This window comes from Canis lupus, chromosome 14 (genome assembly GCF_003254725.2).
Source record: "Canis lupus dingo isolate Sandy chromosome 14, ASM325472v2, whole genome shotgun sequence".
NCBI classification, from domain to species: Eukaryota; Metazoa; Chordata; class Mammalia; order Carnivora; family Canidae; genus Canis; species Canis lupus.
In genome coordinates, this window is record NC_064256.1 from 22,591,749 (window position 1) to 22,735,927 (window position 144,179).

The window sequence follows — 144,179 nt, forward strand, 5'->3', positions numbered from 1 at the left end:
CAATGTGCTGCTAAGAACATCTTATACTTGTCTTTTGGGGGCATATATACATCTGTTTCTGTGGAGTATATGTGAGAGAATAGAATTGCTAAATCATAGGATAGGCATGTGATCAGCCTTTGTAGATAGTTAATTCCAGCTCTCAGCCAAACAGCCTCCTCTGACCAAGTGTGGAGATCCAGTGGTGATGTACGCTTCTCAGATGGCAGGGTCCAGAATGTATGAGGCTCTGCAAATTACTAGAGCAGACTGAGGTCCTGAAGAATGGGAGACACGGAGGCAGCCAGAGATGCCAGGCACAGCCCTTTCATGCCCTGTTTGGCTGTTTGAATGCAGACTAGTCATTTCATCCTTTTTTGCAAGTGCCTATGAAAAGGGGTATGGACACTGATGCTGTTAGGCAGATTTTAATTTAGATTAGAGGCTGGACAGTAGGGCAGGGGATATAAGAAGGATAATGTATTACCACTACATTCGTGTGCCTGTAAAGAAATGTGACTCTGGATAATGGGGATGTTGGCCAATAGCATCAGTTTTTCAGAGAGAAAGAGCCTTCATTCCCAGGCATTTGGTGGTTGACTGTTCTTTTTTATTTCCCCCTGTCATAAGCCTTCCTTTTTATTCCTAGGCGAAACAAATCCCTCCTTCCTTTGCACTTCTGCTGCACTTGGCACTTCTATATATACCAACGAAACTGCACTGTGCTTTAATGGGTTGAGATCCATGACTTGCTCTAGACTACTGGTTCTCTGAGTATGGTCCATGGAGCACTTTTAGACATGCACATTCATGTAACCCAGCCCAAATCCACCGTATCAGAAACTCTGGGCATGGGGTCTAGGATCTGGAGTAACAAACGAGCCCTCCAGGTGATCCAAATGCAGGCTGGAGTGACTCTCACGCTGTAGCAGACTTCCCTTCAAGAAAAGTACCTGTGACATACACCCTGAGGGACCTGGAAATCAACTGAATGTAGGAAGGTAGAGAAGCCGTAAAAGACAAAGACATTTCCAGTTTGGGAGATTGGATTTATTATACCATGGAACCAAACAAGGAATACAAAGAAAGGAGATATTAGTCTGTTCTTATTCACACAAGGTAAGGAGCAGGTGAGAGTAAGTTTGGTTTCATGCCTATTTTCAGGTGTGTGAACTACATGCATGTGTTGTTCACAAGGCAGCTCAAAGCATAGATCTGGAAATGTGAGGTGTGACCTAGGGCTCTAGACAGCAGTTAAGTCCTGGTTATAAAAAACGGCTGCAGAGGGCAGCCTGGGTGGCTCAGCAGTTTAGCGCCGCCTTCAGCCCAGGTTGTGATCCTAGAGACTAAGGATCAGGTCCCACGTTGGGCTCCTTGCATGGAGCCTGCTTCTCCCTCTGCCTGTGTCTCTGCCTCTTTCTCTCTGTGTGTCTCTCATGAATAAATAAAATCCTTAAAAAAACAAACAAACAAACAAAAAGCTGCAGAGCCACATGAACCTTGCTTTCAGTCTAAGCCCTGCCACCTTTAATTCTTGGAGCTTGGGCAAGTCTTACTTACGCCTTCCTGAAACATCACTCCTTCATCTGACAATTATAAGACTCATACCTGCCCCCCTCCAAGTTCAGGAAAGACTCAAATGAAATAATGTGTTTGACTCAATTAGTGAAGTCCCTGGTTTATAGAAATGGCTGATGCTACTATTTTATATATATTTGCGAGACGCAGAAGGGAGATGGGAAATGCAGACAATGGAGTGGATCTGATGACTCAAGTTGCGCAAGAATGAAGAAACAGGACCAAACCTGGGGGCACCAGCACTGAGAGGGTCCCAGGGGAACAGGCAGAGACTGATGAGAAGGCACAGGTTGAGAGGCAGGAAGAGGCTCAGGAGAGAGTGGGTGGAGGGAATGGATGGACAACTGCACATGTGCCAGGGTTGGAATGAAGACTTAGCCATTTTATTTGGCACTGAGAAAGTGCTGCCTGGAAAACAGCAAAGTCCATGGACAGGCCGCAGAGAGGGACAGCACCCCCCAGCAGCATCAAGCAATCCTTAAATGCTCTAATTTTCATCATTAAAATAGATCTATAATTAGGAGACAAAGGGAATGTAATCCACCTTAAAATAGAAGAGCCTAATCAACAGCATTAATACACATAATGGAGTAAGTTTGCTCAAATCAAAAAGGATGTAGGCATCACCCTTGGTTCTTTCCTTCACATGTCACATCTGAGTCATCAATTACTTCTGTTGGTCCTATCACCAAAATAATTCTGGAATCCCTCCACGTCTCCGCTTTCCCTCTGACCCGTACTGCCCAACATGGTAGCCACTCGCCACCTGTGGCTATTAGGCATTTGAAATGCTAGTGAGAGTTATAAAATATGTACCTAAACATATTTATATTCGTGGAGCCCTATGTGGTGGGTATGATTGAAGAGCTGAATTTTAGATTTGATTTAATTTATATAACTTAAATAGCACATGTGGCTAGTAGTTACCATGGTGTACAGTGCAGAGTAGAACATTTCTGTCATCACAGAAAGTTATAGTGGATGCCACTGCTCTGGCCTGATCTCCCATTATGTTTCCCCTTGCTTACTGGACATCAGCATCACTGGCTAACCCTCTGTTCCTTCCATTCCTCACCCACATCAAGCTCAAGTGTTTTTGCAGATTGTTCTGTCTAGACTTTGTGGCCCATTATCTTCACATGACAGCCTTGTCTCAATGTTACCTCCTTAGAAACATTGAGGCCTTCCCTTTCCACACAAATGAAAGTCTCCCTATTGTGTTAGCTTCAAAGCATTCCTGACTAGGCAAAAAGTGTTTTCTATATGGATTATTTGTTTATTGCCATACCCTCCTTTAGGCATGGTATTTTCCCAAGAGCAGGGACCTTGACTCTCCAAACCTGGAGGCTGAAATTCTTTTACTTCAAGAGAGCAGAAAAGTGAGCATAGGTGCTTTCCTTGGAAGAAGAAAAATGCATCAAATATGCCTCATGATCCCTGAGTTCTTAAAAAAATAAGAGGCAAGATTATCTATTGAATATAAGCCTCCTAGGGATGAACAAATTTGAGAATCTGGGAAATCTAGTAAGGAACTGCTGAAAGGGACTTAACTAGCTACAACTAAGAGGAACAGTGGGCGTGATCACTGAAGATGCAGAGGAAGGGTGGAAGTTATAAGCAGTTTGCAGTATTATCTATAGCATGATTTTCCTCCGAAAGATGAACAGCCTGCATGCACTCATCCCATTAAATCCTTATAACAACCTCTGAAATATGTGCTAAAGTATCCCCACTTTATAGGTCACTAAACTAAAAGACAGAGAAGTTAAGTAACCTATCAAAGACCATGAAGCTAATAAGTAGAGGACCTATAATTTGAGCCCTGGCATTCAGAGCCCAGAACCAGAACTCAGCCACATTGCCATAAGTCCTCTCTCCTTATTAGAGTTCACAAAGAGTAGGTATTTCATTAAAAATGTCATAAATGTCCATTGCAGGACTCTGAGAATTTCCATTTTTTCCAAAATGGCAAACCAGCTGAAGAAACAGGATGAGATAGAGAACTTAATAACATTTGCATAAAATTACATAAACAAAAACTTTTGCACACAAATAATACACATTATGCAAGAATGCATACACAAAAACATTCAATACTTTAGAAGGGTCACATATAGGGGAATTCAGGATAAACGGGAAATTGATCAATAACTAATGAATAAGAGAAGGGCCTTGCATGGATGTACAATGGCAATGCACCGTGAACGGAGAAATATAATTCGGCACTCTGCTCCTGAGATCAAGCAACCCTAGGACTGCCCAGCCCATTTCTCCATAGATGAGACCAGGATCAGATGCTTTCCTCCTCCCCACAGAGGCCTTGCACCATTCTAACCTCACAGGGCTTGGGGTAAAGTAGAAAAGATTTCTATGCATATGGAACTGCTTATAAATATGTATTTTTTTTACTCTTCCTAGCTTTTGTCACTCAAAAATATGAATACTTAGCAATTTTAGGTGAGGCAAAAAGTGGGCCTTCAAATCAAAAGTCTATGAATATTAATGTTATATACTTTGGTGGTTCTCACCCTTAGAAATGACTCTCAAATATAATTCCATATATTAGGAATCCACAGCTCTGGAGCATAGCCCAGGGATCTGGAGTGTGTGTGTGTGTGTGTGTGAATTTTTTTCTTAAGATTTTATTTATTTATTCATGTGAGACACAAAGAGAGAGAGAGGCAGAGACACAGGCAGAGGAAGAAGCAGGCTCCATGCAGGGAGCCCGATGTGGGACTCAATCTGGGACTGATGCTGTGGAATCACACCCCGAGCCAAAGGCAGATGCTCAACCACTGAGCCACCCAGGCATCCCATGTGTGAATCTTTTTAAAGCAAGCCCCAGATGACTGTCATGACCAGCCACTCTTGGAAAGAATCATACTGCCAACTCAGTGAGTGCCAGTTTTCTAGTCAGACATAGAAGAGAGGGACATTCCAGGCATGGACAAGGACAGTATAGCATGGGAAGTCCGGGTGGGTTCTGGAAAAAGGCATCTACTAGAGCTGGGGTTTGTGGAGATTAGCGTTGGAAGCTGATGCAATGGGGTCTGACTCTAGGGTCTCTAGGAAGCAAAGCTGATAGCCCCGCACTTTACTCTGGAGACAGCAGGGGCTTGCACAGGTTTTTCAGCAAGAGGTGACCTGATCTGGCATGATGCCACCTGGTAGCCATGTGGAGTGGACTGTGGGGTGACGGGATTGATGCATATACTACATAGAAAGGGAAGAAGGAAGTCAAAAGCATGGACTTTCTGCCCAGTAGATGGGAGAGGTTAAGGATGGTTCTGATGTTTCTATCTGTAAAGACTGAGTGGCAAGTGGCACAAATAATATGAGGTCCCCTGCTTAATTTACAAACTGTACACAGATAAAATCTGGAGGAGCCAGGCAGCTGAGTCACCCTAGAAATAAATCCTCTTCCCTTTTTTGAGTCATTAAACAAGAATGTTTATGTATAAACTATTGTGTTCATTTAATCCTGACTCTACCCCTAGGGTGGAAGCCTAGGAGGAATAACTATTGCAGCTTATTTATCCTAAATGCCATGCACAGCAGCTCCGTTTTCTCAGTATCTTATGTTTGATAATCTAATTTACCCTTGGCTCCCTAGGCCTGTCTGGCTTCCCTGTAATTGCTTAGCAAACCTGCCACCTCTTTAAACCGTAGATCAGCCTGGTAAATATCACTGACCTACCAGACTAAAGCAAAGTGTTTGTCATGCTGGTTTTAAGCATCTGTGTGCCTTTATGTTTTAGTTCCTTTTCCCTTCTACCCAGATCATTTTCTTCTTGTCTGCCTCCTTAGACTCTTTTTTTTTTTTTAAAGATTTTATTTATTTATTCATGTGAGAGACACACACACACACAGAGGCAGAGACACAGGCAGAGGGAGAAGCAGGCCCCATGCAGGGAGCCCAATGTGGGACTCGATCCCGGGTCTCCAGGATCACGTCCTGGGCTGAAGGCGGCACTAAACCACTGAGCCACCAGAGCTGCCCAGACTCTTTCTTTTACTCTCTGCTTCAGTCTAGCTGCTTATAAAAGCAACAGTTACAATTTCTTGTATAAAGTACTGTTCTAATAAGCATGTTACAGTTCAGCTCAGACTCCTCCACAATGATGGCTGAGAAAATCCCACTGAGGGGCTGTGTAATAATCCAGCAAAGACACGATGAAGATCTGGACAAGAAAGGATCAGGGAAATGGGAAAATGGGAAGAGGTCAAAGAAATCACAGGGAGACTGCAAATAAATCTGTTGATGGGAGAGACAGAAGATATTTAAAAGATGAGGGATCCTGATTCATGAAAGATGTGATGAAACAAAAGATTAAAAAATAACCACTGGAGCAGGGGGCACCTGGGTGGCTCCATCGGTTAAGCATCTGCCTTCAGCTCAGGTCATGATGCTGGGGTCTTGGGATCCAGCCCCACATTGTGGGGATCTCTGCTCAGCGAGGAGTCTGCTTCTCCCCCACCCTCTGTTCCTCCTCATCCTGCCCATTCTCTCTCTCAAATAAATTAATTAATTAAATTAAATATTTTTTAAAAACTAAACAAAAAATATGCTCCAGGTGATCACAATGATGTGTTTAGAGGCCCCTTCCTTGCTTTCCTATAGCTCACCTTATACATCTCCCAAATGATGAGAACAGAGTATTAATTTACATCACATGCAAAAAATACAAAGTCTAGAATATAGCAATGGAAGAAGGAAAATGAAATCAACGAGGAGGGTTAATGTCATTAGGGTTGATGCCAGACTTATAGAACTTTGTCCAAATGTAGCATTATTTTCTGCCATATTTTATTTAAAAGATGTTAATTGATGCATCCATTTCCCCTATCTAGGTTATGGATACTCACAGGCATATACTGCTTTCTATTTAACCTTTGTATCCCTAGCAACTGACAGTGTACCCAGCACAGAAAAGACTCTCAAAACATATTTGATAAATGAACATGGTTGGTTTTCTTGACAAAATGATAATAAAGGAATTCCTCAGCTAGAAAAAAAATTCATTCCAGGAATTATCACTGTACAGATTTAAAGAAAGCAGGGTCTGTACACTATGTTTCTGTCTCTTTAACCAGAGCAGGCCCACCCAAATATCCTACTATGTTTGGTCTGTAAGATCCAGTTATAGAGAAAAATTATTCCAGGAAATTTCTCTGGTGCACTTCCCATTCATATACATATCTACTACTTCTGCTGTTATCCTCTGACTTTTCAAATTCTGGGTTCAGCACCTCTGACTTTGATAGATGGATGCTTTGGGCTCCTTCAGGTTTGATGACACCATATATCCTCTCTGGTTCACAAAACCTCTGCTTCCTACCTGGCTCTTGTCCCTGCTTGCTCCTAGTGATTATGATTTTATTAAGCTCCAGAAATACCTTCAGGATAATCAAATCAACCCTCAGACTGCTAAGTAAAAATGGCAGTGAATATACCATGGAATAAATTAATAGAGACACATGTCATCACTGGGGTAAATGACACTCTTCAGTGATTCTATCTTGGCTGTTCTTGGAAATGACTTGGGGAAATCTAAAACTATTGACTCCGGGTCCCACTCCCATGGATTCTGATGTGATTGGTCTGTGGTGAGGTCTGGGCATCAGGGTTTTTTAAAAAAAACTCCAGGGGATTCCTATGTAAAGTTTTCAAATCATTACTTTCGGTTGAAAACCAAAGTAGTAGCATTTTCCCCCATATTGCAGAGAATAAACATTACTAAATGACAATAAAACAGTTTCTTAGCTTTGTATTCTATTCTCATGTCTGAGTATACTATACCATCTATATAAGTATGCAAGTAAAATGAGATAAATTGGGTAGATAAGTTTCAGACTTCTTAAAACAAACAAAAGAATTCCAAAATGTTAATACCATAGGATGGACTCTTCTTATCTAAAGTGAGAACTAGGGGTGAATGTTTTCCCCACTCCCTATCTTAACTGAACACTGAAAGCTGTCAATGCTCTCAGGATGTGGGCCAGCATCCCCCGACCCCACAAAATTAAGAACTGGCATTCTCTAGCTGGACCCTCTCCCACCTGCAGGTCATGTGCCCAGGCATTGGCTGTTTTTAGAGACATGAGTCTCCAGAAACATGGGTCTTAGCTCTTAATTGAGGGGGGACAGATGCCAGCCTTTGGGTCTGACTCATGCTGAAGATAAGGAAAGGGAGCCTGGGAGCATGAAGGTCTCCTTCATTAGCTGTTCTTCTTGAAAGAGCTGAGGGGCGTGCTCCTCTTCCAGATGCAGTAGCCGAGGAACAGTGTCAGTGCCAACTCAGCCTCTGTTCCCCAGGCTTCAGAGATAAGGGTATAGTCTCACCCCAGGTACTGGCATCTTCAGTTTTCACTCCTGTGTGCCATTTGTCCCTCTCTCTAGACATAAGGGCCAGCTCATACTTCATACCAACAATAGAGCCTCAATTTCTTGGGGAAAAGCAGAAGTGGGGGCAGGGGGTATTAGTTTGAACAGAGTTGTTAACAATGCCATGAAAATTATCCTATGTGTAGTTTAAATAAGCCATACACAGTATATTTGTCTTCTTTTTTTTTTTTATGTTCATGATTATAGCTTTCATGGGACACACCTCAGAATCCCCCACCTGGGTAGTCTAGGTCTGAGGCCTATCTCAGGACAGAGCTGAGAGGAGAGTGGTCACTAACCGTTCACAACTTGCACCATCCCTAACAGAGACCCCAAATGGGTCCTGCCACAGCCCAGTTCTCCCGGCCCCCACACGGTGTGGCACTGTCTTTTTAGGAAGACTCCCGGCTCTTCTCCAAGGACACACTTGGACAGATGTTGTGATTGGATCTCTACTTGCATGGTGGAAGAAGAGGAGATAGGGCATCCATTATTGGCAGGACCTACAACTTGAACAGAATGAGAGAGGCAAAAAGAAGCAGGCAGGCAGGGAAGACCCAAATATTCTCCACTGATGAGACTGTCATAGAAGAGCAAGAGAAAGCTCCCAGCAGGGCTTGCATGGAGTACAGAGGGTTAGCATAAACAGCCAGACTGCTCCTCCGCATCTTGAACAACAGGCCCAAACCGCCTTGTCTGTGCTGTCAGAGATGAACAGTCTCCTTGGCAACGGAGGCACTTGCCCTGCAGGGCTACCAGGCGGGCGTCTGCAGGCTCCGAAGGAGCGCTACTGCTCCTGCCCTTCCAGACTGGCGTCCTCCCACTCCCCTTCATCACTGTCACCCACTGCCTTCGGGGCACTCTCCGTCACTGAGCAAAGTCCTCCCCCCGCCCCCCCCCGCCCCCCACTCCAAAGCCTGAGAGATTTCAACCCCTATGAAGAGAGTCAGGGAGCAGTTTCACTTCACAATTCCTGAATCTCCTTCGCTGCACTGCACTTCAGTCCCCAGTGCAAGGAGCCCATTCTGGAGCTTACCATCCTAGAAATGCCCGGAGGCAGAAATTCTGAACTCCAGCTGTCCATGTGCAGATCATCTCCTGGCCTCTCTCTGCTTTCTCTACATTCACTCACATTCATGTACTTGTTCCCCCAAACACTAATTCCTTCCTTGCAGGTGAGCCAGACCCTCTGGGCCTCTCCTCTCCACCACTGGGCCCCTTTGTTCTAAATTACCAGCTGGCCAGAAAAAGCAGCAACCCCCATCACCTGCTACCCACTTCCTTTTCTGATGCTTAATACTGGTCCTGCTGCAGTATTTGCCCAGTGGCACACAGTGACTACAGCGCCGTTTTGTGGTTTCCCCTTCAACGGAGCCCTGAGCACTGTTTATAGGCCTTTCTATTTGTTTTTGATGAGTTTCTTCATCTCATCTTCTCAATGGCTCTCAGGTGATTGTTGCACTTTCTATCCACAAAACTGGCAGCAGCAGCAGCAGGATCAATTCCCTGCCTTGTTTCATTCGTGCACACTTCACACTGGATCTCCAAGTCTGCCCAGGTCTTGATGGGCAAGGTCCCCCCATCTCTCCAAACCACCCGGGGAGGGCCTGGCCCCATCTCCCACCTGTGCTCTCTGGAAATTATTTCACTCGTCTTTTTCTTGTCTTCCTCTACCACTTTTTCTTATCTCCCTCTCCACAGGCCCTTCCTCCTGTGTCTACAGACCTGCTCATGTTCCTCTCAACCTAATGTTCCACCCCTTGACCCAGCAGACTCCCTCTCAGCTTGGTAAAGTAGGGCCCAGAGGGAGAAATCCTATATTCCTGAATAAAATTTGATTGGAATATAACCAGGCTCCTTTGTTTACATATTGTCAACAGCTGCTTTTGCCTTACAACAAGTAGTGCAAAGTAATCAAGTAGTGAAGTAGCTATGACAGAGATCATATGGCCCATGAAGCAAATAATATTGGCTCCTTGGCCCTTTACGGAAAAAATTGCCCACTCCTCCATATCACCACCTGTTTCCCTCCTCTCCACTCCTCGATCCACAGCATTGTGATCTTATTTCTGTGCCCCACCATCTTCTTAATCTTCCCTTACTCAGTCACTCAGATGACTCCTAATTTCCTAATTCAAAGGCAGGGGAGATTTTCTTATTCTTTTTTTTTTTTTTTAAGATTTTATTTATTTATTTGAGAGAAAGGGAGGGGGAGCAAAGAGAGAAGGTAAAGCAGACTCTGTGCTGAGCATGGAGCAGGATGTGGGGCCCAATCACAGCACTAAGATCATGACCCCAGTAGAACCAAGAGTCTGAGACCTAACCAACTAAGCCACCCACATGCTCCAGATTTTCTCATTCTTTATTCATTCCTCTGCCACACTGGACATTTGTCTACCACACCTTTCTTGAAATTCTACAGAAAGATCCCAAATTCAAATGCCCAGAGCCAGGCAGACCATGTCAATGAATGCAGGCCATATTGAGATACGAGTATGAGGGGACCTGGAGAGCCTGTCCCCATAGCAATAGCTCCAATACAATCGGCTTTTCCAATGTTTTAAGGGAGGCTAGAAATGCAGATTTTATGTGACATCTCTCTAAAATATGGGCAACTATTTAAAAAAATATATCATGAACCCTGATGAGGCAAACAAAACAAACTTTTTGGTCAACTTGGTCTAACAGCTATGAATTAATCTCCTTGGATCCCAAGTCCATGACTGAATTTCCCTGGTTCTCTTGGAGAATCTCTGATTTTTGCTGTTTGAAGTTCTCTGTGAGACAAACTGCTTATGCCTTCCCAGGTATTTATCCCCAGCCTATGGGTTTTTTTATTTGCCACACAGTCTCTCTAGGTGAAATCCCAAATTTATATCTCAGTCTCTAACCTATGCCCCTGTTTCTGACTCTCATTTCCGGTACCTGCTGGATTGGTCCACCTAGAAATTCCACAGACACTTCAAAACACATCAGCCCTCCACAGCCTTATCCCCTACCCTTTGCCAAACCAACACCTGTTTATCATTTAAGACTGAGTTCCTGAGGCAAGGGTGGCTCAGTAGTTGAGCGTCTGCCTTTGGCTCAGGTCATGATTCTGGGGTCCTGCGAATGAGTCCCAAATCAGGCTCCCTGGAGGTGATACAGGAGAGCTTGGTTCATGTCCCACAGAGTGGAAGAATCTCGTGGACAAAGGAGAGTAAAGATAGAAGCCTATTAAGTGAGGATACAGAGAAAGCTCTCAGAAGTGAGAGGGGTCCTGACAGGATTACCACTGGGGGCCTGTAGGGTTGGTCTTTTATTGAAAGCCAACCAGGGAACCTAAATCCTTTTAACATGTCTATTGATATCACTATTGAGTAAGGACTAGCGATAACATCTTTAATGGCTTACTTCCTTTTTAGGGTCCTGTAATTCTTTGTTGGTCACAAGTAGCTGTTACAGCAAGACCCCACCCCTGGCACCTGGGACTAGACGGTCTGGTTTGGTTATCTCTGGTTTCCTTTCATCTCCACATTTTTGGGATTTTTGTGAGCCTGATTCAGAGCCTGATTCAGATCTTTTCCTACGTAGCTCTGTTTGTCCCTAACTCAGAGGGAAGCTGTTTCTCCCTCTGCATATGTCTCTGTCTCTGTCTGTCTCTCATGAATGAATAAATAAAATCTTAAAAAAAAAAAAAAGAGCTCCCTCCTCCCCATGAAGCTGCCCTTCTTTCTATCTTTCCATGGGAGGATTGGGGTCCCTCTATGTCTTTATAATATTTTGGTAACTATACTTTCTACAAAATATTATAATTATTTGTCCTTGTGTCTCTCTTACCCTCCTAGAGTGTACAGTGGGCAGAGACTGTATCTCATTAATCTCTACATTCCCAGCTTCTAACAGAGTGCAGGCATATAATAATTTTCTAATAAATGTTTGGCAAAATAATATTTGCACAAATAAGAGAAAGATACACTAAAAATTAAACTGCCAAATTTCCTATGTCTACAGTACTTTTACTAGTGTTATGTTTATTTTATGGTATCTTTGGTACAAAACTAGCATTACTGTTAACCCTTTAGTATTTATCAGGAAAAAAATGTAATTTTCTCTTATGATTATTAAAAATGTTTGTTTTCATATTATTGTAAAACTTTATTATGTGTAGCCATAAAAATAGTAAAACTTAGTAAATGTAAATAAATCAAGAAATGAAGTAGGACTTGCCAAATAAATTAATCATTAATCAAAACATTGTGAGAACACATATCTTTTAATAAGTGTGAGATTTCCTCGGAGGATTTACTTCCGTACAGAAATGAAAAAGTAGATTTTGATCTTCAAATCTTGTTATGTGTAGTGATAGTTAACAATGAAACAAGTTTCTCTTAAGCAAATGAGGGCATTGATTCTGGGGGGACTTATAATGCCCTATCATGTATTTGGTTTTGTGGCATACTTTTAAGAATCCTATGAGTTTTATCTCTGAGGAGGGGGGAGGTTGTGGGGACAAAGCAGGGTGAAAATGTTGAAGTAACAGGTTTATTTTTGTCCATGGTTAATTGCCTGGGACTCCCCACCATCACTACTTGCAGATTAAACATTAAGGTAAAGTTCTCTTTTTCTACCAATAGGTGGCAGTATTGCTTTGGGACAAACAACATTGACACCTTACAGTGTGTCATTTTTGAAAAACAAGACTTCTAGATCTGTTTTATCTTTATTTTATTCTTAGACTCTAGGCCTCAGAGTGTCCAATACAAATAACAATGGAACAAACAAGGCACAAACACGATATTTGAAGAAAATTAAAGAAGACTTACCAATATTACCCCTTCATTCATAGCCTTGCTTTTGAAAGAAATGCACACTAATTCCTCTTCCCCCTCCTCCAACCCAAGGAAGACTTCTTTCCCAAACCTGGAATGATGATTAAGGTAGAAAAAAGAGGTTCCATGTTGCAAGTGGTAAATTTTCTTCTCTGAGAACCTCCAGATTGGGTTATATTCAATTCACTAATCTACTCCCCAGCCTGGAAAGAATCTACTCTGAACATGTATTTACATAAATCTGTTTCTTACATTGTTAGGTTAGAACTAGAGTTAAACTGCCCAATTTGTTGATTGTCTCTAATTATTTTAAATTTATTAATGTGTATGTGCCCACATAGCCATCACACTGATTAAGATGAAAACATTTTCAACATCTCAGAAAGCTCCCTATGCCCTGTCAATGTTTAGAATTGGGAAAACATTTTATTTCTCAAATAGTGTGTTTAAAACAAAATCAGACAAAAAACTCAAGAGGCAGAAAAGTTGGGGAGAGGAGTTGCCCTACTTTATACATTGGTCAGGGTCTCTGTGGCCTTGAGTGGGAACTCTGTGGATAGATGCTTTTGGGGGGATCTGCTCAATGCAAAGCTAGGATGGAACATACCAAGTTACAGTAAGGATGTGGAGCAACTGGAACTCTAGTGTATCAGTGGTTGATAAGTAGACAAAATTACTTGTGATAAGAGAGCAGGGCTAGCTAAGGACAAAGCACCCTCAGACTCAAAACTCCACATACATACATACATACACAACAAAAATGCAAACGTACTTTCACCAAAAGATGTATACTAGAATATTCCAAGATCGAATGGCCAGTCAACAGTAGGATGCATAACCAGATTGTGGTATATTTATGCAATGTAATATCATATAGCTACAATGAGTAAATAATCCACAAATACATAGAACAATATGGATGAATCCTGCAAACATATCAGGGAAAAGAATACAGATACAAAAAAAAAAGTGCACACATTATTATTCTAATTCTATGAAGTTCAAAATTAATGTATCCGCTGAAGTGTGGATTGTAGATCCCCTTGGGTAGGACTAGTGATGCGAGAAAGATTTCTGAGGTGCTGGTAACGTTCTGATTCTTGGTTACACAAGTATGTTCAGTTTGTGAAACTGCTTCAATCTGTACACTTACATTTAGGTAAGTATGTGGTAAGTATTAAAGGAAGTAGATATACTTCAATTAAACTTCAATTAAAGTCTTAAAAATTAAACTCTAGCCAATTATAAATACAAGTCAGGTCTATGTGAATTGACAGTGCAACTAGATGAAGGAAATCACATTTCCATTAAGCCCTCAAAGATGGGCAAGGCTTCCTACATAGAGACAGAGAATGGGCCTTTTATAAAAAAACAATGTAAAAAAAAGTGATGGTATAAGCAAAAACATAGGAGGTAGAAAGAGTAAGGAACATTTCGAAAATGACAGAATTAACCAAAAAATAAAGCCAATATAAAAAGGAAAGCGGGAGAAATATCTCAAAGCTAGTCTGAGTCTAAAGAATTTAGTCTTTATTTATTGAGCAAGACAAAGCTAGTGAAGTCCCTGATTTTTGTTTTTGTCTTTTAAGTGAGAAGCAAAATGACCAATTCTCTACTTTGGGAAGAACAATGTGCAGGATGCAGTGGAGGAAAGAGAGGACAGATTGGGTGAAGGTCACATACAAGTGTAATGTGGCCCCTGCCCACTCACCTCTTCAACCCAGTCCTTCACCTAGCCCCACTCAGCTACAAGCCAGTTCCTCCACCAAACCAAGCTCTCCTGGCTTTGGCATGAGGCTCCATTTCCTGGGAAGATCCTTTCTCTGCTCCTTCCATGAGGCTTACCCTGGAAAAGAGCATCCTCCCAGCAGCGTGCCAAGAAGCTCTGCCATAAAATAAATCAAAATCTACAAGTACAAAACTTGTCTTCAGGGACTCCTGGGTGCCTCAGGGGTTGAGTGTCTGCCTTTGGCTCAGGGCGTGGTTCCGGAGTCCCAGGATTGAGTCCCACATTGGGCTTCCTGCTTGGAGCCTGCTTCTCCCTCTGCCTATGTCTCTGCCTCTCTCTCTGTATCTCTCATGAATAAAAAAATAAAAATCTTTAAAAAAGAAAAAAAAACTGGTCTTCTGAACCAAAGAGGCTGTATATAAACCAAATAAGAAATGTAAGATACAACAGTTTCTATGACCAAATCACCTCCAAAATCTGAAGGAAAAAAAACTATTGGTTTTCAATATATTAATTTACAAAGAACAAAGTTTCACTCCCTTGTTTCTCAGCACTCCTGAGTCTTATTTACTTTCAGTAATTTAACAGGGTTCTTGAGAAGCACAGAAACTCGTATTAATATCTACAATGATAAACCACCAGGGATCACCCCAGAGTATAACTGCAGCCCAATTTTGCTAAGTGTACCACATGCTGTGACTCCCCCTTGCCACACTAAAAACCAGAAAAATGCACCCTGCTTATGGGCAAGAAACTAGAAATTGGGTATTGAGTCACTGGATTTACCTATATAGGCTGAAATTTTGAAATGTTTGAAGAAAATGTATAAGGGCAAAAGAGAATCATCTGGACATTTTCCAGGGTTCAAAAGGAAATATAAGAAAACCTAAGTAGGGATCCCTGGGTGGCTCAGCGGTTTAGCACCTGCTTTGGCCCAGGGCGTGATCCTGGAGTCCCTGGATCGAGTCCCACGTCAGGTTCCCAGCATGGAGCCTGCTTCTCCCTCCTCCTGTGTCTCTGCCTCTCTCTCTCTATGTCTATCATAAATAAATAAATAAATAAATAAATAAATAAATAAATAAATAAATAAATAAATAAATCTTTAAAAAAAAAAAGGAAAACTTAAGTAACTCATATCCTGTACATCTTCTAAGCAAAATACACCATTAAGCATTAAGTGTAGTCCTTTACAAATGCAAATATTGGCAATAATACACATGCCAGGCAGTGGAAAATGTGAGGCGCAAATATTTGTAGGGAGGTTTCAGTGCCAAGATCTAATAATCGTGGTGAAAAGGAAGAATGGAAGCCAGCTATTGCCTCTTAGAAGGCAGGGGGGCAGCAGTGAGCAGGTCAAGTGAAATGAAGGGGCAGGAAGGGTGTTGAGTTTGATAAGCTCTTTATCTTTTTTGGATATTAACCCTTTATCAGATATGTCACTTGCAAATATCCTCTCTCATTTAATGGGCTGCCATTTAGTTTTATTGATTGTTTCCTTCACTATGCAAAAGTTTATCTAGATGGAAGTCCCAATAGTTCATTTTTCCTCTTGCTACAACCAAAACACAAATAATCCAGTTAAGAAATGGGCAGAAGACATGAATAGACACTTTTCCAAAGAAGACACCCAGATGACTAACAGACACATGAAATGATGTTCAACATCACTCATCTTCATGGAAATACAAATCAAAACCATGAGATACCACTTCACACCTATCAGAATGGCTAAAATTAATAACACAAGAAACAATAGATGTTGACAAGGATACAGAGAATGGAAAGCTCTCTTGCATTGTTGGTGAGAATGCAAACTGGTGCAGCCACTCTGGAAAACAACATGGAGGTTCCTCAAAAAACTGAAAATAAAACTACCCTACAATCTAGCAATTGCACTACTGATTATTTACCCAAAGTTTACAAAAATACAGTTTCAAAAGGGGGTATATGCACCACGATGTATATAGCAGCATTATCAACAATAGCCAAACTATGGAAAAAGCCCAAAATGTTCATTGACTGATGAATGGATAAAGAAGAAATAGTACATATAAGTGATGGAATATTACTCAGCCATCAAAAAGAAAATAATCTTACCATTCGCAACGATGTGGATTGAGCTAGCATGTATTATGGTAAATGAAATAAGTCAGAGAAAGATAAATACTGTATGATTTCATTCATGTGGAATTTAAGAAACAAAACAGATGAACATATGGGAGGGGAGAAAAGAGAGAGAAAAGCTATAAGAGGCTCTTAAAGATAGAGAACAAACTGAGGGTTAATGGAGGGAAGTGGGTGGGGGGATGGGCTAGACAGATGATGGATATTAAAGAGGGTACTTGTCATGTTGAGCACTGGGTGTTGCATGTAAGTGATGAATCACTAAATTCTATTCTTGAAACCAAGATTGCACTGTATGTTAACTGGAATTTAAATAGAAATTTGAAGAAAAAAGGGGGGGGGTAGAAAGGGAATTGCTCATCTTAGAACAAAAGTTTTAGCTGAAGATTAGGATATTAAAAGCTTAAAAATACTGATCCTCAGCACCTATCCTTAGATTAAATTTGTCTAGGGAGGGTCCCAGGTATGGAGATTTTCCAGGTGATCCTAAGGAATAGCAAAGTTTAAGAACCACTGCAAAAGCAGAAAGGCAGGAGAGTCACACCTATGACATAAGTTCAGGTTATAATACTTCCCTGATGTGAACTCATTCTGTTTGTTACTCATTCACCCCACCGCCTTCTACCACACCCCGCCTCATCTCACCTCACCCGACTGACACTTACCTTACAACCACCAGCTGGGTTTTGACCTCTCTAAAGTCAGATCCCTGGAAGTTTCCATCCTTTCCTTCCTAACTTCCAACCCTTAGCCAGCACAACTTTCTCAATCAATCAATCAATCAATCAATCACCAAGTTCTGTCTTCTTCTGCACCTTAATTCTCAAATCTGCCCTTTCTTCCCCATCTCCATAGTTTCTACCTTATTCTGGTCATTTGTTTGCTCAACAAATAATTATGAGTGCCCGCTACTCTTTAGGTGTAGTTATGTACACTGTTTTGGTGAATAAAACATAGTCCCTGCTCTGAAATGCTTACAGTCTAATGGAGGAAAAAGCCCATAAACAAGTAAGTGAATAAATTAAGATGATAAATGTGAGTACTGAGGAGGAAACAAGCAGGGTGTGGTGAAGGAGAATAGGGAAGGTAGAGGGAATCTGATTGGACAGGGAAGACAGGAAGGACTTCTAGGAGAGTCGCCTAATTTCATTATAAACTCTCAACATCCCAAATAATCCCTGTAATCATTCCTTTCCAATCCACCCTCAAAGCAACTACCAGACTGATTTTTGTAAAAGTCCAGACACTTTAATAAGACTCATGGCCTATTCAAGACCTAGCTCTCACCCCTCAGCCCAAGCTCATGCATCCTTGGGGCTCTAAGTGCTTCAGGCCATCAGCAGCTGCTAAAGCCATCTTTCAAATGTGCATACATATTGCCCTGCCTACAATGTCCTTTTCATGTCTTCCATCTGCTTTATTCATATTTATCTTTCAGAACAAATCTTATGTTGCCTCCTATGAGAAGTCTCGTTGGATCTTCCCTAGTTTGAGGGGAGCTGTCACTTCTCTGTGGTTCCAGGGCACTCCATGTTCATACAAAGGACAGCTCTTGCCAGTCTGTGATGTGACAACAATTTTCCTGGTCTGCTCCTCCTCTGACTGGGAACATCTTCAGAGCATTACAGACTCTGTCTGTACCTTGTTCCTCTCAGTTTCTCATGCCCGGCACAGTGCTGGGCACACTAACGTACAGCAAATTTGAATATATGCCTGAAATCTCCTTGGAATGCTTTTAGCTTTTTAGCTGGTCCTGGTAGGTCCTAGCGGAAAATAGGGTGACCAGCTGTCCCAGGTTACTCATAAATACTAAAGCCAGGAGGTAAAGCCAACTTCTGCCAACAAAGCCCATATTTCTTTCCTGTAACCATGTCACGATTTTCCCTACACTGTTTTTGAAGTCATTGACACTATCTAAATTGCATAGCTAATTAACACATGGTCACATTATAAACCCTTTGAAAATACAGATAAATGAAAAGAAAAAAGCCACTCAAATGTCATCTCTCACCACAATCACTATTAACCTCAGGGGAGGTTTTCCAGACATTCTCCCACAACGCCATCATACACAAACATGTATATTTTTGTGACCAGGCTTATATGTGCACAGACACTGTTCTCTCCTATATAGTTTTGAGGTTAGGACTACGGTTTTGTTTTGTTTTGTTTTGTTTTGTTTTTATACTAAAAAGAGACTATTCCTTTCTCAGAATTCAAGAACTGTGCTTCAAAAACAGTTGTGCTGTTTGGTCATTTTGTTTTGGTTTTGTTTGTTTGGTTTTTTTTACACTTCAGTAGTTGCTTAGAACAGGACATGTTGCTTTTGGACAAAGAGCTCTATTCCTTTATTATATCCTCAGTTTTTCAGGCTCTCTGTGATGTACCAGTCCAAGCCACTGCAGTCTTGTTCTTTTTTTTTTTTTTTTTTTGCAGTCTTGTTCTGAGCAATTCCTCCATCCTTCTTTCTGCTCCAGTACAGGCTGGGTGCACAGCAGCCTGATGCTTGGCAATCATCCTGGGGCTTCACTTCCCTGCTTCCTGGGCCCCAACCCCCACACCCCAACCCCTGCCTCTCTTAGATTACTCTCTCTTATCGGTGAAATCCATCCTCAAGTAACTTTTTTAGAAAGGTATCTTGGAGAAAAAAAAAAATTCTAATCCTTAAATATTTGAAATGTTCCCTTCCCTCCTCAACTTAATAGTTTAGCTGAGCATAGCAATCTAAATCTAAAGTTATTTTCCCAGAATCTTGAAAGCCTCCATATTTTTCTTAGCATCTTATTAAGCCAGTAAGAAGTTTGATGTAATTAATGGTAATTGTCCTTTATAAATTTTGTTTTCTTTCTCTCTTTAAGATTTTAAGATGTGAGAATTGTGTTTATGTATTTGTATTTTATGTGTATTTTATCTATTAGGTAAAAGGAAATGTATATTTTACTGAGTCAGAATGATGCTTCCCACCTCCTCAAAGATGTACATGCCCTAATCCTCAGAACCTGTAAATCTGTTCTTTTCCATAGCAAAAGGGACTTGGCAGACATGATTAAGGTTACCGGTTACCGATCTAGAGCTGGGGGGATAATTCTGGATTATCTGGGTGGGCCCAACCTAATCATGTGAGTCCTTAAAAGCAGGATGCCTTTTCTGACCAGGTCAGAGCTGGGACAGGAGGAGGAAGAGATGTGAAGTGTGAGAGAGACTTGAGCTGTCACTGCTGGCTTTGAAGATGGAGGAAGGGGATCAGGAGCCAAAGTTTGCAGGTGGATTCTAGGAGCTGGATCCGCCCTCAGCTGACAGAGAGAAAATGAGGAACTCAGATTCAACATATGGAAAGAACTGAATTTGCCAACAGGGGAAATAAGTTAAAAAAAGGTTCTTCCCTAGAGCCTACAGAAAGGGACACAGCCCTGATGAGGCCTCGATTTTAATCTGGTGAGACCCATACTAGATCATGACCTTTGGAGCTAAAGTTACTAAGTGTGTGTGTGTGTGTGTGTGTGTGTGTGTGTTTTAAATATGTATTGTTCAATGCCACTGAAGTTTGTGGTAATTTGTTATAGCAGCAACAGAAAACCAATACATTTATATTTTGATAAATGTCGTCAAAACTTCAAGGCTGGATTTATTTATATGTACACCAGTAGCTGTTGAACAAACTTTCTCAAAACCTTCACTAACACGTGATATTTTTAGTATCTTAATTTTTCCAAGCTTACTGTGAAAAATATTTCGTTTTTGTTTTCATTTGTAGTCCTCTAATTTTTTAAACAAGGTCAAGCATCTTTTATATATTTGTTAAACATTTTTTGTTTGAAATTATACTGTCTTTTTTTATCCTTAGATTGCTAATATTTCAAATTGTTATGACTATGTGTATAAAAATGTATCCTGTTAGGTGTTTGTTAGGTACTTTTAGTTTAATAATTTGTATCTCCTTTCTGCTCTAGAAGTTACACTGCATATTAAACCATGTGCAGAATCTGCTAGCTGCCTAACTCAAAGAATCCTGGTCCTTCTGATCATATTACTGTTGAGTATAAAGGACTACATGTCCTAGCTTTAAAGGACTACATGTCCTAGCTTTTCTTGCAACTAGGTTTCACAAAAGTGATGTAAGCAGAATTATGGGAAAGCTGCTTAAAGATAGTTGCCATAGCTTGGAAGGCCTTTTCTTTCTTTTACCCTGCCTGTCTGCCTGCTTGCCTTCCTTCCTTTCTACTTTCTCCTTCCCACTTTACTTCTTTTTTGGACTGGACTCAGAAAAAATGGTTGCAGTTCCAGCAGCCATTTTGGACTACAAGGTAGCCTTGAGAATAGAAACCGGGACGCCTGGGCGGCTCAGCGGTTGAGCGCCTGCCTCCCAGCTGAGGGCGTGATCCTGGAGGCCCTAAATGGAGTCCCACATCGGGCTCCCTGCATGGAGCCTGCTTCTCCTTCTGGCTGTATCTCTGCCTCTCTCTCTCTCTCTCTCTCTCTCTTTCTCTGTGTGTCTGTGTGTGTCTCAAATATATATATATATATATATATATATATTTTTTTTTTTTTTTAAGAGAGAATAGAAATCGTGTTCTAGATGACAGAATGGGAAGGAACAGCCTGGTATTCCTGGTGACTCACTGAAGACACCAAACCACCTCAGAAATACCTACTTGTTTTATGTGAGTGTGATTCTTCTCTCTTGTCAGTCTCTGATTCTTCTATGGCTTTCTATTATATAATACAGCTAAATCTTATCCTAATACAGAACCCCAGCACTGATCTGCTATGCCTTTCTTCTTTATCTTTCCCATCTCTCTCTTCTGTTCTATTTTCTAGGTGAGTTTCTTGACTTCACCTTTAAAACTTCCTATTTTTTTTAATTTCTGAAATTATATTTTTAAAAATTTATTTGGGAGAGAGAGAGAGAGCACAAGCAGAAGGGGGAGAGGGAGAGAGAATTTCAAGCCAACTTTGCGATGAATTTGGAGCCCCAGGTGGGCCTTGATCTCATGACCCTGAGGTCACAGCCTAAGCCAAAACTAAGAGTCAGAAGCTCAACTGACTGCACCACCCAGGCGCTCCTGCAATTACAATTTTATTTTCCAAGAGTTTTTTTTTTCTTTTTCATAGCACATATTTCTTGTTTTGTATATGCCATAGGTTTTACATCTCAAAGGCTACCAACTGGAAAGTCTTTCCCATTTTGAAATATACCTCTGACTTCTGAATTCTTCCTTTCTTTCTTTCTTCCTCCATTCTTTTCTTTCTTTCTCTCCTTCCTTCCTCCCTTCCTCCCCTCTCTCCCTTCCTCCCTCTCTTCATTCTTTCCTTTTTTCCCTTCATTATTCTGTTGCTTTATCTTGGGTTTTCCTTTTCATATTGGAGACTTTCATCTGATATCTATTAATTTTTGGTTGCTATTCACATTAAGAATGAAGCGATAATGGGACAAATTAACATCATATGCTCCTGATGAGATGCACTGAGAAAAACATCTACTTGTGTGGGATTCTGCCAAAAGTATATAACCTGAATTTAATCATGAGGAAACACCAGACAAACCCAAGCTGATTTTCTACAAAATAATTAAAGAGTAGTCATAAACATCAGTATCATGAAACACAAATTGGTGTTTGGTGATTGGTCCTACTGAAAAAGACTAAAAAAAAAAAAAAAAAAGAAAGAAGAAGAGACATGGCAGCTGAATGCACCATGATCTGCTGAAAAGAACATGTTAAAAAATAATTGGCAAAACCTGAATAAAATCTACAATTAGATAATAGTATTATATCAATGTTAATTTTCTGATTTTGATCATTTTTCTGTCGTGTGTAAGAGAGTGTTTTAAAGAAATATACACTGAAGTATTTAAGTATCACATCTATAACTGACTTTAAAATGGCTCAGCAAAAAATGAAATGTACATATACCCATATCTATATATAGGTCTATCTGTTTGTTAAGAAAGAGAAAAAGGGATAAAGTAAATATGTTAAAATGTTAATACGACAGGAACTTAGGCATAGTGTATATAGAAATTCTTTGCACTTCTAGCTTTTCTATAAATCTAAAATTATGCCAAAATAAGAATAAAATTGTGCCAAAAAAATTAAAAGCTTTTTTAAAAAGAGAGAATATAACAATAGATTCTCTGGGAGTTGTATGTTCAAGGACTGGTTGATGCTAGGTTTCAATAGAGTTCATGCAGGCATGAAGCCACCTGTGACTCTGGGAATCCTTAAATGCCAGAACAAAGAAGCATTTACCTTGGGAGTGTTTTCTGTAGTCATCTGTTCTAGTTTTTCCTAGGCAATTTCTTAAGATTAATTAAACCTTCCAATTTTTGTCCTGGGCTAAATGGCTGTTTGCAAATCCTTTCAGCCCAATGTCTCAATCCCATCCCCTATTATATCTGCTATGTTAAAATCTAAGGCCTTTCTGGGGCTCTACCAGAGAGTCAGTCCCATGGTACGTTCTAGGCTATGGCTTCCTCTACTCTGCTTCATCAAACAACACTCATTAATCTGTTCTGCATCTTCCATAAATTTGTTGAAATCTTTAATTTGATGAAATTTTAGTCTACCAATACATTGTAGTCTACCCTCTTATTCCTTTCATTGTGTTACTTCTGTTTTCATTTTTATATATCTTTATTCCTAAGCATGTGCTTCATCGGCCATCCTAAACCAGAATCTTTAGACAATTTAATGTTAGTTTTAATCTATAACTTATTATTCAAGGAATACATCCTTTTTCTACTTTTTTTTTTTTTTTTGGCATATCTGACAATCTGTCAGCTTTTCAAAATTCCATGTTATCATAAGCTTTCTCAGCTAACTATAGGTCATATTGAATTCTTAGACCTTCACAGTTTTTGCTCATACTATTTATTTGATCACTTAATAAAGTTATGTATTTATTTCATGTGTGTGGTCTTTTACAGCTTCATTTTATAGATTTGGGCTTGTCAAGGACAACCTCAATTTATTCCTTTCTTTATACTTTATCTGATGTAAGGATATGCCCAGAAGAATTGAGTAGCCCAGAACCTCACCTCTCCTTCTCCCCACCATGGATGATTAAATCAGGTATCTACCCCAAATAGGCAACCAATCCATTGATTGATCAGAAACCTTTGCTTGGTGTGGCTGGACTAGAAAAGATACCTAGGCTAATCAGATGCCCTCCATTATGAGTTCAAATTATAAAATACAGAGATTGTTGCTGGTCAGGGGTGGGTATTGAAACAGCAAAGTCATGTCAATGTGGTGGTGGTTAAGGCAGCCATTTGCAAATAAATGAAACTGATCTTAAGAGGGATGAAAATGCAAGTAAGTGAGAAAGAATTTATCTTGGTTTTGAACAGCTCTGTAGTTTGTGTGAGGGTCAATTGCACAGAATTCTGTGAAATATCTGTAGCATTGAAACAAAACTTCCTTCCCAATAATGAAACTAATTTGAGTATCTATTTCTTGCAACCAAAAAATAAAAAGCCTTAACGTTATTATCTTCATTTCCTAGTTCTCTTTTTTTTCTAAAACAGAAAGAACTATTTGTTAACAAAGCTATTCATAAAAAATAACATCTATATTAATTGGTACGCAAATTAAGTTGTCATAGAATTAGGAGGGGTTTTTTTTTAATCCTCTGATGGAATGTGGGGTCTTTTCCCCTAATCCTTGACTCTTTTCAGTCAATTTAATCTAATTCTACCACTGAAGTAAAAATTTCTTTGGGGCAAATTCAGTTTTGTTGTTTCAAGAGTCAAGGATTAGGCATGAATTTTCCATTGTGAACGCTCCTATAAGATTTCCTGCCAACAACACATTAAGGAAACCTAATGCATCCTATACTTCCTCTGCTTCCTTTGTTTGTCCTTCATCTTTCTCCAGAAGCAGCAAGAAAAGATTCAATGACTTCAATAAGTTTCCATATTTGCTACTGTGAAATTATGTCTTATTCCAGTACTATCCTCTCTATGCATCTTGACCTTTGAAGCTAGAGTTTCTTCCTGTTTTTATATCAAATGGATCAGATTTATCATGGGTTTCAGAGAATAAATGCATAGAGTTATAAGAATATCTAGCCAGAATAAAATTACTTAAACACATTTAAATCCTACTTTCAAAAGAGTTATAAAAAAGTTCTACAATAGTCTTCTATTTTTTTTAAAGATTTTATTTATTTATTCATGAGAGACAGACAGACAGAGAGAGAGAGAGAGAGAGAGATAGGCAGAGAAGAAGCAGGCTCCCTGCAGGGAGCCTGATGGGAGACTTGATTCCAGGACTGGGATCACACCCTGAGCCAAAGGTGTCCCTACAATAGTCTTCTAAAGTGAGTTCCTGAATTCAGGGACCATATTCTTTAATTTGTTCTACATTCCCTCTAAAAAATAAAAATAAAAAAGATTCAGAACTATGTAATTTTCAGCTATCCAATTAATGTAGTTGAATTGAATAATTTCAATTACCAGAAGAAAATTTTATTAAACTTTAGTGCCAAGTTTTAAAATGAAAATACATTTAAAACAAAGTTAGGAAATGACATTAAATTTTTAAATTGCAAAAGTCAGCAGTTAAGAGTTATGTTCCAAAATAAGCACTGCCCATCTTCTGTGAATAAGCAGTTTATTTTGGCAAATGCAGAAGTTTGTCTTGGGTGGATTCATAATGATCCATGCCATTGCTGTTTTCTTCCAGACTAGTTAGAGATTTACTTCTTATTTAGCTATCTGATTGTTAGAGCTAAAACAAATATGTGTCATATCATCTTCAAATAACAATTTTCCCAATTTAAAATAGTTTGTTCATAAAAGGAAATTCTGAAAAAGTATAACAAAATTGGTAAAATAAATTATTCAGAGTTCTACCATCCAAACAGATCTGCTCTTAGTATATTCTTCTAGTTACTTTCTACTCATAGACCAAAGAAATACATGTTAATCACTTTTTGCATAGGATAGCAAGCTCATCTATACGACATGCTGAGGAATTTATGATCTAAATTGTAATGTACCATTTGTCCATGAATTCTCCCAGATTTACTTTTGTGCTCTAGGCCAAAGTTGCCCTGCTGGAAGAAATGCTTTGCCCCCATTGATTTGTACGCCATGTTCGGGTACATGAGTGTTGAAGGAGAAGAAAGCTTTCAAAAACATTGCTTCCCACTTCATGGTACATATGAATCATCTGTTGATCTTGTTAAAATGTAGAGTCAGTCAGCATTTTTAACAAACTCCCAGGTGATGCAAGAGCTGCTAGTCTATGAACACAGTTTTAGTAGCAAAATCCTATTATAACCTGGAATGTAAGAGAATTTGATGGAAGACATTTTTGCCTTCACACATCCATCTGCCATTAAGCCATTGCCACATCTCTGACCCATTTCTGGGAAGACATGGGACTATTTCTCATACTTGGAAAGTTTCCCACAGGCTGAGGGTGGAGTAAGGACTTATTTATTGCAATGCGAGTAAAAATATTGAGCAACTATATTGAGTCTCTCCTCTGCAAAGACTTGTAGAATTCACAAAGTCTCTGTTTATCTCTTCTCCCTTGGTAGCAATATCTCTGATATCTGGGCACAGGGTCTCCTAGAATAAAGGCTACCTTTCCTAGCCTCCCTTGCAACCAAATGCGGTCACGTTACTAACTTCCAGCCAATGGGATCTAAGTAAAAGTATATGTCCAGCCATGTTTTGAGGATGGCAATTAAATTAAATTATTTTATTTGTCCTAGTTAGAATAAGCTGCAACCCAAGTGCAGTTAGCTAAAAGTTTAACTAGAGGTATATATATCCCAGAGGTTGTCACTGATGTTCTAGTCAAAAAACCCATATCCTACAGGTGATGAAGTGTTTCTGTCATCAATATCCGGATCAACACCAGACTCACTGCTAATGTTCTCAGTGAATTTCAGAAATAGGATTTTAAGGCTGAAATTAGTAGTCTACTAACTAGTATAATGATGCTAAAAAGGAACACTCACAGGTTAATTTAAAGATATGTAAGATATAAGGTTGACTAAAATCATTTACAGACACTTTCTACCCTTGCATGGATAGAGTAAAAGAATCCAACGAGGCCTGCTGCCCATACCTTTAGGAACGGTGCCTGAGGTTTGATCTCTAATGATCGTGGGTCAACTTTGGTTTTAGGCTACCTGATGTCGACCACAGAGATAATGGATTTCTGCTTCTGGAATGCCTGCCTTGATTGAATTTTCCACTCCAGGTAAGACTAGGGATTGGAGGAGATTGGAATTGAGACTTCATTGAATTGAAAGACTAGATACTATGAGCTATTCTTATGGTTCCATATAAATAAATGTTTTGTTAATAAATATTTGATTTTGTGGCAGAATTTGTCCTGACACTTGCTTATCATCTGATAGCCAGGTTGGGGAAGCACTTTGAATCTACTGTTACCTACCCAAAAAGACCCTAAGAACTGTGTGGGACCCTGTTGGTTTGTGTCAGCTCACAGTAAAGAGAAAGAGGGATAGAAAGAACTGGATTTTCTGAAATCCATGAAGCAAACACAGAGCTCTGGACCTCTCTCCTCCAGAGGTGTTTTTTATGTCAGAGAGAAATAAGTGTCCAAGTTGTATAAATGTAAGTTATCATCTTACATTTTCTGTTACTCACAGCAGAACCTATCCTGATAGTCCTGTATGCTCCGCTCACCATCCCAGGAAAAATCATTCCATCGACAGCTTTTATGATTTCACTTCCCCTCCTCATTCTTATTCTCTTCTGTATTTAGGATTCTCTCTACCACCACCCTCCTCCCTCTACTTTCAGATACTTTGGACTCCTCTTCAATCCTTTCTAATCAGAAATATCTTCTCTCCCAAGGAAGTCTCATTGATGACATTGCTGCCCCCACCAAGGGTTGATCACTCACCCTTACTATTTTAAGGAAGAAAAGTTTCTAACCTAACCATTTTCCGATGACATATATCAGAAGTCAGATACTTTATCCTTAGACTTTACATCTTAGCATATATGATTTTAAAAATAAAAATGATCAATTGTTCGGATCAAAAATAATCCAAGCCTGTATAACATGCTATGGCACTTCTTGCCATTTTTCATTTATTTTCTTTATTTCATCCTTTTCATTCATTTCACAGATTTTTTAAAGTGGTTTTTCAAGATTAAAAATGCCTCAAGACTATATAAAATTCATGATTACATAACATGGCCTTAACAGAATGCCTTTCAGGCTTATTACCATTCTTTATCCTTCTCTTCATGCTTCCCTTCCAGTTTTTTCAGTAACAGAGAATGGAACTAAATAAAGGGCTTCACATTCCTCAAACCTCTCTTTTTGCCCAGCAGAATACCATGATTTGGATTTGGGGTGATTTCCTAGTTATGTAAAGTGCAGTCCATGATGAAAGCAGTAGAGTGAAATGACCTAGCATATGTTCTAGAGTCAGTAGTGGTTCAAATCCTGGCATAGCTATGTGTCCTTAGGCAGGTAACTTAATTACCCTGTGCCTTAGTTTCCTCATCTAAAAAATAGAAATAATAATAAGGCCTCCCTCCCATGGTTGTTGTAAGGATTAAACAAGATAATCAACAAAAGAGCTTAGTGTAGTGTTTGAATGCAGTAAATTTGTAATAGCATCCATTTACTCAACAGGTAATTACTTGCTATGTGCTACAAGCAAAGTACTGCCTAACACTGTAGTGCACTGGAAGCTGAGACAGAGTGTGTTCCTTCCCTTAAGAAACTTATAGTCCTGTGGGAGAAATAAAACAGCAAAGTAGATTACCACAGTAGAAATGGATATATGTCAAAATATTCTAATAAATTATTTACTGTACTATATTAAAGATAGTTGCAAATTCTTTACCCTAAGGCTAAACTGGTGATAAAAAGTATATTCTTTGCAATTATATAGCAAGACTTTATAAATTTATGGCTAATCATAAATCCTGATACAGAGTCAAATTTCTTCCCTTTGAATCTAGGTTGGCCTTTGCAATTTGCTTAACTAACAATATAACAGAAGTAATATTCCAGGACTTTCACCCAGGTCTGCTTTAGAGTACTCTCGCTCTGAGGGAAACAAGCCATCACACAAGAAGTCTAAATATGTGATATCAACATGCTGTAAGAAAGCCCAAGATAGCTATCTGGCAAACCTGCATAGACAGAGCATGAGCTCTGGCTGTTCCAGCCATCCCAGCCCAGGAATCTAACATAAGTGAATCAGCTGTCCTGGCAGCATCTTAGCAGCCCCAGAAAATGCAATGTGGAGAAAAACCAAGAACCCAAATAATAGCCAAGACGGAGCCCTTAGATCTATGGTCCTAGGTCAAGCCATCTCAGCCAACTAACTAGATAGGACTTAAGGTAAGCCATGTAAACTGTCCTTGCTACAGGTTCCTTATATCAAATAGGTTAATGATAGATAGCTGTCTTCTTTATGTCTCTATATGTGCTAGAATAAAGAAAATAGTACATGCAGAAAAAAGTCAGTTGAACAGTCCTGAGACTGCTAGTCTTAGGAAGGGTTACTTGCAAAATTGGCCCTTGGCAGGCATCTAGGACCTTGACTGGTAAACAGTTCCCTACACCGATATCAAACTTTCCTTAAATGATCAGGATGGCTATGGCTAGACTGCTTCTACAAACAGTATGGCTTATGCTGAGCATCTGCTTTCCTTATAGGAGTCTGGGACTGGGATATGTGGTGAGTGAAGAGTGCTTCCTTGACAGCCCTTGATAAAAACCTTGAGCACCAAGTCACTTATGAGCTGCCCCAGGAGACGACACTTTCCCATGTGTTGTCACAACTCACTGCTGAAGGAATAAGCTGCCCCACTGTAAGAGGGCTCTTCCAACTTTGAACCTGAGGTTGCCCCCAACTTCATCCTATGCACCTTTTCTGTTTTTTATTTTTTACTTTTTTCATGGTAATAAATCTTAACTATGAGTGCAAATAGATGCTGGGTTCTGTGAGACCCTTTCTTGGATCAGAGACCCAGTCACTTGATCTGGCAGGTGACCTTGGGGACCCCTGACACCCAGCATTTTAAAAAGTTGTGAAAGTAATATTGGAGAGTTCTTCAACTTTCTTTTCTTAAAAGGAGGTATCCCTCCTAACTTTCTCATGTTCTTCCTCTCATCCCACCTTCCCAGAATATGCAGATTGAACTTCCTTCCCACCTAAATCCAAAGTGACATGTGAACATAAACACACCATTGGAGATAATACTTGGTTCTTCAGACCTAGAGAAGCTGTGTAACCACAATCTCACACATATATATATAGAAGAGTGACTGCCTGCATTTTATTCTTTATCCTCTTGTGTTTGCCTTGTGTACATATAGAACAGGAGTTTATAGCTCATCAGGCTAATGGTAGCAGTAAAGTTCTTTTCAAAATATTTACCCTAAGGCTAAACTGGTGATAAAAAGTATATTCTTTGCAATTATATAGCAAGACTTTATAAATTTATGGCTAATCATAAAAGAACTGGCCCCAAATATCAGCAAGAATCTAGATAATCTATAATAATCTATAAAATCTATGCAGTATCCTGCTAATGAAACATATCTATCTCACATTGTATAATAAGCATGACTTATTTTCAGATGGTCTTCTGGATAAACTTTATAGATTTTACTTTGACAGGGATGAATATCATTTCTTTAATCTCAGAGAATGATAAGAGCTTAGGCATTATGACAAGCAAAGTCCTTGGATTTGGCTCTAGAAATCAGCTGAGCACAGTATATTTTAAGAATTCACACAATAAGTCAGCAAACTGAATATTATATGCTAAGCACTTTAATTCATACTGTAGACATAGGACTGAAATTTAGGAGACCAACTCCTAACCCAATCTATGTTCTAAAGATATGATATTGATAAATAATTTATCCTTACTAGATCTCTATCACATCAACTGTAAAATGGGAGCATTCACATGAACCATTTTTTCAATTTCAAACATTCTAGGATTCAATAATAATATGAAATGTGGGAAGATAAGTGCCAAATAAGAGAGTACAAGTTTGGGATCCCTGGGTGGCGCAGTGGTTTGGTGCCTGACTTTGGCCCAGGGCGCGATCCTGGAGACCCGGGATCGAATCCCACCTCGGGCTCCCGGTGCATGGAGCCTGCTTCTCCCTCTGTCTATGTCTCTGCCTCTCTCTCTCTCTGTGACTATCATAAATAAATAAAAATTTAAAAAAAAGAGAGAGTACAAGTTTATTTTGTGGAAGGGAGAGGTTCCGGGAGGTTAGAATAAGAAAATTTAATTGGCCAGGAAACAGAGAGAGGGGCACTCCTCTATATCTTGGTAAAGGTATAGAGATAGAAAATTTTCATTATAAAATAACAATGATAATATTGGCCAGCCATTGTTGGGTATTTACTGAGGTAATATATATCATCTTATTTAACATCCATAACAATCCTAGGTACTGTTATTATTCCTGTTTTACAGAGGAGAAAACTGAGGTACAGAAAGATTCAGGATTTTCACGAGGTCACACAGCGAGTGGCAGAACCTAGATATGAAGCAATCTCACCCTTTTAGAGAATAGTTCTAATTGCTATTATGGCAATAGAACTCAGCAATAAAACTCTCCTCCAAAGCATTGTAGGTTAGATAGAATTGACTAGAAAACTGGAATAAGCAGAAAATAACAGGCCATTACCAAGAAGAATCGTGATAGTTACTTTTCACGGAGTCCCATTTGTGTGCTTTTCATTTATTAGCTCTAACCCTTGCAGATGTTTTTTGTTTTTATTTTTGTTTTAAATTGCTATTTTACAATTAGGAAATTTGGGCCCAGCAAGTTCAACTCGTAATAGGTCAAGAGCTGTGAGGTGGGAGAGTTGGGATCCAACGCTGAGTTTTCTGACTTCAAAGACTGTAACGTATTCTACTATGCCATGCTGGATTCTTGGCAAGAAAAATAAAACTAAAAAAAAAACTAAAAAAAAAAAAAAAAAAAAAAAAAAAAAAAAAAAAAAAAAAAAAAAAAGAAAAATAAAACTATTTCCAGATATTAAAAACAGCTGTATCCTACTGTATGCTTTTATTTACATGAAATTCTAGAACAGGGAAAAGTAGTCTATAGACACAGAAAGCAGATCAGTGGTTACTTGGAGCAAGGGGAATGAGGAGATTTACTGCAAAGAAATATAAAAAAAAGTTTTTTTGAATGATGGAAAAATTTTATATCCTGGTTATGGTACTGATTACATTTATACCATATTTGTCCAAACTCACTGAACTGTATGCTTAAAATAGGTGCATTTTATTGTATTCAAATTATACCTCAATGAAGTTGATTTTTTTTTAATCCAAATGAATCCAGTATTTGGTCCTTTAGACAGAAGCTTGGGCCAATGGCATGATGTACCTTTTCATATGTATGGATCAAATTGCTCTTAGCAACCATTCTGAACTACTCTGTGGTTCCTTCTTATATCGCCAAGGCTGAAAAGCTCAAAATCACATTTCTCTGACTCTTTTATAGCTAGTGTTCAAATTGTGAGTTAAATACACTCAAGAGGCTTAAGAGGAAGGAGTGAAACCAGGGCCATTAGCCTGCTCTGTTATTTGTTGCTACTGGCAAGTAAGGTCATGCAGACATTGAGTTTTTGGCAACCGCATCCCAAACATCCAGTGTCTAGCTTCATGAGGATTAGAAATTAGTGGCTGCAAGGATGACAGTGTTTTCATGATCCTCAGATTGCAACTATACGGGATCTGCAAAATTCAAAAGCTTCCCTAAAGACTCTTGACTTCAAACACTTACAACTGTGGCAGGGGCAAGAGCTCCCCTGAGAAATCAGATTAATAGTTATCTCCTGGGAGTTATTTCTGGTGTTTCAGTTTAGAAACTGCTACTCCAGCTCTCTAATGATTTTGCAAGCATGTAACTACCTGTATTAAATCTCCTTCTACTTATAATTGCTGGAATGGTTTCTGTCTTCGCAGAACTCTATACTGACATTCCTAGGAAAGATGGTGTGGGTTTCTTCAGTCACAGGGACAACTAAAATAATTAGAGGCAGCAACAGAGTAATAGCAACTTTTTTGAGTACTGACTTCCTCCCAGATGAACTCACTAAGGTCCATGCAGAGGACAGCTTTATTCTTTTCTCCATCCTACTCAAACTCTGTGGGTAGATTCGTCCACTCCTCCTTACTTTTTCAGTCACTCTCAGATCATAAAAACCCTCCAGTTCATTGCAGTCCTCCAAATCAACTCACTGCAGTCCTTAAAATGTCCAGTCCAGGGCCATTAGCATACATAACCCGATGCTCTCATCTAATTTAAAGCTTATTTGTGCCCTCAGCTTCAGCTTCCTTTGGGTTGGAAAGTCTGTCATTTTGAGGAAGAGAACACGATTGGGTTCCCCTCCACTTCTCCATAAAACGTTTGTTTTCCTTCTCCTCCCTGTGTCCCTCCTCTATTAGGCTGCTTCAGGATTTTCTGGGGTTGTAATGTGGTTGGGAAGAAGTAAGACTAGTTTCTAAAAAAGCCTCTAAACTGGTCTGAATATAATGTGGCATGTGAGCCCACTGGGTATGGCAGATTTCCAGTGCTGATACTTTCTCTGCTGGCGTGCTGACATAGCTTCCTCAAAGAAATCCCACTGCAGCCTTCCAGCCTCCAACCCACATCTTTCCAGACTGCACAGTAATGAATCCTCCTCAGTGTCTGTATATGACGGTATGCTCCAACTTCTTTTTGCTGAGGTTCAGCTTGGCAAAAAGCCTTCTTGCACAGTCTTTCCAAAATGACTCTCAGTTATCTCCAACCTGCCAGCCCACTGGCACATGAGAAAATGCCCCACTTCATTGCTCTGCTATCAGTGAGGGAGCATTTGGGCCCCTGTAGCCACCAGGTGGGCAACACCACCCATAGTCTTCCACATTTAATTTCCTAAGGCACGAGTCAAACAGCAGTTCCTACTTCCCCCAAGCTCTGAAGGGTCCCTATCACCTGACTTGGGGTGAGAAGGAAGCACACATCTCCCTTCCCACACAAAGAGCAGGAAAACAACTCTAAAAATACATCTCTTTTTGGTTTTATCAGCCTTGGCTCCTTTATCATAGAAGATGAGTGATTGCATCTGCCAGCTCAAGTACCTTCACACTCTGTGAACATGTCTTACAGAGGTGGTTCAGCAGCTCACTTTAGAATGTGGAGATACTTTGTAATTGTTTGCTGTTTTTGGTCTTGAAGCCATGAAATTTTGGCTGTTAGGGCCAAAATTGAGATGGAATCTTGTTTAATTATCACAACCCTAAAAGGTAATGATTAATGCTCCAATTTAGAGACAAACTGAGGTTCAAAGGGCAGAAAATGAGATTTCAACACAAATGAATATGACTTTAAGGCCTTTCTGTTAAATATTATATGTTTGACAATTATGAACACTAAGGATTGTTATGGGTCAGATTATGTCCCCCAAAACTCATATTTTGAAGTCTTAAGCTCTGGTGCCTTGGGAGGTGACCTTATTTGGATATAGAGTTGTTGCCAACGTAATTCATTAAAATGAAATCATACTGCAGTAGGGTAAGCCTCTACTCTAATTTGACTGGTATCTGTATAAAGGGAAAATCTGAACACAGACATGCACACAGGGAGAGAGCAATATAAAGATGAGTTAAGCTGCCACAAGCCAAGGGACTGCCAGGAGCTAGGAGAGAATCCTATAACAATCCTTCTCTGATGCCTTTAGAGGAACCATGGCCCTGCTAATACCTTAGCATGGACTGTGAGCCTCCAGGCTATAAAACAATAAATTTCTGTTTTTCAAAATTTAGTTTGTGGTACTTTGTTATGGCAGTCAGAGAAAACTAATAAAATAACTATGTAAACAGTCACGGAAGTATTGAAATTCTAGCTGAAATAAGCATCATGTGAAAGAACCAAGCTGCTAAGAGAAGAAAAGGTAAAAAGGTATTGGAGGAGCCAGAATAGGTGGTATTTGTTCATGTTGGATGACAGAAAATTGGGTTGATCATTAGTAGTCTTTGAATAGGTTATTAAGTAGAAAGCTTCAGAGCAAATTTTACTTCCCTAGGAACAGAGAAGGATTACAATATTCACCTTGAAAAACTTGAAGAAAACAAAGCTCAAGCCAGGATTTTGCATAATTATTTCTGGGAAAGCTTGAAGAAATTTGAAAGAGGGCCAGCAGGAAGTTATATCTGTATCTGAATGTACAGAACCAGGAATAAATGAAAGGGCAACACAGTATAAGCTTATATTTAATATTTCATGTTCCTGATGTCTTTGAGGAGTACTAAGATACTAGAATATCTTAATAAAATTTGCTTATACCTTGAAACATATAAACAACTATAAAGATTTTTAAATTGTAGTTTGTGCAGAATTAGAAGACACATTTGCATGTCCTAAACAACACACACACACACAACTGGTTTAGAGATTTTAGGTTTTCTTTTTTTTTTAATTTTTAAATTTAAATTCAGTTTGCCAACATATAGTATAACACCCAGTGCCCATCCCATCTAGTGCCCTCTTCATTGCCCGCCCCCCAGTTACCCCATCCCTCCACCCACCCACCCCCCTTCTGCAACCCTTTGTTTGTTTCCCAGAGCTAGGAGTCTCTCATGGTTTGTCTCCCTCATTTTTTCCATTCAGTTCCCCTCCTTGCCCTTAGAATCCCTTTCACTATTTCTTATATTCCATGTATGAGTGAAACAATATGATGATTGTCTTCTCCAATTGACTTATTTCACTCAGCATAATACCTTCTAGTTTCATCCATGTCAAAGCAAATGGTGGGTATTTGTTTCTACTGATGGCTGAGTAATATTCCATGTGATATATATCACATCTTCTTTATCCATTCATCTGTCAAAGGACATCATGGCTCCTACCATAGTTTGGCTATTGTGGACACTGCTGCTATGAACATTGGGGCACAGGTGTCCTGGCATTTCACTACATCAGTATCTTTGGGGTAAATACCCACTAGTGCAATTGCTGGGTTGTAGGGTATCTCTATTTTTAACTTTTTTTTTTTTTTAAGATTTTATTTATTTATTCAGGAGAGACACAGACAGAGGCAGAGACATAGGCAGAGACAGAAGCAGGCTCCATGCAGAGAGCCTGATGGGGACTCAATCCCAAGACTCCAGGATCATGGCCTGGGCCAAAGGCAGATGATCAACTGCTGAGCCACCCTGGCATCCCTATTTTTAACTTCTTGAGGAACCTCCACACAGTTTTCCAGAGTGGCTGTATCAGTTTGCATTCCCACCAACAGTGCAAGAGGGTTCCCCTTTGTCCACATCCTCTTCAACATTTGTTGTTTCCTGTCCTGTTAATTTTCGCCATTCTCACTGGTGTGAGGTGGTTTCTCATCATGGTTTTGATATGTATTTCCCTGATGGCAAGTGATGCGGAGCATTTTCTCATGTGCTTGACGTGTATGTCTTCTTTGGAGAAATTTCTGTTCATATCTTCTGCTCATTTCATGATTGGATTTTTTGTTTCTTAGGTGTTGAGTTTAAGAAGTCCTTTAAAAAAAAAAATTTTATTTACTTTATTCATGAGAAATACAGAGAGGCAGAGACATATGCAGAGGGAGAAGAAAGCTCCCCATGGTGACCCCAATGTGAGGACTCCATCCTAGGACCCTGGGATCATGCCCTGAGCTGAAGGCAGATGCTCAACCACTGAGTCACCCAGCATCCCTATCACATCTTCTTTATCCATTCATCAGTTAATGGACACTTGGGCTGCTTCCATGTCTTGGCTATTATAAATAATGCTGCTATAAATGTAGGGGTGCATGTATCCCTTTGAATTGGTGTTTTTGTGTTCTTTGGGTAAATACCCAGTAGTGTGATAGCTAGATAACAGGATAGTTCTATTTTTAACTTTTATTTAATTTTATTTAATTGTGCATTTTAAAATTTAAATTCAATTTGCCGACATATAGTATAACACCCAGTGCTCATCTCATCTAGTGCCCTCCTCATTGCCTGTCTCCCAGTTACGTCATCCCTCCACACACCTCCCCTTCTGCAACCCTTTGTTTGTTTCCCAGAGTTAGGAGTTTCTCATGGTTTGTCTCCCTCTCTAAATTTTCCCATTCTTCAGTTCCCCTCCTTTCCCTTATAATCCCTTTCACTATTTCTTATATTCCACGTATGAGTGAAACCGATGTGGATAGTACTGGCGAGTATTATGCTGAGTGAAATAAGTCAATTGGAGAAGGACAATCATCATATGGTTTCACTCATACGTGGAATATAAGATTTTAGGTTTTAGATTTTATTTCCAAAAACGTTGGCCTAAATAGCATAGCTAGACAATTAAATATTAATAAAAATATCTCAAGATTTCAATGGCTTGTTACAACAAACTTCTTTTTTTCACTACCACGGCATTCCAGTATGGATCAGGTGGCCCTCCTGAAGCTTGTAGCTCTGCCATCTGTAATGCTTGGCCTACATGACGGGAAGGGAGGGATAGAAAAGACAAACTGGTCTTAACTGTCTTGGTCCAGAAGAGACACACACCACTTCTGCCCACAGATCATTGGTCAGAACTAGTCACATGGCCCAACCTAACTGCAAGTGAGGCTGGGCAAAGTAGGAAAACACTTGGAATATTTAGGGAACACCAATTATCTCTGCCATAAAACTATACAGGGAATAAGTGTATAAAACATGCTAACCCCAAAACTAAGATGTTTGTTAGACAATAAATCCAATGAGAATCTGATCTCATTAATCTTAATGAGGGACACTCTGATGCCTTGCTATCTATATGCAAATTACTACACTCTGGTAATTTGCTCAAATTTAGTGCTGCTCAAGAGCCCCCCATTACTTCTGATAGTTCCCTAAGGAGTGCCTCATGTGTGACCCCTTCCCCACAAACTAAATTGCTCCACATATAAAACAAAAGCAAGCAGGGATGTTCAGGGCAGTCTGTGAAAGGGAGACAGCAGTGAGAGTCCCAGGATTTGGAAGAGATGTGAAAAGATGGAGGAGGAGGTCTAAGCAGAGGGAGGGAGGCCCAGTCAGATGGCAGCTGACAGGAGGCCTGCAGCAAAGCACATCCCCTTTGTCAGGACAATGATACCCAATATTCGAATTTAAATTATTTTCAATTATTTCCTGAGCTGTAGTCCTGTCTCTCAGACTAATAATATTAAAAGGCTGCTATCCCAGAGAAGGAGCCTGACCTTCAGGATTAAAGAGGTCACCCTGCACGACAGCGACAATAGCTATAGAGATGTTGGTCCCACATTTTCTAGGGCAAACCCACTATCTGGACCCATATTTTACAATAATTCATCTCTCAGACCCTGTATTCCAAGTTTTGTTTTCAAAAAATAATGTCACTGTGGAAATCATCCCTATAGGAAACTGGAAAAGAAAGGATTTTTCTGGGCAAGGGTAAGGCCCCACAGAGAGCAGAGGACAGCCCAGATTTGAAAGTGGGTCCAGGCAGCCTATTTTCATAACTTTTGCCAGCAGTGTTCAACAAGGAGACACAAGAACAAAAACAAAAAACAAAAAACAAAAACCCAAAACAAAAAAACCTTTCTATATATGCACTGTATTATGTTTGCATAAGTAAATCCTAGAGGGATACCAAAAAAGCTAATAAAATAGCTACTTGGAGTGGGAAAAGGGGGGAAATAGGACAGACAATTGCAGGGGTAGGAGTGGGATTTTCACTATGCACCCTTCTATATAATTTGATTTTGAAACCATGTGAATATATTATCTATTCAAGACTGTAAACACAACCAGGGGGAAAAAGTCTTCCAACCACCACAGCCTTGCGTTCAAGCTGCTTTGGGCGAACAAAAGAATTGAAGCAAAATGAAGAGTAAAGCAGCATAGAAGTAGCCACAGGAAGAATGATACTGTCAGCACAAGCAGGAAATGGGAGTGAGAGGTAACTAAGGAAGTGAAGAGCTCCTGATTCAGCTTCTCATTCCTAAAAGCTCCAGAGATGTTTGGGGGAAAGTTGCAAGGAAGAGGAAGGTGATGGTGGGCTCTCGCACAATGTGGAACGCAAGGCAGTTGCTCTGTCAACTTGAGTATAAGATGAAAGGGTGGCCCAACAAGGGGAGGATTTGAGGACATCCAGGTGGCAGACACTTGGATTATACTAGCATGGCATTCAAGGCTCTTGATGATTTGACCTGATCCTTTCTGGGAGTCACTTCTTGACTGGAGCACTTCCCTCATTAAGGATCAGTCCAGGCTAAGTGTTAGCGTTTTATTCATGCAGTGATGAATAAAAAATTAAGAAACTCACAGTCAGATTGATAAACATGACTTAAATGTTTAAGTTTAATGACTTAAAAACAACCAAGTATTACTTACACTCTGCTAGGAAAGTGTACAGTTTCAGCAGGGCCACAAGTGAGGAGTGGACAACTACCTCTGCCTGGAGGAGACCAGGTAATGAGGTTTCATGGTCAAGGTAAGCCTTGAGTTAAGTCCTGGAGGGTGAATGGATATGCTGGGAGGTGGAGGAGGCAAGGAGGGCATTCCCAGCACAGCAATTTGTGGATAAGCTCAGAGGGATGACACAAGATGGGGTTCCAAATCTGTGCTGTGCAAACAACTCCATATGGCAAAAATGAAGGAGGTGCTAAGAGATGCAGCTGGAGAAGCAGGAAGAGAGGCTTGTATGCCATGGACTTTTATCCTGTAGACAGCTAGGTGATAATAAGGATGAACCAAAGATCCTATAGTCATCTTATAACACTGACTTCAGTAGCAAGAACTGACTGGATCCACTGGAGGGATCTAAGACTGGAAGCTGGTTGGGCTGCCTGGGTGGCTCAGTGGTTTGGCACCAGCCTTCGGCCCAGGGCATGATCCTAGAGTCCCAGGATCGAGTCCCATATTGGGCTCCCTGCGTGGAGTCTGCTTCTCCCTCTGCCTGTGTCTCTACCTCTCTCTCTCTGTCTCTCATGAATAAATTAAAAAAAAAAAAAAAACTGGAAGCTGGTGAGATGCAGGAGTGACTGTTTTCAAAGAAAGGAAAATCAGAGAAAGCCTAAAATGAGGCATTACCTTCTACCTTACCATCCTGCAGGGACAGTGCTCCCCATAAGGCCTAGAGTAAGTTATTTAACATCTACTCAAACTTAGCTTTCTCACCTGCCAAATTACCTGCCATTCAGGGTTACCATGGGGGTCAAACAAAACAATGTATGTAAAAAAAAAAAAAAGAAAAAAAAACAATGTATGTAAAGTACCAGGCACAGAGAAAGTATTTGATTATGGGTAAAAACAATTATTCCCTAATACACTATTAGCCCAGGACCTCAATATTCTCACTTCTGGGAAGCGGTGGTGCACTGTGGGTGTTTCAGTTACCTATTGCTACACAGTAATAAATTATCCCCAAATATAGTGGCTTGAAACAACCACCATGATTCTGTTGATCTTATTGGGCTCTTATTGCATCCCTCACAAGGCTGCCCTTGGCTGGTAGCTAGGCTATGCTAGGAGGTCTAAGGAGGTGGCTTTACCCACAAGCCTGGGGCCTTGGCAGAAATGACTGGAGGACTGGGACTTAACTTTCTCCACATGGTCTCACGTTATTCCATTATCTAACCCAAGCTTTACATAGGGTGGCTGACGTCCATGAAAACAGAAGCTCCAAGCCCTCTTATGTTCCAGAGATTTATTGCTTTGAAACAACCATCCCCAAACAATTCCAACCATTTATTTGATGTATTTGCATATGATTCTGCAACTTGGGCAGATTGGCAACTTAACTCTGTTTCACATGGTATTGGCCGGGGAAGCTCAACAAAAGCCACAGGAAAAAAAAAAACAAAAACAAAAAAACAAAACAAAAGCCACAGGATCCAGGATGCCAGGCTTCATTCACATGACTCATACCCAGCTGAGGTGACTGAAATGGTGGCAGACCCATTGGACTTCTCTCTCCACTCCCTGTCTCATCATTCAGTAATCCAGCCTCAGCTTCCTTACATGGAGGCCACATCCCAAGAGGGCAATAAAGGAATCTGCAAGGCCTCCTAAGGTCAGGGTATACAAGTCATGCCACATCATTTTCTACCCAGGTACTTCTCTTGACTTTCTACTGAAGACTTGTAATCGTTTTTCCTTTTCAAACTTCTTAGATTCATTTGTATGAAGAACAATTTTTTTTTAAAAAACCTTTTTGGGAGAGAATGTGCACGATGCATCTGACTCTAATTTTTTTCTTTTAAGCATTGCCTTACCATGTCATTCCCTGTCCCTATCTGTGGGAATATTCACTCAGCCTTCATTATGTCTGAACAGTGATGTAAAGACTGCACCTGCCCTCTTTCTTTGGAGCTTCACCACAGTCCTCTGAGATAGATATTATTCTTAGACTTATTTTTCAGGTGAGAAAACTGGAGAGTATCCCATCCAAAGTAATAGAGTAGTACTTAGTGGAGCTGTACTTGAAATCAATATCTGTCTGACTCAAGACTCTGTACTCTTCACCAGCATGCTATAATGCTTCTATAATGATTGGTTGAGCATCCGACCCTTGATTTCAGCTCAGGTCATGATATCCGGGTTGTTAGACTGAACCCCTTGAGGGGCTCCATGCTCTTAGGCAGGCTCCATGCCTAAGATTCTCTTCTCTCTCCCTCTCCCTATGCCACCTTCCCCTATCCCTCTGCCACCTTCCCCTATCAAAAAAAAAAAAAGACAAAAGGAAAAGAAAGTCAAGTGAAGTTTCAACATTAAAAATGTCAGTTTTGGGGCAGCCTGTGTGGCTCAATGGCTTAGCTCCGTCTTCAGCCCAGGGCATGATCCTGGAGACCCTGGATCGAGTCCCACATCAGGTTCCCTGCATGGAATCCTGCGTCTTTGCCTCTGTGTGTGTGTGTGTGTCTCTCTCATGAATAAATAAATAAAATCTTAAAAAAAAAAAAAAAAGTCAGTTTTTAAATCCAGAATGCTATGTTGACCTTTTGGTAAAGGTAGATTATATTAATAAAGTTTTTAAAGGGCCACTATAAGCAGAAAGAAAAGGCTAGGTAAAACAGTAAAGCATTATAAATCTCAAATCAAGAGGACTACCCAAAAGAGCAAAACATAGAAAATGATTGATCTCTACAAAGAAAGAAACAAAACTCCAGCATGTTAAAAAGCTAATGCCAGTTTTCAAAATAAGTTTCAAGAACACTATAAAGAAAATCAATATGTAAACACCAAGTGATGAAATGTTTGCAACCTATTGACACGGGTTTTATTAAAAGGAGATCATGCTAGCTAAGCTGAATAAGTCTGTGATTGATATCTGATGAAAGAAAAGTCATAGACATAGTCACTGGGGTTGTCTAAATAACTTTTTTTGGCACATCAATGAAGCCTTTATTAGAAAATAAGCAGACAACTGCTGTAGAAATAGAAAATGATGCATCTTAAATTTCACAAAGATGACAGTTCAGAGAATCCTTTTGTCCTTAGGCGAGGGAGGTCAGTGGGAAAAAGAATCTGATTGACAACAGTGGTGGTAGGGGAGAGGTGGGTGGAAGGTTGTGAGGCTACTCCTTTGCTTCTATCAGACATAACAACAACCAAAAAGGGTTTGTTTTTCAAGCAGAAACTAGGTATCTTTTTTGCTTCAAATTATAAATGTAAGTTGAAATAGATGATTATAAAACTGCATTAGATGTTTCATAAGATTTCCATAAAAGAATTGGCTCTGCAAGACTCTGGAAGACTAGAGACTCTACCAGGTGTACAGTGTTCCTTTTTTACTTTACCTCTTCATTTTGCAGCTCCAAGATTATAAATGATCCAGCACTATAAGCATTTTTTTTTTTTTTTTTGGAAAAGAGGCAGAAAAGACAATATTTACTTTAGGTTTAAAAGCTTAAGACTATTTTAGAAAGAGAAGATAAAATAATATACCAGGCTGCTTGACTTTCATGGACTAAAACAATGGGATACTCATTCAATCATTTATTCAGCAAATATTTGTCAAATACATTGCATGTGCCAGGCACTGTTCTAGAAACTGGGGAGACAGCAATAAACAGGACAAAGTTTCTGTTCTCATGGGTCTTGTATTCTAACAGAGAAATACAGACAATAAACAATTAGACATATAAAATGTGAATGGGGCACCTGGCTGGCTCAGTCGGAAGAGCATGAGATTCTCAAGCTCAGGGTCATGAGTTCGAGCCCCATGTTAGGTGCAGAGATTACTAAAAACAATACATTTTTAAAAATGTTTTTAAAATGATTGAATTCCATGAAGAAACATAACAGGGTAAAAACAGGAGGGGAGAGGTTATGAACTTTTTTAGGCTTTGTCCTCCCCCTTTCAAAGGTCTAACTCCATACCAAGATTCTGGTACATGGTAATTTTTAAATTATCTTTGAAGATCCTGGCATATAGAAGTCTTTGTTGAATGACTACCAGAGCTATTGATGGTCTGTGGTGAGCACAAATCTCTAGGGTATTTGCTGATGAGCATACTAGAGTCACATGGGAGGAGCCCCGTGACAGGTCACAGGGACCAAGGGGACTGAAGAACCTACAAAGGAAACATAAGCCTTCTAGGGTCTTTTTCATGCAGTTCCTGCCTGATAAAGACATCCTTCTACCTCCATATGTGACCCCAAGAACACAGGGCTGGGCAGGCTTTTTCATCTGGCCATCTCATGAAGCAATACTCACTCACAGAAATTCCTTTCATTGTGCACAAATCCTGACACTTCCTGGGCCTCAACTAATCCTCAGGGTACCCACTCCCTCTCCTTTAGACCCTTAGACACAAAAGATTTCCTATTTTCCCAAAAACATAATTATGCTATCTTTGAGAAAGGGCCCAGAACTTAGAAAAGCTGGTTTATACCCCCTGAGAAGTAAAAGGGACCAAAATCTAGAAGCTTTGAAGAACAAAGAGTTTCTTTCACTCTCTCCCAAACTGAATGTGAGTGTATGAGTGTGTCTGAGCTACTTATCCTCTCCTTCAGCCACCTGTTCCTTCTGTAGTAGGCCATCACCTTGCTAAATTTATTATTTGTACACTGAGGGAAACTGAAACAGTGCTGGAAGTAATAGTGACATAATTGAAGCAGGTTTTTTCATATAAACAATAATGAGAGATTTGCTTTTGATCAATGGCCTAATGTTTAATCAATTATAAATTATAGAGCTAAGTCATAGGAGTGTGCATGCCTATATAGAGGCTTATAGTAACAAATCTAATGTGGTTTCTTGCGTTTTTGTGTTAAAGGCCACAACATAAATGGGCTTTTTTTACCAGTTGAAGAATCAATCATTTTTATTTTTTAAAATAGATACTATTATTAAAATGTTCATTGCACTTAAAATATATATTTTTTAAAGATTTTATTATTTATTTATTTATTTATTTATTTATTTATTTATTTATTTATTTATTTATTTATTCATGAGAGACACAGAGAGAGAGAGGCAGAACATAGGCAGAAGGAGAAGCAGGCTCCATGCAGGGGGCCCGATATGGGACTTGATCCCAGAACTCCGGGATCACACCCTGAGCCAAAGGCAGATCCTCAACTGCTGAGCCACCCAGGCATCCCTAAAACATATTTTTAATTAACATTTCTTCTGAGAGAAATATGGAGACAGAAGCACACCACATTTGTTATTATTAAAAAGAAAACAACAGACCCAAAATGGTGTCACTTAGGTTAAGGCCCCAAGTCAGTAATGAGGGCTTAATACCTAATCTAATTGCAATTTCAGCCTCTCCCAGAAAGATGAGTCTTAACGAGGTCGGTCAGGAATTTTCTGATAAGCACCAATGAGGTAATCTGTCTGGGTTTTCTCTGTCCCCCCAAAGGAACATTAGGTAATCTACATAATAAGATCTCCTGTCCTTTTCCTTATGGGAAGGTGATCTTACCTGACACAATCCTTTCTCTATTTTGCTTATAACTTTCTTGCTCCACCTCCTTCCAAAGAATACCTTCCATTTCGTACAATTCTTCTGAGAGCTCCTCTACTTGCTAGATAGGATGCTGCCTGATTCATGAATTGTTTAAAAAAGCCAATTTCATCTTCAAATTTACTTAGTTGAATTTCGTTTTTTTAACATTATAAAGGGCAAAATGAGTTGACTGAATTGTTACACTCAGCAAAGGTGGAACTTGGCTAACCATGAAACAAGGGCATTTCCATGTTCAGGAACCAATACAACTTAATTAAAGATAATCGAACAAGCTAGTGGTTACGTTAAGTAATAAATGAATCAGAAAGTGAGTCAAGGTCAAGTACACAGAAACAAATGATTCCAAGAAAAGCAATTGCCTAAGGAGGAATACAAAATAAGATATCAGGCTCACCTACGTAATAGCAATATGTTATTAGCTAGAAAAGGATCATCTCTGCTATTCAAACATGGCAGTAAGACAAATTTGAAATCATTGTTATCCCTATCTCTGTTGCAACCTCTGAACAGCAATAGTGAAAGAGAAAGAAAGAAGCAAAGGTGTAAATCTAAACTCATGCAAATTTAAATATACAAAATATAGGTGGAAACTAATATTTGAAGATATCTACTTTATACTAGGCATATCCATTATCCTATTTCATCCTCCTCAAAACTGAGGAGATTGGGCATTAACTTGTCCATTTTATACATGCTAAAATTGTCTCACAAAGAGGTCTTGTAATGGATCTAAGTAATAAAACTAGCAATCAATCAATCAATCAATAAAACTAGCAAGTAGTGGAAGTGGGATTTGAACCCAGGTCCCTCTACTTCAGAAACCCTTATTTATCCTGTTCCATTGACTTGGCCTCTTTTCGGATACCAATTAAATAGGTCCGAAATGTAAACCTAGGTAAGTGAGATGTAAACAAGGGTTCTGGGAGCCTGTGAATAGAGTGGAACAGGACTAAACTTTGGGCCTCAGGGCCCAAAGGTGCCAACAACAACAACAAAAAGATAACGATAATAATATAGCAGATACTGAGCCAGAATAAAGAGCTAAGAAGACAGTCAAAAACAATCTATCAGAAAGATACTAACCAGTGTTCCAAGAAGTACTGGGCTCTTGTAGGACACTCGTACCTTCAAAACAACCCATGAAAAGAAAAAGGATCTTTAAGACCCAGACGTGTGGGATGGTGCAGAAGGGAAAGCCACCATCACCTGTAAAACTAGAAGTGACAAAACCCAAATAACCACAAGAAGTCAGGGGTAGGGGAGAACTGGGGCCTTCATATCTCTCAGATGAGACAACAGTAGAGGTAAGAAGAATACCACCCACAGCAGCAGCAACAGCATCTCATGGAGTAGAGGGGAGGCCCAAGCGAGGTTGAAGAACTTTCCTACCCATTGCACTGGGCAGTATAGCATAGTGTCCAGGCCTATAAGCATTTCAAGGGCCTGAAAAACAGTTTCTTGCCTGAAAAAGAAAAGAAAGTATTGGGCTCACAACACAAAAGAAGAAAAAAAAAAAAGGAAAAACCAGAATTCACAAATTTTGAATTAAATATCTAAAGATAATATCAAGTCAAGCAGTCAATTGCTGCTAAACCTTCACTCAGTTATATGGGAATATCTTTGATGAGAAATGGCTGCCTTTTAATATGTTTTATATGACATGGGATGGAACCAACAAAAGAAGAGGGGCTGAGTGGTGCTCTTATAACCCAGCCTCTGAAGACACCAGCTGGGGTTATCCTCTGCAGCTTTTCCAGACTTCTTCAGCCCTAGGCCATATACAGGAGGCTTCTTTCTTCCCCAGAGCCATATCTAATTATGGCAATTCCATAAGAGGCCTGATCAAAATGGCCAAACATATTTACTTCCAGTTTATCACTCACACTACTTTCCCCTCAGCATATAATAGTTCTTTCCCCTTCTTGATCCCTCTCTTTTTCCCCACTGGAGGAAAAATTATATCCAATAACATTCCAGTCAATAACATTGACTTCAGGTTTCAGAAGGACCTAAGGAGCTATAACTAATTAGCCTGGCAAATTTAAGATTTATGTCAACCAAATATAAAGGGAGAACATAGAGGGACAAAGGTTACACTACTAACAAATGACATTGAATGAACTGAAATCATGTAATACTCAGGAAAAGAAAACATAAGGTAAACATTAGAATTTACATTTCTATCAATATAAGATTCATTTAAAAGTAAAGTATCTTTCCTATGATTAGTTCTATATTTGATAATGAAAGATGATCATATCACTGATATATCAGATGTCATGAAAAAGACTATAAAAATATGACTATATGATTCTAGTTTGTTTTAAACACCACTGTGTGTTTGTTCAAAGAATGAAAAAGTCTAAAAAAGTGAAGACAAAAATGTTTGCAACTGATAAGAGTTTTATTTGGGTGATTAGAATCGTTTTTCTAATTTTTCTATAATAAAGATATTATTGCTGTAAATTTTAAGTTAATGACAGGAAAAGTTATGGCCTAGTCTTCAAGAAACATTTTACTATGAGATACAGAGAACAGGATTAGTTTGAGGGGAAAATTAATGATGCTGAAGGTTTATACTCTGTCAGCAAATGGGTTTTTGAAGAGAAATTTAGTAAGCTTCAGAAAATTCTGGATCCATTTTCTAGCTCATCCATGTGCCATTTGTGCATATTGGGCAAATTACTCTGAGAGTTTATTCATCTTGATCTAAAATTTTCCCAGAACTAACACTCTTTGACTTCACATTTCTAGCTCTCTGGTAACTAGCAATTTGGATAGCTCTTTCCTTTTCCCTACCAGGTATAGCCTGAAATTCACAAATTTATTATTTAAACCATGTATCCATCCAACCATTCATCTGTTAAACTAACATTTATTGGCAAGCTGTTATGCTCCTGGAACTTAGCTGAACCATCCTTTATGATTTCTTGATAGCCTGAATCTTGTTTTCTAGGTTTCTGAAGTTTTTACAGGTTCACATCTTTTTCTGTAGTTTATACTTAAAATCAACTTTGTACATGTATAAAATCACTATTTCATGTTTTCTTTCCTTGAGTCTCTTAACTATGTTGCTGTATCATCTTATGCTGAATAAATCTGATGAAAATGTGATTTTACTTTCCCTTTATAAGTAACTTTGTCTTTATGCCTAGATGTCCAAAGAGTTTTTTCTTTCTTATCCAGTTTTACTAGATTATATCTTAGTGTTTACAATTATGAGTTCATTTTCTAAGGTTATTGGGGTGATATTTCAATTTAGATGTTCCAATTTTTTAAAAGAAGATCTTGCATTATGGATTTTTGTATTGTCTTATTCTACTGCTTTCATCTTCTTCTTCCAATATAAATTATGCTTATGTTGGATCTTCTTTTCCTATCTTCTGTAGCTCTCATTTTTCTCTTGAATTCTTTCTCTTTCTTTCCTTTTTCTTTCTTTCTTGCTTTTTTTTTTCTCTTTCTTTCTTTCTTTCTTTCTTTCTTCTTTCTTTCTTTCTTTCTTTCTTTCTCTTTTTTCTTTCTTCCTTCTCTTCATTTGTAAACTGTATTTCCCAATTTCTATTTCTGACAATGGTAGACTAGGTTGTCTCAGAACAATGTGAAATTATTTGAAGAATCCTCACTCAGGCAGTGAGGATATATGGGGACTTGATCCAGAAAATAAGGAAATCTGAGAAGAGTACATGAAAAGATGAGAATTTGAGAAAAACTTTTCATAGGTTCCAGGGGTTGAGAGAAAATTAGAGTTTAAAGCCTTGTACGAAAGATGGGAATCTATAAATTTCAACTGGGACCAAAAAGTAAGAGTAAGCTGGAAATAGACCAGCCCTCACGACTTGAGCCCAGTTCTGAATCTTGATTTCTCAATTAAGCCGCCTCATTTCTTAATTTCCTAATTATAGTGTACGCTGTTCTTTCACAGTTTTTTTTTATTGTTTTCTTAAGTTCTTCTAGATAATTCTATTATTTAGTTTTCATCTTTTTGTTATATGTTTTTTAGAATACATTAATTATCCAGTTTCATCATGTAGTCCATTTTTAAAATAGTAGTATATTTAGTGCTTGACAATATTCTTTTTCTGTTGTTCATGTATAAACAAATCCAAGTGTTCCATGTCTTTAAAAAGTGATTTCTTTGTAGGGGATTGAGATGCACTAGGGTAGCTTTCCTACCTCTTCTGCTTGAGAGCTTTCTCCTCTATTTTTTATTACAAATAATATAGGTAGATAGAGATACAAATAAATATATAAATGACCTCTCTGTGTAGTCATACCCACTTTCTGAGATCTGCCATCTTTGGAATCCTACCTTTCCCCAAAGTGTTAGATCCTTTTCTCCCCTCTGTCCTAAGCGTTCCTGTCCTACTCAATTTGAATTCTCTTCACAGGACCATTTTCCAAAAGGCAAGAATGTTATTAGATATTTCTGAGTTCTTTGAGCATTTGAGCCACAGCAGTACCTTCTGATCTCTCCATAGTGCCTGAGTATGTAGCTGTGCTCTTCTTATTCCACTCACCCACAATTGGAGCCTGGAATCTTCTTCTCTTCACTGTTATTCTCACAATATTCAACTTGCTGAGAATTCCATTCCAGGAGGGACTCTCTCTCCTTTGGAGTATATCTTGGCAACTGCTGAAAGTTTTCTCTATCTGAAAGTAGAATGTTCCTATGAAAGCTTTCATAACCAAAATGCCATTAAGTGAGGAAGTAATTACCATTACCTATATGGAAAACTTTTTAGAGTTCCCAGATCTAAAAAATAATCTCTCTTAGACTTTTCTGATACCTTAGGACACATCTTGGTAATGAACGCACAAAATAGAAATAAAGCACAGATGCTAGTGGATACAATTCAATGCTATGGCAGCATGATGCTGAGATGCTGAGAGTAGTTCCACGGAAGGAGCCTGGAGGTGCCACTCTTTCTGATCTGGGTATTCACTTCATCTATAAACACTGAACGCTATTTTTGCTTTTTTTACCTATCTTCATAAAAGTGAAAACCCTCTTGGGCTTTCTCTTAGTTAGCAAAAAATAGGTACTAAAGTAGGTCTTTTGTACAAGTGAAATGGCCTAACATAAAGTTCCTAAAAGCAGGGGAAATCTGCATTCCAGTGTTCATAGAACCGTTAAAACTCTCTTTTTCTCCTCTCCACTACCTCTGCATAGCTGCTAAGCCTACACATGTCCTATATGCATCCTGTATTGTCTGTGGTCTGGGTAAGGCAAAGGATAATCTCAAAGGATATTCTGAGGTCCATGGGGATGTTTTATTAGTTTTTTGGAGGATATTGTACATTTTTCTTTTGTTATTTTATTTATTATGTTTTTAGGAAGGAATTAGAGAAATTTAAAAACTATGCATCATGAACTTGCCCTGACCTGAAGTCAACATGGGCTTACTTTTAAATCATGATACTATCAATCAAGGCAACATAACACCAATTCTTCATTATTCCAGTGTCTTGACTGGGTTCTAAGATGACAGTTACTTCCAAAGTAGTTTCTGCTCAACTTTATTGTTTATTAGCTTCCCTAAAAGTATTCTTTTGTAAATATAATCAGCCTCTATCTTGTCCACATTCTGGTATTGCTTTCATTTTCCTCACGAACTTCTATTCAAATTATAGATTCCATCATTAGCTAGCCTCAGATAGAGTATGTACACATACATTCTGAACAATTTATTCAATCAATGATATCTTTTTTTTTTTTTTTTTTTTTTTTTTTAATCAGGCTTCATTTGAGAACTTTCTTATGCTCCAGTTGCTGTATTTTCCTCCTGGGCATGTTTCAAATTGTTCTTTATATTTCAGGAGCTTCAGTCAGAATGCCCCCTTTAATGTTCAGAGGACTTACTAAGTCAAAAATGGTTTCCTCAAGTTCATATTGTATTAAGTTTGCAGTAATTCCTTCCACATTAAAATTGGCACATTTAAGCCTATTGCCCTCACATTGCTAGAACTGCCTGCCACATTTCTCTGATTAATAGAAGAAAATTACTATATTTCTCTGCAATTTTGTAGACTCTCTCCACTTTTCAGAATGTGTTAAAATGCCCCCTTTCCTTTTCTCTAAAGAAATGAGATTAAATGGGGAATAGGAGAGGGGTGAGTAGCCTCAAGCTGCCAACGATCTACTGTAGGGTTCTGTAGTTGACTCCGGTTTAGTTCAATCAACATTCCAACCTTCCATAAATACCTATGTGCTAAGTTTTGTGTTGAACAGAAAAGATAACTAAGATATTACCCTCCAAGGGAGCATTAGAATTAGATGTAGATTAGAATCCTTATCTATATTAATAGGTGACTTGAGTTAGCTATTTGATTTCTCTGAGCCCCAATTTCCTTATCTCAGTGTAAATCCTACATGATATAGCTATTGTGAAAATTTAACACATATATAATATTTTACATCATGCATATTTATATATTATATACATACATATATCTGTATATATGTGTACATATATATAATTTTTATAGCAGCTGTATCATGTAGGAATTTTATATATAGGTATGTATATGGCCAGCAGTGTTCAATAAATGTTTGTTCCTTTTGGATGATGTTACAATCTACTTGCAATTTGTTTTTTGTTTTTTTTTCTACTTGTAATTTGATAAAATTTCTTCCATTTTACTTCTCCAACCACACAAAATGGCTGTTATATAGCCTATTGATTTTCTTAACAAAATGAATTAAACTTTATTATGTTCTATGATGTTTTAAGATTCCTCTGATCTCAAGTTGTATGATATTTGTGAAATGTACTGGAATGACCAGCAAGGTTCTTGATCTGAGGTCATAGGCTCCTAAGGGGTTCAGGGAGTTTTTTAATCTTCTGAAACTGCATGCAAATTGAATGTGTCCATGACTTAGTCATTTTTGGAAGGAGGCAGTTCATTGCTACCATCAGATTTTTAATGGGACTGAGAAAAAACAAAAAACAAAAAGCCAACAATCATGAGAGTGTTATAAAATCACAGCTGGGACTCATAATACATTACTTCAGGGGTCAGACACTATCTATGTAATTTCCTTTTTATAATGCTTAGCACAGAGTGAGAAAGAGTTAAGAACTTAAACTTCTCTTTTAATGAAAATAATAATGGTATTCCTTTCTCTACCAGGAGGGGCATATATAAAAGATATAAAAACAAGAAATGAAAAATAAAAAGGAAGGGATTGAAAGGAGGCAGACCAAACAATGAGGGCAGTGAAAGAGCAGGAAGCAAAGAAAAAGAAGAGAAAAAGAACCCCTGCCACCTTACCCTCCCCCATCTCCCAAACACACACAAATGAAAACAGAAGAAGGAAAGGGGGAGGAGGAAAGAGATAGATGGGAAGAACATAGAAATGCAAAGCAATTGAGAGAAATGAAAAAAAAGTGATTTTCTGTCAGAAAGGTTATTTTGTTCCCTTCCCAACTGCATCCCTCTCCACCAATAATGTCTTCAAAGCAAAGGCTTCCTAAAGATCTAGTAGAAAAAGAAGTTTTGCAGACTGAATGAAGGTCAATTGAACTAATTTTAGTTCAATTTGATCATAATGCCTTTTGCAAGTCACTGTTTTACCTGAATTTTCCTAACCTACAACATCTAGATAGTTGATGCTAGTAAGTCAGAAAAGGTCTCCTATATCCATGTGAGCTGTATCCCAAAAATTCATTTTAAGGTAATCCAATCTGAAGAATGCATTTTTCTACAGAGATACTGTTAAAAGATTATTATATTTCACAAAAACATATTTAAAATAAAGCGGAAGAAAAGGGAATTGGCCTTTAAGTCATTGGCTGGGTAAAATGGAGCACAACATCTCTCCTCATTTCTTTTTTCACACTCTAGGGAGCTTTATACTCACCCATGTTGTTAGGTTGGGGGCTATGTCTGCACTTAAAAGTCAGTGATAGTATAAAAGGCCATTGGCACATGAGAAGCAAAACTAGCTAAATTTCCTGATGCCTATTCCTTCTTTCAACTCCTTTCTGTCCCACATGTGTATCTTTCTTGCTCCCATTATTTTTCCACATTTTATATTGGGCACAAATTCTACTTTCCTCATAGAACTGGAGTTCTGATTCTCCTGAACTCTGGAAGACTCTAATGTTTCTGTATACCACCTTCACCTTTCATTTAGATCTGTCAGGCTTCAACTATAAAGGTGGTATACAGAAACATACCACACAATGGTATAACAGATTGAGAGTCTGAATTATTTGCAAGGAGAGTATTAGTCAAGAAGACTTAGAACTAAAGTTCTGTTGACATGTGGCCATCCTCAACACAGAGCTTCAAATCTCAGAAATAGTTGCTTCTATTTTTAGAGGGTCATATTAATTCATAGACTCACAAGGCTCTAACCACTGGGGGAAAAAAGACTTAGAAATCACTTATTCCAACTCTTTGTTCTTTAGAGATAATTACTGATTGGATGAAGATCATTTATGCACATTTCAGTATAGAGATCTTTATAGAGAGTATCTTTGTTGATTAATATTTGCTACTAGGGGACTAAAAATGTGGCAGTAAATTGAAACATATGTTGAAAGGATACTTCCTTTTAAAATCTTTACCCAATCCACTTATGTCATTATTATACTTGTTTGTAAAAATAGCTACCATTTATTGAATACTTGAATATGGTAGGCCCTTTACAAATATCCTCTCATCTCACTTAACCAACACAATCACTCTGAAAGATGGGCATCATTACTTCTTGTTTATAGGTATGAACCATGAGGCTCAAAAAGCAGCTAGTAAGTGACAGAGCAAGGATTGGAATACATTTTGTCTAATATCTACTACCCTATCAGATTGTATCACCATGGAAATATTTGGAAAATATACCAGGAAAATCTTTTGAGGTTGATTCCTATAAATGAGAAGAGGAGGAAGCAGCATTGTACAGAGGAAGAAGCTGGGCTATGTGTAGTCTTTCTATGGGGAACTCTGATGTTGTAATGGCTCTAAAGAATACTACAGGTCGAAGTTGGGAGGCTGAGTTTCTATACCATTATGTTGATCAGTCATTGCGTGTGGGTGCCCTGAAAGGAGTCATGACCTTGAGTTAAGTCAGGTGCCTGCACCTGAGAGGGCTGTCTGCGGCAGCACTCCCAACAGCTAGGGGAATAAATCTTTCAGTCCTGAAGAGGGGATCAGAACCATACATCACAGCCCTTTGTGATGTTTTGTGCCTTTGATCATTTGTACAGTATCATTTTTATTATTTAAGATGTCTGGGTGAGTCATCATGAAATGTCCCAAGAATGCCTCAGCCTGATGAAGATAACCTTGCCTGTCAACTCATTTCCTTTAGACCCCCAAGACCCTCAGTAGAAGACAAAAGTGTTTAGTTAGTTAGAGCTCAAGGAGTTGGGCTTATGTTTTTTCTGTGAGGGCAACAAGAATCACAGAAGTCAATGAGAGAAAATAGCCAGATAACTGAAAAACAGGAGGCAGGTTAGGAAGAACCTCAGACCAGGTTGTGCCCATCCGTGTGAGAGGATGTGATCCTTGTACAAGCAGCCATGGGACTAAATAAAGCCCTTTTGTAGGCTAGATTTAGCCCAAAGGCTGTAGCTTGCTAACAGTGGGTTTTTTAAATTAGCATTAAAAATGCAGGTCTAGGAATCTGTTTGGTTTCATTTGCATTTAACACCATAAGATTTCTATCTGTGTGACCTTGAGCAATATCACAAAGCCCTCTCTGTCTCAATATTCATCTGTTAAGTGGGTTATAGTACCTTACAGCATTGTTTAGAGTAGGGGATAGTCCCAGTTAAACACCCAGTAAGTAGTCTGGCACTCATCAGATATTCAGTAAGCAAATTTGGAATTGTTACTGTTGTTAAATTTGTTATCATACTGAGTTAATTGAATATTTTCTGCCAAAGCCACTATTAGCCTAAATTTCAGAGGCAAGTGAATAGTAGAATAATTTAATAATTTAATTTAAATGAGTTGTTAAAATTGTAAAGCAATAATCAAGGAAAAGATAGTATTAAGTATTCTATTCCTGCAACTTTCCTGTAAAATCTGAAATTATGTCAAAATAAAAACTGAAAATTAAAAAAAATAAAGCTCTTTAACTTAACTTTGCTGGGATTATTTGGGAGAGAAGTATGCTCTGAGACCCTTAACTATTTCTATATTTCTATATTGCTTGGCTTCATGTAATTATACCCTTTCAGTTTATCCCTTTATTTTTGTGAAAACATCACTCTATTTCAGTCATGGTATGAGAATAAGAAAAAAAGTCTGTCCATATTTGGATTAGAAAGAAAAGGGGAACACTGTATCCATGAGGTGCAGATTAGATGCAAGCAGGGGAAATCAAAGTGAGCAATCTTCAAGAATGAGGTGAAATTGCAGGAAAAAAGACTCCAAAAAAGCATATACTGCTATATTTTTTCTCTTTTCCTTCCTGGAGATATTTCTTTCCTGGAGAAAATGAGTATTTATGAGCACCTACTGTATGCTATGCACAGTATTAGGTGCTTTCCCATTTTATCTTACACATAAGATAAAAGGACATTGGGAAAAATATTACTGCCATTTTACAATGAGAAAAATCGAGGCTCAGAGAGAATAGTTAGGTTTCCCAAAATCACACAGTGAGGGAATCACACAGTGAGGGATCTGGGGAGAGAATGTAGCATGGGTTTAGAATCAGAAACAATTGGGTTAATTGTCTATCAATGAGTGAATGGATACATAAGTAGCAGTATTTCCTTATAATGGAACACTATATCAGCAATAACAAGGAATGAACTATTGATCAACAAAACAACATGGTTTAATTTCAATGTAATTATACTGGGTGAAAAAAAGTCAGATAAAAAAGAACAGACATTGTATGATTCCATTTATAGAACTCTAGAAAATGCAAACTAATCTATAGTGACAGAAATCAGGTGAGTGGTTGCTTAGATATGAGGAGGGGTGGGAAGTAGTAGGAGAAAATTTTGGAAGGGGAATGATAGCTATGTTTAATATCTTGATTGTGGTTATGTTTATATACGTCAAAACATCATATTATACATCTTACATATATATTATTGCATGTCAATTATACCTTAATAAAGCATTAAAAAAAAACTGGAGTGGAATCCTTTTTACTATTTACAAGGGCTTAATCTCTGAGACTAGTACCTTCATTAGTTGATAATGACTCCTCAGAGAGTTGGCATGAAGATTAAAATAAATCAGTGAGGTTGTTTAATATAGTGCCTAATATAATATTAAGCGAGAAGTTATATAAGTCCTAGACTCTGAGTTCTTCCTTCTTAGAGCTTTCTCCACTTCAATTAGTAATGCTAGTCATTGTTATTTTTATTTATAGCTAATTTGAACACATCGGTCTTAATCTAAAGCACAAGATCTTTCTGCTTCACCACACCAAACCATGACAAATTTTATAATTTGAGTTCACTGACATCATCTCCTGATGGAGGACCAGGCCAGAGTCTTCTGCAAAAAACGCTGTTTTGTCTTAGGGCCAATAGTTTGTCCAAATTGTTGTACTCTTTAGCCCCAGAATTTTTCTTTAGTTCCTTTTTATAATTCTATTTCTTTATTGCTAATTTTGTTTATACATCTTTTGCCTCATTTCCTTTAGTTCTTTGTCCAGGTTTTTTGTTTCTGTTTTTGTTTCTTTGAGCATATTTAAGCATAGGTTGTTTTCAAATCTTTGTCTAATAACTTCAATGTCGGGGCTTCCTCACAAATGGCTTCATTCCTTTAAATAAGCCATTCTTTCTTGTTTCTTTGTATGCCTTGTAATTTTTTTTTGGGGGGGGGTAGAACTGACATTTGACTATTGTAATGTAACTGCAAGTCAGATTCTTCCTCTTTCACAACCTATAGATTTAATGTCCTTTCCAAACTATTATTGCAAAGACTGTATTCCTTGTTACATGTGGTCACTGAAGTCTCTGTTCCTCAGTTTGTGCTCAGCAAGGGTTGTGATAGTAATACCCTTGAATGCTAGAAACTTCCCAGTCTTTGCAAATTGGCTCTGAGCCTGGGCCCCCCTTCAACTTGCCAGTTTTCACTGTGCCAAGGGATGAGCGCAAGGTGAAAACAGGGTTTTCTTGAGTGTTTTTGGAGTATGTCTTGCCCTGAGCATGCACATGGCTTTCCAAATTCCATTTATATAGTTACTTTTGAATGTCTAAATTTCCCAAAGAAACTCTACCCAGCTTTTGTCTTAGGCAGTCTATTGTGTTTCAACTGTAATCTCTGCCTTGTTAATTAATTAACAAGGCAGATTTGCAGCATTTTCAAGCCTTTTTATCTGAGTTCTGAGATAAAATAGGACAGAATATCTTGTATCAGAGCTACCTTATATTAGTCTGCTTGGGATGCCACATCAAAATATCATGGTATAGATTACTCAGACACCAGAAATTTATTTCTTACACTTCTAGAAGATAGAAAGTCCAAAAATCAAGGCACCAACCAAGTCAGTTTCTGATGGAAGATGATTTCTGGTTTGCAGACAACTGCCTTCTCACTGTGTCCTCACATGATGGAAAGAATGAGCTCTAGTGTCTATTCTCACAAGGGCTCTAGCTCTACTAAATGAGGGTCTTATCCTTAGGGCCTCATTTAACTTTTATTACCTCCTTATAAGCCCTAGAATCACATTGGGGGTTAAGGCCTGAATATATGAATTCTGGAAGGCATAATTCAGTCCATAGCACCCCCAGATAGATTAGAACAGGCCTCACAGTAATCTCTAAACAAGGTCTATTTGCTCCATTCAGAACCAGGGAAAGAGTGGCACACTGAGAACAAGGGCAGCTGCCATTTTTTGGTTGCTACACTCTAAGACTCTGCCTCTTTATGACTGCATTGGCCTTATGACTGTTGCCCTTTTAAGACTACTGACATTACAAGACTGTCTCCATGCAGAGAAAAGGGTAGAGTGAACTACCTACTCTGCCATCATGCTCTTCTTATTCAAAAGACTGTAATTTTTGCGTGTTTTTCATAAGCTTTATGTTAATCTTCAGACCAAAGATTTCACAATGCTTTTTACTTTTTTAAGTGATTTTAAAGGTTTTTTATTTTATTTTTTTATTTTTATTTTTTTATTCATGATAGACACAGAGAGAGAGAGGCAGAGACACAGGCAGAGGAAGAAGCAGGCCCGACGTGGGACTCGATCCCAGGACCCCAGGATCGTGCCCTGGGCCAAAGGCAGGTGCCAAACCACTGAGCCACCCAGGGATCCCCTTTTTACTCCTTATAAATGAAAAGAACTATTTAGATTTCTCTTAAATACAATGAGATTTATTAGAAATGTATTTTAAAGAATGGAAAAAATTAACCACTTAAACTAACAACAGCAAAGTATAATTTAATAGGAGAAAATAGTGTAGGGATCCATGGAACTCAAAAGCAGGCAGGCCACTCTCAGTATGGGAGCCATAGGAAATCTGTGCAAAGCTAGAAAATGACTCTCCCCTTTCTGTTTCTATCTCTCTCTGGGAATACCACAGCTTGGGGCCACTATTCTCAAAGAGTTTGCTTCATTTCTGTCTTTCTCTTTTTTTTTTTTTTTTCTTTCTCTTTACAGAGTAGATTCCCTTATCTTGGGTTTACACATCTGGGTCACAAGTCCATGTCTAGAATATAGTTTCAGTGTTAACAGATAGGAACTAGGATTTCTCTCCCAGTTCCAAATTCCCAGAAGAGACTCTGATTGATTCAAATTCCTCTGAGGATCAAAGTCTATGACCAGGAAGGGGGAAGTGTTCTCACATAAACAGTACTCTGGAGACTCAATCTGTAGATGAAAATTATAGAAAAGGGGATGAGGAAGAGGGTGCTTCTCAATGGATGATGGCCATAAAACCCAACCCAAAGTATCGACCACAATTAATTTTTAGATTTGCATACACTTAAATACAATTTAAAAGAAATGAGGAGAAAAAAAAGGTGCCACAATATGCAGCTAAGATTTGTAAGTCAGTTCTTTACAATAAAACAAGTAGCATACACTCTTATAATTTACTGCTTAGGGATTTTAAACTAAAGCTAGCTTCACCTATTCCATTTACAGCAAACGTTTTCTGCTTTTATTGAACCACAAGGGAAAACAATTAAGGAATATTCTGATTTGTATTCCAGGGAACTAGAGAAACTCAGGGTAAGTAATCCCAGAGAGCCCAATCTCATAAATTGAGAATCTTTCTCTAGATGACACAAGTTCCTCAGTGCAACCGTGGTAGTCTCTGCTTCCAAGCTAATATGTGGCGAGTCATGCTGAGTCCTCTTCTCTTCAGGTTAAAAGTATTTCCTTTTTTTTTTTTTTTCTTATCTCCCCTCTTCTCTGTTCTCCACCTTTATCCCCTTTACATGTCAACCAACTTAGAAAACAACATTAGTGTTTCCATCTGTCTCAAAATCTTGGTAGATTTTGTGATGATATAGCTACAAGGAATAAAAAATGTTTGCAAATGCTCTTTTAGTTTCTGTCGGATGAAAATACTTTATCTTGGCAGGTTATCTTCAATATGAAATTAGAAGCCCTACCATCACCAGAAAAGAAAGATCTGTCCTTTTTTTCCTAGAATTTTTCTTCTTCCTATTCAAGTTAATGAAGATGGTAGGTAGCAGGAATCATCAACTACAAATAACCTGATGAATACTTAAGCAAGTAGTTTCAGCTGATGTGGGGTCATACTGAATATCAGAAAGAAAGAAAGAACAATACAATAAAACCAGGGAGTTTGGATAATTCATCCATTACATAATCAGGGCTTGAATCTTACACTAAAGCTCTATCTTACTCATCCTCATTTATTTATCTCTGAGCTCATCCACACCACCAAACTGTGCATTGTCAATAATTGCATCTCTGGTGTTCCATTAAATAAAGACTTCCCTATGTGCCCAAGTTTTCCTCTCTGAAAGAGAAAGACATATATTCTATAATTTATTTTCTTCCTGTTGGCTGCAATTTTGCTCTAGGATAAACTCTTAGACTCAGACCAAATTATTGGTTAAATGTATGTTTATTACAAAGTATGCTTAACTACCACTGTTGCCACAAAGAGGGGCACACACCCAACTGCAATTACAAATTAATTCATGAAAAGGAAAAGGAAGCAGTCATAATTATGTATTCCTTTTAAAGTGCAATAAATTTTCAACAGGCTAATAAAATGAGATCTGACATATAATAACCTACCATCCTACCATACTCTTAAATCTTAACTGCTTGCTATGAATGATGCTAGTATTTTACAAAGGTACACAGTAAAGTCAGTAATGAGTTATCACCTCTTGAAAGAAAGCTCTTCATGGTGTATACACCTTAAATATTTAATACTTAATTGCTTAAAAATAAAATAGATCTCAGAGCCTAATGAAATTAAAAGAATGTCAATGCTTTTCAATTACACTTTCACCTATAATCTGATTAACCACCTTTTGAGGTAGGCTGGGATTATTTCCCCCAATTTACAGATAGAGAAATTGAGATTTAGAAAATTTGGATGACTTGCCATGGGCCATTCAGCTAGTCAGTGAAAAAATTGGGAGCATTATCCAGATCTCAAGGGTTCCACTGCTCTATTCACTATATGTTTCCTCCAGAATTGTCGACATTTATAGTAAGATTCACAATGATTTCTCTATGATCGCATCAGAAAACCCTTATAGAATACAGGTGTCAGGGAGCAAAGACAATACTAGCAATGTATGCTATTCTTCAAAGTGAAAAAAACATATTTCACTTCACCGGTTTGTTCATTCAAACAAGAAATCATTAAACACCTACATTAAATGCCAGCCATTGTTCTAGGTTCTATTATACCCACCTGTATTAGTTTTCTTTGCTGCGTAACAAATTATCCCAAAATTTAATGGCTTAAAGCAACAAACCTGTATTATCTTACAGTTTCTATGGGCCAGGAATTTGGGAGATTTTTTTTTAAAGATTTTATTTATTTATTCATGAGAGACACACACACACACAGAGACAGAGAGGCAGAGACACGGGCAGAGAGAGAAGCAGGCTCCATGCAGGGAGCCCGATGCAGGACTTGATCCCGGGACTCCAGGATCACGCCCCGGGCCAAAGGCAGGTGCTAAACCGCTGAGCCACCCAAGGATCCCTGGGAGCAGATTAATGGAGTGTTTCTGGCTCAGGATCTCTCTGAAGGTCAGTACAGATGTTGACGAGGGATGCAGTCATCTGGAGACTTGACTAGGGCTGAAACATCTGTTCCCAAGTTCACTCACATGGCTGTTAAGAGTTGTTGGTTCCTCACTGGCTGTTGGTGGGAAGTCTTAACTACTTATAATGTGGGCATCTCTATAAAGTTGCCTGAGAGTCTTTATGACTTGACAACCATCTTTCCCTAGCAAGCAGTCCCAGAGAAAGAAGAAAACTGGCATATGTTTTATAATCTCCTCTAAGAAGTTACACTGCATCACTTCTACATCTTATTCATGAGACAAAGTCACTAAACACAGTCCAGACTCAAGGTAAGAGGGATTAAGTCCCACTGTTTGAGGGAAGAAACATCAAAGAACTTGTGGACATATTTTAAAACCACTATATCAAAAAAAATAAAAATAAAAAAATAAAACCACTGTATCAGTGACTGTAATTTTATATACAGAATTTAATCTAATTATTACAAAATGATTTGTTAATCTCATAACATTTGGATAAATTTTTTTCTTTTTTTTTACATTTGGGTAATTAAAGGGAAACCAAGTGTATTAGAGTGGTTTTTTGTGGTTGTTTCCATTTTGTGTCCCCATTTTCATTTTATTCTATTAAAAAATTCTACATACAATGCTAAGTAAATGCTGGCTTGTCCTATCTTGCTGTGTTATTAGGAGTTGCATTCATTGCTTATGACAGAAAACCCAAGTAACAAAACCTTAAATAGGAGGGATTTATTCTCCCTTACATAACAATAAATCCAGAAATGGATGGTCCAGAGCCAATTAGCTGGCCTTCCAGAGCAAACACAAACCCTGGCACCTCTGGCTTCCTACGCTATTGATATTTGTGGGGCTTTGGTTATTATGGTTGAAATATGGCTGCTCCACTTCTAGCATCATGCACTGTTTCAGGTGAGAAAAAATATGGGTACAGGTCTAATGGTTAAAAGGACATTTCTTCCATAGAGCTTTGAGCCTCTCCTAAAAATACCCATTTTCATTTTATTGATCAGTCACACAGCCAGCCATGGCTTACAGAAATCTGGAGAAGTAAATATTTTTAACTAGACTACACTGTCACCCTGAAAAAAAAATCAGAGTTCTGCTAGTAAGGAAGAAAGGATTTTGGTTTAAACAGCTAGCAGTGTCTACCACCCTGCTTCCAAGAAGCCTCAACACACAATTTTCTGCTTAACAAGTTTTGACACACATTACTGAAACACCACACCAGACAAATATACTGTCCAAGATTTATCTGTGTTTCAAACGGGAGAATCTAGTCATTTTGAATCCCATATATAAAGTATATTTTTCAAAGTAATCACAACTTTCTTTCTTCTAGTTGATAACATTGAAGAATTGGCTGACATTAATGTCACTTCTAGGAGACTATCCAAGTAGATAATCATATAGTTGTGCAAAAGTATGTGCATGAAGTTCATGAGTTGTTTATTACATTGAAATTTGGGGAAAAAAAACAAATAGCAATAGAATACTGGTTATATAAATGATAGTACATCATGTATCTTTAAAAAATGATATTAATTATGATATACTGTTCAATGAGAAACGAAATATATACATACTAAAATCCACTTTATGAAATATTGTATTTACATGTCTTTATGTGTTATTTTTTATATCTGAAAGAATGCAACATACACTCTTATAAATCGTTATCTGTGGATTATGGGATTTGGATAATTTTTTTTTTTGCATTTGTTTGAATAACTATATATTCTTTTCATGAAAAAAAAACAGCTATTTTCAAATACCCAAAGGGTGGGAGGGGCTTACTTGATCTGGTTTTGTTCGTATCAATATTGTTTCCTGCCAGTAATTTTCTGAGTCATGCTGTCTCAGCTTCTCTTTGGAAGGGTTTCTTATCTTTGCTCAATGGAAAAAGCAAAGTTGTTCCTTACTCATTAAAAATTTCCGTAAGATTAAAATGAGGTAAAGAATCTTGAGTTTATATTTGTTTTGCTTTCTATTTGGAACATTGTGATCTCTGGCGGGGTCTCCTTTCCCTGTTTTACAGTGGGTTGTGGAAGAGAAGGGGATGAGGCTGGGCAATTCACTATACACAAGTTGGAAGAAAGGGAAGAGGATACAGGTAAAGGATACAAGGAGAGAAGTCTAGAGGCATGCGCCAGGAAAAGAGCACTAACCTGAAGCCTATGAGTTTATCTTTCTGACCTCAGTTTCCTCATCTGAAAAATAAAAGGTTTATAAAAAAAATTTTTTTTAAGACTTTTATTTATTTCCTTGAGAGACAGAGAAAGCACGAGTGGGGGGAGGCCCGGAAAGAGAAGCAGCGCCCCCCCCACCCCCCGCCCCAGCATGGAGCTCCATGATCCCCAGGACCCCGGGATCAGGACCTGAGCCAAGGCAGATGCTAAATCAACTGAACCCACCCAGGATAAAAGGTTTAAGGATCACTAGATGCACTTAAATTCTTTTGGTAGATTCTCTTGGATCTGTTAGTGGCATATCATGGCAAACTACACTAGAGCTGAATCTAAACAAATCAAGGGAAAAAGAACAATAACTTATATTCATTGTTCATTATCTCTCCGAGGTGTGTTAAGTAACTTGCCAACGTTGCACAGCAAATAGGTGGAGGGACCGAGATTCCAGCCCAGAGCCCAAGCTCCTAAAGGTTATGCTGAAAGGCATTAAAAAAACAAACTAACTAACTAACAAAACGGACTAAGAAGGGCTTTTAAAAGAAGCAGGATGAGGGATCTCTGGGTGGCTTGGCGGTTAAGCTCCTGCCTTCAGCCCAGGGCATGGTTCTGGAGTCCTGGGATCAAGTCCCACATCGGGCTCCCTGCATGGAGCCTGCTTCTCCCTCTGCCATGTGTCTCTCATGAATAAATAAGATCTTTTAAAAATAAATAAAAATAAAAGCAGCATCCTCAAGCTAAGGCCTTTCTCATCCTCAAGCTAAGGCCTTGTCGATGATGGTGAAAGCCAAGACCTTACTCCCACTTCCTGACTGTTGTGCGGTTGCCTCAATGGCTCACGGGCTCCTTTCTAGAATCCAAAAACCACTTTCTGATTCAAAGTCCTTTCGCCAGATAAAAGGAAGACGAGTTTTAGAAAGCCCCCGGCCGCTCTAGACTTGCCTGACGGCACCGCAGCGAAGGAATGAGAGAACCCAAGCACGTGCACACAGGCCACCCCTTTCCGGTTCAGGCATCTGGTCACCCAGCTCCCGCTTGCGCACCTCACCTTCCTGTATTCCCTTTCAGTAAGGCCAGAGAGAGTACCTGGGGGGTGGGGAGTGGGGGACAGGAGAAAACGGAGTAGGCGGGCCAGGGTGAGAGCCTGTTCCTCACCCAGAGGCCCCTCAGGAACCTCCAGCCTCAGTCACTGCAGTTTCACTGCTTCAGAGTCTCTCAGGGTCCGGAAGCCAGCGCGAAAGCCCCACCGCCAAAGCAGGAAGCAAGAGGCCGGCAGCGCAGAGCCGCAAGCGGGCTGCGACTACCGCTCGAGGAAGACCCGGCTTCCCAGACCCCCTCGCAGAAGGGCGGGGCGTGAGCTCGGCGGCCAATCCCCGCGCCCGCACGTCGCCACGGCCCCGCCCCCACCCGCCTCCCCTCGCCCCGCCCTTCCCCGGGGCTGGTGCGGCGGCGGAGACGTCAGCTCTAGGAGACCCCGGGGTGGCGGCTGCGCCGTCGGCGGGCCTCGGCCTGGACGCGCTGCGGGGAGGGGCGGAGCGAGCGGGCGGGACGGAGGGCTAGCTGGGCCCGCCTCGGCCGCCGCCGCCGCCGCCGCCGCCGCCAGGGAATAATCTGGGCGGCAGCGGGCGGCCCCCGCTAGCGGCCACGAGCCACTTCTGCGGGTGCCGGGAGGAGCTGCGGCTGCCGGTCTCGAGTCGTCCCCCTCTCCGCCCCCCCAGGAGGGGCGTGAGGAGCCGCGGCTGCTGTCAGGTACGGCCGGCGGAGGCGCCCTCCGCTGCGGGTCCAAGGTCTCGGCTCCCCCTCGCGCTCCCGGCCCGGAGCGTGCGCTGGGGGCGCGCAGCGGGGGGAAGCAGACCCGGGCGCCGCCAAACAGGTGTCTCGGGGGGTCGCCGCCGGGGCTGGGGACTCGTGGGCTCCCGAGGGAGGCGTGGGGTACTTCCTGCTCCCGGCGCCTCTGCGAACCGCCTGGGGGCCGCCCGCCCACCGGGCCGCTATTTTGTGGACGAGGAGCCTCGTCTTCGCGGTGGCTTCTTCCTTTCCGCCGGCTGGCGCCCCTCACCTCCTCTTCGCGCGCTGCCTGCCGTCGGGCGGCAGCACTGAGGCGCCAGGCTGCGCCCGGGTGGCGGCCGGACCGCTCCCGGCTCCTGCCCGCGGGGCCCCCCTCCCCGCCCCCCCTCCCCGCCCCCCTCTGGCCCGTGCGTCGGGCGAGACCCGGGGCTCCGGTCGGCCCCAGCGCTCAGGTGTGGGCACCTGGGGCTGCCGGGCAGCCCGAGTGCCGGAAGAGCGGGCGTCTTCCACGAGTGCCGGGGGACTTCCTCGGGGCTTTCTTGGGTCATCAGGTTTGTCCGTGGCTGATTTATTTATTTTTTTATTTTTTTTTAATTTCTCTGCCTCTGGCCGAACGAGCAAAGCCAGGTGCGTTGGACTCACTTGCTGCACTGGAGAAGGAGGAAGAGTTTTCTCTCCCCCCACCCCCCGCTCCGCGCTAGTGTGACCGGAGTAGTAGGTGCGGACAGGCTGGCCGCACAGTTTTGAATTTGGAGAAATTGTACGCTCTTAAAAGAGGAACGTAATTTGGGAACGGGGATTGATTCTTCCCTAGCTCTTACTCTCTTGTTTTTTAAGATAAAAAAAAAAAAAAAAATAAGAAAGCACCACGTGCTTTGGAAGTTGATTGGATTTATAATCTAGTTCTCTAAATTCGTGATGTAGGTCTAATAAATAGATCTTTTTAGCGCTTTTCAGATTGGAAAACTCTTAGGCTAACCGTGAATTGACTTCGCTATGAATTAAAGAGTTATAAAGGTAGAACTTTTAACGCATTAAGGTGAATGATTAGGCCAATGTAATTGGGACAGAAATATGTTCATTTACTAGAAGTTAGGCACAGAATGTAGACAGCTCGGCCTGGATGCCAGGAAAAAGTTGTGCAGATTTCGATTTGTTTCATTCTGGTGTTGATTTAGGTATTGGGGACCAGACTTTTTGAGAGAGATTTAGACAGCTTTCCATACCCTTAGCAGATAAATGTCAAGTGAACCTTTATACACATGATGTTCTGTGTTATAAGTATTGTGTACAGTAAACTCTACTTATTTTTCACTAGCCTTAGTATGTTTTGATGTGCACTTTTAAGTGAATATAAAGTTTCAAACTACCGAACAGTTAACTTTTCACCATATGTTAAGTAAAACAGTGATTTAGTAAGGAAAGTATGACTCATTTAAAATTCTTCATAAGAAGCATGGTTTTTCAGTACTAGTGGAGAACTATTAAGTATCTCTCTTAAATTTGCCTGTGATTTGTGTTTTTCTGTATCTTTTGATTTAGGCTTCAGCATTTTAAAACTACTTTGTGCTTAATACCCATTTAAGAATAGATATGCTTTTTTTGGCTTAGGTTATACTAGTCTATATTTCTGAATAAATTTAATATCCAGAAATTCTTCGAATTTTGCCACATTCTTATTTAGTAGTACATACAATGGATTAATTTTCACTCAGTCATAGAAATACAAAACTGTGTCATTTAGGCGTATGCTATTTACTGTTTGTATATAGATTTGTGCTAAGAAAAAAATTGCATTTTATAGCTTATAAACGTTGTAAGTCATGGTAATTTAAAATAGAGTCTATGTGATGAAATTATTGATCAGAATTCTTGTGACATTGCAGCTGTAAAAATTAAATGGAAAACGGACAACTTGATGAAATTAATTTCAGATACATTTAAAATTTTAAGCTTCACAATACCACCATGTTACTTTTAGGAGATTTGTTGAGATTTGAACAAAACTATAATGAGATGGAAAGAAAAGTTTGACAAAATTTTTTTTCACCCAAAATTCATTAGAAATAAGGTCATTCTTTTACAAGAAGGAAGAAAGAGAAAACATGGAGAACTGTTCTGTAAAAGAGAAGATAGCATTTTATTTTAAATCTAAATGCATATCTAATGTGTACTTAAAGGTTCACTTTGCAACTAATTCAAATGGCCAAGGGGAAAATACATACCAAAATGTATAATGTGTGAAAATAAGAAATGTCCCTTGGAGGGAAAGAAAAAAAAAAGATGTTTGTGAAATAGAGAAGCACAAAAGAAGGTAGGAGAAACAAACAAAAAAACCTCAAGTTATCTAGAACCTCTAGTATGAGCTGTCTTGCACATTGAAGGCAGGAGAGGCGATGTTAAGTGGGAGAGATTTTGAGACGGGAAACCTGATTAATTTACAACTAAGGCCATGTATTAAAACAAACTGATGGAAATAAGAGAATAGCCAGAATTTGAAATCATGTATGGCTTGGTGTGGTTATTTGCATTCTTGGTCCTTATATTGGTTTCCGAGGGCTACCATAACAAAGTGTAGCAAACCGGGTGATTTAAAACACAGAAATTTATAATCTCAGTTCTGGAGGCTAGAATTCTGAAATCAGGTTGTTGTCAGGGCCATGGTGTCTAGGTTCTAGGGGAGAATCTGTTCGTGTCTCTTAGCTTCTCATGTCACTGGTAGACTTGCAGCTATATCACTCCATCCACTCCATTCTTTCTGTCTTTTCATATGGCATTCTCTCTTCTTTATAAGGACACCAGTTGTATTGGATTAAGGTGTACCACAATGACTTCATCTTAACTTGATTACATCTGCAAAGACCCTATTTCCTAACAAAGCCCCACTTATAAGTACTGGGGTTAGGTGGGGGGACACAACCCACCACAGTCACATAATTTATCTTCTACAGTGTTCAGCAAATTTTTAGCACCATGTGGCAGACCAAATCAGAGGGTGTGGTGGCAACAGTGTAGGGGACATGCAAATTTCCTTGTCATTTACTTATCTCAGTGCTTAACTCCAAACTGGGTTGCAGAGAGAAAGCAAACAGGCAGACAAAAATCTCTGTCCTGGAGGAGCTTATGTTCTAAAACGTAGGTTCACAAAATGTGGTTCCTGGATCTGCAGTATCAGCATCATCTGGGAACTTGTTAGCAATCCACATTTTCAGGCTATTTTTATATCAAGCCCCAGACCTCTTGATTCAGAAACTTTTAAAAAAGACTTTCAGGTGATTCTGATGCAGACTCAGGTTTGAGAACCAACAAACAAGACGGAGAAAAGAGACAATAAACAAAATGAAGAAATAATATGTGATGTATTAGATGTTAATAGGTGTTGTGGGTAAGAATAGGGCGACCAGGGAAGACCCCTTGAGAAGTAAAGGCCTGAAGGAGTTGAGGAGTAAGCCATGTGAGTATGTAGGTGAGTTGTGTTCCCAACAGAGAACAGCAGGTGCAAAGGCCTTCACATGTTTGAGAAACAGCAGGGAGTCAAGAAGAATACAGTAAGGGAAATGTTAACAGATTCAATGTATGAAATTTCTTTTCCTTTTTGACCTATAAAAACCAAGTACTAGGAAGAAAGATCAGAAGAAGAAGAGTAGAATTAGGATGGCAGACCATTGAGGTTCATCTTAAGGCTTTTGCTTTGTCTCTGAGTGAGATTGGGAAGACACTGGAAGATCTTGAGTAAGTGAGTTTACAGTCTTTTTAAAAGGATCACTGGCTCAGGGTGTGATCTGGGAGTCCCAAGATTGAGTCCTGCATGGAGCCTGCTTCTCCCTCTGCCTGTGTCTCTGCCTCTCTCTCTCTCTCTCTCTGTATCTCTCATGAATAAATAAATAAAATATTTTAAAAAATGAAGAAAGAAGGATGTAAAGGGAAGAGTTGATTGGGAGTCAGTTATAGTAGTTGGGAGAGAGAGAGGGAGAGGAGAAGGGAGAAAAGAAGGTGATCAGAAACATAAGACTAGTGAAAAGGGCTTTTTTCCCCTCCTACTCTAGTTACTTCAGTCACCCATTTGCCTTCCTCAGAGGCAACTGGTGTTACAATTCTTTATATATTCTTCCTTAGATATGTATATGTGATAGACTAGGTTCTAGCAGGTTAGTGGACTAGTTCTTACCTGGAGCTGATTTTGTTCCTTAGGAGACATTTGGCAGTGTCTAGAGACATTTTTGGTTGTCACAACTAGGAGTGCAGCTGGTATCTAGTGAGTAGAGGCCACAGGTGCTACTAAACATCTTACAGTGAACAGGACAGCCAACCACAAGAGAGAATTATCCAGCTTAAGATGTCACTGGCTTAATGGGGGTTGCAGAGGTTGAAGCATAGATGGTGGAGGGAAGATAGTGTCGTATAGGCAGAGAAGACAGTAGGAATAGAGGAGCCCACTGCAGCAGGGATGTTTAGTAAACCGTAGATAGTTCAGGATTGCTGAAGAGTAAATACTAGGGCATGGAGTATTGAAATATGAGGCCGGAAACTTGGACAGAGTCTAACTAGATCAAGGAGAACCTATATATATCATGTTAAAGGTGCTTAGATTTTGTCTTTTAGGCAGTAGGCTCTATGGAGAATTCATGGAGTGATTTGGTCAGCTTTTCCTTTTAGATAGGTCATTCTGGTAACAGAATGGGAATAAGTTGAGAGAGAACGTTTGAGTGAGGGAGACAGATTAAATATTGTAGTTGCTTAGGGAAGAGAGGAGGGTCTGAAATAGTAGAAATGGAGAGGAGAGGATGGATTAAAAAACATTTAGGAAATAAAATTGACAAGATTTGGTAATTGGATATGGAGTAGGGATAAGGGGAATGTTAAGAATTAAAGACACTGATTTCTAGTTGAGATAAATAGATGGCTCCTAGTGAAATAGGAACCCATTGGTGAATAATGTAGGTGATCGCCAGTAATTTTAGTTAAGATAAGCAGGTAGCAAGGGAATTAAGGAAGGAAGGTAAATGAGTCACTTTTGGCTGTGTTGAATTTAAGATGCCTATGGTCAAGGTGGAAACATTCAGTATATATGTAAGTCAAACTTCAGGAAGTCTGAAAAGGATCAAGAGATCCTCTTTTGTAACAAATGTGGGGATTTTAGTGCACTTTGTTTTTGTTACATTATCTCTATAAATAAAGTCGCCTATCTTAATTTTTGTAAAATAAAAAAAGTAATATATATGTCCTTGATTAAAACATTAAAAGGTTATAAAACAAAAACTTTTCTTACTCATGCCATCTAGTCTTAGTTCCCAGAGATAGTCTTTGTTATATATCTCTATATACATCTTTCTAGAGCTATATTTACAGAAGCATTTAAAAAGCCAAATGTGATTATACAATACAGACTGTAGTACTTTGTCTTAAAAAATAAATATTTTTTCTTACACGTTTTAATGAATGAAGTTGTGTTATGGAAGAAAATAAAAGAGCAAACTGGAGACTAACATATAGAATCATCTCTTTGATGTAAAGTAAAAGATGCAAATACATATATGCTGCTACAGACACTACTTTTTTTGCAAAGATACACAGAGAGATGGGGAAGAAAATGTACTCTTTTTGCTGTGTATACATTTTTTTTTAATATATAGTTTCAGTTTAGGTTTTTTTCATTTGTTTTCTCTACATTTCTCTGATTAAAAAGTACCACTACAACATGCTAGCAGAAAGTCATAATATGCCAAATGTGTAAAGATTTTCTGTATTAGCACATATAGATTACTGTTTTGACAGCTGCAGAGTATTCTTTGGTATGGATGTACAGTATTTGTTTATTTAACTAGTTCCTTATCAACAAGCAAACATCTTACAGCGATGGCCGCTGTAAATATCTTTGCAGACTTCTGTGTGTCCATAGACAAATTTTTGATGATGAAATGAGGGTCAGGTCATACTCATTTAAAAATTTTAAAATGTATTGCCAAATTGCCCTTTCAAAAGTCACTAAATGTATATTGTGAGAAAGAATGCATGACTGCCAGTTTTCTCTTCCATGTCATTACTGGATGTTACTAAACATTTTTTGCTAGATTATACAGTTTTAAAAAAATCTCTGCATTTGAATTTCCTTAAGTGAAATTTGAACATCCTTGACCATTGTGTTTTCGTCTTCTTCAAATCCTTTATTTTCTTTATCTGTTTATTTTTTTAATTTATTTTATTTATTTATGATAGTCACACAGAGAGAGAGAGAGAGGCAGAGACACAGGTAGAGGGAGAAGCAGGCTCCATGCACCGGGAGCCCGACGTGGGATTCGATCCCGGGTCTCCAGGATCACGCCCTGGGCCAAAGGCAGGCGCTAAACCACTGCACCACCCAGGGATCCCCTCTTTATCTGTTTTTATATGAGATGGATCTTTTGTCTTTTTCATTATGATACCTTTTGGCATTTTTTGCTGTATAGGTTTTTTTGACATTTTATACAGAAACATCTTTGAACCAGCAGTTTCACTGCCCGAAGTTTAACTGATGAATAATTTCATACAATTTTCCTAAGTCATAGCTTCTGAGTTTTGAGATCTCAGCTCGTGTTATAAAAATTATTTTTATGTTATTTTCTGTAAATAGTTATTTTCTTCTAGTGTTGTTATAATTTCATTCTTCTATAAAGATTTTATTTATTTGGGAGAGAGAACACGAGCAGGGCAGGGAGGGGTAGAGAGAAAAGCAGACTCCTTGCTGAGCAGAATCTGACTCAGGGCTGGATCCTATGACCCTGGGATCATGACCTGAGCCAAATACAGGCACTTAGCTGACTGAGCCACCCAGGCACCCCTATAATTTCACTTTTTTTTAATATTGAAGTCTTAGAGACTTTTGAAGTTTGAAAGAGAAAGGGATCCACTTAGTTGATTTTTATCTTTTTCCCAAAAGATTATTCAGTATCAGTACTTGAATAAACCATTTATTTCTTGATTTGAAATGCTATATATATTGTGTATTTCCATATGTATTTGTTGTTTTTTAAATTGTGTTTTTTGTTTGTTTTTACCATGTATTTGTTTTTTTAATAGACTCTTTATTTCAGTCTGGTAAAGACCACCAGGGATATATATATATCTTTAGGCTGACAAAGATTAATTAACTTGCTGCTGTGAGGGAGACCACACACCAGAGGAACTGCCAGCATTTTACCAAATAAAGAAAGGACAGGTTTATTACAGGATTTTGGATAAAGGTGGAGTTTAGACAAAATTTAAACGAAACAATATTTGATAGGTTTGAAGTATAGCAAGGCTGTGTGTCAGGGGTTAATTAACATCAGGCCTGGGCTGAGAAGCAAGCCCAAAGTCCTATTTCCTTAGAGACTACACAGTTAAGATAAATGTGGAATGTTGTGTCTGGGAAGCCCTATATGAAACTTTGACTCGGAAATTAAGGCTGCTGCTGTTTGATGAATGATCCGCCACCCATGCAAGAATGGAATGTTTCAATCTCTGATACACTTTTAAGATGGCTTAGTTCTAACGGCATGGTTGTAGAGAAAGAAAATTTGTCAGCAGTAAATATACAGTATTAATTAAAAGCATTAGAAGTGGGTTTTTAAAAACTGATTCATAGATAAATTGATGTGCCTGTTCACCCTACATATCAAATTATTCTAATTACTACACCACTATTTATTGTAGGTAATATATTTTAATCTCTGGTAGGCTTGATCTACCCTCCAGCCCACAATGCTCCTTTCGGGAATTTCCGAGTTTTGTGTATTTTCCAAAAAATATTAAGAATAATTTTTTTAAGATTTTATTTATTTATTCATGAGAGATACAGAGAGAAAGAGAGGCAGAGACACAGGCAGAGGGAGAAGCAGGCTCTATGCAGGGAGCCTGATGTGGGAATCGATCTTGGGTCTCCAGGATCACACCCTGGGCTGAAGGTGGTGCTAAACTGTTGAGCCACCCGGGCTGCCCTCAAAAATAATTTTTTACTACATTATTTAATTTTTTAAAATCTTGAATTTTAAGTGGGTCCATTAGGCTTCATCTATCCCCATACTCCTTTCCAGAATTTCCCAGGTATACTCACATATTTATTTTTACAGATCTTTTTGATTGCTTTTTACTGAGTTATTTAACTTTTCAAAATCTTCTTGTTTTTTTTTTTTTTTTTTTTTTTTAAAGATTTAGTTATTTATTTATTCATGATAGACACAGAGATTGAGAGAGAGGCAGAAACACAGGAGGAGAGAGAAGCAGGCTCCACGCCGGGAGCCTGACGCGGGACTCGATCCCGGGACTCCAGGATCGTGCCCTGGGCCAAAGGCAGGCACTAAACCGCTGAGCCACCCAGGGATCCCCCTTCAAAATCTTCTTGTATTAAAAAAATAACAAAAAATAAACTCTTGTATTTTAGTTTGGATGACATTACATATATAGATTAATTAGAGAAAATCAACATTGTTATCTTTTTCCAATGTTTATTGTAAAATGCACATAAAATTTACCATTTTAATCATTTTTAAGTGTACATTTCAGTGGTATTAAGTACATTTATATTGTTGTGCAACCATTACCACTATCTATCTCCAGAACTCTTTCATCTTGCAAAACTAAAATCTATGCCCATTAAACAATAGTTTCCCATTCCCCTTCTCCCCCAGTCTCTGGCAACCACCATTCTCCTTTCTGTCACTATGGTTTTAACTGAGTGTCTCCTGTAAATGGATTATATACAATCGGAAAAGGACAAACATTATATAGTCTCATTCATTTGGGGAATATAAAAATTAGTGAAAGGGAATAAAGGGAAAGGAGAGAAAATGAGTGAAAATATCAGTGAGGGTGACAAAACATGAGAGACACCTAACTGGAAATGAACAACGGGTAGTGGAAGGGGGTTGGGAACGGGAGGTGGGCAGGGGGTTGGACTGGGTGATGGACACTGATGGGGGACTTGGCAAGTTGACAATACAACTTGATTTTGACTTGGTGGTGAACTGTTACATAATTTTGGAAGGTTTATTAATTTGTTTCTTATCCTACATACTTCCTTAGGATTCATAAAATTCCATGGTCTTTCTAATGCTAAGGTTTTGTAACCATAATGCAGGGTCATTAGGTGACAACTATGTGTTAATTTTATCAGCTTAATAAATTAGTAATAGAAAATACTTTTAGAGTCTGTCTCAGAATTAACATGTACTTCTATTATAGTTCATATGAGTTGAATACACATCAAAGGAAATAATATGTAGTTCATATTATATATCTATTTTATGCCTTTGGGTTAAAGAAGTGTAGAGCTTCAAATGGTGGAACCATATGTGATTTTTGTATTTAGTAAATTAAATGGTATAAATATAAATCTGGTTACAAAATCATTTCAACTGTATCCCTCCGTTTAGTAAAACATTTGAATGCATTTTATAAGCCAGTCTGTGTGTTAGGTGCTGGAGATGTAGAGATAAGAGCCATAACCACTTTTCCTGAGTTGCTTATGGTCTAGTGGGAAACAGATGCACATGCTTAATATTATGCAGTATACACAGTAGGGAGTGTGAATAAAAGAATGAGGAAACATTCAAAAGAGAGCAGGTAATTTGACCATGGGTAATAGGGAAGAGTGGTCATGGCAAGTTCTGAAACTAAGTAACCTTGAAAGAATTATGCACCTATCCAGTAGACAAAATCGAGGATGGCACACCAAGCAAAAAGAATAGAATAGCCAAAATCATCCATATGAAAGGTCATGGCAGACTTGGGAGGATGGCTGAATGGTCTTTGCAGATAAAGAGTTATGAGACAGAAGACAGCAAGAAGATAAGCTGGAGCCAGTCTTATGTATCAAGTAAGCAGTATGTATTTGATCCTGTGGCATTGGAATGTATTATGTGTTTTTAACAAGACTGCTGTGTGAAGCCTCTGTGAAGTTGTTACCAAGGAAAAGTAAAAAGACCTGAACCTAGGCAAGAATGATCAAGGAATGAATATAGAAAAATGTCTTTATGAAGGGATAAAATATGTGGAGATATAATCAGATTTGGGGTGTTAGGAGAAGAATAAAGAGATAGATGCTTTGCCCTCTTATTTCAAGCCAGCTAATGTTTATCACACTAAATTAAGAATTTAAAGGGATCTTGAGAGTACAACTTTTGAGAGCTGCTCAAGTAATATATATTCATTAAACTTCACTTGGAAAAAAAAATAAACTTCACTTGGAAATAGATGGAAAGAAAAATATTCTTAGTTATCCCTAATTCCAGCACTGATATTAGAAGTTAGAATTAAAATTAGAAATGAGAAATTAACATTTTGGCTTTTTCTTTTTCCTTTTTTTTTTTTTTTAAGAATTTTGGTTTTTAAAGCACAGATATATAATAACAAACAAAACTCTGCTTTTTTTTTTTTTTTTTTTTTTTTTTTTTTTTTTTTTTTTTTTTTTTTTTTTTTTGCTTTTGTTCTAACCATGGTCCCATGTCATTATGTAATCTTTAAAGACATTTTAGGAGTTGTAAAGCATTGTATTTTTGTATTCAATGGGTGTACTTTGTATAATTTTTCCTTTTATTGATTCTGACTTGTGACTGAAATCTTTCATTTAGCAGACTCTTGAGGGTTTATGTGCAGGCACTGTTTATAAATACTTCTCATATAGCTTGCTAAGATTATTTTCTTATTTTTTTAATTTTATTTATTTATTAATGAGAGACACAGAGAGAGAGAGAGGCAGAGACACAGGCAGAGGGAGAAGAAAGCTCCATGCATGGAGCCTGACGTGGGACTCGATCCCGGGTCCCCAGGATCATACCCTGGGCCAAAGGCGGTGCTAAACTGCTGAGCCAGCTAGGCTTCCCAGATTATTTCCTTAGTTTAAAAGTTGACCTCCCTCTGCCTGTGATTCTGCCTCTCTCTCTCTCTTTCTCTCTCTTTCTCTGTGTGTTTCTCATGAATAAATAAATAAAATATTTAAAAAAAAAAAGTCTGTGAGCTAAGAAAATCTTAACTTCTCTTTTGATTTTTTTAGATCAGGTCACGTGGCAAACTGTCAAAAGTATTAGGTATTTACACAACTCTTAGCCTGCATAGTTTTGTGGAAAGGCTAAGTGAATTTAAAACACTTAGAAGAGGGGCGCCTGAGTAACTCTTAAGAGTCCAACTCTTGATCTCAGATCAGGTCTTGACCTCAGAGTCATTAAGTTCAAGCCCTGCTTTGGAGCCTATTTAAAAAAAAATCACTTAGAAGAGTCTCTTTTGCATTGAATAATTACTGTATTACCTGTTTTTATTTGCTAGATAATATTTTGGATTTGAATGTTATTTTTAATTTGTAATTTGTTATTCAAGTATACAGATGACCAACTGTGGATGTTTTCCCAGGTTCCACACCTGCATCTCCCTCTCTCTTTTTTTAAAAAAAGATTTATTTATTTGAGAGAGTGAGAGAGCAAGCAAGGGGAGGGGCAGAGGGAGAAAGAGAATCACAAACAGACTCCAGGCAGAACACAGAATGTGATGTGGGGCTCAATCTCAAGACCTTGAGATCATGACCTGAACTGAAACCAAGAGTTGTACACTCGACCAACTGAGCCACCCAGGTGCCCCAGACCTGCATCTCTTAACAGCTTGCTCAGTATTTCTATGTCAGTGCACTACTGGCACTTTAAAATAGATATAGTATGATGCACTGAATATTGATCTGACTAAAGTCTGTCATGTTTTTAAAATATCTGTACTCATCCCTTATACTCCTTGGATAGTTTAGCTGGGTATAACATTGTAGGTTGGAAATCATTTTTCCTCGGAGTTTTGAAGGATTTTCTGCCTTGTTTTCTAGCTCTCCGTGTTGCTGTGTGAAAGTCTAAAACTACCTAATTCTTGTCTCTGCCTCTTTCTCTGCAGGTTTGCAGGATGGTTTATTTGAGGTGAAATTGTTCTGAAATTACAAGATACTATATCTTTGTCGGTCTGTTTTTGTTCAGAGTGTTAGCTATCATTGGATCCTTTAGATCTGGAAACTTCCTCAAAATATTTGATTATTGATTTCCTCCCCTCTTTTATCTGCACGTCTAAACTCATCTTTAGTTATCAACTTTCTTATTTTTCATCACCTTATCTTTTTGTTTTGCTCACTGTGGGGGTGATTTCCTTTGTCCTTTGTTCTTCTGTTCAGGTTTTTTATTTTCTTATATTTTAATTTGTTGTAGAGTTCTTCTTCATGTAATTTTTAAAGCTAATATTTTATTTCATTAATAGAATGGCATGACATTTTTTAATCTCTTAGGATATCAATAATTGGGGTTTTCTTAGTTTTCATCTCATTATATCATCTCTTCCAAGTTGCTTTAAATTTGACTTTGTTGGGGTTTTTTCTTTCGTATTACAGACTTTCCTTAGAGTATCTGGTGATTTTTAAGTGGCTATTTACATTTTAGAATAGATACTAAAACTAGTTAATATTTCTATATGCATTGTTAGGGCTGACAGTATTCTTCACTGTATGATGATTGAACTGGAATGATTGATTGTTGAAGCTTTTGGGGATTCCATATGGCAAAACCAAACCAAGTGATTTTTAACTTCCCAATAATAAAGCAGATGGTGCTAATGCTTTTTCCAAGGGCCTATATCCCCTTTCTGTTCACAGGCTCCTAATGCATTTTTATCCTCATTGTTTATCTCCTAAGATTCTACCCTCACACTGCCAGAGCCAGCTTTGCTAATGTATGAGCTGTGGGAATGTCTGGGAAGTTTATTTCCTAAGGACAGCCCTTCACCAATAATTATATGAATACAACTCTGAGGTGTGGCTTACATTGCCTCCAGAACTATCCTATGGAATGGAGTTAAAATTACCTCCCATGGGATTTTGTATGACTTCCTTTCCTTCCTGTCCTACTTCCCTACAAGTTTTTCCAGGGACTACTTTCTGTTAAACCACTTTCACACAAAGGCCTCATCTCAAGGTTTCCTTTCTGAGGACCCACTTAACCATTAATGTTTGGGCTTCATTCCCTTTGATAATGTATTATTTTGGAGTGAGATTGGACTGGTTTGTTTTTTTTATGCTATCTATATTTCAGGCTCTCTTTGTCAGATGTTGGTATCAAACTTTTTCATGAAAGAAGAATTAGTTCTACTTAACTTCCTGAATGATTCATGTAGTACAGGCATACTTCAAAAGTATTGAGAGTTCATTTCCAGACCACTGCAGTAAAGCAAATATTACAATAAAGCAAGTCAGATGAATTTTTGGTTTCCCATGCATATAAAAATTATGTTTACACTGTTGTGTAGTGTGTTAAGGTGCAGTAGCATTATGTCTTTTTAAAAATGTACATACCTTAATTTACCTTATTAAAATATACTTTATTGCTAAAAAATGCTAACCATTATCTGGGCTTTTGCTAGTGGCATCATAATCTTTTTGCTAGTGAAGGGTTTTGCCTTCATGTTGATGGCTGCTGACTGATCAGGCAGGTGGTGCTGAAGGTTGGAGTGACTATGACAATGTCTTAAAATAAGACAGCAACGGAATTTACCACATCTGTTGACTCTTCCTTTCTTGAACGATTTCTCTATAGCATAGATAGTGTTTGATAGTATTTTACCCATGGTAGAACTTCTTTCAAAATTGGAGTCAGTCCTCTCACACCCTGCCAATGGTTTATTAAGTTTATGTAATATTTTAAACCCTTGTTGCCATTTCAGCAATCTACATAGTAGCATCACCAGGAGTAAATTTTATTGCAACAAACCACTTTCTTTGCTTTGCTCATCCATAAGAAGCAACTCATCCATTCAAGTTTTTTTTCATGAGATTACAGCAGTTCAGTCACATCTTCAGACTCCATTTCTAATTCTATTTATTTTGCTGTTTCTACTGTATCTGCAGTTACTTCTTCTTCTGAAGTCTTAAACCCCTCAAGGTCATCCATGAGGGGTGGAATCAACTTCTTCCAAATTTTTGTTCATGTTAATATTTTGACCTCTTCCATGAATCATGACTGTTCTTAAAGCCATCTAGAATATTGAATCTTTTCCAGGTTTTTAATTGAACTTGCCTTGCTCCATCAGAGGAATCACTGTTTAATCACTATAGCCTTATTAAACGTAGTTCTTTTTTTTCAAAGATATTTATTTATTTATTTATTTACTTATTTATTTATTTATTTATTTATTTATTTATTTATTTATGAGACAGAGTGCACACAAGCAGTGAGGAGGGACAGAGGAAGAAGCAGACTCTCTGCTGAGCAGGGAGCCCAACACAGGGTTCAATCCCAAGACCCCAAGATCATGACCTGAGCCAAAGGCAGACACTTAATTGACTGAGCCACCCAGGAGCCTCATGAAATGTTTTTAGTAAATAATAAGACTTGAAAGTTCAGAATTACTCCTTGTTCTATATGCTGCAGAGTGGACGTTGTGTTAGGAGACATGAAAATAACTTTAATCTTGTTCCTCTCTGTTAGAGCTCTGAGATAACCAAGTGCATTGTCAGTGAGCAGTAATGTTTTTATTTTTTTGTGAGCAGCATGTCTCAACAATAGGCTTAAAATATTGCGTAGCCTGGGTGGCTCAGTGGTTTAGCGCTGCCTTCCGCCCGGGGCATGATCCTAAAGGCCTGGGATCGAGTCCTGCATTGGGCTCCCTTCGTGGAGTCTGCTTCTCCCTCTGCCTGTGTCTCTGCCTCTCTCTCTCTGTCTCTCATGAATAAATAATAAAATCTTTTAAAAAGTTTAAATAAACAACATTGTAAAATAGATGTAATGTCATCCAGGCTTTGTTGTTCCATTTCTAGAGCACAGGCAGAATAGACGCAGCATAATTCTTAAGGGCTGTAACATGCTCAAGATGGTAAATGAGCAATGGTTTCAACTTGAAGTTATCAGCTGCATTAACCCCTAATGAGAGAGTCAACCTGTCCTTTGAAGCCAGGCATTGACATCTCCTATCTAGTTCACAAAGTCCTACATGGCATCTTCTTCCAACAGATAGCTGTTTCATCTACATTGGAAATCTATTGTTTAGGGTAGCCACTTTCAGTAATTATCTTAGATGGATTTCTCTGGATAACTGGGAGCTGCTTCATCACTAACTGCTTCACTTCTTTGCCTTATCTCATGAACCAACCTCTGCTAGCTTCAGACCTTTTTTAATGTGCTTCTCTCAGCCTTCATCGAATTGAAGAGTTAGGACCTTGCTATCGATTAGGCTTTGGCTTAAGAGAATGTTGTGGCTGGTTTGATATTCTATCTAGACTATTAAAATGTTTCCATATCAACAGTATCAAAATCAGCTGTTTTGCTTTCTTATCATTTCTGAGTTCACTGAATAACACTATTAATTTCTCTCAAGAACTTTTCCTTTCTATTCACAGTTTGGCTGTTTAGCATAAGAAGCCTAGCTTTCAGCCTTTTTGGGCTGTCAACATGCCCTCCTCACTAAACTTAATCATTTCTAGCTTTTAATTTAAAATGAGAGGCATGTGATTCTTCCATTCACCTGAACATGAAGAGCCCATTGTAGAGTTACTAATTGGCCTAATTTCAATTTTGTGTCTCAGGGAATAGGGAGGAATTAGGAGGAGGAGACGGACGAGAATGGCTGATGGTGGAGCAGCAGAACACACAGCATTTATCGATTAAGCTTGCCGTCTCATATGGATGCAATTCATGACACCCCAAAACAATTAGAATAGTAGTGTCAAAGATCACTGATCAGAGATCACTATAACAAATATAACAGTGAAGAAGTTTGAAATATTATAAGAACTGTCAAAATGTGACACACAATTGAAGTGCATGGTGTTAGAAAAATAGCGCTGATAGACTTACTGAACAAAGAGTAACTACAGACTTTGAATTTGTAAAACATCCAGTATCTGCAAAGCACAGTAAAGCATAGTGACATTAGATATGCCTGTATAAAAATTGTGTTTTGAAAGATTTAAGTATTATATCCAAGAAAAGCCTGGACCTTTTTGAAGTCTGACTCTGACAACATTTTTTATTTCCTTTGTGGTACTTCTTTTAGTTTTTATACCTGAGTCAGCTTGGATTTTTTGCTTTTTTTTTTTTTTTTTTTTTTTTTTTTTTTAGAGAAATATGTTTCATTTAGGTTTTCCAGTTTAATAGCTGTTTATTATACAAAATGTTCTTTTGACTTTTTAAATCTGTGAATGTGGATATAATTTAAATTCTGACTGTAACAAACCAACTATAAAAAGACATTTGTGAACTAATTGAGGCAATTTGACTATAGAAGACAGTTACAGAAATTTGATTACATACTTGGGTTGGATGAGTCCAAAGAATTGTTAATTTTTTAAAGCATTGCTGATTCTGTTAGGCATTTGATAGTGGCTTTTTGTTTCATTAATTTTATCTATTTTTCTATCTTGAATTTTATTGATTTTTGTTATTTCATTCATTTTGCTTGCTTTAGGCTTATTTTTCTCTTTTTCTTGATTTTTGAAGTGGGAGCTTGAGTCAATTCATTTGAGATTTTTTATCTTTTCTAATGTAAGCACTTAGTTCTGTAAGTCTTCCTTAAGCACTGCTTTAGATGTGTCTCTTTCATTGCTATTTATGAGCCCCTGTGTAATTAACAGCACAGTAAATTCCATGAAAACAGGGAAAGATATTTTGTTTTAGCTTTTCCCAGTATTTAGCAGTGCCATATAATTGTAAATGATTTTTGAATTTTAACACTTCCATATAGTAGTATCTCATCTTGGCAGCTTAGCTCAAAAATCTGAAACTTATAAAGAAATAAAATTAGTAGAAATATTCTCAAAATATTAAAAGAAAAGTACAAAGGAATATAGCAAGTAAAATTTTATGTAATGGAGTTTTCTTTTTAGTGAAAAATGTATTGAATATGAGATATGGATTAAATCTTCAACAATAAACCTTTTGAAGAAATCATATAAAGAAACATTTGAATTGTTATTAGCAAGATTAGTAGTAGGAGAGCAGAGGCATGAAAATTTAGTCTGAAACCAGTTCTGGTCTTTCAGCAACTCTTAACATTTTCACAGTCCTTCTTCAAGCTCATGGGCTTTTTTTTTTTTTTTTTTTTTACATCTTTACATCTCAAGATTTATCAATAGAGCAAGAATAGTTTCTTCTTGTGCTGGTAACAATATCTTCTTATCTTCCACTTAAAGATACTTTTAGAAAGGGAGAAAGATATGGGAAGTTGGTTGGTGACTATAAATGTAACTGTGGTATAATGGGAAAAAACCTACAAACTTTAAGTGAAATGTGAGTTAGAATCCTAACATGTTGGCTGTGTGGTTTGGGTCAGTTTAATTTCTTTGAAACTCAGTTTCCTCATTTGTAATATAGAGATACTACTATCAAGTATTCCAGTTGTTGTGAAGATCAGAGAAAACAAAAGTTTTAAACATAATGCTTCATACATTTTTATGTATTTGTACATACACCGTATCTGTAAGCATTTATACATTGAATCACTATATAAGATTCATTTCAGGTTTTTTTTTTTTTTTTAAGATTTTATTTATTTATTCATGAGAGAGAGGCAGAGACACAGGCAGAGGGGAAAGCAGGCTCCATGCAGGGAGCCCAATGTGGGACTCGATCCAGGGACTCCAGGATCATGCCCTGGGCCGAAGGCAGGTGCTAAACCTCTGAGCCACCCAGACGTTCCTCATCTCAGTTTTGTAAGGAAAGTCTTTTAAGGGAAAAAATAAACTACCAAAAATCATTTTAATGTAGTTTATGGAGAGAAATGCATGTTTAATATGTAAATGTAGCAAATTAATACTATAATCCAGAAAAAAATTATAAGCAGTAGACTGACAACCCTGGTAGGATATAGTATAAAGTACTAAAATTTAAAAGCAAAAAACAAACACTGAAAGCCTCGGATTTGGGGGACTTTATTGTAAATTCCATTAACTTTCTAAAAGCCTGAAAATTGAAAGAAAACATGATCTCATGTAAAGGGCATTAAAGTCTTATTGAGAAGGTATTAGTGACTGGTAGAATAACTAAAAACCAAATATTAGAGAAGAGGACTATTTATCTACAAAGATAAAAGATCAGTCTGCATCTTTTCTAGCATCAATATGAGAACACCATAAATCAATATTTACGGAGTTTATACTTGGTCAACTTGTGCTTCATTTATAAAGAGAGTACTTAATAGTCTCAAGCCTGTAAGAGTTTAGAATATAGCACCAATGAGTACTATTACAAAAATTACTTGCCGAAATTCAGCCAAAAAGCATGACATTAATGAAGAACTCATATATAAAGGAACTGTAATAAAAAGACTATTAATGAGCATAGAATCCAATTTAATACATATCCAAAATTAAGCAGTCATGGGAATTACAGCATAATTTATAGATTGTAAACTGTGCAAAATTTTACAGAATAAAAATAGTTCACAAAATTTGAGCATTTGGGGGAGAGTATATGTGCTGATTTCCACTCTTCTCACAGCAAGAAATTAATAGGAACTATCTAAAATTGAAATATGTAGTTTTTAAAAAGAGCCTCCAATTGCCTTATATTTTTCAGTCTTATCTTTAGAAAGATCATTGAGAGAAGAGTCATAAATGTTTAGCTGACTTTCAGAGTTCATTTAGATTGATTTAATTTCCCCCTTTTGTTTTTGGTAAATTTAAGTAAATCTAACTTAATATGTTAAATCTTTAAAATAACGTAACTAACATCCATACCAGTTCTGTAAAACTACAGTAAAATGATTAAGAATCTGAATTTTTGATTCACATTGCTAGTATGACCCTGGGAAGATTATGAACCTTTTTGTCAGAGTTTGTCTGTAAAATGAGATTGATAGTCCCTAGTTTATAGTTAACTCATGTAAAGCTCTTAATAAATACAAGGGTCAACTATTAGCTATAGTTATCTTTCCTTCCATCTCTGTTATTTATAAAGATGTTGTTCATATCTATAATGATATCACCAAATGTTAATAATAGTTATTTCTGGCTGATGGAATTTGGGATGATTTCTATCTTTTCCATGTTGTTCTGTATTGTTTGATTTCTTTTTTACAATGAGTAATACAAAACTGTCCCTTAAAAAATAAAGCAAAAAATATAAAATTTATTAGTTGTTCCAGCCCTTCTTTTGCATCTAAAATCTCAATTGTTAAGCCTAAAAATCTTTCTTTTTAAAATGCTCCTCAAGTGATTTTGATTCCATATCATGTTTGGAAAACAGTTGACATTGAGAACTTCCTTCCACTTAATTTTAGTATATTAGAAGCTCCTGTAATGTGCAACTTAGTTACACAATGTCTTCCAACCTGGTCTACTTCAGCACTCTTGTTAAGAATCTGAATAGTTGAGAGTGCTGATTTTTGCCAAAAATCAGAGTAAGATTTTGGGTGCATTGTACCCATATGAGATGTCTATTTTATCCCAGGAACAAGAAAGAAAAATGGGAGTAAACAGAAATTTAGTCATAAAGCCACAATCTTAGAGGTTAAGAGGATGGGGTAAAAGCAACAGGGATGAGCCAGCATATGTTGATTGATAATGCTCTGGAGGAGGAGGGGTAAGAGGATGGTAGCCATCCAGCAGCATCACAAGATATTTTTTAATTAAAAACAAATATTTAATAACAGTTTTCCCTCCACTCACCCCAGAACAGGTGTGTTGCTAAAACAATGTCACCTCAGCGAAGAAAACTAACCATAATTATGTCACTAATTTACTACAAACGATAAATCCCCCATGCTGCAGAAGTAGACTTGTTCTGAAACTCAGTGTCTTTTGGGAAATGATAGGGTAGCAGGTTAGTATTCGTAGTTACTGGAGCTGGATCAGCACTTTCTTCACATATTCACTTTCTTGCAGCTCTTCCCCTTGTCACTCACAGTGCCTTCTATGGCTTGCTTTCTCCCCTGCTACCAGGAGTAGACTATAGCAGTGGAAAATTCATTTAGACTGTGTCCTTCTGAGACTGTGAAGTGATTATATCTGGTATTAAGGTGAGGGAAGTCACAGCCAGTACAAAAAGAAAATCAGAACCAGTGTGCTAGAAGGGAAAGTGTCAGAGAATCAGAAGATGTGGGGAATTGCTTACAGTGCGGCTCCTAGATGATATCTCAGTTTAAGTGTTTGCTAATGCTACCTTAACAACCTTTCTTTAGTTTTATTGCTTCAGTCTTATACTGCTAATCTTTTTACATGTACCTTAAGAAATTTGGAGTTATGATATCTTTCATTCACTTTTCTTGGCTTCATGTTTTCAATTCATGGGACTTCTGAATTAACTCTATTGTGGGTAAAGTCTTAATAATACACACTTATTTTAAAGAAAGAATTCCAGATTCTTGAATAGTTCTCTTCAGCTTTTTTTTCTTATATAATGATTCAGCAATTCTGTACGTTACTCAGTGCTCATCATAATAAGTGTACTCTTAATCTCCTTTATGTTTCACCCATCCCCTACTCACTTCCCTTCTGCCAACCACCAGTTCTCTGTATTTTAAGGCTCTGGTTTTGCTCTCTCTCTCTTTTTTAATTTCCTTGCTTTGTTTCTTAAATTAAACATATGGGTGAAACCCTATGGTATTTGTCTTTCCCTGACTTATTTAATGTTATAACCTCTAGATACACCCATGTTGTTGCAAGTGGAAAGATCTCCTTTTCTATGACTGAGTAATATTCCGGTGTGTGCATATGTGTGAGTGTGTGTGTGTGTGTGTGTGTGTGTGTACATGCACACGCACATGCGCCACATCTTCTTTATCCATTCATCTATGGACACTTGGGTTGGTTTAATATCTTGCCTATGTAAATAATGCTGCAGTATACATTGGGGTGCATATATCTTCATATTAGCATTTTTAATTTTCTTTGGATAAATATCCACTAGTGGAATTACTGGATCATATGGTAATTCTATATTTAATTCTTCAAGGGACCTCCATACTGTTTTCCACAGTAGTGAAACCAACAGTATACAAGGTTCCTTTTTTTTCCACATCCTCACCAACACTTGTTATTTCTTGCCTTTTTGATTCTGGCCATTCTGACAAGTGTAGAGTGATATTTCATTGTGGTTTTGATTTGCATTTCCCTGATGATTAGTAATGTTTAGTATCTTTTGATGTATCTGTTGACTATATGTCTTCTTTGGGAAAATATCTCTTCAGGTCCTCTGCTCATTTTAATCAGATTAAATGGGGGGTTTTGGTGTGGAGTTGTGGAAGTTCTTTCTGTGGTTCAGCTATTAACTCGTTATCAGATATATCATTTGCAAATAATCTTGAGAGTTTTAGAGTTTCAAAAGAATCACTTAAACCATGAAGGGTATTTTCCCTGGGGTTGCAGATTATACCTTTGTTATAAGGATTTCACTAAAGACCAATCTGAAGAAGGAAAAGAGGACAGTAACAAGGGAGAACTTGAGACCCCTCTCAGGGAAAATAGTAACAATACTTGGTAAACTTGTTTCTGCTTTTCCTCTAGGAAATTTTATAGGATAGCTGAGTGGGACATATATACTCTTCACCCATGAAGGCCTACCTTTCTGAACCTTAGAATGCAGTTAAGATAGAGCAAAGGAAGTAAGTAAACCAGTACCTGCCAGTTTCATGTGGGTAATTTACTTCTGCCTTATTACTGAGCAACTTTGCTCACATGGTCTTTCTTTTACCTCCACTTCTCCTTGGGGTAATCCTTCTCAAATTACTACTTAATAGAGGGCCTGAGAATCGAGATGCAAGATGAACATGGTATAGTTCCATGGCCTGATAATTTTATTTATAGAATTAAGGATAAATATTTTTGCATTAAATATACATATATTAAATATGTATTAAGGATATAGTAAAAGGTCACATGCAGTTTTTTTATATAAATTTTTTGCTACAGTAAATATTGATACAAAATATATAAATCATAAACATATAGTTTGGTGATTATCACAAAGATAACAAACTATGTAACCATTAATTTATTTTGATATTAGCATACTTTCTTTTTGTAAGTTTGATACATCTTTTTCCATCCTTTTGCTCTTAGCTTTCTGAATATATTTAATGTATACCTCTTATAAGCAACATGTTGTTTATTTTTTCACTAATCTGGGCTGGCAATCTTTATCTTTTAGAGTTTTCAGTCTTTTTTACATTAATATCATTGGTGATATATTTGCATTAAAATAAACCATATTACCTTTTTTTTTTCTGTTTTTCACCTATTTTGTATCCACTTCTCTTTTTTCCTGGTCTTATTATTTTATTATTTCATTTTTTCTGTTTTAGTTATATAGCCTTTTACTAATTTTTTAAATGATTACACTAGCAATTATATTATACATCTTTTAGTCTTTTTTAAAGCCTAAACATTTGTACTTTCACCACTTCTGGACAACAAAATTATTTTAGAACTGTGTCCTCCTTACAATTTTTGTACCACTTATGTCATTTGTTTTAACAATGATAGTAATAATGTCTCACAGGATATTATATCATATATACTAACATATATAATATATACTATGTAATATAAAAGAGAAAAAAGGTAAGTTTAGGTATTTTGACAGCAAAAAAGAACATGGCAAGCAGGCTTGGGTTCACAAAGGATTCTGGTGGGAAGAACAGGAAATTCTGTGTGCAAAAAACACTGACCTATTTACCATATCCCACCCTAACAATGATTCTCCAAGTTACTACTCATCTATTTTATAGAATTGTCCATAAGGGGGAAAAAAAAAAAGAATTGTCCCTAATTGTGTTTTAGCAACTGAAGGGATAAAATATTAGAAATGTTCTCCTATAGGGAAGGAATTAATTTTCCCATCTGGCTAAAAGTAATCAACTTTTTTTTTTTTTTTTTTTTAAGTTATCAAGTCTTTTTCTTTTAACTCATGGTAGGTATTGATTCCTTTATAAATTATAACTTCCTGCTAATTTTTTTCTTACAGAAATACACTTTCGGGAAATGGCCTCTAAATCTTGGGTGAATTTTTTAACCTTCCTTTGTGGATCAGCAATTGGATTTGTTTTATGTTCTCAGCTATTTAGTATTTTGTTGGGAGAACAGAGTGATGCCCAGCCCAATATTCTTCATAATGATCCTCATGCTAGGCATTCAGATGATAATGGACAGAATCATCTAGAAGGACAGATGAACTTCAATGCAGATTCTAGCCAACATAAAGGTATGGTTCACTTTATTAAGGATTAAACAGAAACAGTATTTTTCAGTCTGTGTAAGTGTTGTGAGAATTGGAAAAAGCTATTAATGTGAATTTTGTTATACACAGTGTCTTTTGATGAAAATGAGCTTAATTCCTGGTATTTAATGACAATTCTTAGTTCACCTCAGGAACTAAAAATTTATTTCAGGGGTAAGATATTTAATTTTGAATTTATTCTTTACTGTCTTTATCTTAGCCCAGTTCCAAACACTGTGAAAAAAACATTAACATAATTCAAAGATCTCTGCAAATATGATATATTTGACAAGAAAGAATACAACAGCTCAAGAACAATTGGAATCCTGGGATGCAGAGGGTCCCTCCATTAAGAATGGTTTCTTTATCTTTTTGGGAGTAAATTACTTCTTTCTGACCTCTCAAGCAGAGGCTGAGGAATAAAGAGTACCACATTCTGATTGAGTTTTATGAACTTAGAAGTACATATACATACCATTATGAATTATGTTATATTGTGTAAATGTTTCTATGACCCTGATTCAGCTCTGAGTAGGTGCTCTGTGTTCTTATCATAGAGCAGTTTGATTACTGTACACTTCCTCTATAGCATTGCTCCAGATTGTTAAAGAACTGATTGGTGCCATGCTTGTCTACTACTAACAGGCTATCAGGTCACTGCAGGCACATATATTAGGTACCTACTTGTCCTGATCCATGGTCCACATCTAAGCTAGAAATTATGAAGTCATGGTAGGTGTTTTCCTTTGCTTACCAATCAATCCCATTTGTCTTAAGTTCTAACATTCTACTTCTTTACCATTTTTTCAGATTTCCTCTCTCCAACTATTTCCCCTAGTTCGGGCCTTCAGTTATACCCATGTACCTGGACTCAACCAAACTTCACTATACTGTTTGTCTTTCTTCATTTAAAGACCTATTCTCTGCATCATTTCTGTTTTCCTCATCTTGCTTTATCTCCTCTTTTCTTTCCAGCCAAGTTCCCATCCCACTGTTCTATAGGATTTATCAACCACTGCTTTCTTTTTCCTCAGCACATTACATTGAACCCTTTCACATACCTCTGTTACAGCATCTCTCTTAGTATGTGTCAAGTGCTGGTTTGCGTGCCAAGGTCCACTACAAAGCTGTGAGTTCTTCTGTAGCAGGACTGTGCTGTATTCATCGTTTCATCTCCTATGCCAGCATATACCTACAACAAAGTAATTAATGAATGAAAAATTAACAAAATGAGAAAGAATATCTGCCAGATCCCAGCAGTGGGGAGAAGGGTGTCTTGTCTTGTTCTCAAAGTGAAACATTGAGAATTCCTGCATCTACCATTTTCCCTATGCATCCAGTGTTTTGTCTACAGCCAGGAAATTGGGCTCCTCAAGTACATGAAATATGAGTGCTCCCTGAGTGAAAGTAGAGTGATTTTGTCTGTTTTTGAATTCTGAATTATTGCTTTTTCCGAGGGACGTGAGAATATTTTCCGTCCATGCCCAGCCTAGCCCAACCTGTGTTACCTCTCTATCAGTTAACTAGAAATGTATGCTTCCAGTGGTTAATTTTTCACAGGACTGAGCTTTTGTAACTCACTGGGTTGATGTTAACCTTAAGGATATGCTTTCCTGGGATCCCTGGTGGCGCAGCGGTTTGGCGCCTGCCTTTGGCCCAGGGTGTGATCCTGGAGACCCGGGATCGAATCCCACATCGGGCTCCCGGTGCATGGAGCCTGCTTCTCCCTCTGCCTGTGTCTCTGCCTCTCTCTCTCTCTGTAACTATCATAAATAAATAAAAATTAAAAAAAAAAAAAAGGATATGCTTTCCTCAGGATTCTGCCTAGAGCATTACTACAAAAAGTGTGGTTTTGCAGACTCATGCTGGTCTACAACTATGTAGGTATTGAAATTGGGATTAAACAGTTAGAAACTTTCATGGTAATTTAACAGTAATTTTGTCTAAAAAAATAAGAATTAGGATTTGTTATTTTTTTTTTAGTTTTATTTTTCTAGTAATTCATTTTTAGCATATTTATAAAAGAATGGGTCTCTAACCATTGGAAATAAAAATTGATCCTCCACCAAGCACTTAAGGTCTAGAATCTTAAAATTGGACTCTTCCTTTAAAACAGTGATACTCGGAATGTGATCCTAGCCTTGACAGTCTGAGTTGTTTGTTACTAGTCTGCACCCAAATAAGGAGCTTGCACAAAGATAGAACTCATTTAAACTCACTGCTTAGTTAAGTGGACTTCTGGGGGTGGGGGGGAGGCGTATAACAAGACTTCCTTGGTGAAAGAAGTAATATGGTACTTTATATTCTGGCATAAGCTTCCTCCTCTTTACAAAAGAGTATTTTGAAAAACACTGCTCTAGACAGTCTTGCAAATATGACTGCTACCTGTTCTGTTTCTCACTGATGGATTTGCATTTTGGAATGAAATATGTTACTATCAGCAGTAACCTCAACTCTGCAGCATGTTTTTTCCTGTCTTCAGAAGCTTATTTAGAGCTCTGAGAAATTCCTGTCTATGTTCTGTTGAGAACCAGTTGAATCTTTGTAGAATGAAGTGAAAAGCAGAGTGTCCAAGACTGTGCTTTGTATGTATACAAATCTCCAAGAGAACTTGTTAAAATGCAGTTAGATTGAGTAGGTCTGAGGTGGAGCCTGAGATGCTGCATTTCTTACAAGCACCCAAGTGATACTGATGCCTGATGCTGTTTGGTCAATGAACCATCATTTGAGTAGTAAGAATTTAAGTCATAGTGGCAATTCTTGCTAACTCCAATGGATCTCATGGATAAGATTGACAAGAAACCAATAAATCAGAATGTCAATTCATATTAGGTTGAGTTTTGCTTTCAGCCAAATTACTAATGGTAGAAAGGTAAATAGAAGGGGGCTTTTGAAATTGTTTAAGAAAACTTTTCTTCAACATAATTTATTTGAGTTTTACATCCATGTAAATATAACTCTAAAAATTTTTTGTTTAATAGATGAGAACACAGACATCGCTGAAAACCTCTATCAGAAGGTTAAAATTCTTTGCTGGGTTATGACAGGGCCTCAAAATCTAGAGAAAAAGGCCAAACACGTCAAAGCTACATGGGCCCAGCGTTGTAATAAAGTGTTATTTATGAGTTCCGAAGAAAATAAAGACTTCCCTGCTGTGGGATTAAAAACCAGAGAAGGCAGAGACCAACTGTACTGGAAAACAATTAAAGCTTTTCAGTATGTTCATGATCATTATTTAGAAGATGCTGATTGGTTTATGAAAGCAGATGACGATACGTATGTTATACTAGATAATTTAAGATGGCTTCTCTCAAAATACAACCCTGAAGAACCCATTTACTTTGGGAGAAGATTTAAGCCCTATGTAAGACAGGGCTACATGAGTGGAGGAGCAGGATATGTACTGAGCAAAGAAGCCTTGAGGAGATTTGTTGATGCATTTAAAACAGACAAATGTACACACAGTTCCTCCATTGAAGACTTAGCTTTGGGGAGATGCATGGAAATTATAAATGTAGAAGCAGGAGACTCCAGAGATACCACTGGAAAAGAAACTTTTCATCCTTTTGTACCAGAACACCACTTAATCAAGGGTTATCTACCTAGAACCTTTTGGTACTGGAATTATAACTATTATCCTCCTGTAGAGGTAAGTTTAGAAATTTTATTACTATATAAATACTTACACTGACTTTTGTTTACTTGGAAAAAAAAAAAACTAACAAATAATATGTTTCTTTAGCACCAATAACTAAGAATCTCCTTTGCTCTTTTTATGTAAAGTGTCAATGTATAACAAAAAAAAAAATGAGAACATGTCAGTAGTAGTAATTCAATAAATATTGCTGTTATTTATCTACTATTTATTGCTTATGTCAGGCACTAAAAATATAGCAGTAAATATGGCCAAGTTCCAGTTCTCATGAACTTGATAACATTATATTATGAACTGGGTACAGAGACATACAGTAAACAGGCACACTAGTAAAGATAAAATATGATTTTAGGTAGTGATAAGTGCCGCAATGTAAAATGAAGCCAGGTAAGGGGATATAGAGTGACCCTGAGTGGAGTGGAGTGCCCTAGTCTGGGTGATTAAGGAAAGTGTCTCTAAGAGGTAACTTCTGAACAGAAATCTGAGTGATGTTAGAGAGCAGGCTGTATGAAGAGCCTTCTGGGCTTCAGGAACAATGTATGAAAAGACTCTGAGGTTCAAAAAGACTTAGATTCAAGTCTTTTCCCACTTAATAGTTCAGTAACTTTTAATGGACAGAATTTGCCAGACTTCTGAGCCAGAGTTGCCTCATTTATAAAATGGACCTGATCTACCTGTTTCATTCAGTTGTGATTATGGTATAGCATAGTACCTATCACACTGTAAGCACGTAATAAGCCTCTCATTTAATACCTTAGCATTCATTCCTGAGGATTTTATCTAAAATACATTATTTTATCAAATATATAGCTAAAAGTTTGAGAAGAATTAATATCCTGTATACCCACCAACTAGCTTCACCAAATATTAATCTTTGCCACATTTGCTTCCTTTTTTTTATAAGAAAATGGTATAGATACAGTTGAGGCCTCTGTACCCTCCAATCCAGTTCTCTTATCTCCTTCCTGAGTGTTAACCACTATCATGAATTTAGTATTCTTCATTACCTTGCATGTTTGTATCTTTTTTTCCTACATGTTTATTTGTCTATAAATAATATATAGTATTATTTTGTAGGTTTTTAAATAAATGGAATTATTCCCTATATATCCTTGAACATTTGCCCTTTGTATACAACATTAAAATTTATCAACATTAATATATGTGCTTCATTAATTTAGGCTGCTGTACAATCTAATGTGAGTATACAATAATTTATCCATTCTTCTACTATACACATTTAGTAGGTTGTTTCCAGTTTGTCATTGTTACGAGCATTGCAGCAGTGAGTGACTGAAGAAGACTAGGAATCATGAAACCTAGCTTTTAGATTCAGATCTGTTATTGATTAATAATGCATGTAGACAAGTCATTAGTACTCGACACCTTCTTTTTTTCTGGTCCTAAGATACAAATAATACACTTCATGTTAACATTCTCATCTTTACAAGCCAGTGTTTTCAAATTATCTAGGACAGGGGGATCCCTGGATGGCTTAGCGGTTAAGCATCTGCCTTTGGCCCAGGGCGTAGTCCTGGAGTCCCAGGATCGAGTTCCACATCGGGCTCCCTGCATGGAGCCTGCTTCTCTCTCTGCCTGTGTCTCTGCCTCTTTCTCTATCTCACATGAATAAATAAATAAAATCTTAAAAAAGAAAAAATAAAGAAACAAATTAGGACAGTGGTTCTCAACTGCAGGCGTTTTTTTTTTTTTTTTTTTTTTTTTTTTTTTTTTTTTGCTTCCCAAAGGACATTTGGCAAAGTCTAGAGACATTTTTTGGTTGTTAACTGGGAGACTGGCATTGAGTGGAAGTTGCTACTGGCATCTAGTGGGTAGAAACCCACAGGACTGTAAACCTACTAGATTCTAAATGTCTTACAGTGCTTGGGATAGCCTCCCACAATAAAGAATTATCTGACCTAAAATGTCAGTTACACTTAACACTGAGGTTAAGAAACCTTGACCTAGAACATTTGACCTAATCTTTAGACAATCAGCATTAAAGGAAACATTGAAGCAAATCACTACTGCTTCTGATGTCAACCACTAGTATGTTCTTGGTACTTATACAGACACAATAGTTTTCCTTACAGTAATTCTGCATTTATTTATTCATTTACTTATTTTTTTAATTCTGCATTTAATGGGTGACAAAATTGAGACTCAGAAAAGGCAAGTAATTTGTCCTGGTAATAGCCTAGGCATTATTATAAACCATGCCTATAAACTCTTGTGATTTCCATCATGAGCTCCCCTCCATGATTAATATATGTACCCCCAAAGGGGTTGGGGGGCTGAGGGATGTTAGAATAAATATTCTACTGTTGGGATAAAATTCCACTTTAATAAATGAACAGTTTTAAGTTCAGTTCTATGTAATGAGTCTAAAACCTTATGCTAGCATTCTATTGTGGATGCAACAATTTCCTAAACTATAAAACAGATGTATTCCTAAGTCTGCTTTGTGATAGTCTGTTTTTGTTTGGTTCTACTGAGGTACTACTTTGAATTTTTTTTTTAATGTAAGCTTTTCTTAGTATAATTCTGTACCCTTTTCCATATAAAGATCTATAAAACTTAAGAACATTGCAAGTACATATAACAAAGACATTTAAATGCGTGTAAGATTTTATTTACTAGGAGTATCTGCTTCATACAGTAATAGCAAAAGGACGTCATAATTGTCACTGTTTTTGTAAACAATAAAATATCCTTCTTGCCCTTAAGAGTTCTACTCACAATTTCCACCTACTGATAGGGTATACCTAACAATATAATTTCTATGAGCAAAATAAATATTTCTGTGGTATATCTTTTGTTTAAATTGCAGTGGTTTTTGAAATGGATGCCAAATTTACATTTTTTCTATAAAAGTTTATTCAATTATATTGAAGACAATAAAATAGACTTGGAAGCACCAAAATTGACCCAGCTTTCTAATGTTGCCTCTTCTTCCCCAGGAGGTTCTATACAAACACAATGTGAATCAAACTTCTGTTATTGCTCATCCATCATTTAATAAATTTTCGTCTCCAAAAGTGAGAAGAATATTTACTGTTTTCAGAGTTGAAATATTACTCAGAAATAATACTATTTTCTGAATTATTAACTCTGAAATTACTGCTGTTTTCAGAGTTATCCTAAATCTCATACATACACTTTTGCTCTGTAGTAGTCACTACAAACACAGTGTGGAAAATTTTTATTTTAGCAAGTCACTATATGAGATATTACAGTTAATCAAAGAGTTACATTCTTAAGTTGGTTAGTTGTTTAAAACTTAACTTCTTCATACAGTTCCCTTTTCCTACCACCTTCTCACTTCCCTAGAAGTGAGTTTATTCCCTAGGACTAAAGTCTGTTTCCTAGGAATAGAGTTTTCACCAGATAATTTATAATCAGTCTTTATACAGAAGATTTAAACTAGTGTATATGTGTGTAATAGTGTATACATACACACTTATATAGATATGCCCCTAAATGTGAAATTGCTTTTGTTGTAGGTTAGAAATGACCAAGTAGGATCTATTCTATTCTTCAATTCTATTAACTGTAAGCCATCTGAAACTTACTGACATATGGTCAAGGTTGAGAGCTCCTGATTTTTCCAAGTTGTTAACTGATCATTCCAGTACCAATTTTTATTTTCAGTAGTGATTTAAAATAATCTCCTTTATCACATACTATAGTGTTTCTTACAATAGGATTGGTATCTGGTATTTCACTTCTGTTCCATCATCCTATTTGGTTTTGCCTTAAGCACCATATTGTTTTGAACCTCCTAACTTTACAGAATTTTGAAATTATTAATCTAAGAGTATATATTCCTTTATATCCTTTTTCTTTCAAACTACTTTGGTAACGTGCATGCCTTTACGTATTTATCAATTTAGGAACAATGAATGCCTGGTATTATTAAAATTTATTTTAGATGGCTTAGTAAGCTTTATAGTTTTCTCCAGATTTTATTTCTTCTTAAATATCTCCCTATGCTTTTAATTTTTTTTTTTTTTTTTACCTGAACTCTCTTGAGTTTTGGTAGTAACCATTATTATATGCAAAGAGATATTTTGTTCCTAATATTATAGCTGTTTTCTTTTATTGTCTTTTATTTTATTGCTTATAAATCTTAACAGTATCCTGGTCATCTAGCAAAAAAAAAAAAAAAAAACAATAATGCAATAGAGTGAAATGTAATTAATGCAGTAAATCTTATCAAAAATATAGTATATCAGGGTCATATAAAGTTGCTTTCAGAGAGGTTCGACAATTTAAAATTAATTGCTATTAGTCTAGTCTTTTAGTTTTAATACACACTGGCTAGTATAGTAGCTTCTAGCCAGGTATGACTGTTGAGTATTTATAAAGTATGGCTAGACCAAATTGAGATATACTGTCAGTATAAAATCCATTCCTAATTTCAAGAACTTAGCACAAATAAAAAGAACAATTTCATTAATGATTTTTAAAATATTGCATGTTGAAAAAAATAGATTTATTCATTTAAAATATATTCAAAATAATTCCCATTTTTTAAATTACATTTTAAATGTGGCCACTAGATTTTAAACTGCATCATGTGGCTCACATATATCTATTGGACAGAGCTGATTTGATGATCACAAGTTGACTTATAATTTTACTTTTCAGATTTGTTCCTATCCTTACATTGCCTAATTGTGTTAAGAAGTAGGCAGCAAATAATTTTCCAGTGCTACATGGTTGTTCAGAACCCCACATATTCAGCATTTGTTTCAAAGGGAAGTTCATAGAGAAAGCCATAGAAAATACAGTGGACAATTCCCTGATAATTTTTACTGCATTATAAGCTATCTACTTCCAAATATGAATTATTAAATGTTCAGTATGGATCTTCTCTGGAAACTTACCAGAATATCTTTCTTCTTGAGTCCCTGCAAAGACATTAGATAAAGTGTGAACGTTTTGTTGGAGTCACCTGGGTGAAGCATTCTCTAGATACCAAAATGACCTTACAGCTGTTTAATTCTAGGACCAGTTTTTAAATTTTTTTTCTGCTATGTTCTTGCTTTTTTTGTTGTTTGTTTGTTGTATTTTTTATTATCTTGTTTTTGTCTTTTTTTTTTTTTTAAGATTTTATTTATTCATGAGAGACACAGAGAGAGAGAGGCAGAGACACAGGCAGAGGGAGAAGCAGGCTCCATGCAAGGAGCCTGATGTGGCACTCGATCCCGGGTCTCCAGGATCCCACCTTGGGTTGCAGGCAGCGCTAAACTGCTGCGCCACCGGAGCTGCCCCTGTTTTTGTCTTTTTTAAACCTGTTTTTCATACTAACTGTGTTAGGAATCTGTGAGAATTATATATCTGGACAAATGTGTAACACTTACTGAGGGCCACCTAAATATGACTATTTTGTCAAAAATAATGTCAACATTTATTGGGCTTTACTATAGGTCAAGATGGTTGCAAACATTTTATAAACATTATCTCTTTTAAATAGCCATCTTTTGCAGATGGGGAAATTGAAGCTTATAGATATTAAGTAACTTGCCCAAGGTCAGACACTAGTAGGCAGAATTTGACCCTAGTAGACAAACTTTAGATTCAAACTTAGATTTGACTCAGCACTTCCTCTCATAAATACTACACTGTTTTGGTTGATGTGCAGATGAAGTATTAGGTTGCAGACACATTATGGGTAAGGCTTTTGTAGTCCTTGAATGTTCCAAAGATGTCTTCCTGGGGTTGAGCCAAACAAAAAGTTATAGACAGAACTTATGAAGAGAAAGCAAAACTCAAAAATGGAGCTTCATCCTTTGTATAGTTGCCCCTTTCATTTGAGAATTCTCAAGATAGATAGATATATACATATATATATATATATATAAATTTTTTTTTTTTTTTTGCAAAACCCTATAGAATATGAGAGAATATTATTTCAGGTAGATATATTTTAGCAGTTTTCATGTTTAGTTTTAAATCTAAAAACTCTTGGTTTCTTCCACAGGTCTAATAAATAAGGTGCCTCTGCTTTACCTTGCCAGCTTTAATGCTTGAATTCTGTTAAAATTAATGTTTCCTTTATCAGTATGTGAATATTGTATGTTAACTATGTATTATATCTTAATAATGCCTGTTTCCACTACTTTTTTAGGGTCCTGGTTGCTGTTCTGATCTCGCAGTTTCATTTCACTATGTTGATCCTACAACTATGTATGAGTTAGAATACCTCGTTTATCATCTTCGTCCATATGGTTATTTATACAGATATCAACCTGCCTTACCTGAGAATATACTAAAAGAAAAAAGTCGAGCGTACAAAAATGAAGATCCAAAAGTACAGTGAGAACCCTTGAAAGAAAAACATAAATGAAGAGGTAAAATGTCTAACATTGCACTGAAGAACTTCTACATTTCTGATACAGAACACTGGAATCCCAGTGAGGAATTCTTCCTAAGTGAACATTCCATATTAGAGAAATCTTTCATATGAATGACTGTAAACTGAAGCTTTAAGTGAGCTGTGAAGTCTGTTAAAATGTGTTTTGATACATATATATATATGTGTGTGTGTGTAAATATATATATATGTGTGTATATATATATATGTATGTGTATATATATATATATATATATATATATATATATATATATATATGAAAAACTTGTGTTTTTAAAATGGTGGCCAGGCAGAGGAACTAGAAATGAGATTTTTGTTTTCTATTCTTGACCACATGTATTATTTTCACAGAGAAACTAGAACATTTAAATTTTCTAAAACTACACTGCACATATTAGTAACACATGATGCTAAATAGATCTGCCTTAAAGAAAATTTTAGAAATATTGTTGCGTAATATTATTTATAAACTCAAGATATGAGTTTATATTTGCAGTATGATATAAATGAACCAAACCCACACCCCCACACACTCACACATGCAGTTTTTGTCTAATGAAAATTTTCCTGTGACTATAGTTGGCAATATTTCTTCCGGGCAAGGTTAAAGTAAGAATGGCACTTGTCCTAAAGTGCATTAATAAAGCCACATTTTGAAATTATATGGGCCTTGACTGTATTATATATATTCTTGGTTCTAATTAGTAGTTAATGTTTTACTGAGTCCCCGTTGTCTCTTTTCTAAATATGTTTATTCTTGAATATGATTTTAATTATTAATATTTATGTACTCAAAACATTAATAGCATTCTATAAACACATTTTAAAATATTTTGTTCCCAAATTTACCCATTGTTAATTGTGGGTAACTAATAAATAGTAAATTTAATGCTATTTGGGGATGCTTTTCTTAGATCAGAAGCACTCTCAGGAATTACTAAGTGACATTTTAAATGGAATATGTAAAACTCTTTTCAACTACATAATTATAGTTCCTTTTGTTATCATTTTGTTGAGAGTTGAGAATTATGTTTGTGCCTTTCATAACTTGTTTAAAGCAAGGTTAAGACATTCATTTTTAGGCTCTGAGGTGGCTATTAGTTGCATTGGCAAAATAATTTGAATATACGAGTTTGATCAGAGGTCATTAAAAACATTAGAAATACAGAGTGCTTAAACAAACTGAAATATGCCAGATGTTAAAAGACCAAATACTTAATTCATGAACAACAGCCTGAATTTTGATGCTGACTTACTATTTGGGGGTTTGTTTATTGATTGGTTTTTGGTTTTGCCAATGGATAATTCTAACGGAGCAGAATACCATTCAACACTGTCATCAAAAATATATTCATAAATATTTCATTCTAATTTTAGTGACCTTCTATTTAAAGGATTTCTGGAAGGAAAGAATATTTTGCAGACTTTCTATAAGATTATCTTAAATGTAACAAATGATTTACATTTTTTATGTTTATCATCATGCTAATTTTACATGGCTTTCATGCCCTTGAATCTGCTGCTTAGCTAAAGAGTTTATATTTATTGTGCCAAAACATGTCAAAAATCATCTCTTTGGATGGTGTATTGAAAAGATGTTCATCTTGGTGACAATTAGTGGTAATTATGGATTATTCTGTTCACACAGTGAAAAGTCACACCTGTTTTTACCTTAAATTGTCTTTTTTTTTTTTTTTTCATAGCACTATCATCTGCCAGAATTTCAAGGCATTCATTCTGTTCTTTAAACAACTCTTCACCTTGGTGTCAATATGAAGTTATTTGCAGTCCATATATGCTACTTTCTAAAAACCTGAAAATTTACTCATAGGAAATTAACATGGTGATGAATCCTGGGATCTGGAGTCAGATTGCCTGGGTTTAAATTCTTGATCTGTCACTTATTAGTTTTGTAACCTTAAGCAATTTTAATCTCTCTGTGCCTCAATTTTCTCTATTAAGTTAAGGACAGTAATACTACCTACCTCACAGGATTTTAACAAGAATTAAATGAGTGAATATATGTACAACTTTTCGAACACTTGTCTGGCCCAGCCTATGGAGCAATAAGTATAAGGTTTTATTATTCTGTTACCTTAGAGTATAAATATTTGTTCTAAATGAATGAAAAATCTGCTTTAATCAAATTAGATATTGGAGGAAGTATTTCATACAATTCTTAAGTAATAGCTAGTTTTTATCTAATGCCTACTCTATGCCATCTAGTGTGCTTAGATATTCTGTGTGCATTAGTGTTAATCTTCACAAATTGGGTGTTCTTTCTGTATTGTAGATGAGAAAACTGAGGCTCAGAGAATTAAAGTAACTTTTCCACTGTCACAGAGCTAGTAATCACAGAGCCAGGATTTATGCTCAAAGACTGTGTGTTCTTTATACCATATCACCTTTGAGGTTAATCATTTAGTACTATTTCCAGTTTTACTTACTAACATGTGTGATCTGATACATCAGCCAGTAATAGTCATATTAACCAGGCAAATTGTCGTAGTGGCTCTCAAATTGTGGTTCTTCTTTTCTTGCCTGGGAGCTTGTTAAAATGCATATTTCAAGACCCCAGTCCCAGAAATTCTGATTCTAGCATGAGAACCGTTAGTATGCATTCTTACCAGATTCCCTTGCTCACTGGTTTTCAAAGTGTTGTCCCCAACTAGCAGTATTTGCCTCATCTGGGAACTTGGAAATGCATCCTTTCCTGGGCCCCCACCTCTGACCTCCTGAGGTGGAGGCTAGCTGTAGTGTTTAAATAAGCCCTCCTGGTGAGTCCTATTCATTCTAGTTTGGGAACCAAGGCCTGGGTGATTCTGATGCAAATGATCCTTGGGATGTGCTGAAGATTTATTGCCCCTTAAGTAGGATATCTTTCAAAGATTTAAATAAAGCAAGTTTTAAATCTGTGTTTTCCAAGATCATACCATATTAAATGTCAGAGATTTTAAAGATAACCTGAAGGGTCCGTGGATCATTCAGTTTTTGACAAAATTCTTTGGCTTCTTCAGGTTCCACTAATGTCAGGGCCCACAGTAACTAACATATTTAATTCTCCAAGCTTAGTAATTTCACAATTGGGGTGGGAAGAGTTTATTAAGAACTAGTAAGTACATACTAATTCATTAAAAGCATAGCTAAATGAGTGTCCTCACTAGTTAGTAAAAAAAAATTCTGATTGTTAATAAAAAATTTTAAATGGAGGTAGCAGAATATTACTTTATAATATATAGAATGTTTTTCTGCAAATTAATAATATCAAACTTTGATCACTGTCAAGAATCAGTTGACCCTCCATATGACCTCATACAGCAAAAAATTTTCCCAAGTATTCAGCAGAGCACATAAAACCGGATTTCATGGTGATAACTTACTGTATTTTAAATTGAGATCTTTGTCATTTGGATAAATGGTTTTAGTGTTGTTTCAAAATATAAGGCTTTTGCTATGTTTATGTTTCCCAGGAACAGTATACTGTATTTCAAGTGGGAAGTTCATAGGTGATACAAAGCAGATTTTTGTCTCAGAGTTCAATTATTTGTTTTCAAATATCTTAAATTTCAGAGGAATTTTTGTTACTGTAAGAAGACTCAAAATAAATTACTGGCCAGTTTTTGGTATTTTTTGAAATACGGTAATTGCATTTGAGCATTAAATTTGTTAACGGGTTATTTTCATAATTGTTTGAGTATTAATTTTTCATTTCCTTGAGCCTATCAAAAATACTATCAATGATAGTATTTTCAGATTGAGACTTGAAAAACTGTCTCACTTTATGATTAGATCAAGTCTATCCTTTTGTTCTTCATTTAAATTTTCAGTTCATTAGAGTATTCTGTCTTTGACAATTCCTTCTTCTTTGTATTTGTTGCCCTTTATTTTCTTTACAACTAATTTCCATTTTCTAACTATTCTTAATGCTGCCTTTGCACGGTTAATTTGGCTGTGATTAGTGATTAGAATTTGTATCACTTACTAATAATTTTATACCTATTAACTTTAGATTTCCCTAGGAGATTGGAAGTAAAAAAATCTAAGAATAATGCCTGCTGGCTCTCAGGATACTTGCCCTACTTAAATGTCTACAGTTTTAAACTAATTCTAGATACACAATTATTAAATGAAGTAAAGTTATTTGGATTTCATTTCCTCTACCCCTTTTTCTCAAAAACAAACCAAAAAAACCTCATTTGCCTCATTTCTCTATTGTAGGCCTGACAGAAACGCTCTTATGCAAGCTGGGGGACAACCTATGGTTTATTTTATACTAAATGTAATCTCTGTTAATTTAAAAATACAACTTATGTTTATATATCGGAGTTGAAATAGAAGTTTTAATACAGATTTGAGTAAAAAACTTTACAAATTCTCTCCAGAGAAATCGACTCTAAAACTGGCTCCAGAAGTGAATAGTGCTCTATTTCAACTCCTTTTACCTTTTTAGCTCTCTAGTTTTTAGTTTATATCAGTTCAGTTTAAATAATTTTGCAGGGCCCTACAAATTAATAATCCATATGAAGTATATATTAGAGGGAAACTAATCTTACTGCTAAGCAGTGTGTTATATTACACAGTAAATATTTGTGTTTTGGAATTTAAAAATTATGTAAGGTAATAGTATGAATGATTTAAAAATGTGTGGTGACTTGATTATTTTAAGTGATCCACCAATAAGTCAGGAAAAAATGTATTTTTAAATGTTTCTTAAAGTGCCTTTTGAACATTTTTAAACAATGGATTTAAACAACCACATAAAATAAATTACCATGTTTAAAGCTGTTTTATCTGATTATTTTTAACTGATATAAGAGTTACGGGAGAAACTAAGGGGTAGTTTTTGGGTTATTTTACCAAAAAAATACTAATTTAAATTATTTTCCCATCTAAGTTATTCAATTTCAAGAGGCTTAAGTAATTTTTACTACAATATATATTATTTGTCTTAAAGCAACAAAATACTCCACCTCAAATTTTAAGTAATAACCTTAAAAAAATTAGAAACACTCTGTCATCCAGGTAAGTATATGTATATGTGGGGGATTCTTTTCTATCTCTTGGTATATTTTGATCTATCATGTACACTCAATTTATTCAACTAATGAAATAATTATGCCTAGCATCTGCTAGAAATACAGTGGTGAGCAATAGAGCCTTAATTCTGTAGCTAGACAATAAATAAGTTAATAGGTGCATGAACTAGGTATTTCAGAGAACAATGTTTTCTGAACATTGGAAAAGAAAACAGTGATTTGATAGAGCAATTTTCTGGGTAGGGTGTCAAGGTAGACCTCTGAGGAGGTAGTATTTGACCTGAGACTGGAATGACAGACATTTTGTATACTTCAAAAGTTATTTATATTTATGAGGTTCTTTGCCCCATATGTAAAAATAATAATTTTTCTAACTTTGCTTAATTATGCTCTGCGTATATATAAAGGCTCAGTGAAATGAATTTTATAGGCCAAAATCTTTGTGGTTTTAGGCATATTTCATTCAGAGCTCAGGTTTATTATCTATCGATATTAGATCAGTCTGGTACTTTTAAGATATGAGTGAAAATTGACCTACCTCTTTCTTAAGCAAATGATTGCAGATGTTCATATGGCCCTTGACCTGAAGTCTAGCCTGTCTACCTCAATTTTCAGTAACCTGCCACCCAATATGTTCCTTATTAGTGCATATGTACGTGTATGTGTTTATATGTATATACACACTGTTGTTTGGACTCAGCAGCTTTAAAAAAGCTGAGGGAATGAATGCCACTTTATACTGTTTTAGTAGCAGAGTTGTAAGATTTAGTAAATTCAGATAGCCCCATGTTTTCCAATTAATTGTATTTAGTTGTAAGTCTTTCAAGAAGAAACTTATGTACCTAAATACATATAGATTTACTACAACCTATTTTAAGTTTTCCAAAGGTATAGTCCTGGAAAGGATACAGAATTATTGCTTAACTTATCTTATCACTAAAGGGAGGCGCTCTACCTCAAACATATTTTATTTCAGATCTAATAATGTTGACAATATAGATTGTCCAAATAGAATTTCCTATAGTATTTAATTAAGGTGAATGAACAGTTAACAACTAAAGTAATCAACATTCTCCAGATAAAGCTATCAGTATTAGCAAAACATAGAAGTGAACGATTTTCTCATGAGTTTGTTACTCATTATTGAATTTAGTCTTGCTATGTAGAACTTTACTGTACTTCTTAAGAACTACATTTGTGTTGCATCATTTCTGCTGCCTAAGAATTACCAGGTTTGTACTGGTGTTTCTCATTCTGTTATTGATAGCTCTTTTTTTCCAGGACTAAAAATTTGTGCATTTATACTCTGTCTTGTATGTTGCCTCTCTATAGTGTAGTTGAGTACAGCTATTTACCTCCTAATGAAATACTCATTGTCTTTTTTGTGAAATTCAGTACTAGGATTTCAGCTCTTTGGGTTTTCTAATGAATGTCTAATGACAGATTAACAGTACTTCCTCATTTGTAGAACTGCTAGATGTGCCATTATAGAACTAATTATAGTGGCAGTGTCTTAGTCTTAACAAGTTGTCAAGTTGTGACTCTTGTCAGTTTCAAATCTTTTTTCATAGAACTCACACTAAACCACATTGTCTTTCCTCTTTCTTTTTCTAGAATACCAGAATTACACTCCTGGTAGCAGTTAGGTTGAATTTCATTTTCCATTCATTTGTTATTAGACTGTAGCAAGTTGGTGATAAAATCCAGAAAGTAGTTTGAAAGAGACTAATGATCCACTCTTTAGTTCTATATAAGACTGTATTCATTCTCTTCAGTGCTGTGTGTGTCAGAGATATAGAAAGGTATGGTTATTTTAGTTGGATTTTTCTTTAGTCAAAATACTAAACTTTAGTTTTTCATACTAATTAGGTGTGTAAAGTAAGTACTTTCATTCTAAAAAAAAGTAATTTTACTCTGTGAGGTGAAGGTCATTACATGCTTAGAATAATAAAACAAAAAATGATTTATTTATAAAAAGTAATTTTTATAGGGGCACCTGGGTGGCTCAGTCAGTTAAGCCTCCCACTCTTATTTTCGGCTCAGGTCATGATCTGGGGGTTGTGGCAACCAGTCCTGCCTTGGCTCCCTGCTCAATGGGGAGTCTGCTTGAGATTCTTACCCTCTCTGTCTTCTCTCCTCTCATGCTCAGTTTCTCTCAAATAAATAAATAAAATCTTTTTTTTTTTTTTTTAATTTTTAAAAATGATTTTTACAGACCTACTTGCCTGGTTACAGAAGCAGAAAAAAAAGGGGAAATAATTGAATCACCTATATTTCCTTAATCCTAAATTAGACATGTAGCCAACTATTTTGGAGATCCTCAAGTAATCATTGGTATTTGGTGTTTTTTTCTCATCCGAAAATTTCATAATCTTTACCAGGTTAGACTTCATTCTCTGTTTTATTGTAGACCCTCTTAGGCTACTAAATCTTCAGATTTGCCAAATGGAAAATTGGTGTTCAGAAGTCAAATGACTCAGAACAAGTGAAGCAGAACTGAGTGGCAAGATTGAACCCGAGTCTGAAGTTTGAAAACACATCAAGATCCATTTATAATATGCTAACTTAGAGGGTAGAAAGGCAAAAAACTTGTAGGTGCACATAGTTTTAATTTAAGATCACCAGTGACCTCATTTAGGCCTAATTGATGACCTCATAATGTAAAACAGTGCTTATTAAAGAATATTAATAGAATTTTTGCTATTAAATAGAAATTCACCTTACTAATTCAGTAGCTATTACAAATCCTAAACTTACAGCATATTGTCTAAATTTATTCTTCGATAACTCTAGATCATTGCATAGAATTACTTGAAACTCATTTGTCAGGTGTCTTTAAGAGGGTTTTCTTTTTTCCCCTCTGCAGTCCAAAACTTTTGATGTAAAATTACCCAAACTTCCTGTCATTACTAAAACTGAAATAAACAAGAGATAGAGAAACTGAAAATGTGAAGCAGGCATTTTACCCAAAAGCAGTTATTTACATCAGTGAGATTTTTTTTTTTTTTTTTAAGAAGGCAGGTTGGTTTCCTTTGACGTCATTTTTTCCAGACTCCTCCTTATGTTACAGTATGGTAGTGGTTTCCTCCCTAAATTTTATTGCACTTCTTACACCTAAGAATTAAAAATTAGTCTTACTCTATGGCATAGCATGTTAAAATTAGGAATTGTCTTGTTTACTTCTTCTTTCACTTCTCAGATTCAACCCAAGCTCTGTACTCAAAAGATCAGCAACCTTTTGACTTATTTTGTTGGCTTTAATATATGTCAAAATCACACCCAGGAGCCCAAGGTGTGGTAATAGACATCAAATATACTATTATTCTAATTCTAAGCCAGTCAGTGCACACCCTCTTTCATATGAGAAATAATAACAGAAAATATCTGACAAGTAATAATGGGGCTTCTAGAGCCAAGGGTGATTGAGGTTAAGTTAAATCTTCACTGCTCATGACACTTCAGAGCTATCTTCCAGGAATACTCAACCTCCTCGTTAACAAAACAGGGAACAAAACTCCTTCAGGGACCTCACTCTTCATTTAGTTAAACAGTTTGGATAGAAAAGGGAGCTGTATCTTGAGGCAACACAATTATTTGAGTGACCCCATTTTCCACCTCATGAATTGCACATCAGAAGAGGTCGGTAATGTGGTTGACCACTTTTTTTCTGAGTCCAGGTTACTAAAGACTAATTTTATTTATGTACTGCGATCCCACAATTTCCTTCCCACCGAATAAAACTGAGCTATACATTTGAGCGCTCTGCTAAACATGTAAAATGGGAGAAGGGTTACCATTAGATACAGGGAACAGATCAGCCCACTGCCACCAGTCAGGACTTTGGCAGACTTCTATACTTTTTATTACTCTAACAGAAGAAACACAATACCTTTCAGTAATGAGAGGAGGATCACGCTGTCAATCACTGTGAAGGGAGGTCTGGCTAGGCGAGAGCAGCTTGAGTAAGGTTTCTGCCTTGAAGAAAAGCAATTTCCAAGTGTTGTGTAGTTCAGGCCTTGGCCTAAGGCTTTAAGATCACCAACTTTATTTTTTCAAAGTCCCTCAGCCCTTCATTTTCCTTCTACAAGGCCAATTCTTGTATTCATATGAATGACGATTCTTGCCCTCAGGTACTTTCTGGTCCTAGGGTTGCAGAGAGGAAAAAGGTAGAGTCTTGCCCCAAGAAATTCAGTGTTTAGGAAACACCCCTCTAACTTAACTGTAACAGAGCTGATGACAGTGTTCAAATATGTTAAACCAAAATGGGCAGTAAAGGCTAAGGGCCCAAAGAGTAAAACAAAGACGACAGATGTCCGTCCACGAAGAAGGCAAAGAGCCTTTTGGAGGCTAAACTATTTTATGAGGTTTGAATTTGAGGAAGGTCTCCCAGTAACTTCCGTAATGAAAAGTTTTGTTGGTAATATTGGTCCATTGTAAAGCCCATCTAGGGATCCCTGGGTGGCGCAGCGGTTTGGCGCCTGCCTTTGGCCCCTTTGGCCCTGTTTAATCTTTTAAACAGGACAAATGAATCTGTGTCTCACCCTATAAAAACCATAAAATCTAGGCTATCCAAAGTCCCAAGAACCCCACTGACCTGCTGACTGGCCTCCTAGTGAGGAAGTAAAGAAGTTACACAAGTTACACAGGGTGGTCAGCCAGCGATTGCCTTCAGAGAACCAAATGAGAGAGGAGCCTGCTCTGATTGCTGTGAAGGATTGTGTAGTTAATAGTACAATGTAGATAATTGTACTATTATCTACATTGTACTGACTAGTATTTGGCCCTTCATTTTAGACAAGGATGACCAAACCCCACATGGTCTTAAAAGGACAAACTTAGGTTAGTGCCTTAACAGTCCTACTTCAGTGAGGGCTCTGTGAACTCAGACTTAGAGAATAAGCATTAAGGGAGTATCTTACAGTCCTTCAGCATTAAGTCTTAGAAGCAAACCATACCCTACATGCTTAGCTGACCTAAATTAATTAAAAGCCACATTTGGAGAAACTTCCAAGTATTCATCTAGATAGTGAAAGCTAAGAGTTGGACCCTGTGTGCTTCTGAATAAGTACGGCCTCCACTCTAATTAAAAGAATTTACAAAGTTAAACCTATCCTTAGAAGTCTGGAAGTTCTCACATTTTAAAGTTGAGTCTTGGGGATCCCTGGGTGGCGCAGCAATTTGGCGCCTGCCTTTGGCCCAGGGCGCGATCCTGGAGACCTGGGATCGAATCCCACGTCGGGCTCCCGGTGCATGGAGCCTGCTTCTCCCTCTGCCTGTGTCTCTGCCTCTCTCTCTCTCTCTCTGTGTGACTATCATAAATAAATAAAAGGTAAAAAAATAAAGTTGAGTCTTAAAATATAAAATAGACTCCAGGTCTGGGCTTTTTTTGCTGGAGTTAGAACCTTGAAACAGTTAATAGGCTGAGACAACCTAACACCAACAAATCAATGATAGTGCAACATACTACACTCAAGGAATAAGCACTAACACTGACTATATTAACTTTGTTTTGTATATTAAAGCCACATGCCTGTCTGATAGCAGAATAGGTTGGAATTACTGCTATTCACCACCATCTTGGTCTTGATCTTAGAGTAGGGAGATAAATTGAGAGCAAAAAGTAAAATTATTAGTTCAATTTTATGAGCATTATACTTGACATCCAAGAGACAATCTTACATGAAGAGATGTTAAGAATAAAAACATTTGGGAAAAGGTTAAATAACATACTTAGTTGAAAATTAGATGATATATTAGATTCACAGAGAGAGAATTACGTCTCATTTATCTTTGTGTCTTCCACAGAGATTTGTGGAGCATAGGTCATTCGTAAATATTTGTTCAACTTTCAATACTTAAATCTTATAGCGTATCTGTATGCCTTGGTCACAGTCCAAGGGGCTGGATTTATCTTTGAAGACTTTTCTAGCCCTAAAGCTAATTATCCTATTATGCCAGGTTTTTTTTTTACATTTTGGTGTGCCCAAGAATCACCTAATGGGCTATTATAGTACAGAATTCCAGGCCAAGTAGGTCAGGAGTGGGGCCCAGGAATCTGAATTTTCAAAATCATTCCAGATAATTTTAATGCAAGTGCGAAGCCTCACTTAGAACCATTGAATTATACTGTATACTCTCGTATCCAGTGTTTGTTAAAATGTAGCGATTTATTATCACTCTAAAGAATATAATTTTTTAAAAGATTTTATTTATTCATGAGAGAGGCAGAGACACAGACGGGGAGAAGCAGGGTCCCTGTAGGGAGCCCGATGTGGGACTTGATTCCAGAACTCTGGGATCATGCCCTGAGCCAAAGGCAGAGGCTCAACCAGTGAGCCACCCAGACGTCCCAATAATATAATTTTTTAACCTAGGATGAGTCCCTCTAAAAATGTACATTTTATATTTTTAAATATCGCTTGAAACCAAGTTTTTACCCAAGATGAATAGCACAGGAAACCAGAATCTTTCACGTGCATCTTCTTTTTTTTTTCTTAAAGATTTTATTTCTTCATGAGAAATACACAGAGAGAGGCAGAGACACAGGCAGAGGGAGAAGCAGACTCCATGCAGGGAGCCTGATGTGGGACTTGATCACAGGACTCCAGGAACACTCCCTGGGCCCAAGGCAGGCGCTAAACCACTGAGCCACCCAGGGATCCCTTTCATGTGCATCTTACTCACAGATAGCCTTCTTGATTTCCCACCGCACTTAGGAACACTTTGTGCCCTAACTCTTTAAGGTTGGGTTAAGAAGTGCTCTTTTCACATTATCCTGATTTCCACAAAAACCAAAGATATCAGGAGATCTAGAAAAGGTTTATAGAATTGTCTTAGATAACTATTATTCTCACTAGGGAAGTTTTCAGATCCTAGCTTAGCATCAGCATGTCAGTTTCAGCCAAATTAACACTTTAAAAGATCCAGAATGGAGGTCAGTAAGTCAGAAGAGCCCACCTTGCCCTAATGAGTAGCACTTCCATCAGGGCTGCCTCTTACAGCTATGTTACCACCTCTCATTGTTGACCACTCTACAGAAGACGTAAGAGATGAATTTTGGGGGAATAATTTCCTTGAGTCATTTTTCAGAAGATGATGGAACATTCTTAAATGTTAATTTTAACTTTGAAATGGCTCCATTATTTTGTAAGTGTCATATTTTGGATAGCTAACTATGGCTGACAGTCCACGCCTTGTTTTGACTACACCCAAATCATGTCTAGTGCATCAGGGAAGGAAATGAATTTGTTGCATTTACTGCCTTTCTGAATTTTTCATCTTTACCTTTTATAACTTTTTGACAGACAGAATTGAGACTTGAAAAAAAATTGAAGCTCATGATGAAATTTGAAAATCCAGTAAATTTATTCTCGCCATATTTTAAAGCTAGATCATTTGCCCATTCTTGGTTTCTCAAACTAAACACAAGAATACATACACATACACTTGTACATGAGCATAAAGATGAATACATCCTCAAGGTTGATGAGACTTGTTAGAATCTGTTGCCAGTCTGAGATGAGTATGCAAGGAAGTGGTAGAGAAATGGCCATAGGATTCACCCCTATGGGGAAGTAGAGGGAACAGCTTTGTGCAGAGGCAGGTGTTGAACTGTAAGGTGGCCCTAACAGAGGCCTACACCAGTCTCAGGGAAACTCTGGAACTGGGGTGGCCCTTCATTCTTGTCCCGCTTGGGGCAAGGCTACCTGGCCTTCATACACTAGTATGTACCTGTCACTGGATGAGGACTGCCCAGGGAAGGGGCATGATCTCGCACAAGGTCGCTTTCTTCAGCCAAGGGTAATTCCCTGAGAGGAACTTGGCTGAGAGCCATCAGCTGCCAGCCCTCCCAGCAGCTGGGGAATGGGTGCCTCAGACTTGAAGGAAGGACTAGACCACACACCCACAGTGTGCACTACAGAATCACAGTAACAATGTGGACATGAAAGCTCACCTATGACGACTATCTCCAGGCCTTTATTATTTCATTTGTTTTGGCTTTTCAAGATTATCCAGACTTTCTTACTCTCTCCACTCTTTACATTTTGATTTTCAGTGCTTTGAAGTTTTCCCAAGCTAAAGATTAAAAATCAAGCTAAAACAATACTTACCTAAGACTCCTAAAAAATATTCTGGGTAACTACCAGGTGGTAGGCTTTGCTCCAAAGGAGCCGTTTTCTGAATCAATTTGGGCATCTGAGGAAAGTCAGTTGAATTTAGGAGGCCAGAAAGTTGGGGGTTACCTATGCTATGTGACTGGAATGGTCCTGGAAGGCTTGTCCAGGCCTGCAACTCTGAGATGGTCTCCATTTATAGCTATATCTGAACCCCCATGGTGCTTACGGTCAGTGTCACTCACCTGGCCCTTGGAATGAACTGTCTCCTCTTGTTTATCACTTTGTGTCTAATTGGAATTCTTAGGCTTGACTGCCTGGTGTCTCCAACCCCTCGAGGTCAGGTCAGACTACTGATTCTCCATTGTCCATGATCAGGGTGTACATGTGAAGCTGACATCACTCTTGTCCTGGTTTTTGCCTAATATGGGAAATACGTTATACCTAATCTAGCTTCAATAAAACACATAACAGGTACCAACACTTCACCTGGAGATTGCTAAATCCAGGCTGATAATAAGATTGGAGGATAGGTGAGAACCATTGGGATAAAGGAGTGCTTGAAAAAGGGACGTGCATGGGCAGTTGTGGTAGGCAGAATTTCTAAAGTACTTCCTCCTCCCCAAAGGTGTTTCATCCTAATCCCCAGAACCTGTGAGTATGATGAAGTATCACGATCATGATTCTGTTGTTATAAAAGCACAGTTTACATTACAATAAAGGGATTGTCCTACGTTATCCAGATGGGCTCCGTGAAACCACAGAAGCCTTTAAAAACGGAGAGCTTTCTCCAATGGGGCAGAAAAGGAAGTCAGAGAGATTGGAAGCATGGAAGAATGTGATACACTGTTGTTGTTCTGAAGATAGACAGGATCATGCAAGAAAAAATGTGAATGGCTTCCAAGAGCAGAGTGACCCCAGCCCAAATACAGCAAGAAAATGGGGCCTCACCCTACAGCTGCAAGGGACTGAATTTTGTCGACCCCCTTAATGAGCTTGGAGGTGTCTTCTTTACCCAAGCCTCCAGATAGGAGCCCAGCCCAGGCAACTCCTTACTTTCAGAATGAAACCCTGAGCATGAGACCCAGGCTAGCCTGCTTGGACTTCTAACCCACAGAGCTGTTGGTGTTTTAAGATACTAAATTTGTGATAATTGGTTACTATGGCAATAGAGAACTAATACAGTAGCCAAGACTAGCAAGTCTACTCACTATTTTGAAAAGCGCCATTTCTCTGGGGAAAACAAGATGTGATTTTTTTTGTTTTGTTTTAAGTTTCTGCATACAAGTGATATCATTCAGCATGTTTCTTTATCTGGGTTACTTCACTTAGAGTAATGCCCTCCAGATTTATACAAGTTGTTGCAAGTGACAAGACAGTCTTTTTTTTTTTAAATGACTGAATAATATTTCAATATATATTATATATATTCTCTATATATATTCCTAGAGACATTTTAACATATATTTCTATATATAATATTATGTATATATGTGTATATAATATAGTGTGTGTGCATATATACATCACCTTTTCTTTATTCATTCATCTGTTGGCAGATACTTCAGTTGTTTCCAAGTCTTGGCTGTGGTGAGTAATGCTTCAGTGAACAGGGATGTAGGGGTATGCAGATATTGCTTTAAGATAGTGATTTCAATTCCTTTGCATATATACCCAGGAGTGGAAATGCTAGATCATATGGTAGTTTAATTTTTAATTTTATGAGGAACTTCCATATTATTTTCCATAGTAGCTGTACTATTTTACATTCTCCTTGGGGAAAAAAAAAAAAGAGAAACGACTATGTTAACTATGATGATGAGGAGATGAAGTGAGGTGAAGGATGTGTTAATTACCTTGACTTTGGTAATTATTCTACAATGTATAATGAATATCAAATCATCGCATTCAACACTTTAAATATATGATTATATTCATCAGTTATTCCTCAATAAAGTTGTAAATAAATATTTTAGAAAAAGAAAAAGGAAACTAGAATCTGCCTCTAAAAGCAATCTGGAAAAAAAATAAAAAATAAAAAATAAATAAAAGCAATCTGGGGTGGGGGCACTAAGATCCAAAGCTTAAGTGTACCTATTTTGTGCTGGCTTGAACTTCAACTTTCTATATACCAACTCATTTATTTCTAATACTTATCCTACGTGGCAAATACTATCATTATCCTAATATTATCTCCGTGGGCTGTCAGCTGGTGTTCACAAAAATTAACTGATTGGTCCAATGAGAGCTTAATCCTAGCTGCACACCAGAATCACCTAATGAGCTTTAAAAAAAAAAAAAAAATCCAGATGTTCAGGCCTTACCTCTGACCCACTCAGTGAAATACAGGCCTCTGGCACTTTCTAAAGCTCCTTGGATCCTTCTGATATAACCCAGATGATGTTTGGCAACCATTGGTTTAAAGTGTGATCCATGGAATCCCCTCAGGGCCAGGGCAGACAACAGTGGTGGTCCCCTGACAGCCATCCTCTTCTTCCTTTTCAACAGAACCCCAATTATGTTCAGGTGGCAGAGTGCCTAGCCTTAGGGGATACATTACAGTTGTCTCAATTTTACACACTAGTCATGTTCTCACATTTCACTTTCCCAAATACCCTCCTATCTCTTTGTAGCTAGAGGCAACCAGTAATGGTCTGACCAAAAACATCTAAGGAGACTGCTGGGAATGTGGAATTTCTGGGGAAGATTTTACTTCTGAAAAAAGAATGAAAGTACACAAGGAGAGCTGTCTGGTACCATTTCTTGGGCATGATAGCAAAGGGATATGCTACTGGGAGCAGCAGTCCTCTGTGACCACAAGGTGAGACATCTAAGATGAAAAGCTAACATGCTGAGAAGTTAGAGCAGAAGGAAAGACTCTGATGACATCATTGAGCCACACCAAGCTTGGAACAATTATTAGGAGATTTCTTAATATGTGAGATAATTAGATTATGGAATATTTTGTTATTTACAAGGAAAAACATTTCTAACCACACACAGGACTAATTTAGAATACAAATCAGAATTTCTGGTAATAAGGCCTAGATTACTTGCATTTTGAACAACCACCCAATTCACTGTGCACTGAAGTCTAAATACACTGATCCAGGATTACCTATGCAGAAGATGATGAGGCTGCTTCTAACTGGCCTATATTTTTTCCACTTTACTGTGTTGCAAATGAATGAGAAGACATCTGTATTCCTTTCTTGTGACTACAGTCCCCATGGGAATGTTGGTATTAGTTATATCAGAAAATAAGAAATAAGGAAACAACCTGAAGAAAACACATCTACAAATTTTTTGTTAAAGAAAAAGTCTATAAAACCTGTATTTGTATATGAACTGGGAAGTAATGGCTAGGAGGAGAGGGGTTGTAGAAGTGTAGGGGAAGCTAAGACAAGGCTCACTTTTCACATTAATTACAAAGGACCTGCTAAAGGATAGTTGTCCCCAGGATCTCTGGAAGGGCTCACCATAATCAGTCTATACAACTTTTTTTTTAAAGATTTTTTAATTTATTCATTTGAGAGAGAGCACAAACAGGGGATAGGGGCAGAGGAAGAAAGAGAAACAGACTCCCCACTGAGTGTGGAGTCCAACATGGGGCTAGATCCCAGGACTCTAGAATCATGACTTGTGTAGAAGGCAGACACTTAATTGACCAAGCCACCCAGGCGCCCCTATACAACTTTTCATAAATATGTTAATTCTGCATATCAGATTGCACCCTAATAACTAGATATATAGAAAAACACAATCTTATCTAAAAAAGCTTCCAGACTTCTCATTTAGAGTGTCTTTGTATCTTCATCATGACCCCTAGAGTTGTCTCTGGTATTTCCCATTTGGAAATTATTGCCTGCGTAATAAGTTGTACATGTGCTCCTGAAGTGAGTAGCCATCTCCCCTTTGTTTCTTGTCCTATCCATAGTCTAAAGCACAGTGCCTTGAACATAATATTCATCCAGTGTCAACTACAAGATCCCAAAAGACCCAGCAGGCTGATGCCTTCTCAAGAACTTGTATTTTGTGAGGCACCTGGAACATATCATTAGATCATTCCCTCAGATGGGGCCCCAAACACAGAAACGAAAAATACCCTTCTAAAGGGCACAGAGCAAAGCAGCTGCAGAACCAGCTATCTGAATTTATTCCTGGCACTCTTTCTCCAAGAAGGTTCATTCCTCACAATGCCCAAATAATTCTTCTCTAAAATCAGTCTCATGAGTGGGAAAAATCAGAGACGGTGACAAAACATGAGAGACTCCTAACTCTGGGAAATGAACAAGAGGTAGTGGAAGGGGAGGTGGCCGGGGGGGTTAGGGTGACTGGGTGATGGGCACTGAGGGTGACACTTGACGGGATGAGCACTGGGTGTTAGGCTATCTGTTGGCAGATCGAACCCCAATAAAAATATATATATAAATAAATAAAATCAATCTCAAATATATGTTCCCTGTGGAGATTACATAGAACAGTAAGGTAACTACCCTCAACAAATAACATTATGCCATTTAACAGAAAAAAATAAATTGTGAGTTTCTGTCATATAATTACAATTTAATGTCCTTGATATAGAGACACATAACTCTTAGAGTGTACATTATATAAAACATAAGGACTAGCATGTAGAAATTTAGTATCCGTGCATCATGTTAATGTATCAAAGCACAAGTTTTTACACCCTTTTTCTTTTCCTTTTTTTATTTTTAAGTTTGTTTTTTTTTTTTAAGATTTTATTTAATCATGAGAGACACACACACACACACACACACACACACACACACACACAGAGGCAGAGATACAGGCAGAGGGAGAAGCAGGCTCCATGCAGGGAGCCTGACGTGGGACTTGATCCCGGGTCTCCAGGATCAGGCCCTGGGCTGAAGGCAGCGCTAAACTGCTGAGCCACCCGGGCTGCCCTACACCCTTTTTCTTTCACATCACCCTCTTCCTATCCCAGTTCGATATTTTGCAGCAAGAATCAGTATCTCACTAAATGTACAAAGGAGTAAGTCTGGCCACTTCCTGTCTCACATTGAGTGCATCAAGGATTTTAGTCCATAGTGGCTAATAGAAGAAAGACTTGCAAAAATATCCTTAAAATGTGGATGAGATCAAGCCTGATCAAAAGAAGCTGCCATTTCCCCATCCCCATTTCCCCATCTTCCCAAGGGAAGAGCCTAGCTGTTCCCTTCCAGAACATCACTCAAAAGTCCTGTTGATCAGTCTGGGATCCCTCCTGTTTTAGAACAAAAAGGCCCCTTCTCCAATTCAGGTAGGATATCTAAGAGCATGGTCTAATCCTACAGATCACCATTCAAGGTATTCCAAAACAATAAGACTGTTTGAAATGCTCAAACTTTAGGGAGCTTGTATGAGAAGAAAAACCAACAAGCAAACACATCTCCTGTAGCAAACAGAAATCTGTTGAAATTGCTGGTTTTAGTGGGTTGTGTGGATCCAAAGAATAAAGTGGTCTTAAAAATAAAAAAAAATAATAATTTTATTAAAAGAAAGAAGAATGTTTTTCCAGATTCACCATTGGATGTTTCTCACCTGTGGACAAACTTTGGTATGTGGAAATACAAACAACAAACAAATGAAAGACTCAAAATTCAGTTTTCTATAACTGCTCCAATATCAAAAGGGCTAGCTAATCACCTGGGAGGAAAAGAAATTTCTTGTAATGAATTGAAGAATGTTTTCTTGAATCTGGATGGTACCCTGCTCAACACTAAAACTGACATATTTCCCCTGCTAAATTCTAATTGACAATTCATTTTTTGAGGGATTTGTGAGAAAATAATTTATCACTCTATTTTCCCTACCTCCAGTGTTGTTTATTCATTACTGTATAGACAGACACACTGAGTCTCAGTGGATCAGGGCTTCTTTCACTCCTTGATAGAACCCAACCATATGCTTCATGCTGACCTGACAGCCTCTCATTCCCCAATCATCCCTCTGTACTTCTCATGGCACTTGTTAGAACCACCTAGTACAAGCCTTACATATTTTAAGAAGCAGATTGGCACATTTTAGAAAGTAGGGACTCAGTCTGTATCTTTGCATTTCCTACAAGGTCCAGGACAAGGCCCTAGACCTAAGATATAGTTAATAAATGTTGTTTGTGTAAATGCTTGTGAATTGAATTCAGAATGGCCTTCTCCCTATAAGAAGGATCTCCTTCCCACATGGCCCCAGGAGAAACAAAGTGAACCAAGATTGCAATGGGGTAGGCAAAACTGTCTTCAGGCACCTGCCTTGCCTAGTCCTGAACAACTTTCTGACACTGCAATTGCCCCTGCCACCCAGGCCTTTATTACTTACTGTCTTCCTTTCCTGAAAGGTCAATACAATGGGAAATGGCTGAAGTTGGGTTTCATCCATAAGGAGCTTTAAATTTTATTTGCAATAGTCAAGGCCCTAGCTACCTGAAATCATGAGATTAAATCATTTGCTGAATGAATAACCTTACTTAGTACTGATCTTGAGCCAACAAGGCATGGAGATTGAGCCATCAGGAAGCTTACAGAGAATTAAGCGCATACAAACAGAAAGGTGACATGAGATCTGATTCTATATAGGATTAAAAGTATCTTTGTGTCCGTGGGGGAGAGGGTAATCTTTAAATCCTAAGTCTCAGTAAGCCTGGATCTACAGTGTTGGCTTAGCCAGGAAGAACACCTTGAAGTACACACAGAGCAGGCTTACTTGGATGGCTGGAGACCTTACTAGCCAAAGCCTGAGAAATGCTGAGCACCTAGAAAGAGACACTGGAAGTATCCCAAATAAGATTTCCAAAAGTGATGGTGTTAGCTTTTGTTGGACAAGTGTGAAAGTTTTGCTTAAATATAAATCAACTATGTCTTGATTCAGAAAAGGAGTTTATTTCTATGCCAGCAAGTCTTCTCAGGTCTGTATCTCTACAATTGGGGCTTTTTGGGGTGCCCCTCAATGTTTTCAGAGATATTTATGTGTTTCATAAATATCTATATTTATCTATTTCATAAATACTTTCTGGATAAAAGTATAACTCCTTAAGTACTTGTCAGGTTAAAATATAAGCCTAACTGCTAAGGAACTTACCACCCCTAAAATACCTACATTTCATACATAAAATACCTACATTTCATTTCAAGGATAGCATTTTGGTTAGAAATGTGACAGGGAAATCACTTAATTGATGAGGTATGATAGGCATGTATGTTCCAACATGCCTTTCTTATGTAATTTTTACAATGTTTTTACCTTTTGAAGAGTTAATACATATGCATGGTGCAAAATTCTAAAGGAAAAGAAAATGAAGAAAAATACATGTCTCCCTTGTTTTGTTTTGTTTTTTTATAAATTTTTTTTTTTTTATTCATGATAGGCACACAGTGAGAGAGAGAGAGAGAGAGAGAGAGAGAGGCAGAGACACAGGCAGAGGGAGAAGCAGGCTCCATGCACCAGGAGCCCGACGTGGGACTCGATCCCAGGTCTCCAGGATCGCGCCCTGGGCCAAAGGCAGGCGCTAAACTGCTGCGCCACCCAGGGATCCCTCCCTTGTTTTGATTTAATAACGATGCGATGGGAAGAGGTACAGGGCAATGGAAAGAACACACTCTTAAAAGGAAAATATAACCAAATGGAGAGAGAATATTAAGTGAATTTTAATCCATAATTTGGAAAAGAAATGTACAGAAGCCATAACTCAGTCTGCAGAGAAGATACTGTAGGCAAAGGTAAATAATAGTTTCTATATATTTCTATATGTGACTCAATACGTAGTATTAGATGTCAAGTGCCTGCCATGTTTTTATTTACCCATTGTACAATCACTCCACAAGTTAGGTTTAATTGTTCCAAATTACTAGTGAGGTTAAGAGTAAGTCATTTTCTTGGGTGCGAATCCCAATTCTGCCTCTTTCCAGCGGGGAATCTTAAGTTTATGAAAAGTTTTGAACCTCACTTTCATCTGTAAAACAGGAATAAGCAATGTTGTGAGCTTGTGTGTAAGCTCTTTAGCACAGTGTCTAGGACATGTAACAACTTAATAATTCTTTTACTATTATTATTGTGTACTAGAACTGATCAGATTTATGCTGGAAAACAGCAAATTAAAAGGAACCCCAATCTAATTTCTTAATTTGCATTCTCAAGATCTAACCCTAAACTAAACCATCTCAGCCCTCATCCTATGTGACTGGAGTTTTATTTCTCCAGAAAATGGGGCCAAAAATCTTACTTGCCACTATAAGTGATTATATTATAACATTTTGCTCAGTCTATGAATCATGATCAAGTTGCAAAGACATCTACCTATATTATCAGAAGAAGAAGAAGAAGAAGAAGAAGAAGAAGAAGAAGAAGAAAAGAAAACGAAAGAAAGAAAGAAAGAAAGAAAGAGAAAAGAAAAGAAAAGAAAGAAAAAGAAAGAAAGAAAAAGAAAAGAAAGAGAGAGAGAGAGAGAAAAGAAAGAGAAAGAAGATAAAATAGGCCCTCTATCTCCATTTCTTTTCCATAATTCCCTGATTCTATGATAGGATAAGCCTTGCATCCCCCCCATATTCTCCATAGTCATATGTAATGTCTGTTATAAGGATATCTAGCCTTTTGTAGGGCGATGCACTACATTTCTTTTTCTCAATAAACTCCATTAACACATACCCACTAAAGAGAGGAGAAAACTTTTCTAGAGTCTAGCTGTTTTCAAAGCCAAGTTAAGAAGGCCAACTGGGCATCTGGTAGGGACAGCAATCTATAAGGGGCACCAAAACATTTCTGGAGACATAATAAGATTAATAAAACCATGTTGACCAGACCTCACCTCAGAAAGAGTAGAGAAAGTAGGTATATGTAGGAAAGACTTTGATAGACTGCTGAAAATAAGAGCTAAGGCCTCCAGGAACACTGTGGAGTAACACCAGATGTTTACTAAAATATCAAGTGGTAGTTCGGTTAATTGAATGCTTACTGTTTTGCTCTTAGGATGTAAAGGATTGAGACTTGAACTAAGTACTGCTCACCAGCCTCCCACCAAATCTACCCTTTCTCCATGCAAAACTCAGCCTCACTAAAAAGCAGTGTTGAAAAATATTTGGAGATAAGATTTAATAGGATAACAGGGTACTCATAGATCTTGATTTATATTTCCAAATATCACTTAGAATATCACCTATAGAATCTATACCACATCTTGATGTTGGGTGTTACATTTCAATCCTCTATACTAGTGGCTGTTTACTGGAGCTCTTCCCTTCCTAGAAGAGGGAGACATGCCTGATTTCACAATCAAAAATACAGATTTAGCCATCACAGTGAGATTTGTTGGCCCCACATCTTGCTAATGCCCAATTCACCAATACACATAACTAAATCAAGCTCAACTCCCTGCTATTATTTCAAATATTTAAAAAAATGTGCCAGTAATTATGTGTATGTCAGTGAGTTGATTCTATTATATAGAGCTACTCTGTTGTAGTTCCATCTGTCTTGCCACATTGTGAGGTATTTCTTGATGCATGTATAGATAATGACACATCAGCATAGGTAAGTTTGCCTGAGTAGTTAGCCATTAACTGTTAATATGCTGACTGTGGTTTATTCCATAGCAAAACTCCATATCTTTGTCAGTTTTTTGTGCCATGTTCTAGAGAAACAAAAACCCAGAAATCTCATTCAACTTTACTGTATACTGGAGAAGGATGGAGCTCAACAACTGCCATGTGTACTGTGTCCCTTGCTATTTCAAACACTGAAATTGAAGATTTCTTTTTTTTTTAATTTTTTATTTATTTATGATAGTCACAGAGAGAGAGAGAGGCAGAGACACAGGCAGAGGGAGAAGAAGGCTCCATGCACCGGGAGCCTGATGTGGGATTCGATCCCAGGTCTCCAGGATCGCGCCCTGGGCCAAAGGCAGGCGCCAAACCGCTGCGCCACCCAGGGATCCCCTGAAGATTTCTTTTAATCTGAGAAGATACACCTTGTTATCATGTATGTACAAGAGAATGGTTTGATCATAGCAAAACCTTGAGAACATGTCAGTCTGTGTGACTTCAGGAGCTCTGGACACAAATATCCTATTATGTATCAAAATCAGGAAAAGAAGCTCCTATAAGGAGTAAATTTCTGTGCATTACAAATGTAGTTAAAAGGAGATCTGAAAGGAGATGCACTAAAGAAACTTCTTCAGGTTCTCTTGTTTAATAATAAGATTTATCTTAAAATGTATGAATAATCTGGAAGTTATAGAAAATGCAAAATCTATCCTCCCTCTTAAAGTAGATAATTAGTTTGACAAGCCAAATGATAATAATGGCTCTAATCAGCTGTTGATATTTTTGCAGTATGGAAGGGAGAGAGTATAAATGAATTCCTCTTTTATGTACTGCTTCAATTAACTATGAAAGGAACCAATGTGTTCAATCTCATCCAAGATTTCTTTTTGAACTATAAGCTAACCCTTCACATATGTGAATCAGTTTGCAGTGATAGTACCCCCTGCTCTCTTGGTAAACTGTCAAGCTTTCCTGCATAAATACAGAAAGGAGTAACTACTCATATAAATACACTATCATGCAGTTGCTGCAAGAAATTTGTTTACAAAAACAAAAATGCCAGTCCTTGTATAGTTACAAAATCTCCACCAGGAGATAAAAACCAAACTTTGCTTCTTCTGTGACTTTTGTTAAAGGAACTGATAGCTAACACATCATCTGTTTCTGTGTAGAAGGAGTTGATTTCCGGTGGCAGCATGTTTATTTTGTAACATGTAAAATTATGAAAATTAGTAATGTGTTTCTTTTGTCTCTCTGAGAGGGTGGCCTTCATCCAGTTAGCCAGAATGCCCAACCAATTGAAGGGGTAGGGGTGCAGTGATGGAGATTCGGACTTATAATAAGAAAGAATGCAAAAAAACATTATATTATTTAGATTCTCACATAAGATTATGAAGAAAAAAAAATAAAAAGGACTTGCAAGTCAGGCTATTGCCTTGAGAGAGGATTTTCCAAATACTCTTATCTCTCTTTTTTAACATATCACAGTCCCAGCCTGGATGATCCAGTTTATGAAGTTCTGTGGGCTAGAGAAAAAACCTTTGCTATCTGACAGCAAAACGCCAAAACCTGTTGCTACATGGAAGAAGATAGAAAAATGGAAGACAATGGAGAAGAAAAACTAAGCCAAGTACACAGATGACATATGCTCTCTACCGCAGCTTAATAACAGGAAAACTCACACAGGGCAGCAGATGAGATTTCCGCACAGACTGCTCTGCACCAACCTGAAGAGAACCCAAATCATTTAGCTGTGCAGAAGGATCAGGAGAAGGTTGTGGTTTCCCCACATGGCTTTGGTTTCTATGTGGTATATATATAGGATCCTGGAGCCGCTCAGACTGAGGTGGAGACAGTCCCAGTGAGGAGTACTGTCATGAGAGTGAGGTGCTCTGTAGAAACAGTTAACAGAGCAATTCACCAGGCCAAGGACTCAGGAGTGTCTGTAGCCCCTGAGAAATCAAAGTGGGGCTGAGCCAGTCAAGGGGAGACCAGATGACAGAGTGGCTACAGATCCCTCAGATGACTTCTAACCACGTGAAGACCTTGAGGACTGCTCTAATGGTTCCTAACCATTGGCACTAAAGAAGAGGTCCATAAGAATATGAAAAAGTGAAAACTTGTGTGGGTAATGGATAAGAGCATGCAGATAATGCCAAACCATCAGCCATAGGGACTTTGGGCGAACTCTTTGCTGTTCGATAGCCCTGAATTGAGCCACAGGTATCAACTGGGCAGGAACCAACCAAGGGAAATGGGTCCATCACCCCATCACCCCAAAGACTACTCTCTCAGAAGTCATGAAAACCATATCCATATCCACAGAAGTCATTTTGGAGAGGAATCAGGGGAACACTCAATATAAGACATCAAAGAGGCTCTTTATGTTGTTTTTTTCCCCAAAGCTGAGCATTATTTAAAGGGATTGTTTCCTTTGTTCATTTCTTTTTTTTTTTTTTTTTTTTTTTGTAAGATTCTATTTATTCATGAGAGACACAGAGAGAGAGAGAGAGAGAGAGAGAGAGAGGCAGAGACACAAGCAGGCTCCATGCAGGGAGCCCGATGTGGGATTTGATCCCAGGTCCCCAGGATCACGCCCTGGGGATGGCAGCACTAAACCACTGAGCCATAGGAGCTGCCCTCCTTTGTTCATTTGAACTAAGATTTCATGCAGATAAGGGCTAAAAGTTAATGATTCCCTTTACCACCACCAGAAGTCAGGGGAAATCCACAATATTTTCCATTGGAGATTTTGTGTAGAAAAAGGAAAAACAAACAAACAAAAAGATACCTGGGGCACTTAAGAAAAACAACCCTCAATTCAATGACAGTCGTCTATATAACAAAAATCTTATTGAATTATGACACAATTAATATATTTTAGCAATGAAAGACTTTGGAATTTCTAGTGATACCTTACAAATGCCAAGAACAGCAGTAGAGATTATGGGATAGATTTTTCTACTTTTATACATCAAAAAAGGTTTTATGTGAATCAGACTAACACCATCTTGGATGAATCCACCATGATGTTCACTCTGTGACCTAAAGCCTCCTTGAGTACCTCTTTCTTAAGTACTTCCTCGGGGCATAACATCTTTGATCTGCCCTGGAGATAGGACTATGACATACACCTATTCTCAAACATCCCCCTCCTGGATGGTCTTGTAACATGTACTCTCCATCCTATAGGGCTCTAAAAGCAGGTCTTACAGGAAGGGGAGTTGCGGAGATCTGCTTGCTTTGCAGCCACCTAAGACATGCTTCTGTACCTAAGTCACCTTAATAAGCCATTTCTGGTCAAGCTGGATTTGTTGGCAATTTTTTTAGTCTCACAACTCCTTCAGCCTTCAGAGGTCATTTTGCATATACCTTCTTTCATAGAAACCTGGAAACTGATAATGACACCAATATAATTATTTTTAAGTAAAACTTCTTTATTTTTAAAATATCTTTGAACAAAATTTATATATTGTTTTTATAGGGCCATACTTTTAATGTGTTCTTATTAATTTAGTATTAAAAGGGAATACTAATTATTTTTCACTCTATAGTTAAAATTATCTAAAATGTATTATCCTCTCTTTCAGAAGTTTGTAATACATGCTGTAAGAACATAATCTGAAAGCAAAAGGATACCAGTTGTTATCAAGTTAAGGACCAGGGTTCAATATCCAAACTTGTCAGTACAGGCTTCCAAAGATCTGGTGCTTATGTTATAACTACAGCAATTCAGTGCAAAGCTTAATGACCTGATCTAAATGTAACTGAAACCTAATGAAGGCATTCACTTGGCTTTCATTTTAAACCATGTCTTAGATGATTTGATACAATGTAGTATGTGTTAAGGAGCAGCTTGAAAAGCTGGGCATTACATAGTCACTCTTATTGATATAAAACAAATGCAATGACTAAGTTGTAAGAGCACAGTTTGAATATATAATCATTTCAAGAAGTCATTCTTATCATGAGCTATTAGATCTTGAAAGCTCAACATGTCTGAGCTTTTACTGAGCTTTCCATGTCTGATGTATTAGCTTAGTGTTGTTTCCCCTTCCAGCCAGCATGTTGACCGTTGGCACTGCCTGTACGTCCATCTGCCCAGTGCAGCTCCTTTCCCTTCTTCAGTGGCAATGGGCCTTGAGGGAAAATGGGGAGAACATGCACCTGACATCCCAGCTGATCTCTCTCCTTTACTATCCCTCTTTTTGTCCGTTATTGTATCTTCTTCTGCTCCAGTGGAGCACCAGATCCATTTTCAAGGTCTCTACCATGAGAAGATGCAGGAAGTGCGGAAAATTCTTACATGTATAGTCTGTTCTTAAAATACACTGGTTACAGTTGTGCAATTAGAAAGATTATCTGGACTCAAAGTTGGTTTTGCTGCCAAAAGTTTGCCTACAACCAGAGCCTGTCAAGGTTTCCACCTTTTTCAGTATAAGGTTCTTCCCCTCAAATACTACTTTCTTGAGTATTTTTGAGGAACCTAAGTCTGCATGGATATCTATTTCATGATAATCCTCTAGGACTTTTTTTTTTTTTAAGATTTATTTGTTTATTTTAGAGAGAGAAAGAGAGAGAGAGAGTGAGCATGTGAATGGGGGAAGAGGTAGAGGGAGAGAGAGAAGGAGAGAATCCCAAGCAGGCTCCCCACTGAGTGTGGACCCTGACACGAGGCTCCATCTCTTGACCCTGAGATCATGATCTGAGCTAAAATTAAGAGTGGGATGCTTAACTGACTAAGCCACCCAGATACCCCCTTTAGAATTTTGACCCCAGGAATATACACATCCCAGCAATCACAGTCTCTAAGCACAGGTTCTATTCTCCCTGCAGCTTTTGTAGTTTGGGTGTAATCTCTCAGAAATGAAGCTATTAACTGGATAAGAAATAAACATCTCCAAAAATGTGATTCCCCCTGCAGGTTCCTTAAACTCTTTGTTGTCCAGACAAATCCTAATGATATATATCCAAGGTGAATTATAGTGAATTAATTACAGACTCCTGAGAATCTAAGAATGGGAAGGCAGCCCAATTGTTCTGATCCCTGAACCATGCTGTTGCATATATCCAACCTACCTTAGGTAAATTTGGAGTTCATTTTTGATAATGCAGCAAATATGAATATAAAACACATTTCTAAGTGACCTTCTTTAGGAAATTTGAGTATATGTTTGTTAATACTAATATGTAGTAAAAATATTATACGTTCTAAAATTTGGGCAACAAATTGAAAAAGTAGTATTTCTGTTCTTCGAAAAAAAGCAAATACATTTTATATATTTTTTTCCTTTAATCAGAAGGAAAAAATAATTCTGTTGATTCAAACTACCTGTTTCAGACTTATACTAGTTTCTTACTCAGAAATGTATTAGGTCAATTTAAGTACTATTCATTATATCAGAACTACCCATGCCCATGTTACTACCTCTTTTGGAAGAAACAACATGGATCAGATGTCAATTCCACTTTAAATAAAATAAGTAATTTTCTTCCATTTTAATCGTTGAAATTTAGGAAAGAAATGAGCCCGATGGTGATATGATCCCATAAGTAGGAGATGAACGTGTTCCAAATGGCAGTGTAGTTCCAAGGAGACCTTTAGGTTTTTATTCCGAGGGTTAGCTCAATACTTCATTACACAGAAAGTGTGTTTGATCAGGCGAGACCTTCAAATCTAAACTCCTCTGTGGTCAAGGGAATGCTAATGACTGTCTGACAGCTTGTCACAGACATTGGATTTTTTCCCCTAGCATCCCAGGCCAATTTTCCTTTCATCTGGCGGCCAATGTGATGCACACTGCCAGCAGACACCATACATACCTACTATCTTGGGAGAAGGCTTGTTCCCAGCTTTACTGTCATCTCTATATTGCATCTCTATCACAGATCACTCTAGAATTTATAGGCGTGCTAGTATGATTTTAATTTGCATTTGTTTGTTACACTGCTTTACATGACTCCTTTCCATGAATCTGTGTCTGATCTCCTCATGACATCAAAGTGCCTGGAAGGTCTGATTTTCTTTGACTCAGAAAAGCACACCAGAGGCCATGCCTCTGATTTAATTTATGACCCGTTAGGACACGGTTTCCACTCTCAAACTCTCCTGCAGACCAGCAAATGATTGACTTATTGAGTGGAGAAGAGAAGGAAGAGCTTGGGAAGAGGTGGGCTCTGAGACAAGTCGCAGACCCGCCCTTAATGGGAAACTTTTGCCTCTCAGATGTTATCATTTGTTAGCATCACACAGAGCTGGTCAGCAACCAACATCAACCACCTGCTTTTACCTGGGATAAGAGTATTTTGTATGCAAATAGCAATGATTCTTATTATGACATACGATGCCTAAACATCATCAGATAATAATGACAAATTAGAGGTAGGACAGGGAGGTGCTTTACAAATGCCCCAACTCAGGATACATCCTCATGCTTATCCAGTGGGTCCATGGCAAGGACAGGGGCTGGGGCCTGTCACTTCCACACCTATACACTCCTTGGGGGTATCTAGGCCCAAGTCTCAAAGAGCTGGTTATTTTGTTTTTAAAAAAGTGCAGTGTCCATAAGAATAGTTCTAATAGAACTGAGTGATATCTTGGGGCATCACCCCTACCAGGCCCTACAAGTAGCACAGGGAAGGAGGAAGGCTACTGTTGTCTCTCAGCACAAGCACCTGTGATGGGCACCAGAGCAGTTAGTGTGCTAGGAGTCATCTATTGGTTGCTTGTGACAGCTGGCAGAGAAGTGTACACACAGGTTAACACTGAGAGGTACACATACAAAAGGTGAAGGCTTGTAGCAAAACGAGGGCTTAGCAGGTGGCACAGTTGGGCCAGGAATTCCATCAAAATGGAAAGCAAGGAGTGGAACCTCAGGCCTCGGTTCTTGGTTAAATCCTAAAAGTTTCTGTTGTAGTCAATGCATAGGAGTGAATGGGGCAGAGAGTGAGGCCATGAGGATGAACAAGAAACTGAAAACAGTTTCGCTGATACAGGGAGTCAAGAATGAGTGGCTTGTGATACCAATGGTTCCATGCTGGCAGAGCATGAGGATAGGAAGCCAAGGACATGCAAACATGTCAAATGGTGATTACTTGAATCAAGGGCACCGGAATGATCAATGCTACCAGGATGTTGACTTTTTACTCTTTAGAATGTTTTCCCCCCAACCCCTACCCACCTAGAATATGAACTCCTTGACTTGTAATTGCTGTCTCCTCAGCTCCTGGAATACCTGGCACATAGCAGGTCTGCAATAAATATTTCTTGAATGATTAATGAAATTGGCTAGACATGGGCTAGATGTAGATGAGGCCTTTCTGGAGGACACCTTTCCTGAATGTCATCCATTATTAAACCATGAACCAGCCCTACTGATTTAATGCCTAGGCTTGCTGCATAACTATATTTAGCAACACTTCAGACTAGCACAGAGTGAATTCCTGCAATAATACTCAGCTTTTTCCCTGGGTACATGTAGCCTTGGCACATGATCTGGTATTGTTAAATTCTTTACTGTACTTGTACAGGTCTCTTTAATTCAACTCTTTACTGGGGACTCTTAGTTCCCAGCTTACAACCTCTTTGAAAATAGCAATAAATAATTTTGTATAGTTAGCTTTATAAAAAAAAAAAAAGGCATTAGCAAATATGGAGAATCCACACTATATATTCCTTTGGTTTCCTGTGGTCAATATGGTCAATATGGAATTCTTTAAAAATGTAGAGACATTTTGATAACATCATAATCAGGATTCTATTATATCACTAATGTCCACCAGACTAAATTAACTCTCCCCCAAGCCTAACTCATCACCTAGCCTAACATGGTGACTAGTTCACCTAGCCTAACATGGTGACTAGTTCACCAAGCCTAACATGGTGACCAGGTCACAGTCCTCAGCAGATCAGTACTGGCCAGATTAAAGAAAATGCTCATTAATCAATACAACAGGAAAAATTTGAATAAACGACTCCTATTTATCTCAGTCTAATAAGAGGGAAATAGCCTTGTGAACACATGTAAAACCTTAATAGAATTTGCGAATTCTCTTGAACATTTAGAAATCAGTGATTTCATTTCCCAGACAAATAGAGTATATTATGTTTTAGCATGGAATTTTTGTGTAGTTAGGTAATTGGGACACTCTCTATTAACCGATTTGGTGTCCTTTTCTCTGTGCTTTCACTATAGTATTCATGAATCCTATTAAACTGTTTTTAAAAGATATTTTTAAAGAAAACAAAGGAACTAAGTCACCCCTGTGGTGAGGCTAGGGATGGTGGTAGAAATGGAGAGGAGGAGGGATTACCAGATATGACTAGATATGTTTTGATTTGCAGGAAGGCTTTCTCACATGTGAATATCCACTCCTGTCACCTTTGTGTTGGCAGAAGGTAGAGCAATTTGCAAAGGAAAATTCTAAGATGAATGTGCTAGAGGAAGAAAATATATGTTTGGTTGCTGCTTTTTTCATTTTTTCAATGATAATCTTTTGGTGCTTTACATGGTCCCTCCCACTTTTTCTGGAGCTGTGGTTGAGGACATGCCCTAATTACAAGATTCTGTGCTATGGAAGCTGCTGTTTATGCCTGAACAACTGCTCAGAATATCACTGTAATTGCATGTCTGCCTTTCTGACTTCTTCAAAAAGGGGAGCATGACTTATATGTTTGAAAAAGGTCAAAAAAGTGCTTAAGGCTAAAGGAAAAATAAAAAGCACTAAAAACTTGCTAGTATATCAGTATAGTTTTGTTTTAAGGTTGTCTTTATCATAGTAGCAATCCTTTGAATTTATAAAATTCTGTAATGTTTTAACCCTTGTGGTGCATACCCCTCCCCCCCGCCCCGGAAATATGAAGTATGCTTGATGGTTATCATTACACACAATTTGCAGCCAAGAAAATAGAAAATAAAATGACTTGGCTTGCTCTCTGTCTTCTCTCTGTATCCCTGGAGTCCCATCACCTCTTACATGTGGGAGGACAACTGACAAATCATTTTCTGTAGCCTAGACCTCTCTGTAGAGCTCTTGCCTCACATACCCTCCTGGCCATTGTCCACAGACATCCACCAGGTACCTTGAAATGAGTATGTGAAAACTGAGTTCATCCTTTTAACTCTGATGTTATCTTGCATTTGCATATGAATCTCTCATTGCCTCAAAATAAAAAGTCTAGGGCAGCCCCGGTGGCGCAGCGGTTTAGCGCCGCCTGCAGCCCAGGGCATGATCCTGGAGACCCGGGATCAAGTCCCACGTCGGGCTTCCTGCATGGAGCCTGCTTCTCCCTCTGCCTGTGTCTCTGCTTCTCTTTATCTCTCTCTGTGTCTCTCATGAATAAATAAAATAAAAAATAAAAAATCTTAAAAAAAAAATAAAAAAATAAAAAGTCTAATGAAAAAATAGCTGATGCAAACATTTGAATAAGTATATGTTGGTTTCACTAAATATTTCCAGGATTATTGAAGACCAATTCTCAGCACCACTGCTTATTAGCAACAGCCCCCACTCTTTAGTCAGTACTCATAAGCTATGTAGCCTTAACTTTTGCAAGCCTCAATTTCCCTCCCATGTATAGTGAGGAACAATAATACTTTACAGCAAAACTCCAACTGATGTTCTGAGACACCGTGGTATCACAAATGTAGAAATAATAAAACATGGGCATAAATAATTTTCCCTTTACCCCTCAAGGTTCTTGGCTGGGACCCCCATAATAAAAGACAGATTAACAAGGAAAAAAAATTAAGTGCATAATTCATTTTAACTAAAATGAATTTAATTACGTTAATTTTAAATAATTTTAATTTTAATTAATTAATTATGAAGCCCTACAAAGCTATGAGACTCAAAAGGCTTTGAGGCTAGAGAAGATAGTGTTCTGGGGTTTCAAAGGCAGAGAGGGCAATTCAAAGGTGAAAAAAAGAAATATTGGATAAACAAAAGCTGTCCTGCCATTTCACCTTTCTCAGGTGAAAAAGTGATCTCTGGTAATAGCCCTTTTTCTGATACAGACACCTTTTCTATTGTACACTTCCCTTACAAAAGGGTAACTTCTATTCTGCTCTCAGAGTTTCTCCTGTGTCTAGTTTCTCAAAAATTGTCAGGTCAAAATAATCCTTATGCCAAAAAAGCATGTTTTGGGTAGCACATTCTGCTAGCCTTCACAAATGCATTAGAAAGATGCCAAGATACTGGCTGGAACCCCTGAACTGCTTGCCTTTGGCTTTGGGCAACCTTACCTGCTCACCCCAGTGTACTATCACAATTACCATTTTGTATGTGTTATGATCTGAAAAAGGTCATATGTAAAAAGCCAACATAGGGTCTGCAGTATGGGGGACATTAAAATGCATGTTACTTATCTATTTTGTAAATGGGTGTCTTTTTCTCAAAGTAAGATAATAATATCTCATATTTTTTGAGCATGTGCTATGCATCAGGCATTTTATGTACTATATTTTAACTCATCTAAACCTCACAATGATTGAATGAATGGGCTCAATAGTATTATCCACAAGAAACAAAGTTCAGAGTTTACTAACTTGCTCAATATCTCACAGTCAGTGAATAGTTAACACAGGGGTTGTCGTGTCAGATGCCAAGTTCTTAACATGGATTGATTGCCTCTTACTAGAGAGGTCTCACATTCTGCAAAGTCTAGTGCTACTGGTGAATGAGAAACTGGTCGTTATACATTTAAGGAAGTCTGAAGACTGTGACTCAGGTTCTGTCAGAGACCCACAAGGACTTCATTTCTATGGTCAAATAAATACAGTGCAAATACCAATGAGAAGTAACACTTTTTTTTTTTTTAAGATTTTATTTATTTATTTATTTGAGAGAGAGAGAGAGTGCACAAACTAGGAAGAGACAGAGAATGAGGGAGAAGCAGACTCCCTGTTGAGCAGGAAGCTGGGACACAGGACTCTGGGATCATGAGCTGAGCCAAAGGGGATGATTAACTGACTGAGCCACCCAGGTGCCCCGAGAAGTTAACACTTTAGATACCAGTAGTAAATAGTCTTTGGTATGGGTAATTTTTCCTATTTTGCAGAGAAGAAAGGTAAGTAACCTTAGCTCTGGGGTCTCTATCAGGAAAGCAGGTCGGTGTTTTTGCAGCCTCACAGCAGACAGAAATAAGCGAGTGGAGGGATACAGAATTCAGAAACAGGAAATGTAGTGCTCTAATGTTGCTTCTCTATTTTTCCAAGCACAGACGAATTCTCTTTTTAGATAGAATGGGACCAGGGAGATGTGAGCACTTTATAAATATGTAGTCAAAGTAGTTATTATTTCTTTCCATCCCATTCAACATCCTCACTGCCTGATACAGATTAACTGGCAGTTTTCTAAGAAATGACAGAGAATATTCTAGCTAAGTTAATAGATAATATACCAAAGGGGATAAGGAAACCCGTAAAGCCTCAGAGTGATAAGAACAAAATAAAATATAATCATCAACTTAATGATGAAGACTTTTTTTGAATTACCACACAATGTGAGCAATTTTCATCCAATTAACAGTTGCTTTGGATATAGAGTGACTAAGTCAGCCAGCTTCTGGTTTTCCTGTAGGTAGAAAACATATTGCCATGGCAGATGTTTCACAAGCTATCATGATGTAGCTTGATTTTCAGTAGAGAGGTTCCTTTCTTTTGCAGTGAATTCAGTGCAGTCCACTTTTAACACAAGGACTTAATGAGTACGTACTATGTACAAGGCAATCTGATAGGCCTAAGAAGAGAAACAAAAATAAGTCTCAATACTTCCTCTCAAGAAGATAATAAAAATGAACAATTTGTGTGCATATATTATGATAATCTGTGATAGAATAATTGAGTGAGGACATCTGGTCCAGGTGGAAAAGCTTTGTTTTGCCTTTGGGTTGACACTGGAAGTTAGGCAAGATTCCAAAGACTGAGACAGGGGAAGAATTTTCAAGAAAAGGAAATACTGCCTATTAAAATACAAAGCTTTAAATTATAATGGAGAAAAAAAATCACTTTTCTTTTTCTTTTTCCTCTACTCACCTTAAGTCCATTAGCTGGGGCCCTGCAAATTACACAGATTAACAAGACAAAGACAAGCAGAATTTTATTAATTCATGCACTGCATATACACACAGGGGTACTCAGTGATGAATAACTTAAAGAGGTGGCTAGAACTTAAGCTTCTATAGCATCTTAATAAAGTATAGCTAGTTTGTGGAAAAGTGACAAGACAAAGGAAAGGGACTTTGAGTTTCCAGAGTTGGCAAATTGTGGGAAGGCAAATATATGAAGAATCTAATGGAAGATAAGGATTGTTTAGCAACGTTTGTTTGTATTGATTCCTTTGGTGTCACTCTTGGGCTAGCTAGTAAGAGTCTAGACTTATCTCTAATGATGAAGAATCATCCTCCATTTTCTAAGAGAAAGGAAAAGGGCAGAGAATAGTTCTTATGTTTGCTCTTTTCCAACTGCCTTCAGCAGCAATAACCTTATGTCAGAATGACATATTTTAGGGTGGCATGCTCTGAACCCCTCCAGGATATATTGGATTGAATAAAAATAACTCCATGTATTTCTTTTTCATTTTTAGATGTGACCACTAGAAAATTTGAAGTTACACATGTGGCTAATATTATTTTTCTAGAAGTTAGTGCTGGGCCAAGTTATGACACACCTTGAATATTATACAATGTGTGTGAAAGGTGTTTCTCCCTCAGCACCAGATTTTGGCAATGTGAAGTGGATATGATACCATCAGCAAGGTAGGGCACATGCTGATTGTGATGATACTATGCAGGAAATAGGACCAACAATTGGAAGAGGGCTGGAAAACAAACTGCTCTATTTGCTGTTTCAGTAGATGGGTTGGGGTTTTTATCTATACTAGAAATAAATGACAAAGGTGCTAATATTGCTGCTATGGTAGTAATAGGAGAGGTAGTAACTCTCGAGAGGAACTAGAGGTAATGCAGTACCAGATTTGCTCTGTTTCAATTTTATAGAAAATACTTTATCATTGAAATTTCTGTAGGAAAAACATCTGTTACTACCAGTCAAACTCTCCAGACTGTAACTTCCATTTCCCCCTTGAAATGATAATTTTTAATGGAATTGTTAAAAACCGATGGTTGCTTAGGGACCTAGATATTGAGTTTTTACACCATCTGAAATTTACCTGAAGTACTTCAGAATAGTGTAATATGTAGGTATCTGTTTAAATAAGTTTCAATCTATACCCAAGGAGATATATTTGTTAACACCTGAAGTATTCTAATCGTAAATCCGTACTTGAAAAGTGGGTAGCAATTGAAAGATGCTGCACTCTGGACGACATCTCTGCAAGATGTTCAAAAATTGCCATCTGAATCTGTACCTAAGGGGACTGAAAGGAATAGCATAAGGGTGAAATGAATGATGTGCCATACAAGGAGCTTGGCAGCTAACACCTTGGGGAGAAGCTCCTAGATTTAGATTCTGTCCTGCATTCCTTCTTTTAATGGAGGATTCTCTTGTCTGATCCAATTACAAAGTTAGCTGATCTTTAGTCAGAACATGTTCTCATTTTCTGGGAATAAGCCTTTTAGGCAAAGTGCTCTTTGGATTTCCTAAATGATCAGGGAGCCAGAACTTTCCAGAGCAAGGATGAGTGTCCAAGAGTCAGTTTGTAATAGATATTTGGACATGTGTCTTGGACTGAGATTTATCTTCATGAGGGGTTATGAAAAGACAGGTAGCCAAGTGCCCATACATCCTGGTTTGCTCAGGGGAACCCCAGTTTATACTTACTATCCAACCTTGATATTAATAACCCCCTTTCACTCCTAAAAGTGCCTGAGTTTGAAAGATAAATTATATAATTACTCTTTTGTGGTGACTTTAAAATATGCCCACAAATTCTTTGTTATTCCTCCCTTTAAGATGTGGAACCTAATTTCCCATCTTTTGACTATGGGCTGGATTCATGACTGGCTTCTAAGAAACAGCATGAGGCAGAAGCCATGGTCTGTTGACTTAGGTGTAGATCATGAAGGCACTTACTCCTTGCTCTCTTTTGGACACTCACTCTGGGAAAAGCTAGCTGCCATGTTGTGAGCATTTTGTAAACAAGGAATCTGAAATTCTGTAAAGCGCCTTGCCTAATTCCCCCAGCCAGGTAGGCAGTGGTGGAGCTAGCTCTCGAACTGACTCCAAACCCACACTCTTAAAAGAACAGAAGTAGGTTCTACTGCTTTGCAAAAAAGAATCCAGAACAATGAAATAACAGAAATTTTGGCAAAAAGCCACCAGCAAATGCAGAAAGACTCCTTCTGAAAGGGAGATTGTAAACCTAAGGTTTACATGCTGTTTTTACCACATATTTTTTCAGAATGCATAATACATTCACATGGTTCAAAAGACATGAAATGTATTTCAGTGAAATATCTTTCTCTCACCTGTTCCCAGCCACCTACTGCCTCTTTCGAAAGACAACCAACATTGCTAGTTTCCTGCATATCTTTCCAGAAATACTGTATGCTTGTATAAGGCTATATATACATATACCCCTACCGCTGCCATTTGTTTTTTTTTTTTTTTTTTACACAAATGATAGCATAGAATAGATACTATTTGGCACTTTATTTGTTTTGCCTAACAATGAATTGTGGATGTCATTAAGTATCAGTACATTAAAAAAGCATTGTTTTTGTAGCTGCATTATATTTTAGTGAATTATGTAACAGGATTTATTGTAATGAATACTCTTTTGATAATCATTTTCATTATTTTCAATCCTTTCTTATTTACTTTTTTTTAAGTAGGCTCCACATGGAGCCCAATGCAGGATCTGAACCCATGACCCCGAGATGAAAACCTGAGCCAAGATCAAGAGCCGGATGCTCAACTGACTGAGCCACCCAGGTGCCCCCCTTTATCATTAAAAAAAAAAGAAAAAAAATGCTGTAACGAATGCCTGCATCCACATGTTGTTTCTAGATGCAGGTTCCTAGCACCATAGCCCCACCTCACTGCCCTGACTTGCAGAAGAATCAGTCCAAGGGTATTATGGACCCAACAGCTCCAAGTTAAAACTGTGATGGGTACTGAAACTTTTCTTCTCCTTTTTTATTTTTCAGGGAATGGGATGAGAGTAAAAGAGCAGAATTTTTTTTTTATTCTCTTAAATAAGTACATAAGTATTTATTCTCTAACTCACCATAGCAGAAAATAACCGAGAAGGTGATTTAAACTTGGCAGGCTTACCAGTTTGGGTATTAAAAATATTTTCATTTGTCTGTACACCAAAGATACAGTAGATGCTTTCTTATATAAATACTTTCAAGTCTTTTCCTCAGACTTCCCCCTTCCTCCCTGTCCTCTTTCTGCCCACTCTCTTCCTCCTCCTTCTTTAGATGTCCAATTGTCCAGGCCCGAAAGCCAGGATTCATCTCTGCTTCTGCCTTCTTTCTCACTCGTGCACTGTGGTACAATAGTCATAAGAGCTGGAAGTGACCCTCATGCTCATTCTTGGTTGGGAGGACAGTGACCAGTGCAAGGCAGATGCTCTTTCTCAGTGGAAGAGGCTGCTCAAGGGGCCAGGTCCCCTCCTCCCACCTCCCAGCCATTCCTGGCAGCTTCCCAGGGGCCCAGGGTTTCCTGAGAGGAACAACTGGCATCCCCAGGCAAGTTCTGCAAACAATAGCTTCCCGTGGTATTTTTCCCAAGCCCCCTGCAACAGGCTGCTTCCTCATATCAGCCCAATAAAAAGGAAAGGTATTGATGAGGTTCAGGACACACTACCTGAAAATATGGCACCTCGACATATTGAATATTTTAAACTGAAGGAGTTTGAGAAAATGACAGAAGCAAGGTCACTCTGACCTCCCTGATCCCCCTTTTTCCCCTGAAGCAGAATCAAACCCTCCTATGGGAGGTGTCTGCCCTATGCCTGGAGGAAAGGAGCATCCTTATCTTGGAAAAACAAGGGACTTCGAGAAGAATTCTAACAGAGTCCTAGCTAAATCTCTTCTTGTTCACTACATTTACCTCACTCCTCAGTCTATCCTATTTCTTCATGACTGCTCACACTTCATCAAATCTAGAATAAAAATACCCAGGTCTAGCTCTTTCTTCCAGGTCTTTAGTTCCTTATGAAAGCTCCCGTGATACAAAAACTTATATTAAATAAATGTGTATGCTTTTCTCCCACTAATCTTTATCAGTTTAACTCTCCGATCCAACCAGGGACCCAGAAGCATTGAGGAAAACATTTTCTTACTCTGCAGCATCAGGGGGCAGTTCCCTCCATCACAGACCCAGCAGAGCACCCTGCCCACAACTCCTCCTGGTGAATGGAAGAATGGAAGCCTCCTGTTCTTCCTTGATGATGCACCTCACTAATTTTCCTCCCAGTGACACCTCTTGGCTAACCCATGCTGTGTGGCATTGTGGAAGTTCTCCTGAACCCTGACACCAGATAAGCGGCAACTACAAAGAGATCCACCTTGTATGACAGGTGACCAATTGGTCCCCACATCCTCCTAATCCCATAGTAGCTGGTTTTTGAATGAACTGGACTTGGTAGGTGTTGGGGCCAGGCGGGAAGGGAAACTCCTCAAGATGGCGGATACGCCAAAATGGCTGAGGTTCCTGTCACCACCTCCACTTGGGATGACAGCTTGAGCAGACCCTTACACCTCTCCTTTGGACTTCCCCAACCCAACCCAATGCCCTTCAAACCCCAGAGGAGGAAGTCACCTTTGACTGGTCGAATTGCAATCCTTCCTTTGCATAGTGAGGGTCACTCTGACTGGTTGGATTGCAATCCTTCCTTTGCATATGAGCCAACCAATAGGAAACCGTTCTGCCTTACAACGTTATGTAAACCCCCGACCACCTTGTCTTGGCGCGACTTCCTCGACTCACTCTCTTTCCCCCGTGAGTCGTGGAACCTCGCCCGAGGGTGCCTGCAATAAAATCTGTTCTTGGACCCTCGCTTGCCTTGGCGGTCTCATTTCCATCCAGTTACTAAAAAACTTAACAGTAGGTACAAGCAGATTGCAGTGTTTTTCCTTCTCACCTGTCCCCTTCCAACTTACACTATGGATCCATTCTAAGGTAGCTCCAATGAAATCTCATGCAAGTTCTGTCATCTTTTCAATGACTGTCACATAAGAAAAAGTCCAGTCCAGCTGACTGTGCTGCAGGGCTAGGGAGAGGCCATGGAAATTGCTGTCACCACCCACCCTTCTACTCCCCATGGTGGGAAAAGTCAAGCAGCTCCACAACTTCCAACAGAGAGTAAAAGGTGATGGACTGATCCAAAAGCAGAATTCTACCAAAATCCTGGGGGTAATAAGAAGATTCAAAAGTGAGAAGCAGCTTCTCAGACTGGGTAAAACCAAGCACCATGGACCAGATCATGTCAACATGAGTGATTAATCAGAATAAGCCAAAGAGTATACGGCTGAATGTTAATCAAACCACTTCCTTTTGGTAACAGACACTGAGTGGGGAGCGTTTCCACTTGGGTTTCTGAAGCATACCAAAATTAGAAGGATTCCTATATGTGGTACACAACTCTCAGGAGACATTCAGAAAGAAAAGGCTCATGTAACCTCGAAAAATGCATTTTTTTCTAGAATATTTTAAACCCTTGCCAAGGATAACAGGGATGCTCCCAACTGTGACTGATCAATTCACCTAATCACAGGTTATCAAAGCTTAGTGTTCCCACCTAAGAGTTTTAGGAAGTACCTTTAGTATTTCAAGCAGAACAACTGACTTCCACATTCAGCTTTGGAGAAACTACATTATTTAGCCTAGGCTCTCTTGTTTTCAAACTTTAAAAATCTAAAAATAAAATACTTTGCATTTTAAGGTGCCAATAAAATAGAACTTAGAATTACGTTTATGCTCTTTCTCCCCCATAGGAATATATAATGCAAGCAGTGACTTAAAGGCTTTCACAAGGACATTGTCTTTAGGTTCACAGAACCTGCTGACTTTGTAGAAGGGTTTCTATTCGACTATAGAAATCTCCAGAAGAGGATCTTTAAACATTTAAATTGTCAAGCATAACCCTCCAAACTCATTTGCCATAATAGTTGGCACAAAGTAGGATATATAGAGATGTATAAAAAAATCCTGACTCTGAATGGCTGTTCAAGGTTCCTGATTCCTCATAAGAAGTTTACCAAAAATTAACTTTCTCACAGTGTTAACAAGTTCTTACCTAGCTTGTTCTCTGAAATTATTATACACAGAAAACAAAAAAACAAGTAACAACAGGGGCGTCCAGGTGTCTCACTGATTAAGCCTCTGACTCTTGGTTTAGGCTCAGGTCCTGATCTCAGGGTCCTGGGATTGAGCTCTGCATAGGGCTTCATGCTCAGCATGGATTCTGCTTGGGAGTCTCTCTCTCCCTCTCTTTGCTCATATGCTTTATCTCTCTAAAATAAGGAAATAGAATCTTAAAAATAAAAACAAGAAACAATAACAGGGATCCCTGGGTGGCGCAGCGGTTTGGCGCCTGCCTTTGGCCCAGGGCGCGATCCTGGAGACCCGGGATCGAATCCCGCCTCGGGCTCCCGGTGCATGGAGCCTGCTTCTCCCTCTGCCTGTGTCTCTGCCTCTCTCTCTTTCTCTGTGTGACTATCATAAATAAAAAAAAAGAAAAGAAAGAAAGAAAGAAAGAAAGAAAGAAAGAAAGAAAGAAAGAAAGAAACAATAACAAAAGCACTACCTAATAGAAACTTTCAAAAATTTATAATTTTTGGTCTAGCTTCTAAAAAGTCCCAGAGGATCCCTGGGTGGCACAGCGGTTTGGCGCCTGCCTTTGGCCCAGGGCGCGATCTTGGAGACCCGGGATCGAATCCCATGTCGGGCTCTCAGTGCATGGAGCCTGCTTCTCCCTCTGCCTATGTCTCTGCCTCTCTCTCTCTCTCTCTCTCTCTCTGTATGACTATCATAAATAAATAAAAATTAAAAAAAAAAAAAAGTCCCAGAGGTAAAGGGAGTAACATTTGTTCTGCTTTTGCATTTTTCTAAGAACTCAGACTAGTGCCTGATTTGGTAAGGAGCAGTATTATTGGTTTCATCAGTTTTAGAAACTACAAATTACCGAAGCTAAAGGTATTATAATTCAGATGCATTCCCATCTATTTGTGGGTGAAAGATGTACATGATTCATGTTTTATGTTAAGTGAGTGACTAAAATATGTTTCTAAAACATTGTCACATGTTTCAGGGTACTTCAGTAATTACCATTAGAAAAAACGGCCACCAAAATCCCCCCATGGTAAGTGCATGTCACTTGTGAAGTAAATGCTGCAAAAGGAGACACACGCTCTTTATGTTAACGTCAAGAGCTAAACATCCTTTAAGTTCAACATAAATAAACAACTTGATAGGTCCTGCTCTTTGCTCAGGTTCTCTTGACTCTTCATGGGAGTATCACAGAAAATTCACAGTATTGTCATGTTAGACTATATCCATTGCAGGTCAAAACTCATGCTTGTGCATTAGGTGTATTTTTTACATTAGGCAGCTTCTTAATCAGCCTGTCCTATTTAGATTGTATACTTCATTACATCTGACCTTCTTATAACTACTGTGTGAGCAGTAAGATTCTAATAAGAAATACTGCCTTAAAAAAATACCATGCCAAGAAAGGTGACCTTTAGTGGGTAGTCACTTTATTTATAGGATATTTCAAACAATTACATTTTTTATGAACTAAGGTGAATAAAGCACAACTCAAAATTGTCTAAAAAGAAAAAAAAAAAAAAACCTCTTAGGGGTAATAGTGAAACTCAAAAGTCCCTACCAATTTAAAACTTTCCCTTGCCTGCTTCAAGCACACTTGAGGCTGAGAAACGCACAATGGGGAGGATCATTTAGCTTTAGGATTCTTTGAGTGTTTGTTCTACCTCCTTCCCACCCTTTGGACACTGTTTTGGGCACCCCTGGGGATAAAACGCCCGATGATCAGCAGTGAGAGGGAACAGACACAAAACATTTAAGCTGAAAGGGGCAGCTGGTGGCTTTCAAGGTGTCCCTGGGGCATGATGAAAAATTGCAGCCAACCCTATTTCACTGGCATTCCCATGGGGTCTTTGGAGATCCCCTATGGCTGCTGGCTCACCTGACAGCTTAGGGGGACAAGTAATTTATTTTCCGGGTCTCTGCTTGTGACTCCCACTCAGTCCCCAGGCTCTAGTCTCCCCACAGGTTGCCTGTTTGGAGGGGTGCTCCTCTCAAAACGACCTGATCCAGCTGCCTTCCCAGGTAGGACGCCCAAGGCATTCTTGCTCTGCCACACTGTGAAGGCACAGGCTTTTCCTGAGCAACCACTTCTCCTCCCGCCACTGCTGCCAGGCAGAGCCACAGCCTCCTGGCCTCAGGTTCCCCGGCAGAAGGCCGTGAGAGTTCCAATGACCCTCAAATGTCAAGGCAACAAGTTCAAGTTCTCTGAATGTGGTGTTCTCTAAGCTCTTCTCATTAGCTTAAAATGAATTGGAAACCACCACCACACCCTGTTTGGAGGAACACAATACCTTTCTGCGAGAAAATCCTCTTGGGAGGCTCTTCTACCTCTCAATGACCCTTTACCCTCTCTTTTATAGTCTAGAAGTGGGTGACGGGCTGATGCCGGAAAGACCATTTCACAACCTCTTCCCTGGCTGTCTGTAGGCGGTCCACTACCTTGCTTTGGAATGAGCGAGTACTTGGCATCTACTATTTTTGTCCTTCAAACTTGGGCCCTCTGCTGAGGTTTCAAGACAAAAAGAAGAGTTGATTTTAACACGTTGTTATACTTTGTTTTCAATTCTTAGATGACATCTTTTCTAACACTGTCCACATAGGAAGTTTTTTTCTTTTTTTTTTTCTTTTTTTTTTTTGGTTCATTTTATTATTACTCAAAAGCCAAAAGTTCTCTGAACAATTGCTCTTTTTTTTTTTTTTTTTTTTTAATGTAGTAAGAGTTTCAAGTGACTGGGGAGAGAAAAGCAGCACTGTGCTCCGTGGATGACTGGCAAGGAGATGTACCTCCACTTCAGGACTTCAGAGTCTAAGAGGAAAGGATCTTCCCTTAAATACAGAAAATGAGTATTTCTTACATCTCTCTGCTTATCTCTATCCCCACTGCCCACCTTAGCTTTAGACCCCATTCTCTCTTGCCCATGTGGGGATAATCTCTCCAATTAGTGATCTGAGTGGCGACGTATATCCCTTCTTCTGCTGGCACCAAACTATTTCTCTAATATGACTATATTTGTTTCCTAGGGCTGCAGAAACAAATGATCACAAAGATGGTGACTCTAAACCATAGAATTGCATTGTCTCATGGTCCTGGAGCCCAGAAGCCAAAATCAAGGTGTCCTTAGGTTTGGTTTGTTCCCCCAGAGGCTCTGAGGGAAAAAAAACCACCCCATGCTTCTCTCCTACCTGCTACTGGCTTTGGCAATTTTTGGTTTTGGTGACTGGTAGAAACATAATTCCGACCTCTGTCTTCTTCACATGGCCTTCTCTGTGCAACTCGGTCCCAAATCTCCTTCTCCTTGCCCTTGTAAGGACACTGGTCATTGGATTTGGACCCACTATCTAAGTCCAAAACTATATCATTTCAAGATCCTTCACTAAATTAGGTGTGCAAAGACCCTATTTCCAAATAAGGGCACATTCACAGCTATACGGGTTAGGACTTGGATGTATCTTTGGGGTGGAGGAGGAGCACCATTCAGCCACCATCCCAAAGGGCTTCTCCTGTACAGCCTCCTCCAACCTCCAAACCATAAGACTGAGAATGCTTCTGGAAGACTGGGATATACCCTGGCAGACTATTTATCTTGCACAGACTAGGTGACTGAGAATGGAGAGCAGAGAACACGGAGTAAAGAAACCTCAATCCTGGAAGGAGGAGCATGAGACAGCATGTGGAGGCAGACTCAAGTGAGAGCCAACAGCCACTAGCAGGCAACTCCTCCCAAGTAGGCAATCTATGTAGGCTGAGCCTCATTCATGCTCTGGAAACCCTGCCAGGACAAATACAGATACACACACAGACATGCACACACAGTGCACACACAAACTTTCCACACATACACAAAACCCACTGTATAATGACCTTGGATTGGAGGTAGGGCTCTGGCACGCTTACAGTATGATAGTGACAAGAAGACAAAGCCTGGCTCCTTGGCTAAAGTGAAATTTGCACCCTGTGTGCCTTAATAACACAAAGCCTACCTTTCCCTGATCTCCTAGCTATGCCATTCATTCCACACAGTGTCCAATGGGGATTTTTCTAAAAAGTCAAATCTGACCTCAATGTCACTCTGGTTTAAATCTGTCAGGGACTTCTTAGAGCCTTCAGAATATAATCCTGTCAAGTTCTAACTACACAGACTACTCACAGTTTTCCTGAATAGACTCCACTTGCCACCACACTCCTGCACACGGTGCTTCTTCAGCTGGGGGTTTGCTTCCATTTTCTTCACTCCTAACCCACCCAGAACCTATATCTACTCATCATGAGAGCTTTTACCTTTAGGTGTAGAGGGAGGTGGGCAATTTGGATGAGTGGCACAGTATGCCCAGACTGACCATCATCATGCAAGTTGGTCCATGGTCTGGGCGTCATGGTGTGCATACTGCCCGGCCAGATCGCCCCTGTCCTGGGAAGCTCTCCCTACACCAAAGGCTGGTTTCCTTGCAGCTGCCATGTGCACATTGCTACCAGCCCTCATTACAACTCCATGAGACCGTGGCCACTTGAGAGCAGTCATCTGGATCTATTTGTTATTGTGTTCATGATGCCTGAGACAAAGTCAGCATTTCTTATGGTTAGGTACCTGGAAAGTGAGCAATAACCTCCCAGCTGCTTCCTCATTCTCCACCAAGTAACAGTGGTGCCTACAACCCCTGTTGGACAGCACTAGGGAGAATTGGAAATGGTCCCTGTGCCCTCAGCTCCTTGGACTCTAGCAGCAGAGGGTGCGTCAGCATATCGATCTTCTATGGCCTATGATCCAGCCTCAGACACCATCATCTACACCCACAACTCCAGGTGATAGTGTCCCATAAGATAACTACAATGTGCTTTTTTTTTTTTTTTAAGTCATAGAGATACTAATTGTTTGTTATAGAAAATTAGTAAAACACAGAAAAACCAGAAAGACCACTTATGACCCTGTTTAAAATTTTGGTGTATTTATCTCCAGATTTGGAAAGGTAATTCTATTTTTGTTTGCTTAGGTTTGCTGCTTTCAAGAGGATTGTAAGACAGATGATGTTATATTTATCATTTCACATCTGGCATTTCACATGCCAACTTGAATATAAGTTGTTGGTTTATATTGAACTTTTTTGTTATCTCAAGGCTTCACTACCTTTTTTACTTCCTGGTCCCTTCCCAAGGGAAAAAGCTGATGAAAAAAAAAGTTCAGGTCATATTTATGTTCCAGTATTTCCTGCTCAACCAGAAATTCAAGTAACAGAAATCTCTGTAGTCTCTCTCATTCTCTAATTCCTCTTGTATTAAACCCATTTCTTAATGCAGGTCTGAAGATTAAAAG

At 38.1% G+C, this 144,179-nt stretch overlaps 1 protein-coding gene, 1 long non-coding RNA gene and 1 other non-coding gene across 8 annotated transcripts; 2 read left to right on the forward strand and 1 right to left on the reverse strand.

Moving 5' to 3' along the window:
• Positions 1-35,027: 35,027 nt before the first annotated feature.
• Positions 35,028-64,271, reverse strand: LOC112674868 (uncharacterized). 3 transcript variants are annotated; one of them, XR_007402007.1, is made up of 5 exons: positions 64,015-64,271; positions 62,911-62,952; positions 49,072-49,204; positions 45,879-46,016; positions 35,028-36,131 (listed from the first exon to the last, which is right to left on the reverse strand). It is a non-coding gene; the product is annotated as an uncharacterized LOC112674868 (long non-coding RNA). The 3 variants fall into 3 exon arrangements; XR_003145631.3 differs by lacking the exon at positions 45,879-46,016; XR_003145634.3 differs by lacking the exons at positions 45,879-46,016; positions 49,072-49,204.
• Positions 42,736-42,808, forward strand: TRNAE-CUC (transfer RNA glutamic acid (anticodon CUC)). Its single transcript has one exon. It is a non-coding gene; the product is annotated as a tRNA-Glu (tRNA).
• Positions 64,272-64,420: 149 nt separating the features above from the next.
• Positions 64,421-102,708, forward strand: C1GALT1 (core 1 synthase, glycoprotein-N-acetylgalactosamine 3-beta-galactosyltransferase 1). Of its 4 annotated transcripts, none has more exons than XM_025471269.3 (5): positions 64,421-64,677; positions 86,183-86,280; positions 87,642-87,878; positions 90,875-91,542; positions 97,682-102,708. In XM_025471269.3, the coding sequence occupies exons 3-5, from the start codon at positions 87,659-87,661 to the stop codon at positions 97,871-97,873; spliced, it is 1,080 nt and encodes a 359-aa protein (XP_025327054.3). In that variant the 5' UTR covers positions 64,421-64,677; positions 86,183-86,280; positions 87,642-87,658; the 3' UTR covers positions 97,874-102,708. The 4 variants fall into 4 exon arrangements, with proteins under 4 accessions (XP_025327054.3, XP_025327057.3, XP_025327055.3 ...); XM_025471270.3 differs by lacking the exon at positions 64,421-64,677 and adding an exon at positions 65,119-65,267; XM_025471272.3 differs by lacking the exon at positions 86,183-86,280.
• Positions 102,709-144,179: the final 41,471 nt, after the last annotated feature.

Excerpts from the sequence above, each read along its gene's own strand:
- C1GALT1 (XM_025471269.3), top strand. The coding sequence starts at position 87,659 with ATGGCCTCTAAATCTTGGGTGAATTTTTTAACCTTCCTTTGTGGATCA. Across the intron at positions 87,879-90,874 it reads AGATTCTAGCCAACATAAAG|ATGAGAACACAGACATCGCT; the intron begins GTATGGTTCACT and ends TTTGTTTAATAG. Across the intron at positions 91,543-97,681 it reads ACTATTATCCTCCTGTAGAG|GGTCCTGGTTGCTGTTCTGA; the intron begins GTAAGTTTAGAA and ends CTACTTTTTTAG.